The sequence below is a fragment of the Narcine bancroftii genome, chromosome 2 (assembly GCF_036971445.1).
Source record: "Narcine bancroftii isolate sNarBan1 chromosome 2, sNarBan1.hap1, whole genome shotgun sequence".
NCBI lineage: Eukaryota > Metazoa > Chordata > Chondrichthyes > Torpediniformes > Narcinidae > Narcine > Narcine bancroftii.
In genome coordinates this window covers 30379851-30524029 of record NC_091470.1, presented here as the reverse complement: position 1 = coordinate 30524029, position 144179 = coordinate 30379851, and the positions used below count along the sequence as shown (strand labels likewise).

General features: G+C 41.5%; 1 protein-coding gene and 3 long non-coding RNA genes across 7 annotated transcripts in view; all 4 read right to left on the bottom strand.

Moving 5' to 3' along the window:
* LOC138753311 (uncharacterized) overlaps window positions 1-42038 on the bottom strand; it is a 50344-nt gene extending 8306 nt beyond the window's left edge. The window contains exons 1-5 of one of the 2 annotated variants that reach the window (XR_011351098.1): window positions 41773-42038; window positions 32041-32099; window positions 30671-30727; window positions 28292-28468; window positions 750-892 (exon numbers count right to left, since the gene is read on the bottom strand). This is a non-coding gene — a long non-coding RNA (uncharacterized lncRNA). Of the gene's footprint in view, window positions 1-749; window positions 893-24967; window positions 28469-30670; window positions 30728-32040; window positions 32100-41772 lie in introns of those variants that run through there. The other variant, XR_011351097.1, reaches the window with a different exon arrangement.
* Window positions 42039-44858: 2820 nt separating this feature from the next.
* Window positions 44859-51399, bottom strand: LOC138753310 (uncharacterized). Its single transcript, XR_011351096.1, has 2 exons — window positions 50989-51399; window positions 44859-47700 (listed from the first exon to the last, which is right to left on the bottom strand). It is a non-coding gene; the product is annotated as an uncharacterized lncRNA (long non-coding RNA).
* On the bottom strand, window positions 44859-52710 carry LOC138753308 (leucine-rich repeat transmembrane protein FLRT2). Its single transcript, XM_069916168.1, has 2 exons — window positions 52592-52710; window positions 44859-50612 (listed from the first exon to the last, which is right to left on the bottom strand). Exon 2 carries the CDS (start codon window positions 50177-50179, stop codon window positions 48188-48190), a length of 1992 nt encoding a protein of 663 aa, XP_069772269.1. The 5' UTR covers window positions 50180-50612; window positions 52592-52710; the 3' UTR covers window positions 44859-48187.
* Window positions 52711-60415: 7705 nt separating this feature from the next.
* Window positions 60416-127491, bottom strand: LOC138752286 (uncharacterized). 3 transcript variants are annotated; one of them, XR_011350484.1, is made up of 4 exons: window positions 127368-127491; window positions 114154-114276; window positions 78937-78997; window positions 60416-62223 (listed from the first exon to the last, which is right to left on the bottom strand). It is a non-coding gene; the product is annotated as an uncharacterized lncRNA (long non-coding RNA). The 3 variants fall into 3 exon arrangements; XR_011350483.1 differs by lacking the exon at window positions 78937-78997; XR_011350485.1 differs by lacking the exons at window positions 60416-62223; window positions 78937-78997 and adding an exon at window positions 111447-111490.
* Window positions 127492-144179: the final 16688 nt, after the last annotated feature.

Genomic DNA, 144179 nt, shown 5'->3' with positions numbered 1-144179 from the left:
CATGATTTTTTTCCCCCCAACGTTACATTATCTTCTTTCAAAAAGGATTTTGCAAGCATTGTCTACCCCTGCCAGGGAGCGGTGCTTGCTATAAATAAGAAGTTGCAAAGAGTAAGGGGCACAACAGAAACATTGTCGTCATGCAGCCAAAGACTTGCATTTTAGAATGGTCTGGAAAAAAAATGAAGGAAACAAAACGCTGCTGGATTTTTTTCTCATCTCAAACTTTAAATGTCATGGGAGATCCAGCCCTGAATTGCAATTCAATGCAGCACAAATCAGTGATATGTTAGGGCCAAAGACAATTTCTGCTTCATTGAGTTATGATAGTGATTTGGTGGAGAGATTATTAAGCTGAATCACACTAACAATCCCACCCTCGTAGGGACAGATTCCAAGAGTTGTACACCACAGGAAAAAAGCTCTTCAGCCCACCATGTCCATGCTGTTCTTTTTATCTTCCACTTCCATTGCTTTAATTTCTTCATGCCACTCAATGGGCACAGGGGCACTGGAAATAAATCAAAGATTTACTCGAAAAGAAAGAAACTGCAGGTGTTGGAAACACTCAGCAGGTCAAGGCAGCATCTGTGGAAAGAGAAAGAGATTGTACATGTAGCTCAATGTCCTTCATTAGAGCTGTATAAGCAGCAGGTTGAAAAGGATAACCAAACGAGCATTAAGAAGAACATTGCATCATTCAGATGAAATTATTTATCTAACAAATTAAAAGTGTTTCTTCCCCAGACCTGCAATGTATCTCCAGCATTTAATTGTTTTGCTTCAGATTTTCAGTATCTGCAGTCTCTTGCCTTTCAATATATATTGCTTGTTAGATTAAGTTATCCAGCGATAGGTTCATATAAATCTTGTCCACAATTGCTTATTGGAACTGTGTTTGCAAAAGACATAAATACAGTTAGACCAACATACCATAGATAACACATTTAAAATATATATCTAGAAGATAAATAGATCATACTTCAATTTAACATCTAGCTTTCTGGCACGTGTGATTTTCTTGATCATTTGTCGTTGATTATCATCTTTTGCGTGCACTATCTAACCTTGGCAGGGAGCTGTGCTACAAATATGGTGCTTTGAAGGGTATTCTGCATATCAGAGCCATTGCTGTCATGTCAGTGAATGCTAACATTTTAGAATAGTGTGAGAAATAACTGAAGGAAACAAATCATACAATATGAAATAAAATAAATGACACTGTGGCACCCTTCTGTTTGTGAACTGATTATGCATGTCTTTACATGTGTCACTTCATAGACATTGCTGAGAGGCAACCTTGTAGACTCTATGGGATAAGTGGCTTAGCTTCATCCAAGCCAGAACTCAAGGCTGGCCTTTTTCAAAGGGACACTGTGACGGAGAACCTGCATTTATCTGAGTGACTAAGTGGTATGTTGGTGCAGCTGCTAGAGCTGCTCCCTCAAGACTCCAGCAACCCAGGTGCGATCCTAACCACCGATGTTGTCTGAGTGGAGTTTGCATGTTTTGCCTGTGATGGGCTTGGATTTCCCCGGGTGCTCCCATTTCTTCCCGTGTATAAAAGATCTGAGGGTTGGTAGATTCATTGGCGCAGTGCCCCTAATGGTAAAGACAGAGGCATTGCGGCAAGAATAAAGTGGGATTTGACGTGAATGAGTGCTTGATGCCTAACGTGAACCTGGTGAGGTTAGCGCAATGCCTTTTACAGTTCCAGTGATCGGGACTGGACCTGGGTTCGAATCCCACACTATCTGTAAGGAGTTTGCACATTCTCCCTATGTCCACATGGATTTTCTCCAGGGGCTCCCATTTCCTCCCACTGTTCAAAACGTACCAGGGGTGTAGGTTAATGGGGTGTAAATTGGGCAGTACGGACTCATGGGCTGAAATGGCCTGTTACCCTGCTGTATGTATAAATTTAAATTCAAATTGTTGAAGGAATAGTTTCTGATGAAGGGTTTCTTCCCAAAAGGTTGACTATCTATCGCTTTCCATGGATCCCTCCTAAACCACTGAGTTCCTCCAGCATTTTGTATGTTAATTATGTTAATTCCAGATAACTGGAATCTGTAGTCTTTCTCTTTACCTCCTGATAGTCAAAGGTTCAAAAGAGAAACATATTGCAACCTTTTCCATGGAGTGCAACCCTTTCCATGGAGTGCAATTAAACTTATGGGCAAGTTTTCTCAGTCCATGCATTGCTCCAAAACTTCTATTATTTGCATAAGAAATGCATTGTAAGTTTTATTTATATATATATATATATAAATTGAAGGTTTCCTAAATGAGGCTAAAATCACAGAAGCAGCATTCATCAGAGGAGCTCAAAAAACGTTCCCTTAACACCGTTTAGTGTTACACTAATGTAACATCCGATTAGTTCCTAACTTGGGAGGTGAGTAAGCTGGCATGATGGAATTTGTAATTTTATGAAGAATGCTATTGTCAATTTTCAATGCAAATTTCATGGGTTGGATGTCGGAGGACCTTGCTCACGCCTTGAAATCCCTAACTCCCATCCTCCTGTGGTTGCACTGACCTCTTGTGGCCAATGGTTCCTATAACCTTTGAAGCCTCTCTGCCATGGCCATTCTATGAAATGGGATGGACTGCCAGTGGCGACTGGAACCCAAAAAGGCACAGAGCTCACCTGATTGTTTTTCAACAGCCCAGTATTTGTTTTCTCCAATAAGTTTTCAATGATTAAAGATGTGACAAAACAATCGACGTTCTCTGCCACTACAATTGCAAGAACATCCCTGAGGCCAACCTTTTTAATTTTGCACCCCATTCACACACTGACATGCCTATCCATGGCCTCATGCACTGCCAAACCAAGGCTACTCTTAAATTCTTATATAACACCTTACATTCCTTCTGGGCACTCTCCAACCAGACAGCAACCAACTTCCCCAGTTTCTGTTAAACCTCTCCCCTGAGTCTCTCTCTGCCCCATCCCTCTACATTAGCTCCTCAACCCCTTCCCTTCCTCCTATCAGAGAGCTACCCCATCATCTCATTTCAGCGTTTATCTACCTTCCCACCTGTATCCGCATATGACCTATTAGCCCATGCTCCTCTCCTTGCCCTTTCCTCTCCCTCTCCTCTTCTTCACTCCACCCCTCCTCCCACCTCTTTATTCAGGTAAAGGGGACAGGCCTGAAACATCTTTTGGCCTCTAGTTCCATGGCCTGCTGAGTTTCTCCAGCACATTTGTGTGTTGCACTGGATCCCAGCAGCTGAAAATTTCAAAGTTCAGATATATTGCCAGAATACATACATGGCATCACATACAACCCTGAGATTCTTTTTCCTGATGGCCAGGCAGAATTTCTACTTATTAGAAATGCAAAAAAACAGTTCGCAAGAAAAGATCTGTATAAAAATGAGAGACATGTAATCAAAAGGGATAAATGTAAACAGACTGACTGCAATCATTCTTGTTGAAGACCTTTTGTGATGTTGGAGTAATCCAGTTTAAGTGCTTGATAGCTGTTGGAGGGAGATTGTTCTTGAATTTATGGGTGCTGGTTTTCAGGTTTCTGTACATTCTACCTGAAGGTCGCAGCTAAATTTTAATTCATTGTCATATAAACTGAGGTACAGTTAAAATCTTAATTTTGTGTGCTATCTGGTGCCATTTTGAATTTAAAGTTTCAAAGAAAACATTGCAAAAGCAAACTGATAATGTTAATTGTGACAATAGACATACCAGGCTTGCTGCATTTTAATATAACAGACAAACCGGATTCATTCACAGAGACCTCCTGCCATTATAGGAGCCACTGGATTGTTGGAGGGTAGATGGTAGTCCAGGACAAACAAATGTTCCCTGTCTTTCATCATAGTCCTGGTAAAAGCAGCCTCCTTGGTTGCAGCCATTGTGTTAGCCTCGGCAATGCAAACTGCTCAGCTTATGGCTTGCAAAGCAAACATTACAAGACCTACTACATGTTTCCATCAAACAGTAACTCTGTCACATCATCCCCACCAGTGTTATCAATTATGTTACAAGTCAACAAAATAATTTTTCATTCATTTCCATCTAATAATTTCTGGATTTTTTTTACGTACAGCATGGTAACAGGCGCTTTCAGCCCACAAGCCCATCCCACCCAGTTGACCTACAACCCCCAGTACGATTCGAATGGTGGGTGGAAACTGGAGCACCCAGAGAAAACCCACACAAACATGGGGAGAATGTACAAACTCCTTACAGACAGCACAGGATTCGAACTCCAGTCCCGATCACTGGTGCTGTAACAGCGTTGCACTAATCCCTATACCAATTGAGCTATCCCTAACAGCAACCTTGAGAAGCAGATTTCTTGTGAAAAATGCTAAGCCCCATTGGTTCTCTGAAATCTTCTGTCACTTTATTGCGAAAAAAAAAATCAGGTTCCCCATTGCACGTTTAATAAATCCAGGAAGTCCATAATCTGCTAAATCTGAGGAAAGCAGGATGAGTGTATTGGTTGTGTCACTCAAAGGAACATTGTATATCTTCAGGTAAAGATAATTCTCTGTATCAGTCTTTTTTATTGTATAAAGGGAGCCAAAATTGTCTGTTTTTTTTCATGCTTTTGGAATGTCTTGCAATAAATGTGTGTAATTTCAGAGCTTGTTAGATATAATATTAAAACCTGAAGGTGTTAGAGTAAATTATTTTAAATTGGCACATCCATTGCCATTAAAAGAATTCTTAAAAATCAAACCTCTTTCAGAATGTATCACTTGTTGTTATTTCAAGAATATTCTCAGAATTACTTATAAAGTTAAACCAAATTTTCAAAAAATATATCATATTTGTCCTTTAAATTATATGTAATATTTTCTAATGTCGAGTGTAAAAAGGTGCCTATGTCCTGTTTACGTCATAAACATTTATCTGAAATATCTGACTTCAATCTGTTAAGCTTTGGTGGCATAATATATAACTGATGTATGATTGGTATTATAACATTATAAGTATTACATTATGTTAATTGTAAGAATTTGATGCAAACTTTGTCACTCCCTGGCCTCACCTTACTGTCTCCCATTTTATTACTTTATTAAATGCTGTATGTGTGTTTTCTTCAATATCTATATATAGATAGATATATCTATCTATATATCTATATATATATATATATATGTGTGTGTGTGTGTGTGTGTGTGTGTGTGTGTGTGTGTGTGTGTGTGTGTGTGTGTGTGTGTGTGTGTATATATATATATATATATAGTGTCGCCGAGAATATTCTCCCAGAATCACAGTGCGGCTTTCGCGCAAACAGAGGAACTACTGACATGGTCTTTGCCCTCAGACAGCTCCAAGAAAAGTGCAGAGAACAAAACAAAGGACTCTACATCACCTTTGTTGACCTCACCAAAGCCTTCGACACCGTGAGCATGAAAGGGCTTTGGCAAATACTAGAGCGCATCGGATGTCCCCCAAAATTCCTCAACATGATTATCCAACTGCACGAAAACCAACAAGGTCGGGTCAGATACAGAAATGAGCTCTCTGAACCCTTCTCCATTAACAATGGCGTGAAGCAAGGCTGTGTTCTCGCACCAACCCTCTTTTCAATCTTCTTCAGCATGATGCTGAACCAAGCCATGAAAGACCCCAACAATGAAGACACTGTTTACATCCGGTATCGCACGGATGGTAGTCTCTTCAATCTGAGGCGCCTGCAAGTTCACACCAAGACACAAGAGAAACTTGTCCGTGAACTACTCTTTGCAGACGATGCCGCTTTAGTTGCCCATTCAGAGCCAGCTCTTCAGCGCTTGACGTCCTGCTTTGCAGAAACTGCCAAAATGTTTGGCCTGGAAGTCAGCCTGAAGAAAACTGAGGTCCTCCATCAGCCAGCTCCCCACCATGACTACCAGCCCCCCCACATCTCCATCGGGCACACAAAACTCAAAACGGTCAACCAGTTTACCTATCTCGGCTGCACCATTTCATCAGATGCAAGGATCGACAATGAGATAGACAACAGACTCGCCAAGGCAAATAGCGCCTTTGGAAGACTACACAAAAGAGTCTGGAAAAACAACCAACTGAAAAACCTCACAAAGATAAGCGTATACAGAGCCGTTATCATACCCACACTCCTGTTCGGCTCCGAATCATGGGTCCTCTACCGGCACCACCTACGGCTCCTAGAACGCTTCCACCAGCGTTGTCTCCGCTCCATCCTCAACATCCATTGGAGCGCTTACATCCCTAACGTCGAAGTACTCGAGATGGCAGAGGTCGACAGCATCGAGTCCACGCTGCTGAAGATCCAGCTGCGCTGGATGGGTCACGTCTCCAGAATGGAGGACCATCGCCTTCCCAAGATCGTGTTATATGGCGAGCTCTCCACTGGCTATCGTGACAGAGGTGCACCAAAGAAAAGGTACACGGACTGCCTAAAGAAATCTCTTGGTGCCTGCCACATTGACCACCGCCAGTGGGCTGATAACGCCTCAAACCGTGCATCTTGGCACCTCACAGTTTGGCGGGCAGCAACCTCCTTTGAAGAAGACCGCAGAGCCCACCTCACTGACAAAAGGCAAAGGAGGAAAAACCCAACACCCAACCCCAACCAACCAATTTTCCCCTGCAACCGCTGCAATCGTGTCTGCCTGTCCCGCATCGGACTTGTCAGCCACAAACGAGCCTGCAGCTGACGTGGACTTTTTACCCCCTCCATAAATCTTCGTCCGCGAAGCCAAGCCAAAGAATATATATATATATATATATATATTTTTTTTTAGATTTTAGATTTTGATCATGTTATGAATGCACAATAATGTTTCATTTCATGATATATTTTATATTTAAAAGAAATAATGATAATTGTAAGTGTTAGAATAATTAGGTCATAATTTATTCATAAAGTAATATCCAGTATTGTTTTAAAATGAGTCTATTGTTTTTTTTTGGTCTTTTCCTTCTTTTTCCTTTTCTTTTCTTGCTTTCTTTGGGGGTTTTCTGTGTGGGAGAGAGTGAGTGGGAGGTGGTGCGGGGTGCGAGAAAAGGATAAAAGGATATTGATTTTGATATATAGAATTTTTGGTTCTGTATGCAATTTTATTACATGTGCCAATAAAATAAAATTTGAAAATAAAATAATATTCTCAGCATAACAATCAGAATTTATTATCATGAACATGTGCAACAAAATTTGTTGGACTAGAAGTGCAAAATTGCTATAAATTTCATTTTTTAAAAGGTAAATAAATGGGTGCAAAAGAAGAGTAGAGTGAGGTTGTGTCTGTGCTTCTTTGTCCATTCAGAAATCTGATGGCAGAAGGGAAGAAGCTGGGTTTTTTTTTGGACAGTTGGATGTTTGTTATTGGGCCCCTGTACCTCCTTCCTGATAGTAGGTGGTGAGGGTTCTTGAGGATAGTGGTAGCTTTTTTGAAACACTTCCTCATGTAGATGTCCTTAATGGAGTGGAGGCTGAATGCCCATGATGACGCTGGCTGAGTTCAGAACTCTCTGTCGCCTTTTGCTGTCCTGTGCATTGGTACCTCCTACTAGTCAGCAATGCCAGAAGTCTGAATGATCTCCATGGTACCCCTGTAGACATTGCAAGAATCTTTGGTAACACACCAAACAAATTTCCTCAAACTCCTCAGGAAGTGGAGCTGCTGGTGAGTCTTCTTCATGATTGCGTGACATGGAAGGCCCCAGGATAGGTCTTTACAGATGTTGAAACCCAGGAATTTGAAGTTCTTAACCCATTCCACTGCTGAACCTCTATGAGGATTGGTTTGCGAATTCCTGAAGTCAACAATAATTTCCTTCATTTTGCTAATGTTGAGTGTGCACTGACAATAACCACACCAGCAGTGCGAGTATAAGACAGCTTTAATAAACTAATATGTACACTAAGAGGTCTTGTCTCTCTGCAAGACCTCTTAGTGTACATATTAGTTTATTAAATTGTACTGACAATAACCACACCAGCAGTGCGAGTATAAGACAGCTTTAATAAACTAATATGTACACTAAGAGGTCTTGTCTCTCTGCAAGACCTCTTAGTGTACATATTAGTTTATTAAATTGTACTGACAATAACCACACCAGCAGTGCGAGTATAAGACAGCTTTAATAAACTAATATGTACACTAAGATGTCTTGCCTCTCTGCAAGACGAACCTGGAAGGCTAGACTGTAGCTCTGGTGAGCTACAGTGAGCTAATGACCCCTGGTGTCATTACATATCACCACAGAGTGCAAGGCTCAACTAGTTAATTTTTCTCACTCCTGTACACTTCCTCATTGCCAGGTGTAATGCTCTAACTGCAAGAGTCTCACCAACTAACTAGATGTAATCTTAAGGGTCGTTTACTTCTAATTTCCTCCTACATTTTGGTTGAAATGGAGGTATTTAAAAATATCACTTTTGAATAGAGGAAAAAATAGCCTCATTGCCTTTCTTGAGTTTAATGAATTTGCAATTTATCCAAGTTCTCTTTTCTTATACAAGTATATTAAAAAATCTGCAAGTTTCTCTTAATCAGTGGATCCTTAAAGTGCAATAGAAATCAACTTCAACAGCCCCCATAGACATCTGATGATGCACCCCTCCCTTAATTGCATTCTGAAATACCACACATCTTTTAATTCTGCACGTTTGCTCAGCTGTTATTCCCAAACACATTTTGACGAGCTCTTCCTCTTTTAGATAGAGCCAGTGCAGTCTGTTTTAAGAATCTGACATCAGGTATGCACAATCCCCACGGGTCATCATAACATTGCAAAGCTTACAGGTGTATGTTTGAAACTTAAGTTTGAAATGACTCTCCAAGATAGGCTTTGAATGGCCTGTTAAAGGAGCCGGTGGTGTTTTGACTATAGCGTCTGTGCCCAAGATGGCAGTGCCTGTGCTGTGCACCGGCCATGAGTTATCGTATGCTCTGAGGGATCGGCGGACCGGTGCAGGAAACCAGGAATGGGGAGAACACATGATCCTTCGAGAAGGAGAAGTGTTGAAGATTACCCTACAGGAAGGCGACCGCAGCAGCAGGCCAGTTAAGGGCTCACAGCCAAATGACCCACACATACTGAGGGCTGCTGGAGACTTGATCATGGAAACTAGTGATCATGACTATAATTTGAGAGGGTGCTGGGAGCAAGAAGGGATCCCGAAAAGTCTCAGGTGCCAAAGGCTTCCTGATTGTATCGGAGGTTTGGATCCAGAGCTCTTGCGGCCAATGGATCGATCAAGGGTCTGTACAGCAGCAGAGGCAAATCCATGGACAATCCATGAACTGCTGGAGGCAAATCCATGGACAATCCATGAACTGCTGGAGGCAAATCCATGGACAATCCATGAACTGCTGGAGGCAAATCCATGGACAATCCATGAACTGCTGGAGGCAAATCCATGGACAATCCATGAACTGCTGGAGGCAAATCCATGGACAATCCATGAACTGCTGGAGGCAAATCCATGGACAATCCATGAACTGCTAGAGGCAAATCCATGGACAATCCATGAACTGCTGGAGGCAAATCCATGGACAATCCATGAACTGCTGGAGGCAAATCCATGGACAATCCATGAACTTCTGGAGGCAAATCCATGGACAATCCATGAACTGCTGGAGGAAAATCCATGGACAATCCATGAACTGCTGGAGGAAAATCCATGGACAATCCGTGAACTGCTGGAGGCAAATCCATGGACAATCCGTGAACTGCTGGAGGCAAATCCATGGACAATCCATGAACTGCTGGAGGAAAATCCATGGACAATCCATGAACTGCTGGAGGAAAATCCATGGACAATCCGTGAACTGCTGGAGGCAAATCCATGGACAATCCGTGAACTGCTGGAGGAAAATCCATGGACAATCCATGAACTGCTGGAGGAAAATCCATAGACAATACGTGAACTGCTGGAGGCAAATCCATGGACAATCCGTGAACTGCTGGAGGAAAATCCATGGGCAATCCGTGAACTGCTGGAGGCAAATCCATGGACAATCCGTGAACTGCTGGAGGCAAATCCATGGACAATCCGTGAACTGCTGGAGGAAAATCCATGGGCAATCCGTGAACTGCTGGAAGCAAATCCATGGACAATCCATGAACTGCTGGAGGCAAATCCATGGACAATCCATGAACTGCTGGAGGCAAATCCATGGACAATCCATGAACTGCTGGAGGCAAATCCATGGACAATCCATGAACTGCTGGAGGAAAATCCATGGACAATCCATGAACTGCTGGAGGCAAATCCATGGACAATCCATGAACTGCTGGAGGCAAATCCATGGACAATCCATGAACTGCTGGAGGCAAATCCATGGACAATCCATGAACTTCTGGAGGCAAATCCATGGACAATCCATGAACTGCTGCAGGAAAATCCATGGATAATCCATGAACTGCTGGAGGAAAATCCATGGACAATCCGTGAACTGCTGGAGGCAAATCCATGGACAATCCGTGAACTGCTGGAGGCAAATCCATGGACAATCCGTGAACTGCTGGAGGAAAATCCATGGACAATCCATGAACTGCTGGAGGAAAATCCATGGACAATCCGTGAACTGCTGGAGGCAAATCCATGGACAATCCGTGAACTGCTGGAGGAAAATCCATGGACAATCCATGAACTGCTGGAGGAAAATCCATGGACAATACGTGAACTGCTGGAGGCAAATCCATGGACAATCCGTGAACTGCTGGAGGAAAATCCATGGGCAATCCGTGAACTGCTGGAGGCAAATCCATGGACAATCCGTGAACTGCTGGAGGCAAATCCATGGACAATCCGTGAACTGCTGGAGGAAAATCCATGGGCAATCCGTGAACTGCTGGAGGCAAATCCATGGACAATCCATGAACTGCTGGAGGAAAATCCATGGACAATCCGTGAACTGCTGGAGGCAAATCCATGGACAATCCGTGAACTGCTGGAGGAAAATCCATGGACAATCCATGAACTGCTGGAGGAAAATCCATAGACAATACGTGAACTGCTGGAGGCAAATCCATGGACAATCCGTGAACTGCTGGAGGAAAATCCATGGGCAATCCGTGAACTGCTGGAGGCAAATCCATGGACAATCCGTGAACTGCTGGAGGCAAATCCATGGACAATCCGTGAACTGCTGGAGGAAAATCCATGGGCAATCCGTGAACTGCTGGAAGCAAATCCATGGACAATCCATGAACTGCTGGAGGCAAATCCATGGACAATCCATGAACTGCTGGAGGCAAATCCATGGACAATCCATGAACTGCTGGAGGAAAATCCATGGACAATCCATGACCTGCTGGAGGAAAATCCATGGACAATCCATGAACTGCTGGAGGAAAATCCATGGAAAATCCGTGAACTGCTGGAGGAAAATCCATGGACAATACGTGAACTGCTCGAGGCAAATCCATGGACAATCCGTGAACTGCTGGAGGAAAATCCATGGGCAATCCGTGAACTGCTGGAGGCAAATCCATGGACAATCCGTGAACTGCTGGAGGCAAATCCATGGACAATCCGTGAACTGCTGGAGGAAAATCCATGGGCAATCCGTGAACTGCTGGAGGAAAATCCATGGACAATCGGTGAACTGCTGGAGGCAAATCCATGGACAATCCATGAACTGCTGGAGGAAAATCCATGGACAATCCATGAACTGCTGGAGGCAAATCCATGGACAATCCATGAACTGCTGGAGGAAGATCCATGGACAATCCGTGAACTGCTGGAGGAAAATCCATGGACAATCCATGAACTGCTGGAGGCAAATCCATGGACAATCCATGAACTGCTGGAGGAAGATCCATGGACAATCCGTGAACTGCTGGAGGCAAATCCATGGACAATCCATGAACTGCTGGAGGAAAATCCATGGACAATCCATGAACTGCTGGAGGAAAATCCATAGACAATCTGTGAACTGCTGGAGGCAAATCCATGGACAATCCGTGAACTGCTGGAGGCAAATCCATGGACAATCCATGAACTGCTGGAGGAAAATCCATGGACAATCCATGAACTGCTGGAGGAAAATCCATGGACAATCCGTGAACTGCTGGAGGCAAATCCATGGACAATCCGTGAACTGCTGGAGGAAAATCCATGGACAATCCATGAACTGCTGGAGGAAAATCCATAGACAATACGTGAACTGCTGGAGGCAAATCCATGGACAATCCGTGAACTGCTGGAGGAAAATCCATGGGCAATCCGTGAACTGCTGGAGGCAAATCCATGGACAATCCGTGAACTGCTGGAGGCAAATCAATGGACAATCCGTGAACTGCTGGAGGAAAATCCATGGGCAATCCGTGAACTGCTGGAAGCAAATCCATGGACAATCCATGAACTGCTGGAGGCAAATCCATGGACAATCCATGAACTGCTGGAGGCAAATCCATGGACAATCCATGAACTGCTGGAGGCAAATCCATGGACAATCCATGAACTGCTGGAGGAAAATCCATGGACAATCCATGAACTGCTGGAGGCAAATCCATGGACAATCCATGAACTGCTGGAGGCAAATCCATGGACAATCCATGAACTGCTGGAGGCAAATCCATGGACAATCCATGAACTTCTGGAGGCAAATCCATGGACAATCCATGAACTGCTGCAGGAAAATCCATGGATAATCCATGAACTGCTGGAGGAAAATCCATGGACAATCCGTGAACTGCTGGAGGCAAATCCATGGACAATCCGTGAACTGCTGGAGGCAAATCCATGGACAATCCGTGAACTGCTGGAGGAAAATCCATGGACAATCCATGAACTGCTGGAGGAAAATCCATGGACAATCCGTGAACTGCTGGAGGCAAATCCATGGACAATCCGTGAACTGCTGGAGGAAAATCCATGGACAATCCATGAACTGCTGGAGGAAAATCCATGGACAATACGTGAACTGCTGGAGGCAAATCCATGGACAATCCGTGAACTGCTGGAGGAAAATCCATGGGCAATCCGTGAACTGCTGGAGGCAAATCCATGGACAATCCGTGAACTGCTGGAGGCAAATCCATGGACAATCCGTGAACTGCTGGAGGAAAATCCATGGGCAATCCGTGAACTGCTGGAGGCAAATCCATGGACAATCCATGAACTGCTGGAGGAAAATCCATGGACAATCCGTGAACTGCTGGAGGCAAATCCATGGACAATCCGTGAACTGCTGGAGGAAAATCCATGGACAATCCATGAACTGCTGGAGGAAAATCCATGGACAATCCATGAACTGCTGGAGGCAAATCCATGGACAATCCGTGAACTGCTGGAGGAAAATCCATGGGCAATCCGTGAACTGCTGGAGGCAAATCCATGGACAATCCGTGAACTGCTGGAGGCAAATCCATGGACAATCCGTGAACTGCTGGAGGAAAATCCATGGGCAATCCGTGAACTGCTGGAAGCAAATCCATGGACAATCCATGAACTGCTGGAGGCAAATCCATGGACAATCCATGAACTGCTGGAGGCAAATCCATGGACAATCCATGAACTGCTGGAGGCAAATCCATGGACAATCCATGACCTGCTGGAGGAAAATCCATGGACAATCCATGAACTGCTGGAGGAAAATCCATGGAAAATCCGTGAACTGCTGGAGGAAAATCCATGGACAATACGTGAACTGCTCGAGGCAAATCCATGGACAATCCGTGAACTGCTGGAGGAAAATCCATGGGCAATCCGTGAACTGCTGGAGGCAAATCCATGGACAATCCGTGAACTGCTGGAGGCAAATCCATGGACAATCCGTGAACTGCTGGAGGAAAATCCATGGGCAATCCGTGAACGGCTGGAGGAAAATCCATGGACAATCGGTGAACTGCTGGAGGCAAATCCATGGACAATCCATGAACTGCTGGAGGAAAATCCATGGACAATCCATGAACTGCTGGAGGCAAATCCATGGACAATCCATGAACTGCTGGAGGAAGATCCATGGACAATCCGTGAACTGCTGGAGGAAAATCCATGGACAATCCATGAACTGCTGGAGGCAAATCCATGGACAATCCATGAACTGCTGGAGGAAGATCCATGGACAATCCGTGAACTGCTGGAGGCAAATCCATGGACAATCCATGAACTGCTGGAGGAAAATCCATGGACAATCCATGAACTGCTGGAGGAAAATCCATAGACAATCTGTGAACTGCTGGAGGCAAATCCATGGACAATCCGTGAACTGCTGGAGGAAAATCCATGGACAATCCATGAACTGCTGGAGGAAAATCCATGGACAATACGTGAACTGCTGGAGGCAAATCCATGGACAATCCGTGAACTGCTGGAGGAAAATCCATGGACAATCCATGAACTGCTGGAGGAAAATCCATGGACAATCCGTGAACTGCTGGAGGCAAATCAATGGACAATCCGTGAACTGCTGGAGGAAAATCCATGGACAATCCATGAACTGCTGGAGGAAAATCCATAGACAATACGTGAACTGCTGGAGGCAAATCCATGGACAATCCGTGAACTGCTGGAGGAAAATCCATGGGCAATCCGTGAACTGCTGGAGGCAAATCCATGGACAATCCGTGAACTGCTGGAGGCAAATCCATGGACAATCCGTGAACTGCTGGAGGAAAATCCATGGGCAATCCGTGAACTGCTGGAAGCAAATCCATGGACAATCCATGAACTGCTGGAGGCAAATCCATGGACAATCCATGAACTGCTGGAGGCAAATCCATGGACAATCCATGAACTGCTGGAGGCAAATCCATGGACAATCCATGAACTGCTGCAGGAAAATCCATGGATAATCCATGAACTGCTGGAGGAAAATCCATGGACAATCCGTGAACTGCTGGAGGCAAATCCATGGACAATCCGTGAACTGCTGGAGGCAAATCCATGGACAATCCGTGAACTGCTGGAGGAAAATCCATGGACAATCCATGAACTGCTGGAGGAAAATCCATGGACAATCCGTGAGCTGCTGGAGGCAAATCCATGGACAATCCGTGAACTGCTGGAGGAAAATCCATGGACAATCCATGAACTGCTGGAGGAAAATCCATGGACAATACGTGAACTGCTGGAGGCAAATCCATGGACAATCCGTGAACTGCTGGAGGAAAATCCATGGGCAATCCGTGAACTGCTGGAGGCAAATCCATGGACAATCCGTGAACTGCTGGAGGCAAATCCATGGACAATCCGTGAACTGCTGGAGGAAAATCCATGGGCAATCCGTGAACTGCTGGAGGCAAATCCATGGACAATCCGTGAACTGCTGGAGGCAAATCCATGGACAATCCATGAACTGCTGGAGGCAAATCCATGGACAATCCATGAACTGCTGGAGGAAAATCCATGGACAATCCATGAACTGCTGGAGGAAAATCCATGGACAATACGTGAACTGCTGGAGGCAAATCCATGGACAATCCGTGAACTGCTGGAGGAAAATCCATGGGCAATCCGTGAACTGCTGGAGGCAAATCCATGGACAATCCGTGAACTGCTGGAGGCAAATCCATGGACAATCCGTGAACTGCTGGAGGAAAATCCATGGGCAATCCGTGAACTGCTGGAGGCAAATCCATGGACAATCCGTGAACTGCTGGAGGCAAATCCATGGACAATCCATGAACTGCTGGAGGAAAATCCATGGACAATCCATGAACTGCTGGAGGCAAATCCATGGACAATCCATGAACTGCTGGAGGAAGATCCATGGACAATCCGTGAACTGCTGGAGGAAAATCCATTTACAATCCATGAACTGCTGGAGGCAAATCCATGGACAATCCATGAACTGCTGGAGGAAGATCCATGGACAATCCGTGAACTGCTGGAGGCAAATCCATGGACAATCCATGACCTGCTGGAGGAAAATCCATGGACAATCCATGAACTGCTGGAGGAAAATCCATGGACAATCCATGAACTGCTGGAGGCAAATCCATGGACAATCCATGAACTGCTGGAGGCAAATCCATGGACAATCCATGAACTGCTGGAGGCAAATCCATGGACAATCCATGAACTGCTGGAGGCAAATCCATGGACAATCCATGAACTGCTGGAGGCAAATCCATGGACAATCCATGAACTGCTGGAGGCAAATCCATGGACAATCCATGAACTGCTGGAGGCAAATCCATGGACAATCCATGAACTGCTAGAGGCAAATCCATGGACAATCCATGAACTGCTGGAGGCAAATCCATGGACAATCCATGAACTGCTGGAGGCAAATCCATGGACAATCCATGAACTTCTGGAGGCAAATCCATGGACAATCCATGAACTGCTGGAGGAAAATCCATGGACAATCCATGAACTGCTGGAGGAAAATCCATGGACAATCCGTGAACTGCTGGAGGCAAATCCATGGACAATCCGTGAACTGCTGGAGGCAAATCCATGGACAATCCATGAACTGCTGGAGGAAAATCCATGGACAATCCATGAACTGCTGGAGGAAAATCCATGGACAATCCGTGAACTGCTGGAGGCAAATCCATGGACAATCCGTGAACTGCTGGAGGAAAATCCATGGACAATCCATGAACTGCTGGAGGAAAATCCATAGACAATACGTGAACTGCTGGAGGCAAATCCATGGACAATCCGTGAACTGCTGGAGGAAAATCCATGGGCAATCCGTGAACTGCTGGAGGCAAATCCATGGACAATCCGTGAACTGCTGGAGGCAAATCCATGGACAATCCGTGAACTGCTGGAGGAAAATCCATGGGCAATCCGTGAACTGCTGGAAGCAAATCCATGGACAATCCATGAACTGCTGGAGGCAAATCCATGGACAATCCATGAACTGCTGGAGGCAAATCCATGGACAATCCATGAACTGCTGGAGGCAAATCCATGGACAATCCATGAACTGCTGGAGGAAAATCCATGGACAATCCATGAACTGCTGGAGGCAAATCCATGGACAATCCATGAACTGCTGGAGGCAAATCCATGGACAATCCATGAACTGCTGGAGGCAAATCCATGGACAATCCATGAACTTCTGGAGGCAAATCCATGGACAATCCATGAACTGCTGCAGGAAAATCCATGGATAATCCATGAACTGCTGGAGGAAAATCCATGGACAATCCGTGAACTGCTGGAGGCAAATCCATGGACAATCCGTGAACTGCTGGAGGCAAATCCATGGACAATCCGTGAACTGCTGGAGGAAAATCCATGGACAATCCATGAACTGCTGGAGGAAAATCCATGGACAATCCGTGAACTGCTGGAGGCAAATCCATGGACAATCCGTGAACTGCTGGAGGAAAATCCATGGACAATCCATGAACTGCTGGAGGAAAATCCATGGACAATACGTGAACTGCTGGAGGCAAATCCATGGACAATCCGTGAACTGCTGGAGGAAAATCCATGGGCAATCCGTGAACTGCTGGAGGCAAATCCATGGACAATCCGTGAACTGCTGGAGGCAAATCCATGGACAATCCGTGAACTGCTGGAGGAAAATCCATGGGCAATCCGTGAACTGCTGGAGGCAAATCCATGGACAATCCATGAACTGCTGGAGGAAAATCCATGGACAATCCGTGAACTGCTGGAGGCAAATCCATGGACAATCCGTGAACTGCTGGAGGAAAATCCATGGACAATCCATGAACTGCTGGAGGAAAATCCATAGACAATACGTGAACTGCTGGAGGCAAATCCATGGACAATCCGTGAACTGCTGGAGGAAAATCCATGGGCAATCCGTGAACTGCTGGAGGCAAATCCATGGACAATCCGTGAACTGCTGGAGGCAAATCCATGGACAATCCGTGAACTGCTGGAGGAAAATCCATGGGCAATCCGTGAACTGCTGGAAGCAAATCCATGGACAATCCATGAACTGCTGGAGGCAAATCCATGGACAATCCATGAACTGCTGGAGGCAAATCCATGGACAATCCATGAACTGCTGGAGGAAAATCCATGGACAATCCATGACCTGCTGGAGGAAAATCCATGGACAATCCATGAACTGCTGGAGGAAAATCCATGGAAAATCCGTGAACTGCTGGAGGAAAATCCATGGACAATACGTGAACTGCTCGAGGCAAATCCATGGACAATCCGTGAACTGCTGGAGGAAAATCCATGGGCAATCCGTGAACTGCTGGAGGCAAATCCATGGACAATCCGTGAACTGCTGGAGGCAAATCCATGGACAATCCGTGAACTGCTGGAGGAAAATCCATGGGCAATCCGTGAACTGCTGGAGGAAAATCCATGGACAATCGGTGAACTGCTGGAGGCAAATCCATGGACAATCCATGAACTGCTGGAGGAAAATCCATGGACAATCCATGAACTGCTGGAGGCAAATCCATGGACAATCCATGAACTGCTGGAGGAAGATCCATGGACAATCCGTGAACTGCTGGAGGAAAATCCATGGACAATCCATGAACTGCTGGAGGCAAATCCATGGACAATCCATGAACTGCTGGAGGAAGATCCATGGACAATCCGTGAACTGCTGGAGGCAAATCCATGGACAATCCATGAACTGCTGGAGGAAAATCCATGGACAATCCATGAACTGCTGGAGGAAAATCCATAGACAATCTGTGAACTGCTGGAGGCAAATCCATGGACAATCCGTGAACTGCTGGAGGCAAATCCATGGACAATCCATGAACTGCTGGAGGAAAATCCATGGACAATCCATGAACTGCTGGAGGAAAATCCATGGACAATCCGTGAACTGCTGGAGGCAAATCCATGGACAATCCGTGAACTGCTGGAGGAAAATCCATGGACAATCCATGAACTGCTGGAGGAAAATCCATAGACAATACGTGAACTGCTGGAGGCAAATCCATGGACAATCCGTGAACTGCTGGAGGAAAATCCATGGGCAATCCGTGAACTGCTGGAGGCAAATCCATGGACAATCCGTGAACTGCTGGAGGCAAATCCATGGACAATCCGTGAACTGCTGGAGGAAAATCCATGGGCAATCCGTGAACTGCTGGAAGCAAATCCATGGACAATCCATGAACTGCTGGAGGCAAATCCATGGACAATCCATGAACTGCTGGAGGCAAATCCATGGACAATCCATGAACTGCTGGAGGCAAATCCATGGACAATCCATGAACTGCTGGAGGAAAATCCATGGACAATCCATGAACTGCTGGAGGCAAATCCATGGACAATCCATGAACTGCTGGAGGCAAATCCATGGACAATCCATGAACTGCTGGAGGCAAATCCATGGACAATCCATGAACTTCTGGAGGCAAATCCATGGACAATCCATGAACTGCTGCAGGAAAATCCATGGATAATCCATGAACTGCTGGAGGAAAATCCATGGACAATCCGTGAACTGCTGGAGGCAAATCCATGGACAATCCGTGAACTGCTGGAGGCAAATCCATGGACAATCCGTGAACTGCTGGAGGAAAATCCATGGACAATCCATGAACTGCTGGAGGAAAATCCATGGACAATCCGTGAACTGCTGGAGGCAAATCCATGGACAATCCGTGAACTGCTGGAGGAAAATCCATGGACAATCCATGAACTGCTGGAGGAAAATCCATGGACAATACGTGAACTGCTGGAGGCAAATCCATGGACAATCCGTGAACTGCTGGAGGAAAATCCATGGGCAATCCGTGAACTGCTGGAGGCAAATCCATGGACAATCCGTGAACTGCTGGAGGCAAATCCATGGACAATCCGTGAACTGCTGGAGGAAAATCCATGGGCAATCCGTGAACTGCTGGAGGCAAATCCATGGACAATCCATGAACTGCTGGAGGAAAATCCATGGACAATCCGTGAACTGCTGGAGGCAAATCCATGGACAATCCGTGAACTGCTGGAGGAAAATCCATGGACAATCCATGAACTGCTGGAGGAAAATCCATGGACAATCCATGAACTGCTGGAGGCAAATCCATGGACAATCCGTGAACTGCTGGAGGAAAATCCATGGGCAATCCGTGAACTGCTGGAGGCAAATCCATGGACAATCCGTGAACTGCTGGAGGCAAATCCATGGACAATCCGTGAACTGCTGGAGGAAAATCCATGGGCAATCCGTGAACTGCTGGAAGCAAATCCATGGACAATCCATGAACTGCTGGAGGCAAATCCATGGACAATCCATGAACTGCTGGAGGCAAATCCATGGACAATCCATGAACTGCTGGAGGCAAATCCATGGACAATCCATGACCTGCTGGAGGAAAATCCATGGACAATCCATGAACTGCTGGAGGAAAATCCATGGAAAATCCGTGAACTGCTGGAGGAAAATCCATGGACAATACGTGAACTGCTCGAGGCAAATCCATGGACAATCCGTGAACTGCTGGAGGAAAATCCATGGGCAATCCGTGAACTGCTGGAGGCAAATCCATGGACAATCCGTGAACTGCTGGAGGCAAATCCATGGACAATCCGTGAACTGCTGGAGGAAAATCCATGGGCAATCCGTGAACGGCTGGAGGAAAATCCATGGACAATCGGTGAACTGCTGGAGGCAAATCCATGGACAATCCATGAACTGCTGGAGGAAAATCCATGGACAATCCATGAACTGCTGGAGGCAAATCCATGGACAATCCATGAACTGCTGGAGGAAGATCCATGGACAATCCGTGAACTGCTGGAGGAAAATCCATGGACAATCCATGAACTGCTGGAGGCAAATCCATGGACAATCCATGAACTGCTGGAGGAAGATCCATGGACAATCCGTGAACTGCTGGAGGCAAATCCATGGACAATCCATGAACTGCTGGAGGAAAATCCATGGACAATCCATGAACTGCTGGAGGAAAATCCATAGACAATCTGTGAACTGCTGGAGGCAAATCCATGGACAATCCGTGAACTGCTGGAGGAAAATCCATGGACAATCCATGAACTGCTGGAGGAAAATCCATGGACAATACGTGAACTGCTGGAGGCAAATCCATGGACAATCCGTGAACTGCTGGAGGAAAATCCATGGACAATCCATGAACTGCTGGAGGAAAATCCATGGACAATCCGTGAACTGCTGGAGGCAAATCAATGGACAATCCGTGAACTGCTGGAGGAAAATCCATGGACAATCCATGAACTGCTGGAGGAAAATCCATAGACAATACGTGAACTGCTGGAGGCAAATCCATGGACAATCCGTGAACTGCTGGAGGAAAATCCATGGGCAATCCGTGAACTGCTGGAGGCAAATCCATGGACAATCCGTGAACTGCTGGAGGCAAATCCATGGACAATCCGTGAACTGCTGGAGGAAAATCCATGGGCAATCCGTGAACTGCTGGAAGCAAATCCATGGACAATCCATGAACTGCTGGAGGCAAATCCATGGACAATCCATGAACTGCTGGAGGCAAATCCATGGACAATCCATGAACTGCTGGAGGCAAATCCATGGACAATCCATGAACTGCTGCAGGAAAATCCATGGATAATCCATGAACTGCTGGAGGAAAATCCATGGACAATCCGTGAACTGCTGGAGGCAAATCCATGGACAATCCGTGAACTGCTGGAGGCAAATCCATGGACAATCCGTGAACTGCTGGAGGAAAATCCATGGACAATCCATGAACTGCTGGAGGAAAATCCATGGACAATCCGTGAGCTGCTGGAGGCAAATCCATGGACAATCCGTGAACTGCTGGAGGAAAATCCATGGACAATCCATGAACTGCTGGAGGAAAATCCATGGACAATACGTGAACTGCTGGAGGCAAATCCATGGACAATCCGTGAACTGCTGGAGGAAAATCCATGGGCAATCCGTGAACTGCTGGAGGCAAATCCATGGACAATCCGTGAACTGCTGGAGGCAAATCCATGGACAATCCGTGAACTGCTGGAGGAAAATCCATGGGCAATCCGTGAACTGCTGGAGGCAAATCCATGGACAATCCGTGAACTGCTGGAGGCAAATCCATGGACAATCCATGAACTGCTGGAGGCAAATCCATGGACAATCCATGAACTGCTGGAGGAAAATCCATGGACAATCCATGAACTGCTGGAGGAAAATCCATGGACAATACGTGAACTGCTGGAGGCAAATCCATGGACAATCCGTGAACTGCTGGAGGAAAATCCATGGGCAATCCGTGAACTGCTGGAGGCAAATCCATGGACAATCCGTGAACTGCTGGAGGCAAATCCATGGACAATCCGTGAACTGCTGGAGGAAAATCCATGGGCAATCCGTGAACTGCTGGAGGCAAATCCATGGACAATCCGTGAACTGCTGGAGGCAAATCCATGGACAATCCATGAACTGCTGGAGGAAAATCCATGGACAATCCATGAACTGCTGGAGGCAAATCCATGGACAATCCATGAACTGCTGGAGGAAGATCCATGGACAATCCGTGAACTGCTGGAGGAAAATCCATTTACAATCCATGAACTGCTGGAGGCAAATCCATGGACAATCCATGAACTGCTGGAGGAAGATCCATGGACAATCCGTGAACTGCTGGAGGCAAATCCATGGACAATCCATGACCTGCTGGAGGAAAATCCATGGACAATCCATGAACTGCTGGAGGAAAATCCATGGAAAATCCGTGAACTGCTGGAGGAAAATCCATGGACAATACGTGAACTGCTCGAGGCTAATCCATGGACAATCCGTGAACTGCTGGAGGAAAATCCATGGGCAATCCGTGAACTGCTGGAGGCAAATCCATGGACAATCCGTGAACTGCTGGAGGCAAATCCATGGACAATCCGTGAACTGCTGGAGGAAAATCCATGGGCAATCCGTGAACTGCTGGAGGAAAATCCATGGACAATCGGTGAACTGCTGGAGGCAAATCCATGGACAATCCATGAACTGCTGGAGGAAAATCCATGGACAATCCATGAACTGCTGGAGGCAAATCCATGGACAATCCATGAACTGCTGGAGGAAGATCCATGGACAATCCGTGAACTGCTGGAGGAAAATCCATGGACAATCCATGAACTGCTGGAGGCAAATCCATGGACAATCCATGAACTGCTGGAGGAAGATCCATGGACAATCCGTGAACTGCTGGAGGCAAATCCATGGACAATCCATGAACTGCTGGAGGAAAATCCATGGACAATCCATGAACTGCTGGAGGAAAATCCATAGACAATCTGTGAACTGCTGGAGGCAAATCCATGGACAATCCGTGAACTGCTGGAGGAAAATCCATGGACAATCCATGAACTGCTGGAGGAAAATCCATGGACAATACGTGAACTGCTGGAGGCAAATCCATGGACAATCCGTGAACTGCTGGAGGAAAATCCATGGGCAATCCGTGAATTGCTGGAGGCAAATCCATGGACAATCCGTGAACTGCTGGAGGCAAATCCATGGGCAATCCGTGAACTGCTGGAGGCAAATCCATGGACAATCCGTGAACTGCTGGAGGCAAATCCATGGACAATCCGTGAACTGCTGGAGGCAAATCCATGGACAATCCATGAACTGCTGGAGGCAAATCCATGGACAATCCATGAACTGCTGGAGGAAAATCCATGGACAATCCATGAACTGCTGGAGGAAAATCCATGGACAATCCGTGTACTGCTGGAGGCAAATCCATGGACAATCCGTGAACTGCTGGAGGAAAATCCATGGACAATCCTTGAACTGCTGGAGGCAAATCCATGGACAATCCATGAACTGCTGGAGGCAAATCCATGGACAATCCGTGAACTGCTGGAGGAAAATCCATGGACAATCCATGAACTGCTGGAGGAAAATCCATGGACAATACGTGAACTGCTGGAGGCAAATCCATGGACAATCCGTGAACTGCTGGAGGAAAATCCATGGACAATCCGTGAACTGCTGGAGGCAAATCCATGGACAATCCATGAACTGCTGGAGGAAAATCCATGGACAATCCGTGAAAGGACTCTCTTTTACATGTCTTTCTCTTAGGGCAAGCAGCCCGGTCAATACCAATGTAGACTCTTCATCTGCCTTATGGCAGGAAAAAGAATGTACATTTTCTGCATTTTTACATGATAATAAAGGAATCTTGAATCTTATTTCTGAGACTCCCTAGTTCTTGTAAGTCCAGGCAGACTTTTTTTAAAATTTTTTTTATTTTTCACACTATGAACCATATTGACCAAAATACACACAAACATTTCCCTCTTGAATATACACAGTGTCATTTTCTCCCCTTTTCTCCCCACCTTTCCCCCCCCTCCTTCACCCCCCTCCCCACCCACTCAATGTTCAACATATATGATAAATGAGTATCAATTTTTTAAAAAATCAATGAGGGGTTATCTCTATCTCAATCATTCAATCTCACATTCAGGTGTGTAAAAAAAGAGTGTACTCTATTAAAAGTATTCTGGTCTATTCAACGTATTAATGCTGGTTGAAAGCCTGGTTGGCTTACTACGCCCATGCATCAAGTCTTCCACTTGCAAGACTCATACAATAAGCATGGGCAGTGAATGAAGGCTTTGGTTGGTATTTATACAATAACCATTGTCGCAGCTTCAGTTGCATTTGACAAACATTTATTTTTCCGTTAACTATTTTCTTTAACATGGACAAATACCTGCTGGTCAGTCATCATTGGTGAAGCATGTTCCCACTCTCCTTTATTTACATGAACTGCTGCACTAGTGGATGCGGAGAGGGCTACTCCTGGCAGACATTGGGAAAATAAAACAAACCTGACCAAGACCATGAGATCAGATTGCAAAATATGCAGAGGAATTGTCAAGACATTGCTGAAGACATCATCTTTCAAACCTCTCTTCTGCTTGTATAAACATTTGTGGTTGCACCTCTAAATCATGTTAGTCCATTTACACATGGTCCCATTATCTGAGCATCTCGCAACGGATGAAGCCAGCACACACTGATAAATAACGGTGGAAGTAGTTCCAAAGGTTCGGATGTTTGCTGCTTGTTGTTGACGAAACTATTTTCTCTGATTTCACCCACATGACTCTGGATACCTTAGTGTTTGAGGGTGAGAGAAAGAAAGTGATCCTCTGCTTGGAGAAGGCAGAAAACCCATTCATCTTACAATTAACTGCTTGCATTGATTTGAAAACATCAGATTTCAGATTTATTGTCAGTGTACATACATGACATCACATACAAACCAGAGATCCTTTTTCCTGTGGGCGAGGCAGACACTTATTGGCAGTGCAAAAAACAAAACTGACTCAACGTACACAAATAAATAAATGTAAACAAACTGACCGTGCAATACAGAGAGAAAGAAAAATTAAAATGCAATGTAAGATTCTTTAAATACGTCCCTGATTGAGTTTGCTGTTGAGGAGTCTAATTGTGGAGGGGTAGGAGTGCTTTATTCTAACCCTTTGAATAAGAGAAGCATTTCCTCACCTTAAATGATTAAACTTTCATTGGGAGGAAACATTCCCTAATTCAAGACAAAATAGTCTCTCGGTATCAGTGCTGTCCATCCTGTGTGTTCTTCATTGTTTCAATGAGATCAGTCCTTATTTATCCATAATCCAATGAGCACAATCCAGATTTTCCAACCTTTTCTAATCCAGGAAACCTGTGGCAGCAAGGTGACAGACCTATCAGAGCTGCCGCCTCAAATTTCACCTGCTCGCATTCTATCCTGACCTCCAATCATATCTGTGTCAAGTTTGTATGCTCATCTGATGCCCATATGGGATTCCTTCGAGTACTCTGGTTTCCTTACAGATCTCAAAATGTCTGGGTTGATATGTTAATTGACCACTGTAAATTCCCTGGGCATGAGGCTGAGTGATAGGACTTGGGAGAAGTTGATGCGAATGCGAAGAGAATAAAAATGGGGTTGTTGTATGCTTGTACGCTCTATAGGAGCTCTATTGAAAGGGTCCTGGGCAGCTGTATCAGTGTGGTATGGTTGTTGTAGAGAAATGGAACACTGGGATCTCTGTCCCCCGTCACCCCCGACATGATCAACAGGGATCATTGCCTGAAGAGGGCAGGCAAAATCATTGAGAACCCTTTTCACCCTGCACACAGCATCTTTCAGCTGCTCCTTTCAGGAAAGAGATACAGGGCTATCAGAGCCAGCACCACCAGGCTGAGGAACAACTTCTTCCCAGGGGCAGAGAGAATGTTGAATGACCAAAAGAACTGCTCACACTAACCATCCAAGACACTTGTTTGTTCAAAACATCATCTATTTATTTACTTATTTTTATAGATGTAAAACTTATCCTGTATATATATTATTTGCCTGTATGTGTGTTGCGTCTAGTTGTGTGTCTGCATGTTTTGTACTGAGGACAGGAGAATGTTGCTTCATCGAGTTGTACTTGTGCAATCAGATGACAATAAATTTGACTTGACTTGGTTTGGCTTTGTGTAATTCAGTGCTTGACAGCTAGCATGGACCTAGTAGACTGAATGGCCTTCTTTAATGCTGTATTGACAGTATGACTCTGTATGAATCTACAAAATATCATAGTGCCAGCAGAACAAGTTAATCCTACCATTGAGACTGAAATTGCACTCAACTATTTCTAATCTGGTCTCACAAAACTCTTCGATGGTAACTCCAAGACCTCCTGGCCTAGAAAAGCTTTCTCACAGGTCATAAAAGATTGAAATTGAATATTTCAATTCAATTGAAAATTGTCTGGCCTGGAGCAGAATATAATTGTGCCCATTTCTGGGTGTCCCAATGCACATTGGGAAATCTGACTTTCTGGTGGGACTTTTTCTCCACGAGTGTAAAACTCCCTCAAAAACTAAAATGTCAAGAGTTATGCAACAGGCAAAAATCATCTGTGGTATTATTTTGGCTTCACTGGTTTGAATCATGTCAGTTCTCATTTATTTGCCAAACAACTGGTCTCGTTACTAATCCCATTTCCCCTGAAACTGTGCTATTTAAAGAGCCAACATTCAAGCAAAATTCTCTGTCGCCACCGACATCTGTGATCTCTTGTGATCTCAAATATAGCCTCATGCTTGCACCTTCAGCATTTTGCCTTTGAGATTAAGGTTACATTCAGCTCGACTCGGGATCATTCCAGGCGGCTGCTGATCGCTGTCACATCTCAGAATTTGGAGCTCGCAGCTGCAAGAAGGGGGGGGGGGGGGGTCACTGAAACTCCAAGTTCAAAGGGAGGAAACTTCATTGACTTGGCGTTCATCCCACAGAAGCATGTTTGGCAGGCACGGGGATTTTCCTGCAATGGAGTGCACATATTTGAGACAGAACTTACCTCCAGTTTAAATTCCATATGGTATATTGTGGAGGATCAAGAACCAAGAACCAAGAAATCATAGAGATTTTTTTGAAATCTCCATGTAAATCTGCCTGATCTTCTTTCACAAAGAATGTACCATTTGTCAGCACTGCTCCACCATCCCAGACATTCAATTACTTTCTTTTGTTTCTCTTTCTCTGACTGTAAGGGGCACCAGGCAATGGTAATGGTGAATCTTTGTCTGCTGGCAGACTAAAGTAATTTTGTGTAATTTTATATTTTTGTTTTATTACATGAAATTAAAGAGTTTCATGTTGAGGTCTCTCTATGCCTCTGGTGTACTCTCCTACGTCCTCTCCCGTCATTGCCGTTCCCATTCTTTTAGTAGCAATGCTGTTATATTTTGAGGAGAGCTATTTTTATTGCGGTGTATCCACTTCAGGACTTGTTTTTGAGAATTGTCACAGATCAGAGCACAGCACACAGAGAACCTCACTGACACTGTTCAGTCAACCTCACGGTTGCAGAATTCAATCCTTATCTAACATTCAAGTAAAGTTTTACAGTGGCCCACAATGTCGTTTTGGTATGATTAAAAGGAAATAGGAATTTGGATAGTGAAGGGGGTTTTGGGGGACTGCAGAAGGATTTGGACTACTTATAAAAAATGGGCTGATAGATAGATAGTAGATGGTAGATGGAATTTAATTCTAACAAGTGCAAGTTGATGCTCTTTAAGAAGTCATATAGGTAGGATATAAACCTTATATAGAATGCTGATGAACGAAGGAACAATGGGGTTCAAATCCAAAGATCTCCAGAAGTAGATTCAGTGATGAAGAGCCCTTCATAGTTCGAGGCAGAGACTATAAAATTTTAACTCTGTAACATACTGATTAGATTCCACTTGGAATATTGTGTGCTGATCTGGTCGCCAAACTGTAGGATGAATGTGATTGTTGAAGAGAGAAAACAAAGGAGATTTGCTAGGATGCTGCCTGAATAGGATGACTTAAGTGATGGGGAGTTTATCAAATTATAAGAGGTTGATGAAATTAAGTGCATTATTCATTTTGCTCTTAAATACACTTATTTAATGTAGTACACACATTTTCAAGCCTAAAGGTCCATTCCTCTGGGGAGTTCTTTTGCATTTCATCCTTTTTTGTAGAAAATCTTAACGTGCTTTTTTTTGGTGACTGATGCAGTTTATTCTTCAGGCTGCTTGATTTCAATTTTGTGGTGAGCTAAAGATCAAATAAAATGCACATTGGTGGTTGTATCCCCTGGGGAAAAAAAATGAAAACATTGCTTGAATCTATCTTACAGATTTTGCCTTGATTGTATTGCAATGCCACTTGACCCATTGTGCAAAAACTAATATCTATAGTACATTAGCAATAAATGAGATATATCTAAATATTTTTCAGTTTAAAATTTTGAACAGGTTAAATATTGCATTAACTTATTTGTAAGAGTTGGGAATTTGATTTAGGTGGTCAGGAAAGAATTAATTTTCAGATGGATATTCAAATTCTTAATTGAAATGGGTGGTCTTAATTATGTTTCTTTTAAGTCAGAGGCTCCCACTCAATGTCTTTGATAATAATTAGCCGCTTTGAGAGAATATCTAAGTGCATCACATTGATTTAAGGAGATAACCATGGTTCCATTTTCAAACATGAATTCAAAGGGTTACTCCTCAAAATGATTGTGCTCAGGAGAGAGAGAAGGCAGGGTTTTACTTTGTGATGTTGGATGAATGCTTTGCCCCATCCACAAGAGATACTTTTTTTCTGGCATTTTATTATGTTCAAGGAGGAAGTTCCAGATCTGTTTATTTTCCTTTTTTTTAAAACTTTATTTATTCGTTCAAAAAACAAATAATATATTGACATATACAGCAATTAAGCATGAACATTTTTAAAATATATATAAAAAAAGAAATAAAAAAGAAATAAAAAGACCCCCCCTTCAGCCTAAGGAGAGGCATAAAAAAAGAAAAAAGAAAGAATATTAAAAAAACATTAAATATATATATATAAATCTAATCAATATAAATTGAAATGTAAATATTCCGAGTATAACAGCCACTTATTCCAATGCTGGGGTCCCATATTACATCGATGCGAACACTATCAGGGCAGGAGCCTCGGTTTTACACGGACTCCAGTGAAAGTTGGTGGGGGTGGTTGGGAATGGGTCATGGGTGGAGTATTCTGGTACAAAAAAAAGTGGTAGAGGGAAAATAGTCATGGTAGGGATATCAACATCAAGAGGGCATATGCTGAAGGTGAAAGGAAGGAGTTTTTAAAGCGGAGTTGAGGAGTTTTTTATATACAGAGAGTGATTGGTATCTGGAACTTGCTGCCAGAAGAGAAGGTACAGTTAGATATCATCACTGCTTTTAAGAGACATTCAGACAGGCACTTAGATAGGCAAAGCATAGAAGTCTATGGACCTAATGTGGACAAATATGATTAGCGTCGATGGACTAAAAACTCAGCATGGATGTGATGGGCCATCGACCAGTCTGTGTCCTTAACTCAATGAATAAACATTTAACTATTTTCTTGGAAATTTATTTTCCCCATTTCAGAGACATATTGGCTCCATTTTGAAGGAAAGAAAACAAATCAAAGTAATGTGAAAGGAAAACTGACAGCCAATATTTATTTGAATCATTCGCGATAATAAAGTGAATTAGACATTCATGATCTTTCTGTAATGAAATCCTTCTCATGCTCCTCAATAATTGTCAGGTTAGGTCATTGATTAATGGCAATGTCTTTGAGGTTCCGTTTTTACTCACTTACTCTTGCCTGAGAGAGAGAGAGTTGGCTTATCAGAAAACAGAGGCAGTAACAGTTTCCATTTTGCCTGCTATGTGTGCTGCCTAAGAAAATCCCGAGGTGGATAATCAAGGGTAATGAGTGGTAATCAAATTGACACCCTAAATTATGGCTGGCCTGGAACTGGCCTGGAACTGAGGCAGAGTAGAGCTCCGTGAATGGGAGAAATTCTGAAGGATGAGCTTTCAACTCACAAGGTGACGCTGAGGCTAATCCTTCAAAATCCACCCTGCATCCAACATTGGTTCAAAGCCATGGCTTCAAGTGAATGGAATGCCAGCACATTGACTATTAGACATGCTCTTAGCATTTAGCTTAACTAGTACTGAATCGCCAGATTGAAACTGAAGGAAATCTTGATTTACTGACCACATCCTTTCCTCTTGGATATGAAATCCAAGGTCTTTCGTATTGTCAATTAAAGCTGCCCTCTCAAGTCAATTTCTCTCATTCAATTGCCATCTTTTAACGAGGCTGGATAACAAAATTGTCAAAAATCTTTGACTTAATTTATTGCTAATGGGATCAATTGGATTGAAACCTTCTTAACTTAAATTCCATGCTTCCAAGTTATTCAAATTATCTATTTACAAAAATGGTATTAAAAATTAAAGTGAGGTATGTCTTTATACTTACATACAGCAATCCAATATTTATATCTCCAGATTCTAATGACTCTTCATTCGGTTCATTCTGATTGAGTTAAAAGGAGTTCAAAATATAATTCATTTCAATTCATCTCCAAGGCAAAGAGCTAAACAGAAAATCTAAACAACATTTTCCTATTTGCATTTTAATTATTATATTTTGTTTTTATTTAATCCCTTTTAGTGGATGTGTGTATTACTGACCGACCTTCATTATCCATCTATAATTACCCTGAACTGAGGAGGCATTTGATAATCAAGCACCTTTGTTGGACTGGGATCATATATAGGCCAGTCTAGATAATGATGGCAGATTCCATTCCAGAAGACCATAAAATGTAGGAACAGAATGTAGCTATTTAGCCTGTCGAGTTTGCTCTGCCATTCAAATCATGGTCGATTTTTTTCCCCTCTCAATTGCATTCTCCCCTCTTCTCCTCATAATCTTTGACACCATTACTAAAAAGACTATTGACAATCAAGAGCCACTGGAAAACCACCAAGAACCACATCATTCCCATCCCTCTGTTGTCTGTGTGAAGCAACCTTGGAGCCCAGATTGTTTGCATCAGCTATCTTTGTATACATCACAACACTGAAGTCTGGAAATTTTGGTTTCACTCAAGAATGAGTGAAAATACATTTGGATTAAAATTGTAGGTTAGCTGATGACATCAAACTCTCTCCTCAGATTGCTTTGTGAAGTCACCCAAATAATTTAAGCAATAGGGAAATTTTTCATTTTGGCATGTTCATTCATAAAATATGGAACTCATTGGTAGATGGATGTGCCTATAGATGGAAAACTATAAGTACCAGGGAGTGGAGGGCAGGTAGGGTAGCTTGAGGAGGAGTGGATGGGGCAATATCCTAGTGTACACTGGGAGTACACCATTGGAAATCCTCCTTAAATTGTCCAGTTGTACAAAATATGTTGGGGTGTCTTAACTTTTAGAAATTAGGAAGGCCAAGGGAACACACACTGTGATCATTGATGGGATGGTGGTGGAGAGGGTTCATTCAGTTCCGGAGTGTCCACGTATCAAAGGATTGCTTCTGGGCCTAGCATATCAAAACAACTTCTTTCTAAGTCTGAGGAGATTTGGCATGTCATTGAATAATCTATTGAACTTCTGCAGGTATTTGCTGGAAAATATACTGACCGGTTGCATCGTTCCTCAGTTTAGAAACACAAGTGCCTAGGGTAGAAAGGAGGCTGCAAAAAATGTCAAATGTAGCCAAGTCCATCACAGGCACTGACCTCCTGTCCTTTGGAGACACGGGAGACAGTAGCCTCTTTTACACAGCGCTTGAAAGCCGAGTTTTATCCACCCTTTGTGTGAAAGCATCTAAACTTACCCAACTTCAATCCAGTGGAGGAGTGTATTGGACTCATGGAGCCAGCATTTTTTTCGGTTCTGTGTGAACAAGCAAGGCGGCTTTTAGAGACAGGTCACGTATACGGCAATAACGCAGCTTATGAAAAGAGCTATTGCCTCAAGCACACAGCCAATATCATAAAGGATCACAGTCTCTTTTCACTGCCCCCTTTTGTCAAAAGGTACAGAGCCTGATGTCCAGTATCTCGAGGTTCAAGAACAGTTTTTTTTCCAACCGCCATCAGATTCTTGATCCTCCCCATGCTACTCAAACCCTAAACAACTCAAAGACCTGACCTATCCGCACTCTTTTTCTGCACTGATTGCAAATGTGAATATTTATTTATCCCTTCATATTTATTCCATCATTTTCTGTCTTCACATATTGCTGTAATTTAATTTGTATATTATAATTGGTGTATCTCATGTGACTGCTGCAAGAATTAATTTTAGTGCATCTGAACACTGTATTTATGTATAAGACAATACATATGAGCAGCGCTGTTAGAATAGCGGTTAGCACAATGCTGTTACAGTGCCAGTGACCGAGTTTTAAATCTGGTGCTGTCAGTAGGAGCTCATATGTTCTTCCTCTGTCTGCTGGGGTTTCCTCTGGGTGCTCTGGTTTTCTTATATCAGTCAAAATGTGCCAGGGGTGTGTGTCATTTTGGTGAAATCAGGCCTCACAGACTCTTGGGTCAAAAGGGCCTGTTACCGTGCTGTATGTCTAAATTTAACATTTACATTTAAACTCTCACCTTATCTAGTTTTGCACAAGGAATAAAAATTCTTGCAACATAGTTGACTTCTCCATATTGGGGAAGGAATAAAATTTATTTAAGATTCACCTCGACTTACACATTTGAGCAATGCTGTCAAGGTCAGTTTTTTTTTTCTCATGGAAGTGATGTTGAGCAGTGTGTCAGGATTTAGATCTAGTGACAACGGAGAAAGGGAGGACGGTGCGCGACCTTTGTATGATGGCTTGTACGTCATGAGTCAATGCCATTTCAGTGTAGAGGGAGTTGTTTTGTGCCTTTATGTCTGCACTCCACTCTATAATTTAAGCTATCAAATCATCTGGATGTCACTCATCTGTAAATCTGGAGGTCATGGCTGAAACCATTCTTCTTGACCAGAGCACATAATCTCAGAAGACACTTCAGTCATTTGGTGAACGACTGTAATGATGAGACATCATCTCTTGTCTCAGGTGAATATGTTTATTGCACATAGACTAGAAATGGAAAAAAAAAAAGCATCTTGCTGTGCTATTTCATTGATATTTCTGTGACTATTATCTGAGTAAAAATTGTGCTAAATGATTACACTCACTTCACTTTGAAAATTTATCATTGGTAATGATGACATATGAGGTTATTAAAAATGCATTGTAAACTCAAACCTCTATTATATGCTATGATCCTATTTCCCTGTGTGTTTTGTTTTTATTTTGCATGTTTTTTAGTGCTTATTCAATATTATTTTGAGTATTGATATAACGTTCCTTACAATTGCACTGTTTTTCTGATGTGTGGAGTACATTTTTCCAATATCCGTTTGGTCACGTTGTCAGCAACTTGTCAATCAATGAAAATTATTTCATTAATGGCCTGAAAAGTTGATTGTGGATTCAAGATCCAAGTTTGGAGAACCGTTTAATCCACTGAAGAACTCCTACACTGCCAGAGCTGAAATCGTATCAACGGGACTTCAAAAAAGGCTCACTCTTCACCAGAAGTTAGATGAGAAAGATGCTCTGGTTCTCATTCAAGGAAGAGAAATGGTGTCCTAACCTCAAAAAAGTACTTCATTGGAATGACATGAAAATTACCCATAAACGCAAATGATTCTTTTAACAAACAGGAGGCAAATGTTAACAAAATATAGTAATTTAGATCTGCCACACAGTTCCTGGTAAAAAAAAATTATCAAAGACAAAAGAAATGTTCTAAATATCTATGCAAGAGGGCTGTGGATGTTCTAAATATAAAACAGCTCCATTGTTCAATTAGTCCATGGCTGATCTAACCTCTGACTTCAGCAACCTCTTGCCAGATCCCAAGATTCCCTATATCAATCTTGAAAATGCTTCAGGACTTCTGTCTCCAAATCCACAGCCCTCTTGCATAGATAATTTCAAAGATTCACCACAGTCAGGGTGAAGAAATTTGTTCTTGTGTCTATGGTAAGCAGCTATTTTGTGATTGTGATCTATGGACCTGGACTCAGTAACCAAAGGATCCTTTGTTCTATCATTCCCCACATCTATCCTGCCAAGTTCCATATGAAGATGCACAAGAGGGAAAATATAGCAAATAGTTCCTACTTCCTGTCAAACCATGCAAGCACAAACTAAGGGAACAGTGGTGGCATATAATTGGAAATTAAAAGTATTACTTAAGATTTACGATATAACCAAACTAGTCAAATCATCTATTAACACCCCAGAGGAAATTATTAAAAAGATAATATGTGACCTTTGTAAGATTAAAAATAATCCTCAGAGAGAAAGAGAAAAGTAAAGCTTATTAGAATTTACAGAAATGATAATTAAATTGCCGTTTCTATTCTTTCAAATGTCAGCAAAGTGATCCATTACTTTCCATATTGTAAAGGATAATGCCTGCTGGCCTGGACTTTAATCTATGTGCCTTTGCTTGATGTGTGGAGGAGATTGAAAATATTCTGCACAAAAGAACCCATTATTCTGTGAAGCATGAATTTAAAAAAATAGAAAATGCTGCCAATACCTAATACTGTGCCTCCCAGCCTTCATTTTTCCACTCACATTCCACCTTATGTCATAGGTGCTGTGCAGTTAGAAAGGGATTACTTAAGGTGGTATGTGAGTGGGAAGAAAAGAAGATTGATAAGCGACCTAACTGGTCAAGTATCAGCTGTGGACAGAGAAAAGGAGTTAACATGTTGGATCTTCCATTAGACCTTCTCCAAAACTGTAGTATTTGTGCACAGTGACAATTATTTTAAGAGTACAGCACAGGAACAGGTCCTCAGCCCACAATGTTGCATCAACTATGATACCAAATAAAACTAAAACGCTTCTGCCTGCACATGATTCATATCCCTCCATTCCCTGCGTGTTTATGTGTCTAAGTGCCTTTAAGCGAGCATTTTCATATTTGCATCCAACAGTGCCTCCCCTCAGCCCCCAGCAGTGTGTGAGAGGCACCTACCATTCTCTGAATAAAAAAAAATAAAATTGCCCCTTTAAACTTTCCCCTCGCACTTTAAACCTATACCAACTTTCCACCCTGGGAGAATGACTCCGACTTTCTACCCTATCAATGGCTCTCATAAGAAAGTTCTATCAAGTGTAATCTCAGTCTCTGATGCTCCAGAGAAAACAATTCAAGTTTGGCCAGTCTCTTCTTATAGCTAATACACTTTAATTGAGGCATCTCCTCCACATCCTTCTAATAATGCAGCCCCCAGACCTGCACAAACAAATATGGCCTTGTTAAAGTTTTGTGCAGCTCTAACGTAACTCCTAAATATTTATGACTCAAGATTCTGATTGAAGCCCATATGCCAGTGATTCTCAAACATTTTATTTCCACTCACATACCTCGTTGTATTCCCTATGCCATAGGTGCTCTGTGGATTGCTTAAGGTGGTATGTGGGTGGAAAGAAAACATTTGAAAACTGCTGTTTTAATCGTACCTAATTGACTTGTTATGTGCACGGTTTCATAACTCCAAAGGAAATAGGCAAAATATTTCAGTAACAGTTGGGTCTAGACCAATGATTCTCAACCTTTCCTTCCCACTCACAGACCGCCTTAAGCAATCCCTTACTAATCACAGAGCACCGATGACATAGGGATTACTTAAAGTTGTATGTGAGTGGGGAAAAAAAGGTTGCGAACCACTGCTATACACCTTCTTTACGACCCTATCTACTTGTCTGTCTCTGACAGGGTGAATGTCCATCTGAATTTCAAATCTCCTTAGGATTGTGTCATTAACTGTACACTTACCCCCTACATTTGACCCACACCTTATTCTTCTCCACATTAAGCCCCACCTGTTATTTCTCCACTGATATCTCCAATGTATCTATATCCTCTGCATCCTTTGATAGGCCTCTTCATTATCTAAAATTCCATCAATTTTGAATCATCTCCAAACTTGCTGACCAGCCCATATACATTTTCATCCAAATCATTTTATTTTTGTCAACAACAAATGATGTCCCAGCACTGATCCCCGAAAAACACCATTGGTCACAGACCTCCGGTCAGAGAAAGATCCCTCCACTACAAACTTCTGTCTTCCATTGACCAAGAAAAAATTAAATCCAATCTTACAAGTCAGCATGGATCCATTATGTCTTAATCTTCTGTATCAGCGATTCATGAAGAACCTTGTCAAATGCTTTACTGTATTCCATGTAGACATTCATCATCTTCACAAAACACTTAATCAAGTTTGTAAGACATAAAGTGCCCCACACAAAGCCGTGCTGACATCTCTAATTAGCCCATGCTTTTTGAAATACAAATAAATCCAATCCTTTAGAATACTCTCCAAGAGTGTTTCTATCACTGAAGTTCAGTGGCCTAAAATTTGTCAATTGTTCCTATTTCACTTCTTAAGCAAGGGGTGGGGGGGGGGGAAACATTGACTAATTTCCTGCGCTCTGAAGCATTGCCTATGTCTAGAGAAGCTAAAAAGAAAGATCTCTGTCAAGGCTCGAAAAATATTTCCTCTTGCCTCTCTTAATAACCCGAGGTCGATCACAAATGCCCTGGGGATTTATTCACCTTACCACTGTTCAATAGATCCTATATCTCCTCCTTCTTGCTATCAATATGCCCCAAAATTCTAGCATTCCCAATGCTGATCTCCATGTCCTTCCCCTTGATGAATTTTGATGCAAAGTACTCATTTAGTACCTTGCTCATTTCTTCTGCCTCTTTTGGCCTTGAGCGATACTAACCATTGCCTATCTACTCTTTAGTTTTTAATGCATGTATAAACTGCCATGGGAATTTCCTTAATCTTTTTCTGCTTTATTTATATTCCTTGAGAACCCAGATGATTTCAGGTTACAAAACTTACAAGGTTACAAATATGCTTCCTTTTACTTTAGGATGGCATGTCCATGTCTCCCTATCTAAGGATGTTGTACCTCGATATCTTTGTCTTTCTACCTCACTAGAACATGCTAGTCCTAAATTCTGATCAGCTAATTGTAATTTGAAGAAGACATTAAATTTTGTGTGCAGTTTTGGTCACCCACTTACAAGAAGGATATCGATAAGCTTGAAAGAGAGCAGAAAAAATTTACAAGCTTGTTGCCAGGACTTGAGGAGCTGAGTTATAGGGAAAGGCTGAATAGGTTCCTTGTAGTGTCAGAGAATATGGGGAGATTTGATAGCATTAATTACATAGGGTATCGATAAGGTTAATGAAGCAGATATTTTTCATTGAGGTCGGATATAACAAGAACAACCAGGTATGGATGTTGGGTGAAAGGTGAAAAATTTAAGGGAACTATTATGGGAAATTCCTTCATTCAGAGACAGTGAGAGTGTCAAACAACCTTCCAGTGAAAGTGGCATATGCGAGTTCGATTCAATATTTAGGGGAAATTTGGATAGGTACATGGATGGATAGGAACACTGCTACCATCTGGAAGAAGGTACAGGAACCTGAAAATTAATACCAAATGGGACAAAAACAGTTTCTTCCCCTCTACCATCAGATTTCTGATTGAACATTGACCCACAGTTACTACCACACTCTCTTCTTTTTGTACTAATTTGTTTGTTTTAAAATGTAATTTATACACTTAATATTCACACCTGTAATGAATATTTTCATCTGTAATGAATATTACAATCTGTAATGAATATTAGCATCTGTGATGAATATTAGCATCTGTGATGAATATTAGAATCTGTAATGAATATTTGCATCTGTAATGAATATTACAATCTGTAATGAATATTAGCATATGTAATGAATATTAGCATCTGTGATGAATATTAGAATCTGTAATGAATATTTGCATCTGTAATGAATATTAGCATCTGTGATGAATATTACAATCTGTAATGAATATTAGCATCTGTGATGAATATTAGCATCTGTGATGAATATTATAATCTGTAATGAATATTTGCATCTGTAATGAATATTACAATCTGTAATGAATATTAGCATCTGTAATGAATATTAGCATCTGTGATGAATATTAGAATCTGTAATGAATATTTGCATCTGTAATGAATATTACAATCTGTAATGAATATTAGCATCTGTAATGAATATTACAATCTGTAATGAATATTACAATCTGTAATGAATATTAGCATCTGTAATGAATATTACAATCTGTAATGAATATTAGCATCTGTGATGAATATTAGCATCTGTGATGAATATTTGCAACTGTAATGAATATTACAATCTGTAATTAATATTAGCATCTTTAATGAATATTAGCATCTGTAATGAACAATAGCATCTGTGATGAATATTAGAATCTGTAATGAATATTTGCATCTGTAATGAATATTACAATCTGTAATGAATATTAGCATCTGTGATGAATATTAGCATCTGTGATGAATATTTGCAACTGTAATGAATATTACAATCTGTAATTAATATTAGCATCTGTAATGAATATTAGCATCTGTGATGAATATTAGAATCTGTAATGAATATTTGCATCTGTAATAAATATTACAATCTGTAATGAATACTAGCATCTGTGATGAATATTACAATCTGTAATGAATATTAGCATCTGTGATGAATATTAGCATCTGTGATGAATATTATAATCTGTAATGAATATTTGCATCTGTAATGAATATTACAATCTGTAATGAATATTAGCATCTGTAATGAATATTAGCATCTGTGATGAATATTAGAATCTGTAATGAATATTTGCATCTGTAATGAATATTACAATCTGTAATGAATGTTAGCATCTGTAATGAATATTACAATCTGTAATGAATATTAGCATCTGTGATGAATATTAGCATCTGTGATGAATATTTGCAACTGTAATGAATATTACAATCTGTAATTAATATTAGCATCTGTAATGAATATTAGCATCTGTAATGAACAATAGCATCTGTGATGAATATTAGAATCTGTAATGAATATTTGCATCTGTAATGAATATTACAATCTGTAATGAATATTAGCATCTGTGATGCTTCCACAAAGCAACAGATTTTGTGACATGTTCATGACAATAAATTCTTATTCTGACTCTGGAAGGGGTCATGTCTGGTTTCAAGTTGATGAGATGAGGTAGAGTAATAACTCTCTCTGCTTAACTAAGGAATTTCTTGCAGAAGGACTGAATGACATCCCATCCCTTCTGTCTAATGGTGAGAATAAACAGGGATTTTCAATAGCAATGAAGCAGGTAGGTGTCACAGATACAGTTAGGGGTACTGAGTTTGAGTCGAGAGGTCATCTACAAATCTCTGGTGAGACCACACTTGGAGTATTCTGTTCAGTTCAGGACACCTCATTATAGAAAAGATGTGGAAGCTATAGAGAGGTTGCAGAGGAGATTTACCAGGATGTTGCCTAGATTGGAAAAATAAGTCTTATGAGGCACTGTTAGCTGTGCTGGGACTTTTCTCATTGGAGTTGTAGAGGAGACTTAATAGAGGGCTAGATAGTGTGGACAGCCAGTGCTTTTCCCCAGGGTAGGAATAACAAACACTAGAGGACATATTGGTATGTACAAAGTGCAAGAAGTTTAGGGGAGACATTAGGGGAAAGTTTTTACACAGAGAGTTATGGGTGGCTGGAATGCCTTGGCAGGGATGGTGGTGGAGGCTGATACATTAGGGGCATGTAAGAGACTCCAGGCAAGCACATGGATGAAAGAAAAATAGAGGGTTACAGGGTAAGTATTTGGGTCGGCACAACATTGAGGGCCAAAGGGCCTGTATTGTGCTGTAGTGGTCTATTTGTAATTGAAAGCCCCAAGAAAATCCTAAGAACTATTAATAACACTTCATATTCTTGAAAAAAAATACGTTTGAGCTGATAATATACTTAAAGTTTGAAAAAAGATTTTGTATTCTTGGAAATATATTCATCTTAACCCTTCCCATTAACATCATAGATAAAATCATACATTTTTAAAAAATCTTCTTCAAACTTTTTGAGTAATGGCAGATAATTCAATTTATATAATTTAAAAAAAATTATTACCTACCGGAATCCCTAGATATTTTATCCCATCTTTTGCCCATTTACATTGAGTATTTCTTTGACGATGACTGTAATCTCCTTCAGTAAAGTATACTTCACTTTTGTCCCAATTTATTTTGTAACCAGAAATCTTACCATATTCTTCCAAGTTAAAATTTAATTTTTGCAAGCAAGTCTCAGGTTCTATCAAATATATTAGAACATCATCTGCAAATAAACTAATTTTATACTCTCTTGACCAACCCTAAATCCCACTCTATAGCTAATATAAACAAAGCTAGAGGTAAGGGACTTCCTTGTCTACTGGATCCCGTCAATTGAAATGGAGCAGATATTTGTCCATTGGTCATTACTTTAGCTTTAAGATCATTATATAATGCCTTAATTCTATTTATAAAAGTTTGACCAAATCCAAATTTATCCAGAACCTTGGAACAAGAAGTCATACTCCAATTTGTTGAACATTTTTTTTCTGCAACACTTAAATCTTTTCTTTTTTCGTGCTAAATGTATAATACTAATTAGTCTAGCCACAATGTCTGCCAATTGTCTCTTTTTTACAAAACCTGTTTGACCCATATTTATTAATTTAGCTAATCATTTCACATTCTATTCACCAATATTTTGGCAAGAATCTTGTAATCTGCATTTAATAATAGGTCTGTAAGATGAAGGTATTAAAGGATCTCTGTCTTTTTTCCTATCACAATAATTATTGATGTTGAAAAAGATTTTGGAAGAGTACGAGTCATTGATACTTGGTCTAACATTTCCAGAAAGATAGGGATCAATAAATATTTAAAGTCTTTATAAAATTTAGGCAGAATACCATCTTCTCCCAGAAATGTATTACTTTTAATGAACTCAATGCTTCCTTCAGCTCTATCTGTGTAAAATGGACATTCAATTCTGTTTGTTCTTCCAAATTTAATCTAGGTAAATATAACAGATAGAATAAAATAGATAAATAAATATTATCTATTTTATTTTCATCTTTTAAAAGAATCTGACCTGTACAATTTAAAATAAAAACTTTCTTATTAGGAGGGGAAATACTAAGAAATTCACTTCTTCAATGTATCTTTTATTACAAACATGAACTACTAAACATGGAGTTCATAAATTTAGACAGGGCTGGATTTGAATATTACAATTGATGAGCAAAGATGGTCAGATCTCTGTTGAGATTGCGAGATAAATAGTATTGATGTAAGGTATATGTTACAAGATCAAACCAGCAATTACAAAGAAGGCATATCACACAGGGGTAAAGATGAACAATTACATTATTAACAAAATTCACCTTCAAACTTTAATTCAAACTCCCCCCTTTTATAACAATGCTCACTGATTACTAATCAGATTTCTATTACACTGTAAAACTAATAAATTCCCCAGCCTAAATATAACATATGTAATTAAAGTCTAAGTTATATTTCCAACAAGCCCACAAAAAAACGTAAGACACAAAACACACGAGACTCACAAAATTTCGATCTCAACCGAAGCAAAGATCATAAACAAAATTCAGCTTGTTTGGTAAACTGAAGCCAAAAGATCTTTGAGAGAGAGAGCACAAAATTCGAAGTTGTCTTCTTGTGTTGCTTGCAGAGAGAGAAACCAAGGCTTGGTCTGGAGCCTTCCACCTGCCTTCGGAATGTTCCTCCCTTTTAAAATGCCCAACATTCCAAGGTGTCTTCCAGACAATGACTCATGCTCTGGGCCTCCTTCCACTCCACAGCACACCCAGTGGTGGTTTGTTTTCCAAGTCCAGAAATTTTTAGATCATTTTCTGCACATACCCAGTCCGTCTCCCACTCTCTCTGCAGTCCACCTTCACCTTGGCTCTTAAAGGCAAACTGTCACTTTGCAACACAAAATCATACAACACATACACCAATACACAACACAGAACTCTGTAACATATAGATTAATTAAAAGTAATTTTTTAAATCAAGTTTATTTGACACCACAAAAATTGAACAGAATGAAATCAGATTTATCAGATCCCAATGTTTTAGATTCAATTTGGTCATGTCCCGAGGTAAAGTCTTTTTGGGTAGACTTTGGGACTTTTTTTTTAGAACAAATTACAGGCATTGTGTTTCCACAAACCCAGATTTATTTCTATTGGGAAATATAGAAGGGACAAGGCCTAAGTTGAAGCTATCAATTTACCAAATGAAGTTTGATAAAATAGCATTAGCTGTGGCAAGGAAGTGTACTGCAATGATCTGGAAATCAGATTCACATTTGGGTATGGGAATATGGAATGCAGAATTCAAAATTGTGTCTTTGGAGAAAAATTTGAGAAATAAATAAGGTATATTTCTGCACATTTGGAGCCAGTATATGCAAATATTAGGCATAAATATGTAATGGTGTTCTTCCAGCCTCTCAAGACCTGTGTTAACCTTCTTCCCCAAATTGATCATATAAACCTTGTTGGGTCCTATGAGTTGGAAGCGATCCTCTGAGCAATCCATGTAGCTTTTCTTCCTTTTTCTTTACTTTATATCCTTTTCAATATGTACATTTCTTTGGGATGGGGTTCTTAGGGAGGGAGAATATGGGAGGAAGGGGAGGAGTTATAACCATCATGTAATAATTGAAACTCCCTTAAATTTAAACTCTCATTGCTTTATATAATTTATTTATTACATGTATGGACATTTTTAAAATAAAATATTAAAAAAACACTCCATATTCTGTTGCTGTAAATGGAAAAGAATATCAATGCAACTGGCACATCATTGTTTATGGGCCATAACAATAATATGAAGACAGATGAACAAAATTAATAATGCAATCTCCTATTTGGATGATAAACAAATAGGATTTTCTTCTTGCACTGTACACAGACTGATGCCCTCTATTGGACAAGTGCTTTGAATTGAACCACCACCTCCTTCCAAGATAGGACATCCAATGCCTCAGAATGTGTGCAATTCCAACATACCTTTATACTTACCTGCAAGGCACGTCTGAATGCTTGACCTTGTTGCATCGTGCACGCTAGTTCCCAAGAAAATGCAAATGACAATTTATGAGGATCACCCAAACATTTTCTTCTGTTTATTCCGAATAACGCAAAGCTGTTTAATACCAATACTTTGTGACCATACTTTATTTTGTATTTTGATTATGGACATCCTTCAAACAATGTTTTAGGAATACAGAGAACCGGTTGAAAGGAAGGAATATGCGAGTGAGGTACAGAGTAACCCTGGAATCGGCAACCTGTCAGTATAACAAGTAAATCTGTGCATTATTATAAGTTACATCAAGTAGCTATTTTATATATAAAGCATGAGATTTATTTTTTTTCCCATCTTGACAAGACAAAAATATATACAAAACATAAAATGTACTGTTGCACTTTCAACATGAGATTTTCTTCTCTAGATAAGGCTAAACAGGAAAATTGAGTACAAGTGACCTTACTCCCTTTAACACGCTATGGTTCAGAAAGGTTTTTTTTCACCCATTCCTTAAAAAAAGATTTTTTTTTTCTTAAATTTACTTTTTGCAGTAGAAAAAATATTTTGAAAGGATTTATTTTTATTACAACATTGGCTCTGAAGCAGCTACGTAAAAAAATAAAAAGCTAGCAGTGCATTTGATCAGTTAGAAAATAAGGATTAATTGGTTGTTAATTGTGAACAATCGGTTCTTGGATGTTGGATGTGACTTAATGTACTGCACTGTATAAAATAACAATGTCCAATTGAATAAATGCTCAGGGTTTTTTTTTTAAAAGGGGAATAAATAACCACCTCAGAGGTTATTCTGTGCTGTTCCACAAAAATGCTTACTTCACAGACAAATTGCTTGGTCACTGTATTTGATTAAATTACAACAAAGAAAAAAACAATATTTGCCCTTTTAAAAAAGCACAATCTTTTCAGTCCTTTTGTTTCTGGTAACACATTAAAGTGGTAAAAAGCAATTGTTAATTCACAAAAGAAGGGTTATTTATCACTTCTGTTACAATTCATAACAAGAACTCAAAGGCTGCATGAACACAAAGGTAACAGAGTCATCTTCACCTAAAATTTAAATTATTCACATGACTTTCTGGAAATATTCAATTTCCTTAGCTTGTTATGATGTTATAAAAGCTTTGTTTCTTTATCTTATAGCTTTTTCATCTTCCAATAACTGGGTGTCTTTGGCAAGACTGGTATTTATTGCCCTTGAGTATGTGGTGGTGTGCCATCTTTCATCTTGAAGCAATGTTACAACTAAGGGACTTGTTAGGATGTTTTACCTCAGAATGTATTTTAGGGTCACCACATTGCTGCATTCATAGGCCATACTGAAAAAGAATGGCACGATTCCTCCTGGAGGGCACTGGTGAACCAGATTTGGTAGCTTCACAATCTGGTAGCTTTATGCTCATCATGTACAAGGCAATTTTTATTTAAACTTCTCTTGATTAACTGAAATTTATCTATGAATTATTTCTCAAGACTACTGGATTACTAGTCCAGTTACCTAACCACATTTCATTGCTGTACCAAAGTATTCATACATGCTCCACACACAAAAAAAAAGTGGAAATGAATAAGATTGAAGGATTTAAACATTTATGATTCAAATTCAAGGCACATACATGATACACCAAGACGGTGCAAGATAATGAACTTTGGTTCCTTGCACAATGAAAAATAAGATAGAAAAAGAGAACAAAAGCAAAATATTTCAGCATTCCCATCTACACATACATGAACTGACGTCTGTATTACAAAAGTAGTGATTGATTTCAATGCATTTTTTCTATTGTTCTTGCTGCAAGCATTTGCTTTAAAAAAGAGTTTGGATTATCGTTATTTTGTTCCTGGATTTGGTGCCAGTTTAACCAGTATTGCTTATTCCAAAAACTGGCTCAGCATCTGAGCTGTCAGTTGCCAAATGGATGATAGAAAGAATAAACATCTCAATGGGCTTAACATTGGTGTGGATTAATCGAACTAAATCGATTAAACCATAATCATCTGAAAGTTAAGTGAACAGCTAATCCTTCAGTTGTCAGTAACATCCAGTATAAGGTACTGCAGGAATATTTACCTACCATTATCATTTATTCATTGTACAGAATACTGTTAACATAGTGTCCGTTGCTTTAAAATGGAACCTCATCTTTCAATGAACAACATGTCCCTTATGTAAACCTGAAGTGATACAATGGGACACTACATGGCCAGTAAAGATGTCACGGAATGGTACGCAGGCAAGATTGTGCTTAATCATGGCAAGTTCCTGATTTCAGTCATACCATCGGGGTCTATCCAACTCACACTGCTACCACACGGCAGAGAAGCCAGAAACAAGGGCTTTAGGATGGGGGTGGATATGATGGATTAACAGGGAGCAGACCATGTTCTCAAGGCATGGAAGGTACAGGAGAGAAAGATTTTAGTGGCAGACCAACCATCCTGAAAGATCTGGGCCTAATTCATTAAATGCACCAGCAACATATTCCAACAAAAGTTATCAAAGCTGTATTAAGTAATGGTGTATTTTTTTTTGTGAAAATATAAGGTAGCTGAACATTCAGTTCATTGTCCCACTATGGTCACTATTGAGTATCACGGCCATAGCTCACACATCTCTTCAGCAATTTGGAATTATTACAAACAGCTTCCATTTTAGAGAAAGAATTATTACTGAGGGATACAATGGAATTTTATTCATTTAATTTTAAGACTATTTTGATCTTCCTACGTGATTAATTTCATAGACATCCACCTGACATATTTATGGTTGCCATGGGTAAATAGATTTGATTAAAATGCTGTGAATCTTACTTTTTTACCTTGGTAAAAATAGTTCCTGAAAACTACCTAGTCACACATAAAACATCAACAAAAGAAGGGTTCACAGTTTGGTGTAGTGGTTAGCACAACATCTTTACCACGCCGTCGATCGGGACTGGGGTCCAAATCCCACACTGTCTGCAAGGAAATTGGCACATTCTCCCCATGTCTGTGTAGGTTTTCCCCAGGGTCTCCAGTTTCCTCCCACCGTTCGAAACATAGCAGAGGTGTTAGTTAATTGGGAGACATGGACTCATAGGCTAAAATGGCCTGTTACTGTGCTGTATGTCTATTTTTTTTTTCAAATTAGATAGTTAAGCAAGGACGAGTGTGCACTCAGTAGAATAATTACTTTGTTGCTTGAGTATAACCCTTCTGTATTTTGCTAATCAAAAACTGCTCTCAGTTGTTGTTTGTTGCCACAAAGGCATTTCAAGTGAAGGTCATTCCTACGAATTGTGAACTACTGTGTTCTTCTACTGACAGGTGCAATTAATGCAAGATAAATGTAATTATGGGAGTTCTTCATGGATAGAAGATGAACATTGGTAACAAGAGTAACTTTTGATGCTTATTCTGAATTGCCTTTGGATTATAGAGTACTGTAAGCAGTTTTGGACCGCATATTTAAGTAAGGATATGCTGGCATTGGAGAGGGTCCAGAGGAGGTTTACAAAAGTGATCCTGGGGTGAAAGAGTTAAGGTGCGGAGTATTTTATGGCTCTGGGCCTGTACTCACTGGAGTTTAGAAGCATGAGGGAAATCTCATTGAAACATATTGGTTATTGAAATGGTTGGATTGAGTGAAATTGGTGAAAAAGTTTCCAGTAGTGGGAGATTCTATGACCAGAGGCCACAGTCTCTGGATAAAAGGACATTCCTGTAAAACAGAGATGTGGAGGAATTTCTTCTCTCAGAGGGTGATCAATCTGTGGAATTCATTGTCGCAGACAGTCATGGAGGGGAAATCAATGGGTAGATTTAAAGCTGAGATTGTTCAGTTCTTGATTAGTCAGGGCGTCAAAGGTTAAGGGGAGAAGGCAGAATAATGGGCTAGAATACATAAGGCGTGATTCAAATGGTTCAGTAGTTTTAATGGGCCGAATCACCTCATCCTGCCCCATCTCTTATCATCTTAACAGTAAACAATTAAGAATCAATGGTGTTGCTGAAGCACACAGAGAACAAATTGAATCAGGGAATTAGTTGAATAAAATTAATGCTTATCAATAGTTTTTAAATTATTACTAAGAGCCAATTCACATTATATTGTGCATACCGCATATTAAAAGGACAGAATATCCACGTAAAGCATTAGATTAAGCTCCAGAAAGAACTGCTAGATGGATGCTTGTTTAGATTTTCAGTCATGGAAGGTACAGTATATATTGCATGTTAAACTTTCAGATTTGGCTGGGTGAACAGAGTCCAACTGGGGTATTAAAAATAATGCATGCACCCTGGCCAAAAGGTGCTGGGCGACAGTATCTGAAGTTGCCAATCCAAATTTGTATACACTGACCCCTGCTGGAAATTAGGTGCACGTCTTCACTCGGCTCTTCGATCCATGGGTTGCTGCTCATCAAGTGATTTACCTGGGAGGTGCAGAAGGAAAAGGAGGTAGTTGAAAGGGAAAACTATATCATGGCAAGAGATAAATACTTTTAGGAGATGAAGGTTAGAATAGATGGGGGTGGGGGGAGGTGGGAGCAGAAGAAATGGAGGTAAGGTCCTGTTAACCATCAGTCAACTTCCCAGACTAAGTGCCGAGTGACTGTGCAGATATGTTGACCCCATTTGAAAACTATGTCATTAAATGCCAACATAAGGTTAAAAATATTACATTTATGAACATAGGCCTTGATTGTACAGCAACAACTATACAGCATACTTAATCTCTTTTGTTTTAAATCACTTGACTGCATTACAAAATTGTTGCTACTTAATTTTTGTAATAGAAAAGATAGCATTTTTTTTTTACACTGTATAAATTACACAGTAGGCAGACACAATCTGTCCGGACAATATTTCACAAATATATTCTAGAAAGTCCTACAAGTGGAGAATGTTCAGACTACATGGTCATGTGTGACATTGTTCCAAATCTGGAGCCCCACTGGTACAGAATCTGCTGTTGCTTCTGGTGCGGCAGTCTGTATAACTAATCGCACCATTTGGAGGGTATATTGACTGCAGTCTAAAGTCGTCCTTCAGCATTTGTTCATTATTTAATGAGACTATGTGAAAACTGGTCTCAGTCATTTCAAGAATGGTGTTGTCCTTTTTTGTCCCGGCCTCACAGTAATCATCTTTTCTCCGTCCACGGTTGTACTTCCATGAATGCGAGTCATACTTCCCCTTTTTGTGCATGTGCCAGCAGAAAACGCTGAGTAGCGCTACCAGTACGACAAGCACTGCTCCCCCTATCAGCCCCGCCAGCAGTAGCGGGGAGCTCAGCTCCTGCTGGGTGGCCTGCTCAGGGCTTGAGGCCATGTTTGTGTTAAAAGACGACGTCTTGGTGGTGGCTTCTGAACAAACTGTATCCTCCTCAGGGTGAAAGTTGTTTGAGGCGTCCAGCAGAACCATGCAAATCCTGTAGGTGGATTTGGGTTCCAGGTTCATCAAGCTCAGGTGATCAGTGTCTCCACTGACTATCCTCTCGTGCACAATTCCGCCGACGAGACTGTGTCCAAGCTTCACCCACGTGATCCTGTACTTGGTCACCGCGACGACAGCCCGCCAACTGATTTGAATGCACGTGTCATTCACAAACTGAACAGTGAGTCGCAGCGGACCGACTGGCAGAGATTCTGTGAATTCGTTGTCACCGATTGGCACAGGGGGGCTCGAGACTGACGTAACTGGGAGACCGGAGGCATTTGTAGCAGGAGTCAAAATGGTGGCAAAGAAGGTTGGCAAGGCAGATGGTAAGGGAACAGGAGGTAGGTGGGTGACTTTAGGAGCAGTGGTAGCAGCAGGACAGGATACCAGATTCATATTCAGATCTCTTATTGCCATCCCCCTGACTTTCTCGGGCCCCTGACACATCAAACCACGCACATTGATAGAAAATGAAAGTGACTGCAGCCACTTGGTCACCCATTTTATGTTGCAGTCGCAATGCCATGGATTATTCCTCAAAAGAATTTGTTTCAATCTGGGCATACCATCAAACACTCCTTTTGCCAGTACCCGGAGCTGGTTGTTGGAAAGATCCAGCCTCTCCAGCCGTCTCAGTTGCCTGAAGGCGTTGATTGGAATCTGATTGATTTGGTTCTCCTGCAAACTCAACTTCACTAGATTGCCGCCCGGAAGGTTTGCCGGTGGCAGGGTCAGGGAGTTCCGCACCAGCGAGAACTCGGTTAATTGCACGAGTTGCTTCAGAGCACCCTCAGCAATGCCTTTGTTGGTCAAGAGGTTCCCATCCAATACCAGGCGCTGAAGAAGAGTCAGATTTCGAAAGGCGAGCTCCAACACGGTGGAGATCCTGTTCTCATCTAACCGTAGCTCTTCTAGCCCTAAGGGTAGCCCAACCGGCACGCTGCTCAAGTGGTTCCTGGACAAGAACAGGAGCTTCAGGTTGGTAGCTTCTCGAAAAGCACCGTCCTCAATGCCAACAGTCGAGATAGAGTTATCATCCAGATGGAGCTTTTCAAGTTTCTGCAATTGGCTGAGAGCTTCCCTGGAGACAGTCTGGATATTATTTTCCTGCAAGTGGAGCTCCTTCATGTTTTTTGGTAGATTCACAGGGAACTCATCCAGTTCGTTGCCATACAAGTACACGGTTTGAACAGAGAGCACATTTCGCAAGTCAAGTGGAAATCCAGCATTGTTGATGGCGTTGTTTTGGAGGTAGAGAATAGTGGCACCCTCTGGTATTCCAGAAGGCACTGATGTCAAGTCACGGTCATTACAGTAAACAAATTTCCTATCACAACGGCACTCCAAAGGACAAAATTCTGCCCAAGTTGTTTGTGCGCACAGTCCCAATAGAAACACAATCCATAAATACAAGAAAGTAATCCAGTCCTTGAAGCAGACTCTGGTCCGTGACACTCCCATCACTCTCACCATTCAGGAATTCTAATTGCAAAACAGTAGGCTGGTTTTTTTAAAAAAAATCCACAAAGCCAGAGGCAGCTCCAGTTATTGTAAAGCTGGTATCTGCTCCATCCAAACACTCAGGAGAAGAAATGATACAGGTGCCTGGTGTGAACAATCCTCGCGTGCAATTTCTTTTGGATTCAACAGTGGAAGCAGGAATACCTTAACGAGAGGAGTCAGCCCCTGCAAATTCTTCCATCTAAACCAGGATCCTCGGTGATAACTAAAGCACATCACATACTGCCGTGGCAGGCGATTGGCAATATGCAATGGGACACATCCAGGCATGCAGCCAGCCTCGCAGCATTCGGTGGGTTCATCACATCTGGAGCCCCTTCGTCACTCGGCTCGGTTGCAAGACAGGAGGCGGTGTCATTTCAGTTCACCGTGCCCACCTAGAATCCTAGGCAATTTAAAAAAAAACACATACAAACGCAAGAAATAAATAAACGATTCATTTGAATTGACACATTTGCAGCGCAGCAATTTTTAAACTTAGAGCTGCCTCTACTGGACAAATCTATGGGGCTGTCAGGATAGAATTAACTGCCTTCAGCTTACTCTATGCCAGTTAATAAAACAAGACTATTAAAAAAAAACCCTGGTAGAGCGTGCAAAAGAAGCAACCCGGAGAGTGGCCCAGACATAATCGTGTTATAATTACCAGTGACCGAATTTACTACAAGCAAATGAGGAGGGGGGGGAAAGAAACAATTTGTAATATCGAACTTGATCAATCCAGTAATAAACCCCATGATGGTCAACTGCATAACATCCACCTTCGCATTGCTGCCTGAATCTGTGTAATCCACTGCTTTTGTTCCTCGCGATTTTCTGGTTGGCTATTCCTGCTTTAGAGAGCCGCACAATCCCAGCAGTTGGTCGAGGCTGATTTGTTCTCCACTCGGTCGCTATCATCGGTGAGCGGCGTCCACGCTCGGGCCGGCGGAGGGGTCTGCCTCGCCAGGGTGCCCCTGCTTTAACACTTCTCCCTCTCTCTATCTGTCCCTTGCCAAAGTAAAAAAAAAACCCTCTAGTGTCGCCTCTGCTGTTCTAGAGACGAGAGGATTTGTACGTGAGGCAAAAAAAAAGCTACAGTCACTTATAAACCCATTCGATACCCCAGCCTGTACTGCCTGGCGTACACAGCGAAATGTCAGTAATAATGCGTCTGATCAGGCTGTTTAATACCGATGTAAGTCTTCCCTTTCCCTGTTAAAACCCCCTGGGAGATGTTTACAGTAATGAATTCAGCTGACAGCGATCTCCCTCTCTAACACACAGACCCTCCCACTCCCCCCCCCCCCAACTCCTTCGACTCCCCTCCCCATGCGAGGAAGCTTTATTTTATCCGCTCCAGCGGCAACGCTTTCTCTCGCTGGAGCGAATCCCCGACTTTTTTCAATCGGCTCCGACCCCCTTTTGACAAATTGTAGAATTGTTCGATAAATTATTCACTCCGGTGGGTCTTTGATTCAGCCCCCCCCCCTATTCACTCCGGTTGGTCTTTGATTCAGCCCCCTTATTCACTCCGGTTGGTCTTTGATTCAGGCGCCCCCCCCCATTCACTCCGGTTGGTCTTTGATTCAGTCCCCCCCCCCTGATTCACTCCAGTTGATTTTTGATTCAGCCCCCCCCCGCCCCTCATTAACTCCGGTTGGTCTTTGATTCAGCCCCCCCACCCCCAATTCATTTTCATTGACCTTGAGCCCCGGCAGAAACATTTGATCCCTTGCAAAAATCTGCGTTTATCTCGCTGTTCGGGGCTTTTCTTTCAAGCGCAAAGCTTCTTCGGCAGTCAGTGACTATCTGACGCTCACTGAACTCGGAACCATCCAAACTATGAACCGGCAACGCCAAAAAGAAAGTTGTTAATGAATTGGACGATTGATCCGGCTTTTATCACTCGCTGGACCATTCATTCCTGAGGCTGCCCCGCAACCGGCTCGTCCCAAGCCTTTGCGGAGATCATTTAACTGCGTGGTTCTTTTTGGGGGTGGGTGGGAGATGTTTGCAAGAGACGTGTCTGGGCTCCACTCACTGCAAGCGCCCAAAACATGGACGCGTACGAGAGGAAAATATCGAGCAGTTCCCTCCACCGATTGTCCGGTCTTTGACCATTTCGAGAGCTCTCGTCCCGGCGCCGTGCAACCTTCTCCCCAGGAGGGCACAGTCAACCGGCTCAGGTTCAAGTCCGGAACGAATTTTTCCCTCCAATGCTTTTTATTTATCCATGCAACAGAAGAAGGCGAGCAGAATTGCCCGCATCTCATTGCAACATTTGCGGCAAGTTTTAAGGGAGTCCCCCTCCCCAGCCCACCCCAACAATCTTGCACCGACCGAAGTGACTGCATTCGTCTCGGCAGCTCTCCGAATTCCTACCGTGAAACAGCACGAACCCTTCCAGTCCTCGCCTCAACTTCGCGCTGGTACTGGGGAAACATTTTGCCCTCTCACATCCTATCCTCAGCGCGCCAGCCCGTTGGGGAGGGAGGCTGTGTCTGTGTTGAACGAGACTTTTGTTTTACCCAAGACATTTCAGGGGAACGGGGAGGAGGGGGAGCGCTAGGGTTAATGTGCGCGCAGCGCTGACAAGGGCTTCAACCGGCAGATGCGCCGTCTTCGAGCGAGGCGGCGCTGCTGGACAATCCGCGGCTGCTCTACTCACGGCTCAACTGGTGCGAATGGGAGGTGTTGCGAACGTAACGATCTCAATCTCGCCAACTGCCGCCCCAGAGAAATAAAAGTCGTTTTCAAACCGTGCAATAAATGCAAAGAATCCTCCTGGGGGGAGGGCACGCGTGTTCCTGCTATTCCTGGGTCTTTTTTGGTCTGGAAGTCGGCAGGACCACCGTGGTCGAAGGGCAATAAAAAGCGCAGTGCTGGAGAAACTCAGCGGGTCCAAGACCAACGTTTCGGGGTTCAGCCCCCTTCGTCAAGGCACCTTTGGTTAAGTAGCTGTACCTTTGCGACTTGCACTGGTTTTTGGGGGGGTCCAGCTGAGTTTCTCCAGCTGCTCTCTTTCAATAAATGCTTAGTGAGTGCACACCATAAATAGACAGCCCGCTACTTCGCCGTTTACCTTCGGCTCACGATGTCGGGGCGTTCAAGCGCTGTGTGTGTGGGGGGTGGGGGCACAGGCAATGAAAAGCAGGACGGTTCGGGATTGGAGAACCCTGATCTTCTGGGGTTACTCAGTGAAGTCCTTTTGAAGGCTTGCGGGGTCTGAAAGGGTTAACATTGCTCGGTCGAGATTTAATCTCTCCCCCCCCACCCTAGATTGCTCAAATCCCGAGGATCTCTCTGACGCCAGGAAAAGCTGAAGTGTTTGGTGGCTGGGTGGTCCTGGAGTAACCTGTCACTATCACCTCCAAGGTCACGCCGTGTCCGGAGTGGCGACTCTGGGGCGCAGTCTACCGCGTATCACCTCCCGGTCATGAGCCTGGCTTGATGGAACCTCCCGTCTCCGAGCTGCTCAGGCGTGTGTCCCAGACCGAGAGAGCACACGGCACCCATGCCTCTCTGATTGAGGGGGGGGGGGGGGGAGTGGTGGGGGGTAAAAAAACGAGATGGGGGGGGGAGGGGAAGAGAGAGAGCAAAGTTCTGGTTTCCAAAGGTGCGATTTTCTACTCCGAGGACCTTTTGGCTAGGCTGTGGTTTCTGCAGCTCGCCAACTGCGGGTCAGATGTGGAGCCAGAGATACAGCCGGCAGAGAGAAAAAACACACTTCTCCTGCGACAGATGTTTGCCTGCTGCAGGCAATGTGTTTACAGGACAGAGGAAGGCGACCAGGGCCAGGATTTGTTGTAATGGGATGACTGCCGTTCTAAAATAGGACCAGACAGTGAACGCTGAGGATAGGGCGACTTGTGCCCCAAAATATATTGATCTCAACAGGACTGCTAAGGTAAGCATTCGATTGTGCTCTACTTTCTGCTTTTGTATCACCCACCCCAATGCTTGTAGTACTGCAATATTGTGACAAATTTCAGGGTACAACCTTCCTCAGTTGTTATCATTTTTCACTATTACACAGCAATGATCAAAAGCTCTTGCGATGACATCTCCTTCCACCTTGACTGATGGAACATCAAGTACAAAACAGCCCACTTTGATTGCCACCCAATTTACTGACCTAAATATTTATTTCCTCCACCGCCTGCTCGCCGCGGTTCCTGAGAATACCGCCGATAAATTATGCTGTATTTCCTTGCCCAGGCTGGTGCAACTGCATCCTTCAAACCTCTTACCTCTATCATTCATGAGGAAAAGTGCAGATGGGTCAGAATGCCACCCGCCACCTGCGGATGCCCCTCTACATTGCACACCATCTTGACTTGTAAACATCTCACCATTCTTCTGTTACTCACTTGGGCCTAAATTCCAGACAGATCACCCTCCCCACCACCCCCCACCTCCACCATCACCCAGCTGCACGACCATTAGCAAAAGAACTGCTGCATGCCACAAAAGCAGTTAACTCTGAACTTTTGCAAAATAACTGCTGGGCTTGCCACCAATATTCAGATCACGCTAATGAAAGTTGTGAACTAATGGCAATGAAGGGTCGGACTTGGCAAGGAGGGAGAGAATTCTTCCAGGGTTTTAAACCATCACCTTTCCCATATTCCATCCTTGCACATGACGCACAATGTGTTACAGTTGTTTCCAGAAACAAGCAAATGACATTTCTCACCCCGTCACCAAGTGTCAATACTTCGATCTGTATTGCCTTCTCCCCTCTGTCAACCACCCCTCCCTCTACCCCCTATCGTTTCAATTTCAAGGATCCAACCAGCTTTCAGAAAGCAGAAGATGGTGTTGAAGAGGGAGACAGGACCTAAAACCTTACCTTTCACACGGACCGTAACTCAGAAACTGGCATCCAAAGAATAAATGAAGCCATGAACTTGCATTTGCCTTTTATGCTTCACCAGCTATGAATAGATATCCCAAGATATGGGCCCTATCTTAAGATGTGAACAGTCTATTTGCATGCAACTGACTCTCCCAAGCAGAAATGTCCCTTTTTATTGTTAATTGAGGGATAAATTGTAGTCAGCACTCCAAGGGAACTCACAACAGAATCATGAATTGGGATCATTTAAAGTGGAATGTTGTTTATAGATCTGGTTTACTTATCTAAGGAAGATCATCTTGTAATACAGTGAATGGAGTGAAACTTGATGAGGTAGGTTTCTGGAATGGGGGGAATGAGGAGAGAGTAAGCAGACGTAGTGCATATTCTCATATGTTTTGAAGAATGGACAGAGATCTATACCAAAGAAAAGAACCAAAATAGTGTACAGATTGACATGGTTGATACGGGGATTATGTTTTTTTCTGACTGTATGTCCAGAATCAGGACCTCACAATCTCAAAATGGGGAGAGCATTTCAGGACTGAGGTGAGAAGAAATGTCTTCACGCAGATAGTGAAGTTTTGCAATTCTCCACTCAAAGGGACCGTGGAGAATCTGTCACTTGGTATGTTCAAGACAGAGACCAATGGACTTTTAGGATTTTAAGGAAATCAATGGATGTGGAGTTGGTGTAAGAATCAAAATTCATCCAATGATCAGTCAGTAGGCTTGAATGACCTGCATTTATAATGTTCTTCATGTTCACCAATTAGGGCAGTCAGGATCAATATCTTATCCAAATAATAACATTTCGATATCACGTCATGTACTCTGTTCCATACTATCTGGCTGGATTTTCCATTTAAGCCTCTGATGTAGTGCTTGAAACAATAATTTTCTCAGCTAGTCTTCATATAGGGACACAAAATGACTGGCAGAGATAGATTCTCATGAGGCCTGTTCTCTGCAAAAACACTCTAATTGGAGTCCTTCTCTATAAAAATGCAGTATTTCTTTTTCTCCTTCTACAGCACTGATCTCAGTTTTTTCTACTTAATCTTGCAAATTAGAGAAAAAAAACAAACACTGCAGATGCTGGGATCTTGGGTGATCAAAGAGAAGCTGGAGGAACTCAATGGCTCAGGCAGCATCCTCGGACAGAAATGGTCAGTCATTGTTTTGGGATGGGACCCTTTATTGACACTATCATGGTCCTGGTGGGACACTTCCTCCTGCAGTGGTTAATGGTTGGTCTTCCCATGAGACTAATGGGAAAAGCCTTGGTACCATTGCCTGGTTGCTTCCTTTCCTGGGCAATAGGAGGAGCATTGTATTCACCTTCATTCCAAACAAGGTGGCAGCTGAGAATATCGCCAAGGGTTTCCATGTTAATGGCTGGGAAGAAAGTCATATCAACTACTCCAAGATCTCCAAAGATCTTAAAGCACTGTTGAAACAACATGTTCTTGCATATTTGGATATTGGTCTTAATTTATCATCTATTTTATCTTTTTGTTCTATTTATTACCATTTATTTCTCTTGTGGTGCATTGTGTGAATTGATGAAAGTTCCAACCCAAATGTTGACAGGTTATTTATCTCCATTGGCCTGTCTGACCTGCTGAGTCTCTTATCTCTCCCAATCTGCCAGGTTTTTTTCTCTCTTTCCTTACACTCCAAATTCATTTATTTTCTCACCTCCATACACACCCCTTGGCTTCATACTTCCTAATCGATTCTCTGCCTCTAAGGCGATTGTCTGCCTTTCTGCAGGCAAATAACTAAACTCCAATGTTCGCAATTTCTTGTATGTTCTCCTTATCCATTCCATTAGATTTCCTCTACACACTGTGTTTGATGCTGTTAGTCACAACTAGAAACTTAGTCGTTGGAAATCAGGCTAAATACTAAATATGGTCTGTAATTGGTAACTGGTTGACAGTATGCCTAGAATGTTGCCTGCCAGACATATTATAGTTGTGCAGTGGAGAGGTTATATGATTTCACTTCAAACAACAGTGCCGCTAAAACATTGCCAATGCAGAAGTGCCCTTTATTTCAAATTATACTTGATCTCAGCACCCATACCCAACAATTTTGTTTTGCATGTTATTACCTATATGATGTCTTCTCAGGTCACACTGGTTACAGGCAAAATTTCTTTCTGATCCAAAAGAGAACATTCTTAAATAATAATCCCTCAAATAAGGTAAATAAACTCCGAGCTTACAAGAAAGCGACCTAGCGGTACATACATATTAAATGGGTTAAATGGTCTTCTGTCATTCCAGAAGTCTAATAGCCTGAATACGCCGAGATTGTCTGATCTCAGAAGCTAAGACCTTGGAGGGGAGACCGCCTGGGAACACCAGGTGTTGTAGGTTTCTATGAGGGGCGCTGGACAAAGTGGCGACTCTCTGCCTTTCGGTAGACAAAAGTTAAAGAATTTCATGTGTGTTATATACTCGTGACGATAATGGAACCTTTGCCTTTACCATATTTTCATATCTTGGATATGTTGAATTAACATTCAGTTGGATTCTTAATATAGATGATTGCAGCTTGATTAGTGAGATGTGTGGTTCCTTTATTGTCATCTACACAAAATCTATCACTATCAATAAAAGAGATATTGAGTGGTGTCCAACTTAGAGAGGTATCCACCCCTCCTCCAATAGTGCTGCCCCTGTAACTTCTCTAGCCACATGGCCTCCTCTCCGTTCCAGCAGTGAACCTGAGCTCTTGGCATCCATCACCCTCCTTGACCCCTGGTTCTGAACCTCCAGTTGATTAGGAGGCCCTTCACCACCCTCACGAATCAGAGTCTCCACACCTCGTTCCCCAGAAGCCAGTCTGCAGCAGCCCACACCCTGATGTGAGGCCCTTGGCTGCTGATCTTTATGCCAGCCCACCGTTAGGTTCTTTAATAGTTCTCTTCTAGGCTTCTCCACATTGGTGGGGTGGAACAGGTGTTCTGGCACCCTACACCCACTTGCTGCTTGCCCAGAGCCCACAACCTTCGAGGTCTAGGGCTGAGCGTAGGTGGTGCCATCTCAGAAGCAAGCCTCCAAGAATCTTCAATGTAAAATCCACCACTGGGCCCGTTCTATAGGCAGTTTAAACCTGCATGTGGGCAGGGTGGCCAGGTATTATGACCCCATGGAAGAGCGTTGAAAGATGGCACCTCAGCTCTTCTGTTCCTTCTTATACCAGTCACAGAACTGCTGTAACTGGAGCTGCAACAACACTGCTATCCAGAGAGAGTGCGCATTGCCTACTAAATAAGTTGCTGTTCAAGTTTTCATCCATATTGATTTATGTTATCCGTTGAAGTGATACATTTATCAATAATTTCAGGTTGGTTTTGTGCATTTCAAATCAATGACTCAATTATAATTTGATCAGCTTTATGGGATTTTAATAAATATTTCAGAATAAAATGGAATAACATAGCGCCTTAAACATGCATTTTTCTGAGATTCTAGACAACAGAGATTGTGAAACCAGATTTTACAACCAAGCCACATATGAAGCAATTGGAACTGGTGGACAAAGGCTTGGTCCAACAGAATTTTAAATATGGATAGAGAAGCTGGGAGGAAAAATTAAAATTCAAACAGCTATTGCTAAGGCTGGGAGGCTTGGAAAGCACATGGCTGCTTATATGAAGAGAGTAAAGCAAGTATTGGAATCTAGGTATGGCCCACCACTGAAAAACAGTGCCGAGGGCACTGTGTCGGAGGTTGGGATCTGGAGTTCAGGTTGCTGATGGTTTGGTCTGGATTCTGTATGGCTGGAGGGGCTCAGGGAGCACTGGAGGCTGATCCACGGATACCCAGTGACTCTGTGGGGACTCTCTTTCCCTTCTCTTTCACTGACCGTAAGAGGCGCTTCAGGCAATTTCTGCCAATGGTGGAATCTGTCTGCCCGTGTACTGTTGCCCTGCTTTTATTGAATGACAATAAAAACAAGCTCAAAATGTCTACCTTAACCTGTTACCCGTACTCTACATCACAGAAATCCTCATCAAAGCTGAGAGTGAGAAGCACTGCATCAAGAATAATTTGCATTTCTGTAACACCCTTCAGATCAAAGGGAAGTGCATTAGAGCACATGATTGAAGGAAAGATTGCAAGCAGAAGCCCAAAAGCTAGGTAGCTGGAGAAGGGGGGAGGAGAATAGTGAGAGGAAAATGAATACCAAACCCTTATTAAGAACTCGGTTGAAGAACAGAGCTGGGTTTGATAGACTGGAGAGAACCATAGAAGGAGGGAGTTAGGAAGGGAATTGCTGTTGGCACCGAAGTGGGGGAGGGGTGGAATATGACAGTTGTTTGAGCAAAATAAGGTGGTAAGATGACTTAAATTACAATTTCTGTATTAACCATGAGGTTTCATTTTAATGGATAAAAAGTAGTCGAAATTGCTTTTACATTACATTTGACAATGCATTTAAGAAACCAAAGTATTTAATGTTGGCGTTGTCAGTTATGCCATGATGAAATAATGGATATTATTGAAAATTATAAATGGGCACAATGACAGCTATATGTTAATAATCAAAATAATAATGTTTTAAAGCCCTTTTGCAAGAACAAATGGCTGAGCAATTTGCAACTCAGGATCTCAATGTTGTCAGTTGCCTTTTTTCAGGCCTGTCTTTTAATTCTTGAAATAGACTTTTTGTTTGACGCTTGGAATGAAATGAAAGGGAATAATGTCAATGTTTCATTCTAATTGTGCTGTTTATATTGCTCATTCTTTACATATTGCTCATTTTCCATTCAGGTTTTGTATTTCCTTCTAAATTTTTACTCAGAATTTCAGCATTGTTGCTACCTTTCTTGAAGTTACTTAAGTTATTTGGATTTTAGAAAAGGGATTGAATATTTTCCACTCTACTGTTTTCTCTTTACCTTTTCATATTGCCGGTTCCTCTGCCTTTCAATATCTTTTCCCCCTCATTGCCCTCTGCCTCATTTTTCTATTTTACCCTTCACCTCCCTTTGCCTTTCTCCAATTTCTCTGCCACACTCTGTAGCTCTTAGGCTTGCTATCTTTTCCTCCGCTAAACTGTCTGCCACTTTCTTTTAATCTCTCCCATCTTTCCAGTTACTCAGTGTGACAAAATCAAGATCAGGTAAAGCAGTCTTGGTGTGTCGCCCCACACATTTCATATCTCATCAAATAAGCCCTGTTTCAGTCTCCCCTTTCCTCAGTCTCCACCTGAAATAAGCATCTTTATTCAGAAAGAATATTCAGAAAGGCCGCTTATTTTTTTATATATGTATGCAAGGAATAATGGTCCGGTATAGAAATCAATTTTGTGTTTATACTCACATTTGTCATTATTTTATTGCAGAATTTTATGATACATTTGAAGTTAATGAAAAAGAACATTGTCTAGAAACACATCTTTATTACAAAAGAGGTCTTGACAGTCTTGAGGCACATAAAAATGAATTACCAGTTGTCCCCCAGAACAAGTGTATTGTAAGAATGTTGTGGGAAGCAAGGGAAGACATTATTGGGACCCTGACAGAGATAATTGTATCTCTCTCTACCATGGGTGTGATACCAGAGGATTGGAAAGTAGCTCATGTTTGTGCCTTTATTTAAGAAGGGCTGCTACGACAACCTGGGGGACTACACTCTGGTGAGGCAATCATAGGATAGTTACTGGAAATAATTTTGAAAGGTAAGAATTTAATAAAAGGAGAGTTGTTGTGGCTTTGAGCTGACAAATCACGTCTCATAAATTTGATTGACTTTTTATTTATTTCCCGAATAAGTTATGTATTTCCAAATGTGAGTAAATCTTGACCCTAAGAATCCTCAAGTAACCATTGATGTAAAGCTCACAGGCCTCTAATTTACTGGTTTGACCCTGTTACCCTTCTTAAACAAAGGAGCACTGGCTGCTCTCTCGTCTTTTGGGTCTCCTGTGGTTAAAGAGGGGAAAAAGGTCTCTATCAAAGCCTCAGGTAATCTCGGTGACTCCGGGGGCAACTCTCTTTTACTTCTCTTTCTCTGACTGTAAGAGGTTCCCGGCAAATATTGCTGATGGTAAATCTGTCCGGCTTATGGCAGATTAAAGCAAAGTTTGTGTAATATATCTGTTTTATTACATGATAATAAAAGAATCTTGAATCTTGAACATTCTCCTCCCTCGGCTTCCTCGGGTTCCTAAAGTGGATTCGATCCAACCAGAGGGATCATACACCTTAATGTTTTGGAAGAGACTAAATGTCTCATCCTCTTGAGTATTGCTATGTCTTAGAATATCATATGATCTCCCTGGTGTCCCTGGTCCTTCTCCCTGGTGAATACTGATACTCATTTAGGACTTTGCTCTCTGATTCTAGACTTATTTCCTTCCTTTGTTCTTGAGTGGATTTTCTGAGCTACCCATGCTTGTTTATCAGAGAAATTATACTAATTGTCTTCACAAAGATTTCAAGTAGAAAATAGAGTTTCAGCATTATTCAATGTTAAAATACGTTCCTGAACCTTTCCTGCCCCTTACATTTTAAGAACAGCGAAAGGCAGACATTTCTTAGATCACTGATGTGAAACGGGTATGAGGATGATGGCATCTGTTCTATCCACCCTTTGATATTCAATTCCATTAGGTCAGTAAAAATGAGGATCAGGAGGAATGTATGGGCCAAGTGCCAGGAACAAAACAGAGCAGGTGGCTGATAATTCAACACCCATTTAGTGCTAGCAAAGGAAAAGTAGAATTTCTAATCCCCAGGCTATTACAGGACAAATTGGTCAAATACAGTTGCCTAACACAGCCACAGTCTTCAATTCACAAAGGAGCAGAACAGAACATAGAGCTTCTGTGTTTTTGTAGTCAGTTTTACATCAGAGAAACAGACCGTTTAGCCCAACTTATCCATGCCCACCAAGTTGTCTACTCAATTGCATTCAACCGTAGTCCTCCAAGAACTTCCTGTCAATTTTCATCTAAAAGTCTTTTAAACATTACAATAGCCATAGAGTCATACAGCATGCAAACAGGCAATTGGCCCAACCTTTTATGGCCTTTACCACTTCCTCTGGCAGCTCCTCCTCTGAGTACCATCCTGTTGCCTCAAGATTGAAAGAATGCTTCATGATGGAAAGTGAAATCTTCTTGCAGAAATTGACTGAAGCGCAAATTGAAAATATTTTAATAATACGATTGGTGCATTATGAAAGAGTACACTAAACAATAAGAAAGAAGCCACATGCAGAAATGTAACCAGTGGAGATGGATGACAATTAGCTGGTGAGATTTTGATGATGGATTAGATCTACTGAAAAAAAAATACATTATGAAGGTTATTTAATTTGAAGTGGAACTGCCGGATCAAACTTTTTAGCACCAAAGTACTCAAAGTTTTTAAGCCACTATTTAAAATTTGAGACACTAGTACATTTCTATTTTCCTAAGAAACATGTGTGCATAGATTTAGTTCAAAATATAGATTTTAATTTTTTTTAAAAATTCTGGTTCCACACGAATACCAAAATATTTGATTCCAGCTTCTGCCATCTAAAATCAATTCCTCTCTTACAGTGTGTATAATCCCATTTTACTAAGGGGATAATTTCACTTTTTTCCAAATTGATTTTATAATCAGATACCTCCCCATATTCTGTTAATCTAACTTTAAGATGGCGCAAGGAATTCAAAGGATCTGTTAAATAGATCAAAGCATCATCCGCAAATAAATTTATTTTATATTCTTCCTGATTCACCTTAATACTATTTAAATTTAATTTATTTAAATTAAATTATTCATCATTATTGAAAGTGAGAGAAGCTTTGGAAATTTGGAGTACATGACCCATTAGTTTAAGATTAATATTTTTCTGAGAATACAATATCCTTTTCAATCAATTCAGATTGCAATTCTGCAAAAAAAAAAGGAATTAAATGCTTGTGTTAGGAAATTTTTAAGGAAAGGAAAAATGACAAGGGTTTCTTTGGAAAAAAATAATATGGAAATATGATTTAGGAGATTTGCAACTCCCCAATTTTATAAGCTATCATAAAGTAGCCCAGTTGCATTTTATTAATGTAATGTATGATGTAGATAAAGTACCTGCTTGTGAAAATATAGAATTTAGTAAATAAGGGAAACAAACCCACAAGATTTTATTTATAAATGAAATTCGAGATTGTTAACAGTGAATAGAGAAACTTTTATACTGAAACATTTAATTGAGCTTTGGAATAAGGTTGATAAAGCTATTGGAGGAGGAGGTTTGATGTCAAGAACACCCTTATTTCAAAATAGACGTTCCATTTTCTATGGGAAATCACTTTCTAAAGATCTTGCAATATCATAGTATGAAGTGGGAAAAATTATTACTTTTAGTAGAATGAAGAAGTTTAAGGTATCTGAGAGTATCAGATTTTGTTATTATCAGGTTATGAGATTGTTACGTGAAAATTTTAATCAGTATCTGTAACTGTCAGTAGGGACAGAAGTAGAGTCATTGTTGTTTAACGGAGATATAAATAAATTTATATCAGTGATGAATAGGTTTTTACAAAAAAAAGCTCTGGAAGTAGGGGTTCATAATTCAATACAAATATGTGAAGTAGATTTAAATAAGCAAATGGATGAGCGCAATTGGATTGAGTTGTGCAGGTAAAGTATGAAAAGTACAATAAATGTGAGGTTGGTACAATATAATTTTATCCATCAGTTATATTTAACACCATAAAAGCTAAATAAATTGAAGCAGACTTTCTCGGATTTATTCTTCAGATGTGAACAGGAAGTTGGAACATTTTTGCATTCTACTTGGCAGTGTCCTAAAATTAAGCCTTTTTGGTTGGAAATTGGTAATTTATTAGAACAAATAATGGGGGTTACATTCCAACAGGATCCAATGTTATTTTTTATTGGGTGGTATTAGAGGGATTAAACCAAAAATAAAATTGAATATCTATCACGTGAAGTTTGTTCAAATTGCTTTAGCAATAGCTAGAAAATGTATTGCTATATCTTAGAAGTTTGATATCGATTTGGGAATGGAGAGATGGCTTGTGGAAGTTCGGAGTTATATACCACTTGAGAAAAGTACATAACTTAAGAGACAAATATCATATATTTTGGAAAATATGGAGCCCATATTTGCAAACTGTGGGTATGAATATTTGAATAAATCTCAGTCATTCCTTTTTTCCTAAAAGCCTCTGTATATTAGAAGACTTATAGTAAGGAGTGCTCCAATTGAAGATCTCTTGTCCCACTCTTTTTTTGCTTTGTAGAGGGGGAGGGTGGGGGGTGGGTCTTTCTCTTTCATTTTCTTTATATATTCCACAGATATTTGAAATGGACTTATTATTGTAAACTACGTGAATCTTTTGTGGTTTTAAATTTATAAATAAAATGTTTTTTTAAAAAATATAGCACTTAATTTTTGCCAAATGGATGGTATTTGTCCAACTTAGTGTTATTTCGTTAGTAAAATAGTTCAGTCAGTAGCAAATTCAAGGTGGAAAGAAATTCAGACCAGTGTTTCAACTGGCTACATCCTGGTCATCTATAACAAGCTGTGAAAACATTAGACTTGAACAAAGGCTGTATTCGGCAGACAGTGTTGTGAAAATCCAGCATAGGGTCACTAAGTGAGGCAGATATCTGGAACTTAGAATGAGTAATACTCAGGAAATTATCTTTTCAGCATCCTTAGAAAGGTCACAAAAAGCCCTGCTGAGTTCTTGTGTCTGCACAGGCCCTCAGTAAGAAATTGATCTCTTTACTGTTATTTCAGAACAACTGGGCAACAAAACTGCAATTCCAAGGATAGGTTTTGTTCACTTTTCTCGGGAGATATTGAAAAAACACTGCCTGTGCACTGGAATGACAATGGGAGGGAGGGAGAGAGAGAAATCTGGTGGCCTATTACCCACAACCTACTATTTTGACAATACAAGTCCCCAGCAAGGCAGAATGCTGTAGAAGGTAGCAAATACAGCCAGGTCTATCACAGGCTCTGACCTCCCATCCATTGGGGGCATCTACATGAGGCACTACCTCAAGAAGGCAGCCAAAATCATCATCTCCCTGGTCACAATTTCTTCTCAATGCCACCTTTGGGAAGAAGGTTCAGAAGCCTGAAAGCCAGCACCTCTAGATTCAAGAACAGCTATCAGACTCTTGAATATCCCCTTGGAACACTAATCATAGACTGCTCCAACAGCATAAAAGAACTGTCCATACTATTGTAAGTCGTATTTTTGTACTAGGAAGACTGTGAATATTTATTCCCAAGCTTGTACTTATTGTCTCTTTCACTTTAATTCAGTCATTTTTCTTTTATAGTTTTTCTTTATAAGTACCTGTTCGGGTACAGCAGGTACGAATTTTGGGCATTTCTATAACACTCATTATTATCATTATCCTATCCAGACTCAGGCTTGCTATAAATGTCGTCTTCTGGAACTTCCGTAAGGTTTTGTTTCAGAGGATGAACTGGATCTTCAAAAAATTGCGTCAACAGTGAAGAATATGCCGATTATGCCAAGTTTGTAACTGATAACCCTGTTGAAATTTCATGAGAGATTAGGAATATCTCGTGAAAAGAAAGGGCCCCTTTCCTTCATGATGCTAGCACAACCTAAAGGGGCTCTAAACCAGAGGCCAGTACTTTCTTGGAGTCCGTGAGAGAATTTCAAAGGTTTTTTCCTCAAAAATATATTACTGGACCTTCTTCAATCCAGTTTGTTTTGTTCTGCCTTTGCTCTCTAACTTCTTCACTTATTATTGTGCTACATTTCCAGTCCCACACTCATATTCATCCTTAACCTGCTCCACACTTGATCTATTGATCAAGAACTGACTCCATGCACCCTGCAAATTTGTATGAATTTCCTCCTTTTTGTTGTCTGGCTTTCTGTCTTCACCACATGTGGAAAACCATCATTCAACCACTGCAGTACAATCTCATTCAGATCCAGGAGTGTTCACTCTTCCTGACTACTTAGGATTTACTGACCAATCTCCTCTGCCTCAGGTCGAGAAGTTGATTGATGTGAGTGTGAGAAGTGGTCCCTTGGATAATATGCAAATATAGTTCTTGTGCCAAGTGCCAGATTAACATAGTAGCAAAAGTAGCATCTGCTATGAATACTGCATTTTCAAGGGTCCAACGCTAAATGCTTGCTAACTTGCTTTGTTACTTTATGTACTATGAATTACGAATGACTGACTGGGTGTTTAACTTAAACATTTTTGTATTCATCTTTGTGCAGTGGCCATGAGATACCACACTGAGAGTCTGTGCTAATAACCCCGATTAAAGGTGGTAATTGGCTAAAATCACTAACAATAGGTACTCTGTGATTAGTAATGGATTGTTTAAGGTGATATGTGGAGGGAAAGAAAAAGTTTGAAAACAATTGTTTTAATCGTACCTAATCGTTATGTGCAGTTTCATAACTCCATAGGAAATGAACCGATGACAATTTTTCTCAAGCCAAATATTTCAGTTCTCAACCTTCCCTTCCCACTTTCATACCACCTTAAGCAATCCCTTACTAATCACAGAGCACTGACGGCATAGGAATTACTTAAAGAGGTATGTGAGTGGAAATAAAAAGGTTGAGAATCATTAGGCCATGGTCATTGATGTTCATATTGTGGAGTGTTTTCTTATATTTCTCACCTAATGTGGTTGTCATTCCAATTACTGAATGTGTCTGCTAAATATTGGTCATTCTGTGACACTTTGTAAGCACTGAAATTTAACAAGGTAATTTTGTCATGGTAGGGAGCATGAGCGAAGGAAAGGGGATGTAGATCAGTCACTGTGTTCATTTCCTGTACGTCTTGGGGTACTGGGGAATTCTTTATGCTGGCGCATTCCGTGGCCATGTTCTGTTACTTTGTAACTTTGATGTATATAATTAATAAACTAGGTTTGAAGTTAGTCCTCTTGCTCTCATTTATCTAAACTCGCAACACCTTTTCGTTCTCTCTTTTAAACTACTAGATGTTTTAATATTCATGTGTATTTTAAATTTAGGGCCAGCGGGGAGGGCCCAGCATTTGCTTAATCCAGCCCTGCTTGTGCTGACGGATGTTCAGCTATTGAAAATATTAAAACACATCATGCAAGCAGAAAATTTAGGGAAAATTAACAATAAAATCTTGTTGCACTATTGTCATTCTCGCATGCTGTATAAGCCCATAAGACACGGGGGCAGAAATAGGCCAGTATGCCCTGCCATTTAATCATGAATTGAACCATTTTCCCACTCAGCCCCATTGCCCGCCCTTTTCCCCATAACACTTGATTCCCTGGCTAATTGAGAACATATCAATCATTGCCTTAAATACTCCCAAATCACTTGGCCTCCACAAATGCTGGTGGAAACAAATTCCACAGATTTACCACTCTCTGGCTAAATAAATACCTCTGCATATCTGTTCTAAGTGGACACCCTTCAATCCTGAAGTTGTGTCCTCTTGTCCTAGACTGCCCCACCATGGGAAATAACCTTTCAACATCTACCCTGTCCATGCCCTTCGACATTCAAAATTTTTCAATGAGAATGCCCTCTTTCTCCTAAATTTGAACGCATACATGCCAAGAGCTGTCAAATTCTCTCATGTACATATATGTGAGGATTTTAAAATTTTAAAAAAAGAATGGATTGTAAATGTAATCCAACCATGAGGGAACAGCCTGTTCGTATATTTGTACAGCCAGATTGGTGAATGTGCTTCCACTCGCATGGAAAGAAGGGCCATTTTGCCAGTACTGATGTTGAGGCAGGAAATCTGTACAAGCTATTGATTTGTATAGGCTTGTTCAAATTTCCCAGGATGTTTGTAGATGCCTGCACTGATTTCTTTGTGCCCTGGGAAATTTGCACAGCATGGCAGGCATCACAACCAGAAGTTTCCAACTTCACCAACAGCTACTGAACTGTAAACTAGCGTGAGGCACTGATCCAAGAAATACAGGATAAACGGGACTGAAAAAACTACAAATTCACAAATCAGATTTATGGTGGGACAAAACTGATCTTAATGCTCAAAAATTTTAATATTGCGAATCTAAAGGGTTAAAGATTTACAGGTATGGCTCAGTGCAAACACGAGGTGATAAATAAATGTCAATTCATTCACTAGTGCAACCCTTCTGGAATTCTATTCAATTATTGGAACTGGCACCATGAGCTTCTCCAAGCTTTTATCTGCCAATTATTATACAGCTTTGTGCACATCTGTTAAGCTAAACATAGTCTTGTCATTTGTTGAGCTCAGTGTTATCAGACCTCTCTGAGATTTACTGGGAGGATATGCAGTCGGTATCTCGCTTCATTTAGATATAGAGTCATCAGAGAGGTTTTAGCAATGAAGTATGGGTGCAGGGTCTTGGTCCTGTTTTTAGGAGCATGGTGGGGGGGGGGAGAGGGGCTGGGTGAGAGAAATGTATCACTGTTCTTATCACAAATGCAACTGGTAACCAAGGAACCAATGATCCTATCTTCAGTCTGAACTTTGAGCACTAAGAATTCCCCTTCCTAAATCTCTCCGTTGTGGCCTCCGTGGCCAGTGTCAAACTCAAATAAGCTTTTTGGGCGAGATGAGAAAAATTTGCTTTAAGGAATGGAATCTCCCTGAGGACTATTTATTATTTAAAATGTTAAGGAAAAGAACATTTTCTTCTTAGGAAAGGGATTTCTGGAAGAAGTCAGCAGGTCGGGCAGCATCCAAGGTTAGAAATCCTCCGTTTCATACAGTTCCTCCAGCTCAAGATTTCAGCATTTTGTGTTTCTCCCCTACTTTCCTTTAACCAGCCAACAAAATCAATGACAAAAGTTTGCACATGGCTTCACAAAGCATAATTTCAGAGTTACTGATTATATCAGGAGTTGTTCACTCTGGAGATTTTTGGTATAACATTTACACTCCATGTCGAAAGTGGTGCCTCAAAGAAAGCTCCAACGCTTGGACCTAAAACTCTGCTGATGTCCCAGGGCAGCGCTGAGTGGAAGTGTTATTCGGCGCCTTCAAATTGCAGTACCCAGGTAGCTCTCCTGGGACTCGGGTGAGATTACTGAACTGTGTGTGCCTCCTGCACCTTTCAAGTGGCCTAACCTACCCGGCAATTTAAGGGAGATCCCGCCCCTGCAATGACGTGGTGAGTGATGCATTACACTGCCACAGGGAATCCTCTGTTCCCTTTGTTCTTTCTGTTCCCTTTCTGTAACCGGGTGAGCCATTTCCCCTTTCAAATAGGTGGAGAAAGACAACCGGATAAATTTTATTGGGTTCCCTGACCAGTCAGGGGACCCAGGTTGATTTTGACCAGGATTGCCCAGTTCAGCCCTTTCAAATAGCCCTATACCTGGGTCTTTAACCTAGTAAATTGTCCAGTTAATCCCATTTTTACAAGGCAATTTGAAAGGGCCTTCGTCAGATGGGACATTAATCACCTTGGTGGTGCTTATCTTGATGTGGGTGACACAGTTAACGTAGTCGTTCGTGCAGTACTATTACAGCACCAGCGACCCAGGTTAACAAACTATCTCCAAGGAGTGTGTACGTTCTCCTCATGACCATGTGGGCTTCCTCCAGTTGCTTCAGTTTTCATTTCACTTTCCAGAGACGTACAGGGGGAGTCGGTTAATTGGTTGCATGGGCGTAAGTGCGCAGCGCGGGCTTGTGGGCAGAAGGTCCTGATTCTCTAAATCTAAATTTAAAAGTAGGGTTATCTTGCCAAAATTTAGCCCACAGCTAAATGAATTGTTTGGTCACTTGACTCATTGGTGATTGTGGAGTCAAATTGCTGGCTTCAATTTCTACAATTGTCAGCAATGTGATGGAATGCTCTGCACTTGACTGAATGACTCGAGATCCCATGGCATTCAGGATATCTGATGCTCTCCAAAGTAAAGACCAGTGTTTGTTACCCAATCCACCATTCTAAATGAATCGACTGCAAAAACTGCCGATGCCAAAATCTTGAGCAAGCAATGAGAAGCTGGAGGAGCTCAATGATTTATCAAGACTAAAATAAAAAGAGGTGATATCAAGAATACATCAGGGGAGGGGGCAAAAGGTGGAAGGAAGCTGGGGAGGGGTTGAGGTGGTAGGGTATTGAAAATAAATGGAGCGACAGGAGAGGGAGAGCATGGGGGAGAATGTGAGAGAGAAAGAAAAGAAGCAGAATAGTAATAAAAACTAGAGGGAAACAGAGAGAAATTTAATTAAAAAAAAATCTTCAAGTCATTGGATTTATGCAGTCCAAGAGGAATACAATTTTAATGTAGACCTACAGCATGGTGAGAGGCGTTCCACCCCACAAGCCTGTGCCACCCAAGTACATCCAATTAACCTACAATCCCTGTATGTTTTGAAGGGTGGGAGGAAACCTGAGCACCCGGAGGAAATCCATGCAGACGTGGAGAGGACGTCCTAAACTCCTTACAACAGCGTCAGGTTCAAACTCGGGTTACTGCAATAGCATGGCACTAACCGCTATGGTAACTGTGCCGCTGTGTTGAACTTGACTTGATATCTCCCCTGTATTATCCCTTCCTACTTCAGTCTTGATAAAGATTGACTGACCTATGGATGCTGCCTGGGCAGTCATGTGCCTCCCGCTTCACACTGTTTACTCAAGAATCCACGGCAAGTTGCAAGACTCAATTTCAAGCTCCACTTCTTGTCCTCACTCATGGTTAAGCCCTTATGTTGCTTCACTGTGAAGTCTTTTTTAAAGGGATTGTCACATGGCTCACTCTCCCCACACATCAATGCATATTTCTTTTGAGATGTTGAACAAAGCAGCAATTTTTAACTTTTTAAAACACACCTATAAAGATCCAGCCTGGACCAGCTCAGTGCAGTCAAACCCCAAGAACATTTAATTTTTTTTTACCAAACTGACCCAAACTAGATTCATATGTATGATTAGGTCTCCCTGCCCTTTGGACAGTATCCAGGTTGTAAGTCAGGCATCATTCTAACCTGCAAAATCATCATTATTCCTGGCTCAAAATCTTGGTGCTCCCCCATCAACTGCACAGTGAGAGGGCTGTAGGCAGAAAGAATTCAAAGATTCATCAGTAATTAGGGACAGGCAGCATAAGCTGGCCTTGCCAATAATGTCCACATTGGAATAAAAAAATTGACAAGAGACTACATTGTAAAAGTACATGTTGCACTTTTGGGCTCTACAGATAATGAAAAACTCTATACTGCATGTATGCCAGCTTATTTAACCTACCTTCCTTAAAAATGCCGGGTTCTCGAGCTGAATATTATCAGGGCTGGGTGTTAACTGGTGGCAACTTGCCTAAGTGTGGCTTGAGTACTCTTGCAATGTTCCAAATAATGAAAGGATTTGACTGACTCCATACAGACAAAACATTTCCTCTGGTTATGTTCCTCCAAACCTAAGGGAAATCTGGAAGCAACTCTTCCAAGAAGCTCCAGAATTTGGTTCAATTTAAACCGGAGAACAATGTTTTACTTTGACGGAGCCTTAAAATATATGTAAGAGAGAGGAGTTGCAGATCACATTGAGAGGTTTGAGGGACCAAATGTCTAACTCCTCTCCCTTCCCTGCTGGGCAGTGCTTAGCGAAGACATTAGGGAGTTTGGGCATTGAATGGTATTTGAAACAATTGGATTGTGAGTTGACTTGCTTGGAGAAGGAGTGCATGAGTGGTTCTGGTTTGCATTGTACAGCCATCTCATAGAAGTTTCCAAAGAGTTTTGACTCAAATAAAATAAATCCACATTGTGAGCCAACATTCCATGGAAAATTAGCACAACAGAGAAACAGCTCAAGCCAACTTTAAAAAAAAACCTTATTCTTGTTTTATTTCTTGGTCGAGCCAAATCTCCACATTAACAGATGTAACTAGTTACTTCATACTTTAAATATTGTGTATTACCATGTTCAACAGCAAAATATGAAAATTGATTTGGAATTGCTTTCCATTTTGTTCAGACAATGCAAAATGTAGACCACAGTAATCTACATTGGAATATTATTCTATTGATTTTATTCATGTTAAAAAACTAAATAACCTTGAATTTAAACTCAGTGTTAGGTTTGAGAGCTGGAAGAAGAATATTAGTCTAGCCTCATGGAAGAAGGGTTTAATTGCGGCTAGACCCTGTGCTATTTTATGTCTGCCCTACTCAATTAAAATTTAGGATTATAACTACAGTTGGTAAAATGCGGCTATCAGTGATAAATATTATGATGAATATTTACAGAAGCCCTACTGCAGATATTTGATACATAAAATAGGTTTCAGTGGTATCAAACAGTTAGGACTATGAACATTTTTGATAAATAAAACTGAGGTCTTATCTGGGCTCTGATATACAGGCGGCATCAAAGAGGAATTGATCATTCAGGCCAACATTTACCACTTTACCAATATAAGAATAATGTATGTTCATTTATTTCTCTGGAATTTTTGTGGAATTTTTCTGTACTGGCCTCCAAATCACTTGGTGGCAATCACATTTCAGAATTAATTCTTTGGCCTCTGACGTATCCTGGGACACAGTTGGAAACACTTCTGTGAAATGAAAGACTTGCCTTATGGAGCACCTTTTAAGGCATTCGAAGCACCTTGCATCCATGAATTGCTTTCAAAGTGAACTGACCCTGATTATGTAGGAGACTCTGCAACATGAGGCAAGCATACACACAGAGCAAAGTGAAAGTGATCAGATCAGAAAACTGAAGAAAGGATTCCAGGAATAATGCAAGTGCTCTGTACAAAATAGTACCTTGGGATCTGAGAGGGGAGATTAACAGTTTCTCATGGAAGTTATTTCTTTGTTCAACAAGGTCATTTATGTACCCTCACAATAATACTTATCATCACGTGGAATTAACACTAACCTCCTTGGCCATTTTCCCCTCCAACTTATGAAACTTAACATGAAATCAAAGGTTAGGGAGAGGAATCCATCAATGTGTAACCTATTAAGGGAAAAGGGTTTGTGATTCTGAAAGCAGACATATTTCTGCTGAGAATTAAACAGCCAAATCATCGAGTCCCTCAGAAAGCAGCTCAGCACTACACGTGTGAGCATGTTCCGTACTTCCACACCTGTGTAATCTGGCATGAAAATACAGAAGGCACTGGTAACCTGATCTCTCTTCGCAGGCCTGATCGAGGAACTGGTTCCAGTGGTGATCTCACCAGTTTCCAACCTGAGGGTGGATACCCTTTGGGATTGCCCTCCCCCAGCTTAATATCCTTCTGCTGTTGCAGTCAGCACGGAATGACATTGCTAATCTCTCGAATGAAGCTTTGCTTAATGCTTTATTTTAACACGGTAAAATTCCCGTTATCCACAAGTCAAACAATCGGCTGCCTCAAGCAACCAGCAAAAAAATTGTGGAAAATAAATAGGTTTAAAAAAAAATGAACATTGAAAATTGCCATCCCCTAGTGGTTATTTCTCCAATCACTCAATGAGCAATCTCAAGCAACCGGAAAATTCACCTATCCGGCATCTACCAATCCCCATAGATACAGGATACTGGGGTTTCACTGTAATTTGTTATTATTTGCACAAGTTGAATCCATTTCAAAATTAATTTCCAATTTTTGTTTTAAATTTTACTATTTAAAAGCTTTTAATGGTTGCCAAATGCATTGGCCATCACCACAGCATGTCCTTGGTTCTCAGCACCTGATACTCAATCACTGATTACAGTGGACAATGAATTTTTTTTCTTCCTGAATGCATTTCAGTGTATTTTATGGGCTGCTAATCATAAAAATCACCTTGATATTTTCCTATTATGTACTGTGTTTTAGATATAACCTTTTTTGGTGATTTCCAGTCATATTTTAAGTCTCTTACTATATTGCCTGCAAACGAAGCTATTTTGGTCAGACCAAGCCTGCCTGGGCATGCAATCAGTGCAGGTGGTATGCAAATGTTGTCTTTGGCCTGGGTATTTAAAAATGTTACTGAGAATTTTCTTGGCAGCTACAGAGCACCAAACTACATCCAACTGATTGACAACATGCTTCAAGCATACAAAACCATGAAGTACAACATGTCATTAAAAATTCTGCTTTCTCACTTGGGACTTCTTCCCTGCTGATCTCAGTGCAGTCAGTGATGAACGTGGTGAAAGGTTTCACCAGGACATTTGCACCCATGGAAAAGCAGTGTGAGGGCAACTGGAATCTGTCAATGCTGGCCGACTATTGTTGGACACTGACACGAGAGGCATCAGATGCTGAGTACAAACAACGCATTTTTCGATCAATTGGACAAACGTATTGTGTTAGCATCATTATGCAATTAAACATGGTAAATTAAATAAGAATTAATTCATTGTTTCTCATGTGATACAGCAAATTTGAAATGATCTTTGTGTTCAGCTTGAAATTATCTAAGATCCCCATTTTTTTTTTTAAAGACACAAATCTTTAAGAAAATGTTGTCCAGTGTTATGGGAACAGGATGCTTGGCCAGAAGGTACCCATTTTTTTCAGGAATCTATTTTTCAGGAATCTATTTTTCCCACACTCATCAACTACCCTCAAGATTCTATCCTCTCCCACACAGTAATGGGAATTTACATGGAACAATTAACCTCCCAACTTTTGTGTTAATGGGATGAGGGAGGAAGTTAGAACACCTGAAGGGAATCCATGCCATCACAGCGAGAATATGTAAAACTGGAGGCCATGATTGAACCTCGATCACTAGAGCTGTGAGGCAGTGGCTGCTTCACTGTACTTTGTGGAAGTGATGCTTTTAGCCAAACTATAGAACATTGCACTCTGGATGACCATAGAAGATGATTGTGGCTGCAAGTATCATATAGTACACTGGTCTGGCCAAGTATAATCCAACCATATGTTATACAGTATCTGACTCATTCATATTGGTGATTCTGGGATTAACGCAATGGAGATACTGTACCATATCATAGAACTTAGAACCAAGAACATTACAGCATAGCACAGGCCCTTCAGCTCATGCTGTTGTACCGACCCATATATGCCTACTAAAATAAAAAAAATCGAAACCCTCCACACCTCATAACCCTCTATTTTTCTTTCATCCATGTACCTGTCCATCTGTCTCTTAAATGCCCCACTACCATCCCTGGCAATGCATTCCAGGTACCCATAACACTCTGTGTATAAAAAAAAACTTACTGCTGAAGTCTCCCCTAAACTTTCCTCCTTTCTCTTTGTACAGATGTCCTCTGGTGTTTGCTACTCCCACCCTGGGGAAAAAAATACTGACTGTCTACCTTATCTTAGCCTCTCATAGTCCCTTGAGTCACCTCTCATTCTTCTTTGCTCCAAGATGAAAAGCCTTAGCTCTGTTAACCTCATAAGACATATATTCCAATCCAGGAGACATCCTGCACCATCTCCATAGCTTCCACATCCTTCCTGTAATGAGATGATCAGAACTGAATGCAATATTCCAAATGTGGTCTCACCAGAGATTTTTGGAGCTGAAACATTACCTCATGACTCCTGAACTCAATCCCCTGATTAATGAAGCCCAGCAGACCATAGCCTTCTTAACTGTCCTATCAACTTTCATGGCGACCTTAAGAGATCTATCAACAGAGAAACCTTTATCCATCATGAAGGATTAAATCATTTACTCTAAATTCTTATTCATGGTTTATGTCTCTCTTCATGACCTCAAATGGGGGATTGTTTTCTGTTTAGTTTTCAATAATGTACATAAATCGTCCAATCACAACACTGAACCTGAGAGTGACCAACACTGAAGAGGAGAGAAATTCATTTTTGATTGCCGACACTGTGTGTGTTCAAGAGCTTTGGATATTAGTTGTTCGATCTCCTGCAAATTCATTGCTATTGTTGAGAATTGAGAAAAATGCATGGAATGTAATCAGTGCTATCCCCTTGAGCCTCAAAGATGATTTCCACCCACCATTCCCCCAGAACATATCCAATTAAGTTCTCTGTAGTTCAAGAGTGAGAACTCAAATCACATTTTATATTATATTTAGCTTGTTTGTAATTTTTTTATCCATTGAACAATTTGGTGTATGCTATTTATCCTTGGCCCTGATAAGAGTTCTCTTTGCTGAATTTGCACGCTCTTTATTAACACAAAAGCTGCAATGACACAAAGCTCAAACAGAATCCAACACTTAGATCAGTGGTCTTCAAACTGCCACCTAAACACACATTCCACCTTAAGCAATCTCTATGCCATAAGTGCTCTGTGATTGCTTAAGGTGGTAGGTGAGTGGAAAGGAAATGTTTGAAAACTACTGTTTTAATTGTACCTAACTGATTTGTTATGTGCCTAACTCCAAAGGAAATGGACCAATGACAATTTTTCTCAAGCAAAATTATTCAGTAACAATTGGGCCTAGAGCAGTGGTTTTTAACCTTCACTTTCCACCACCTTATTAATTACAGAGCATTTATGGCATAGAGATTACTGAAGGTAAAATGTGAGTTTGGGGGAGGCGGGGGAACAGTTTTAAAACCGCTGCCTTAGATGATCAACATTTTTGACCAGAGGGTGCTCTCCTCAAAGCAACACTTTTCCCATCCCACAAACTCCAGGCCTCATTACCACTGCTTCCCCAGTGAGATCAGGCCTCAAGCAAACACTAAACCTCACCACTGGGCCGTCTCTGTACTGGCGAAAACAAACACAGAATGGGTGTTCAATGTTGGTGATTCTGGGATTAATGCATTGCAGATACTGTACCATATCGTAGAACCAAGAACATAAATGCCAAGACAAACAAAAGTGACCCTGAACTTCTGATGGCATGGCCCATTAATTGTCAATCTCACTTCCACTCTTGAGCATTTTGTCACTGGCTTCCTGCAAGGACCCAAATGCAAGCTTAAGGAGCATCATCCCCATTTTCCATCTGGATATGTGGCACCCTGCAGGCCTTAATGAAAACTTCAACTTTAGATAACTCACTCACTCTTTGTTTGCATGAACGCTGCTCTTTTCTTTTGTCTGCTATCCTTTTTTTTGTACAGTCTGGCCTGTTGAGACAGATTCTACAACATTAGCACTGACTGTAAAATTAGCAATGCCTATATTGACAAAAAGACCTTCATTTGATTTTAACTGCCACATTATCTCACCCTATCAGAGAAATTTCCTTTGTTCCACTCCGCCACTTTCTCAGCTTTTAACACAAACTTGTTTTGCTCTTTTTTCAATACCGATGAATGGCCTCAGACCTGATACATTCACTGTTTGACTGCCTGAACTGCTGCTTTTCAGGCAATTTCTTCTTTTAATTTCAGATTTCCAGTGTCTGCAGTTTTTATTTGATAACTAGACCTCCAGTGACTGGTCCAAAGGATCCAGAATAAAGATAGACTTTTGACTGTCAAAGGTCACCTGAAACAGGAAAATTCAATGCTCAGACTATTGGGCTGTGGGCAATCCAGGTGGAACATGAGGTGTTTTACTTAAGTTTGAGTTGGACCTCACCCTGGCAGTGGTCAAGGCCAAGGATGGACAGGTTGGTGTGGAAATGGAGTTAAAATGGCATGCAATACTGCTGCTAAAAAGCTTTACATACAAAAATAACCATTGATACTTAAAAGCCACTTTTTAAATGACAAAGAAAAATTAAAAAAAAAACCCGATTTAAAAACTTTGAAGTGATTGAAATAAAAGGCAATATGTTTAAATAAAATTAAATGGGTGGCACGGTTGGCGTAGCGGTTAGTGCAATGACTTTACAGCTTCAGTGATCGGAACCGGGGTTCGAAACCCACACTCTCTGTAAGGAGTTTATACGTTCTCCCTGTGTCTGCATGGGTTTTCCCCGGGGGCTCCGGTTTCCTCCGAAATGTGTTTTTCCTCCGGGGTGCAGGTTAATTAGGTGTAAATTGGGTGGCATGGACTCATGGACCGAACAATTTAAAATTTAAAGTGACCTGAAGCAAATGAATGGGCTCATCCATTAGGTATGGTTGGCTTGAAAATGAGGGACCAAAATTCACTGCTCTGACAGACAATCAGAGATTCCAGTTTAGCAGGCCTCTAGTTTCTTCTTCCCTTTTGCCATACAATGCACTGCTGCGAGACAACCATTCTAATTTCTTGACCTACCCATCATTACAACTGTATTAATCTGTCATTCATCTAAATGTGCCTCTTTATACATCCAGCATATAGATTGCCACAGTTGGCTGGAAAATATAATAGCCTGAATGCACCTGGGATTGTCTGATCTCAGAAGCTAAGCAGACACATACTGGTCAGTACTTGGAGGGGAGATGGCCTAGGAACACCAGGTGATGTAGGTTTCTGTGAGGGGCGCTGTACAAAGCGGCGACTCTCTGTCTACCTTACAGTAGACAAAAATCAAAGAATTTCATGTATGTTACATTCTAAAAATGTAGTACCACGTGACAATAATGGAACCTTTACCTCGAATGCAGTTTGCTTTAAATGTACTTCATTCTTAAATATAGGTACAGAAATTGCAATCCATGCATGTCTCTCTTTTCATCAATTGTACCATCAAATCAATACAATCTATTTACTCAGATTTCCTCTTCAAATAATTTGCACATGAAGTGGTCAGTCATGTGTTGCACCAAGGCAGAAACAACCACAGAGCAAAAACCAATTGGACCTTAAGAGCATATCTTTTCTGTTTTTATCAAACATAAAGACGTTGTGCCTCAAAAGCAGAGGGCTTTACCATGTAAAGAATGCTGATAAGCAGTCCTGTCCTGTCGCTGCTACTTATCAAAGAAATACTAGTCCCAATTGTAGTTAGTCAGAATTCCTGCTTTACATTTCTGCTGACATTTGCAAATCTGGATTGATACTTGGTCCATCTGTTTATATACTTACATTTCTAAGAGCAATTCTGGCCCAAATTTTGCTGTACTCGTCATATTAAAGCTGTCAGCACCTGAGATTAGTGAAAAATGAATCTTAGTTGCATGATAAAATTATGTTAATTACCCACATTTTTTCCCCATAGAAGCTGAAAGGGCTTGTACAATCAGGATTCATTGGCCTCTTTAAAACAGTGCAATAACTGGATAATCTCTGGTTATCTAGCACTGATAAAATTATAAGGGGAATAGACAGAGTAAAATGTAGATAGGTTTTTTTTCCACTGAGAGTAGGTGAGATACAAACCAGAGGACATGTGTTAAAAGTGTAAGGCAAAAAAATTAAGGGGAACCTCTTCACACAGAGAGTGGTGGGGGTGCGGAACAAGCTTTCAGCTAAAGTGGTGAATGTGGGCTCAATTTTAACATTTAAGAGGAATTTGGTCAGGTACATGGATGGAAGAGGTATGGAGGGCTATGGACTGGGTGCAGATCAGTGGGACTAGGCAAAAATAAATGGTTCACCACAGACTAGAAGGGCCAAAGAGGCCTGTTTCTGTGCTGTAGTGTTCTATGGTTCTACAGCATTGAAAAAAATAATTTTACAAATGTGTTGTTTTATTCTAGTAATATAAAACTAACCCTGCAGAATTTAAAAGGAATTCTAATTTTGATATTTCATTTCCCCCCCCTTTCATCCATGCATATGCATGAATATCTATTTCTTTTCCACTAAGGTAACTCCCTGCACTGCAGTGAGGGTTCAGTAGAATAATTGAAGAGATTCCCTACCACTTCTCCTGTAGTGAGTGTTACATCAGACAGGATGCATGAGCTCTGGGAATCTCCACTGACTATATCTGCAAAACTCCCTAAGCATATATATGTAAAATAAGCAAAGCATGGTTAACATTAGGGGCGGCGTGGTTAGCATAGCAGTTAGTGCAACACTCCTACAGCACCAGTGATCGGGGCCGGGGTCTGAATTCCGTGCTGTCTGTAAGGAGTTTGTACGTTCTCCCCGTGTCCGTGTGGAATATTTGTTCCATTTGTATGCAATGTCACAGTCCATTTATCCTACTCTGTTCATGCTTGGTTCTTCAGTGTCTGGTTTGTTGTCTTTCTGCACTCCCATGTCAAAGGAGAGTGCATCACTGAGAGCTATTTTTTTTCTGTAGTGTATATAGTGTGCACGTTTAATCTTCTGTTTTGTATCTCTTTGGAAAAATGCTGCCTTGTGTAATGATTCTGCCTATGCATTTTTTACAGACTTTTCCAGAGGCGGAACATTGTTTTGGTGCATGTTGAGTGCCACATTATTTGCGATATCTTGTTTTATGTGTATGTGTCTGGACACACACTGTGGTTATGACTATGCCTTCATTTTCACTGGCTTTTGCACTCTCACCAAACTTTTTCATGTGCTGCAGAGCAAATTCACTGGCATGGCATACCTTCACAACTGCAGCTAAGGAAAGCTTTGACTCTTGCGGCAACCTCTCTCTCACTTTCTTATCAACAATCCTGAACACAATTTGATCACAGATCATTGAATCCTGCAGGATCCAAAATTGTATGTTTTTGCTTTTAATTTCCAGTTCGTTTTTTTTTAAAGTAACAAAGCAGCAGCATGCACATGTGAAACACATCCATCTCGAATGTTTCATTTTCTCTTTGGTGAACAGTGTTTATCAAACATCTCAATAACCTTATCGAACTTTCCCTGGTCTCTGCCTCTGCTTGAGATCCCACCACAGTAAGTAGCAGTGCAATCTTCCATGCAACAGGTTTGGTATTGACTCCAATGAACAGCTCCCGCTCATGGTCGACATTTCCAGTTCAATTTGCAGCATCAGGATCCTTCACACCCTCCATATCTCTGCTGATAACAACTGATACACACTTTGCACACTCCTGATGTTTCTTCCACTCCTGGTATCCTGTGTTGTTTCTTTAATTGTAATAAAGAAACTTGGGTTATTTTAAAACAACTAAAAGACTCACTCAGGACCACGTGGAGGCATCCATCTTGAATCCAATGTCACAAACTAGTATCTAACTCCTTCTAATGGTTAGGAAGTTCACTAGCACATAGCACTACAGATGTGATATTAATTAATAAATAAAACAGTGCCACTTTCATTTTTACAGAACTTTGAGATATTACAAACATGGTGTCTTAAACAGAGTTTCATTGTTTTAAAAAAATTTGTTTCAACTTCTTGATCACAATGTAAAGTATTTTTAATTTTTTTTTCAAACATATTGCATGGTAACAGGCCCTTACGGCCTTTGCGCCCATGCCACCCAGATACTCAAATCAACCTACAACCCCCATAAAATTTGAAGGGTGGGAGGAAACCAGAACACCTGGAGGAAACCCATGCAGTTGTGTGGAGAACGTCCAACTCCTTACTATCAAGGCCGGATTCGAACCCAAGTCATTGGTGCTGTAATATCACTGCACTTACCACAACAAGCCCATCTTGTCTCACATCACTGAGGGTTGAGATATTAACCTACTTCATTCATTGCAAATCCATTCCACAATAGGTCAGCAGATTGGAAAATGAACTAAATAGCAAACTTTTAAAACAATGTTCTTTCACAGCATGTAATAATTGCTGATAATCTCTATTGTTCATGAAAGGGTTGGGAAATCATCTCAAACGAATGCTGTCTGTATAATGAAAGTTCTGCAGTAGTGTTGGCTTGGAAGTTCCACAAGTGAAAGCCAACAACAGCTATGGACAAGCAACGTGGAGACACAAGTGACTGCAAATGCTCTAATCTGGAGTTAAAAAAAAAGGCAAACTGCTGGAAGAATTCAACAGGTTGAGAAATATCTCTGAAGGCAGAGGAATGGTTGACATTTTGGGTTGAGACCTTGAAGTATGATGCTTTCCCAGTGTATGGCTCAACACACAACAATGTTTAAGTTAAGAAGACCTCTGTCTTGGAGGAAAATTTAGAGTGTGCGGTATTAACGTGAACCTGCTGCAATTGAACCTTCAAGATGATAGAAATAAGAGATTTGGGAAGTTCTACTGGCAAACGTTTGAGAATTTGCAGATGGAGGATACTGCAGTTGCATTGCACCAGTAATGCAGTAATAGGGTGGTGGAATAGTAAAGGATTATATTGGTAGATTAGATTAAAATGGGCTCCATTATCCCAGATAATCTTGAGTTCAGGTAGTCCCGAGGTTCTGTTCCTGAAAAGTGCCCCAAAGCTGACTTCTCCGTTAGCCATCAAAATGTTTTCTATAGTACCTACTACATCGACTTGCTATAATTATTTCATTTCATTAAATAATCAATATGACCACAGCAGTGGACCAGCGAGGGGCTCAAGGGTTGAAAGCTCCTTCTGGACAGTGACCACAGCCAAGGACCAGGGAGGGGCTCAGCAGCTGAGGGACCCACACAGGATGTGGGCGACTTGCGGCCAGGGGAACCGCACAGACTGCCGGCTGCTTGGGACTGGCTTCTGGGAACCAGGTGTCAGAACTGGGATTCGAAAGGGTGCTGAGGGCAAGAAGGGCTCCCGAACTGCCTCCGGTGCTGAAGGCTTCCTGATCCTGTTTGAATCTGAAGCTCGGTTTGCCGATGGATCAAACAGGAATCTCTGCAGCTGCAGAATATTATCTCTTCCAACCCTCTATGTTTTGGATGGTGGGAGGAATCTGGAGCAGGTCACGGGGAGTTCAAACAAACTCCTTACAGACAGCGGAGGATTAGAACCAGGGTTGCTGGCATTAAGTAGTGTTGTACTAACTGCCGTACTTCACTGCTGAAGGACTGGAACTGGTGATTTGAATTTTGAATTATTAGGGTATGTAAATAAACAAATACTGGAATTCCAACATGCTGGAGGTGAATACATGGACCCTCAGTGACTCTCAAGGGACTCTGTTTTGCTTCTCTTTCTCTCTTACTGTAAGTTGCACTGGGCAACACTAATGGTATCTTTGTCTGCCTTAAGGCATGTAGGCAATTTTGTGTAATATGACATGTGAGGTGCACCAAAGAAAAGGTACAAGGACTGCCTAAAGAAATCTCTTGGTGCCTGCCACAATGACCACCGCCAGTGGGCTGATATCGCCTCAAACCGTGCATCTTGGCGCCTCACAGTTTGGCGGGCAGCAACCTCCTTTGAAGAAGACCGCAGAGCCCACCTCACTGACAAAAGGCAAAGGAGGAAAAACCCAACACCCAACCCCAACCAACCAATTTTCCCCTGCAACTGCTGCAACCGTGTCTGCCTGTCCCGCATCGGACTTGTCAGCCACAAACGAGCCTGCAGCTGACGTGGACATTTACCCCCTCCATAAATCTTCGTCCGCGAAGCCAAGCCAAAGAAAGAAGAAGAAGACATGTTTTGTACTATTACATGACAATAAAGGAATTTTGAATCTTGATCACCAGAACAGTGTCTATAATTGAAATAAAGTCACGGAGCAACACATTATGCCCAACTCATCTATGCCAAACAAGCTGCCCATCTGAATGTCCCATTTGCCTGCATTTGCAAACAATGGGACACATATTGTATCCAGTCTGTAATGAATACCATAAAACATTTTATTTCTACCACGATTGTGAGCTTGAAAATCTGTTTTAAAAATGTATGGGAGAATTTGCTGAGGTCAGATTTCCCTTAATCAGGTCATTGATAACCCAGGAAGCCCCTCTACCGGTGGAGCAAAGGCTAATCGGGCAAGTAGTGTGCACATTCTGTCAAGGCACTTACTGTTGAAATCAGCCCTGCTCTTACAGCCGAATATTTATATGACTGTTTAGTTTAGCTCTGATCTCCTTGTCAACTTTGTGTGCTTACTGTATGAATTCACTAAGTCTATTTTCCACAATATTGATTCTCAGCCATAAAAGACAATATTCAATGATATGGTGAATATATTCAATATGGTGAATATATGGTGATATGGTGAATATATTATTCAATGATATGGTGATATGGACACCAAGCACTTTTCCTATTTAAATTAAGATTGCAAAACTTATAAATAACCTGCGGCTAATTTGCAACAAACGTCTCTATTTTGTTGCTCACGCTGAACGGAACCAGCTGTTTGCAAGCATTTCAACAGGAGAGGTCAATCATCTTTTGTTGTGTGTGTCCTTGGCCTCCCGTGATGTGACACTGTAACTAATATCCCCTGTTGTGTTGGCATACAAGAGAGTAATACTGAGGTCAGAGTTGCATAGTATAGAGATGTACCACAGAAACTCTATCATTCATGCAGCACCTGCTTTGGAAAAACATGCTCATCAAATTCAGTTTCACATTTCAGAAATGGACAAATCACTGATTCCACTTGTCATTACAGAGAATAGCGGTACAAATTTTGGGGCAGTTTTTATTTTGCGAGCTTTTCCTCGCTTACGGTGCGCAAAATCTGAGCTTCTGCTCCTTCCCACACTTTTGATTTGAAAGGGAATGAGGATTCTGAGGCAAAGGGACAGAGACCATGATGAAATAGGAACAGGAGTTGGCCAGCAGGCACTCGAGCCGGTCAGACTGTTCAGTGTGATCGTGGCTGTTTTATGCTGGCCTCTGCTCCTCTTCTGCTGTCAGTTCCCCATCACCTCAGATTCTGACATTTTCATCTGTCTTCACCTCACACATTTTGAATTGATTTAGCCTCCAAGACCCTCTTTTGCAGAGAATTCTAGAGGTTCGAAAGGAGCAATCTTTCTCCACCACCCTCTCCCCAGTTACCAGACAAATGTAGAGTCAGCCAGGTTCCATTCGCTCTGCAAAAGTGGCACTGCTCTTTTCCCTCTCCACGCCCTGGTGCACGAAGCCCCAATTAAAGAAACCTGCCACTTTGGATTAATGAGTGCTTTGGATATCCCTTCCTAATTCAGTTTCAAAGTACCATTGGCCTTCTATCAACAGCAACATGGTGGTAAGCCAGACAGGCCAAATCACAACTTCATAATTGGAGACATCCAAAATGAAAATTGACCCCCATTTCAAGCAAAGTTTCAGAGATCAGAGTTAAAAGGTTAAAAAAAATGATTCTGCTTCAATTTTAATCTAATGGTGGTTTTTGGAGGAGGGGAAATAGAAGTCGGTGATGGGAATGTGTCACATAGTGTTGGCTGCAACCATGAATCAGAGATCTAAGCTATTCATCCCATTGTGTCTGACTTAGCTCATCGTATGAGCATCCTAACGTGTTCCATTCTCTGCGCTCCATCCTGATAGCCTTGCAAGCTCTTTCCGCTGTAATTAAAATTTCTAATTAACATCTTCAGCAGCTCTATGCATTATTGCTTAATCTCTTCCTTTTGAATTCATTCACATTCACTGACTGTAATTTTAGTTGTTTCAAGGAAGAGATCTACAGATAGATGTTTTATTGATTTAAAGCTTTTACAAGGCAATATTATTAACAGCAGATGAAGCCATTGTTAATGAAAAGAAACCAATAAGAAGGTTTGCCTCTAAATCAGCTACTTTGCAAGATTCTGAGGCATGAGGTGCACATTGGATTAATATCATTAGGATATAAATAATAATTATAGCCTCTGTGGGCAATGAATATTTATGTAGCTACATAAGCACATTTGATAGCTTCTCAAAAAATTTTATTTGCATAAGTAAACATTATCTTGGACTTTGTTTCTTTTCCTCTCCAAACAACCAAAGCATGGCCCAAATGTATCTGCCTGAAGTGACTCTTGAGTTAGTGTGGATTCAGCTCACGGGCAGCAGCCTGGCAATGTTAATGACCAACATCTAAAGGTTCTGCTGTGTTCCTGAAGCAGCTGGATAAACTCCCTCTCAGACCATCAGCTACTTAAATCAGACTCTTAAGTAGGTCTCACACCAGCAAAAGATGGGAATCCTTGCACTGTTTTATAACAGTGCCTTTCTCAATTCCCTGGATTTATTGTAGCACTACGTCCTACACAGTTGTATGATTTAAATTTGAATTTAGACATACAGCGTAGTAACAGGCTCTTCTGACCCAAAAAAATCCCATTTAACCGACAACTCCCGTTCATTTGGAAAAGTTTGGAGGAAACGAGAGCACCCAGAAGAAACCCATGCAGATACGGGGAGGACGTACAAATTCCTTACAGACAGCGTCGGAATCGAACCCGCTCGCTGGCCCTGTAATAGTTGCGCTGACTGCTATGATAAACGTGCTATCGTTATTTGTTTATTTATTAGTTTATTTGATATATATTTGTTACTACCTGTTGAGTTGACAACCAAAGAAGCTCTATCAGTACACGGGACAGTGTAGCAATGCAGTTCAAATTAAATCAAGCCAATTTTTTTTAGATCTGATCAAATATAATGCAGGCGTACGACCGGCCATTAGATTTTCCGAACCCTTTCCAGGTGTTCAATGAGTGTACCTGCAGGAGGATACGCAGCAAACCAGCTAAAGATGTGCAGTCAGAAAGGAAGAAATCAGATGTAATCTGGTGATTTCTTCTGGCTCCAAGAAATTAATGGCGTTGTTAACTTTGTACAGGCCAGTGGAATGTATTATGCCAAAGGAGTTTGTCAATAATCGTGGTTTGGGTAATCATTTTCCTTTAAGTGTAGTAAGTTTGCCTTGTATCTCACACAGAGCAGAAGGACCGACACAGGAAAATTGTTTGGTTCTGTGCTTAGCATTCTATGTAATGCTGTATCATCTCAGGCCACCCCATTGCCTGGCACGGATACAGTACTTTACAGAAGGAGAACATTCATACAGAGAATATTCATTTTCCACACTTTATGACTCGATATAAATGCAGCCGTTATACTGACAGGGCTAAGTTATTAGTGCAGATAATCCACTAGGGCACTAGGGCATTGGTTAGACAACAAGTCTGTCTATGTTCGAGAGATAGCAAAATATGCAAGAGTTCTGGAGGAACTAAGCAGGCCTTGGAACGTAGTAGGCAGTTGACGTTACATTCTCATGGATGCTGCACTCCCCAGCACTTTTGTTTATTGTTGCATGTGTCCTGGTTTTTGCTGGAGCAGCACCACTTGTTTTTTAGTGGAGCAATATCATCAATGTTCTGTCTGTAAATCACAATATTTTCTCTCCGAACAGCGAGGATCAGTGACTTGAGATATAATGTTCAGTGGCGTATCTAGGTAAAGTGGCACACTAGGGCTGCCACTACATTGGTGCTCCCCATTAAAAAAAAGTGCCCCCAAAACTGCCACACGCCAACTATTTGAACAAAGTGAATCAGTGTGTCTGGTGCAGGTGATGTGTGGCAATTCAACAGCACCGCAACATATCAATGAGACATGGCTCAAACTGTGAATTTAAACTCTTCTCAAAAACCAGTTGTTCACCCAAACCTTGTCCACCGATGCCGCTGATCGAGGCGGCAGGGAACCGGTCACTGCGAAGATCTCCTCCTGCGTCTCTGCCATCCGGTGCCCGCCCACCGGCGTCACCACTGCCTGTTACAGCTCCGCCCAATGCAGGATGAATGGGCAGAATGGCCATCTTTGTCTTCCTCACCTATAATCCCTCTCGCAGCTGAAACTGTTCTGCCAGAGAAACACAGAGGTGCCGGAGCGGCCCCCGGAGCAGCCCGATGTGATGCCAGCCCAGAACAGTTCAGGGCACTCAAGTGAGCCCCGGAAGCACCCCTGGGATGGAGATTCATTATTGGGCTAGGGACTCAGATATTGGGTGGGTAAGGCAAGGACAGTGACGGCCCTCCTGCAAGTGGCACCCTGGTTCTGTGCCCCACCTGCCATACCCTAGATATGCCTATGATATTGTTATTAATTTGATGATGGCATGTCAGCCTGGCTTTCAACACATCACTGCATCTGAAATGGCATATATCCTTAAATGCAGTCCATTTTTTGTGTATATATGCAATAATTTCTCCATTATTTTGCCAATTCTAATATGACAAGTGTTTAGGATTGTCCTAAGGGCAAAAACAAAGTCTAGTTCGGACCCAATCAGTGGTTGATTTGCTCTCAGGGTCTTTTGTGTATTCCTAATTGATATGTGGTATAATAAACGGAAAATGTGGTAAGTTGTATATGTTGATTTATTGGGATTACTTGGACTCTTGTCGGCAAATGTGTGCATATTTGTATTGCCTGGCACACTTTGGTATGATGTGCAATCACAGCTTCCTGTATCAACACTCAAGATAGTTTTATCTGATGAAAGATGTGTGAAAATAACTTGACTTGTTAATTCATGAATTCAGTTATTGCCTGCATGGATTTCTTTGTTTAGATACACGTAAACACCGAAGGAACAAGTAGTTTAACTCATTAGCACCATTTAAACACCCTTAAGTAAAGGATGCCATAGACAAGGAATGGCCTAACTGCGGTTCACGAGCCATATGTGACACTTTGACATATAACGTGCAGCTCGCGGAAATATGTTGGCCGAGACAGGAATTGTATAAATCGGTGCTCACAATGGCAGTTTTAGTGGGTGTGGTTTGTGATCATTTCACTGGGTGAAAACCCTGGGAACCAGCAATCTTACACCACACAAGGACTGCAAGGGCTCAATAAGCTTGTTCACCACAATCTTCTCAACCAAATCAAGGATGGTTCAAGTGCAGTTTTGCCACTGATATTTATCGTGTGTTTATAAAAATCGTGTGTCTTCCTTCACAACATTAAATTCCATTTTGGAAATCTGCCTACCTGAAATTAACTTCCAGGATACAATAATGACTCCACTTTTATACAGTGACAAGATTACTTCTAAAAAGTACCCTAGATTTGTCAGTGATTATAAAATAATATTGCTCATGTTTGCTCAAAGGAAGGACTTAAGTGATACTACCTGTACTTCATATTTAAATAAATGTGCATGTAAGAGTAAAATCGCACATGTAATATTTGTACATGTTGTGTGGCTCTCAGATATCTGAAGCTGATTGTGTATGGCTCCTATGTTAAGCAAGTTTGGCCTCCCCTGCCGTAGAACATAGAAACATACAACACCCTACGCCACTGAAGTAAGACTCACTGATCTATTATTTCCTGTGTTATCTCTACTCCCTTTCTTTAACAGAGGAACAATGTTTGCAATCCTCCAATCCTCTCTAGCACTTCTGTCCTCATTGATAATGTGAAGATCAATGTCAGTGGCTCAAATTTTTCCTCCCTCTCTTCCCATAAATCTCGTCTCGTCCTGGTGCCTTATCTAACTGCATGATCCCACACATCCTCTTTCTTAATGTCAACATGTTCAATCTGCTTTAAGTCATCCTCTTCAATTGCCAAGGTCCTTTTTTTCGGGTGAATACTGAAGCAAAGTGTTCATTAAGGACCTCCTCCAACTTCATGACAACAACGTTCTGGTATTTATTGGTTATCTGTGGGTTTCCCTCTGTTCCTCCATTTCCCTGGCTCCGTGATCTTAATAGCACCAGGTGATGGCCAGTGCTGTCTGGTTTTCTTTATTGTCACCTCTTTGTTAATTACATACATTTTCCCCAATTGTATCTTCCATCTTGGGACAAGAGTCAGAGTGATAACATTGAAAACTACTGGTAAACTATCATGAACATCCTGCAAATGTCAATTTTCACTGTGAGACAGTCTGGGATAAGGTAGGGGTGGGGGGGGGGGGGGACTACAAGATGAGGCTATTTAAACATTATATACATGAAGTAGATGCTACCTGTTCGAGAGGTCATCCAACTTCTCATTGTTTGTTCAAGATTCCAGGAATTGCAGTTCTCTTTATACAGTAGTGTCTTCTTGTGGACATTCTCAAATCTCTGGAATTCTCTGCCTTGGGTGAGTGGTGGAAGCTGGATGATGGGAATTATTGGAGGAATAGAGAGGTAGAGAGAAATAACGCAGAAGAAGAGCTGAGGCCAGTAGAGATCAACCATGATCATTTTAAATGGTTGGGCAGCTTTGACTCCCTCTCCTATTTTCTTATATTCTTGTGTACATGTCTAGATTAACAACATTTAAATACACAACACTAAAATCCAACAGACTACTGATCAATGGCTCTGATGTCCACTTTGATAGACTGGTCATAGCTCACATTGGCTCTCGCCTCCCATCCGGCCCTGACCCACTTCAATGGGCGTACTGTCCATTCAGATCCACAGCATATATCATCTCCCAAGCTCTCCACTCAGCTTGTGAACACCTGGACTTCTGTGCAGTGTCCACAGCTCTCGACTTCAATACCACTACACCCACAAAATCTTCAGGATTGAGGCCTCCTCTGCAACTGGATTCTTGACTTCTTGTCTAATAAGACTGCAATCCATATAGATCTCCTCTAGGATCACACTCAACACGAGCACTCCTCAGTGATATATTCTGAGTCCCCGATTACACTCCTCGTACACCCACCACTGTACCTTCCAATAAGCTTCCAACTACTTCAAAGTTGCCAACTACACCACAGTAATGGGCCAGTTCTCAAATAATGATGAGTCAGAATCCAGGAAAAGATTGAAAGTCTTGTGGCCCAGTAACAAAATTACCACTCTCATCATTAATGAGATGGAGGAGATGATAAATGACTTGAGGAGAGAGAGAGAGAGAGAGAGCTAAGTTCACACCCCTGACCACATTAATGGTGCTGAAGACAAAGGAGTTGATATATTCAAGGGAATAAATATCTCTGATGACCTGACTTGGGACAAGCACATTAATGTGACAGTCAAGAAAGATCACAAACACCTCTATTTTTTTTCCCAAAGACTTTAAGCAAGTTCAGGAAGTTTCCCTTGTCCCTCAACAACTCCTACAGGAGCACCATCAAAACAGACTTGCTGGACGCATCACAGTGAGGTCTGGAATCTGCTCTGTTCAAGATTGGAGGGAGCGACAGAAGGTAATGAATGCAGCTCAGAACATAATGCAAACCTTTCTCTACTGCATCCATTCCATCTACATCTCCCATCGTCTATGAAAGGTAGCCAAAGTGCTGAAAGATCTGTCAAACCCCAGACACATTTCTCTCCTCTCACTGGGGAGAAGGCTTAAGACTGAGAAAGCATGCACCAGTGGGCTTAAAGCCAGTTTCTTCCCTGCAGCTACCAGGCTCTTGTATGTGTGCCATAACATTGCTACCATGCTGCTTTTGTTTGGTGTTAATTGATCTTCATTGTAATCATGTACTCTGTACATTGTGCTCTTTACATGGTTGTCTGCAATGTTAGAGATAACCTACTGGTCTGTTTGCAGAACAACACTTTTTGCTTTACGAGATATTTTGTGAGAAAGAAACAAATTTCAAGGTTCAAAATTCTTTGATTGACATGTAATAAAAATTGCGATATTACACAAAATTTCTTTCAGTGTACCACAAGGTAGACAAAGATTTGTCAGCAGAAAATATTGCCCGACGCCCATTTCTGTCAGAGAAAGAGATACCCAGAAATTCGGCCATATTTCCATATGGATGACCCACTATTCAACTGGCTTTGGTCGGTTTATGCTGAAATGAGCAAAGCTGGCATCTTTTTCTGGGTTATTGTGCCCCTTTTACCAACAAGCCAGCATTTTGTCAGCAAAAGAGGAAGGACATGTAACTCAACAGCGGTGGTGTCTAGACTCATGAATAACATACCATATTTGACGGCATGTTAGACCCACTTTTTTCCCCCCAGAAATGGCTCAAAAATATTCCTCTGCTCTTAAAGGCGAGGTTGAAATTAGGGTGATAAATGCTGTTGGTCTCCGGACTGGTCATTGTTGTGTTGAGAAAATGTCAGGTCGGTGATAGACGAGTCTGAACATTAGTGTTTGCAATCAAATCTTACTTCTATTAACATACAACAATTAATAGAAAAGCATGGGAAAATCATGGCGGGAATAAAACGCACCATTTATAAAAGAGTATGGGAAAACGCGCACAATTTAATAAAACATATGCACACAATGTATAAAAAGAGTGTGGGAAATTCTACTGCAAGTATTGATCTATAGCAGTGGATTTCAAACTTTTTCTATCCACTCACTTACCACCTTAAGTAATCCTTTATTAATCATCACTTTTATTGGGGGCTGATGGCGGGCTGTCATGGGGGGGAAGCAGACTGTTCAAACTGAGGACAAACCCAAGGGGACTAGATCCTCCAGGGGACAGCTGAGAGCACGGGGTGGGGGGGGGGTGGTGGAGGTGGGATCAGTGTGGGAGCTAGTCTTTTATCACAATGCCACTCCCTAACTCTAATCTTCTCTCCCTTAATATCTGAAAGTCTGTTAGTGACTGTCTTGAATACATTCAGTAACTGAGCATTCACACCCTCCTTCTGTAGAGTTCCAGACTCAGTATCTTTTGATATGTATTACGGGAGCATGCACAGACATCCGAGATGGGCTAAACCCCCAGTGAACTACTCACCAGATCAACTCTGCCTTTGCTGTAGAATTGCAGCTCAATCTGGCAGACCTAGTGTCAAATCAGTGATCTACTGGGAATGATACCTTGCCGGGTTGGTGCTGGACCCAGCCACACTTGGGGAATGTCCTCATCCCTCTCCAGGAGCGGCCGACAGGGAGAGAGCGAGACAGTGGGCCGTGGGAGAGAGTGAGTGGGACAGCATGCCGCCAGGACAGATGGCCACTGGGAGAGAGTGGGACAGCAGTATTATTACTAAAAGGATTTTTTTTTTTTACTGTTGTTCTACTTGCATGTTTTGTCCAAAGTTTAAATGCTTACCTATAAATATACTGAAAAAAAAAATTATGGTACACATACACATCCTTACCCGAATTAGACCCAGAATACCAGAAGCATCTTTTAGGCAGCCAGCGTTCCAGGACTGTTCAGTGCTTTGTAGACAGCAGGCATGCCTTTATAAAGGAGCAAATGTCCTGGAATGAAAGGGGTGTGTAAAACAGCGCAACTAAGTGTCCATGGATTCGCCTCGAGCACTCCCTCAGCCTTTGCAGTCACACAGCATTCAGCTCAAATCATCAGCGTTGTGAGCTCCAGGTCCCAACATCTGACGTAATCAGGTAGCCCTCTCGCATCTCAGTTCCGATACCTGGTATCTCTTCAACCAGTCTTCAGCCAGTCTCCAGCAGTCTTCATCCTTTTACTACAGTTGCGTGCGCTCTTCGCCTTGAGTCAGCAACCGCCTGTGTGTTCTTTAACCCCCTCGTTGGTCTGCCGCCGTGGTCACCATCTGTGGGTCGTCTCCTCTACTTCTCAAACAGTGGGGCAGTCTTTTGCTTCTCCAGAAGCTACAACCCCTCATGGCTGCTGCCATATAGAGGCACTGCCATCTTGGGCCCATACATGGTGGTTGCAGGAATTTAAAATAAACTGCCATCAGCTCCTTTAATCAGCCACTTGGAGGTTTTATGGAGCCAACCACAATTGGACTGGGCGGTCGGACCCCATGAGGAAACACTGTTTCCTCTCCCCCCGGGTCTGCACCAAACATAAAGTAAGTTGTTTGCAAAAGCATCAACAGGCAACATGCCAGTGTAATGCTAGAGCTTTAATACAATTCTTTGTCTTGAACTGTTTGTAATTATCCGTTATGGTCAGGTCACTTGTCTGAGTGCTACTCGTACCATGTAACCCAGTACTACTTGTCGCATGGTTGGGTGCCTGGTGTAGAAGCTGGCTAGGCACCTGCAGGGTGAAAAACAAAACCTGTCAAAGGGCGGACAAATCTTCCCACAGGGTCAACAGCCATCTAGCAAACATGTGCCATGAAGTGCAGGGAGGGCATCCCTTACATCGAAGCTAGGTCTGGCCATTTACTGCAACAGAACTTCCCCCAGCCATCTTGGATCTCATTATGCCGCAGGATCTGGGAGGGGACGTCGAGAGGGCGGGTCTGGACCTGTGCAACCCCAATTCACACGCTCGCTGTTCCTTTCAGAGGAGTGGGGTATCCTCATATCAAACCCTACAAACTGACTGAAAGGAACCATCATCCTATGGGATGGATGGACAGAAGAATTATTCTTCTGCCATCTGCCTATAAGAACCATATCTTTGAGCAGATACTTTTGTTGATATCTCTGGTTTTCCAATGTTCTCTTGAAGTTTATTTTGTTCCAGTCAAATATCAAATGCAGATATTTTTCACGTATGTGATGTAAAATTATAAGATTTGTCTTTACCTGCATGTAGTCATTAATGTCAAACAACTGCAGAGAACTTGGCCTTCTGACAGAAGTAAAACGTTTTCGATAACCATCACATTCTCTGGAAAAGGTCATCTTGTTCCTTGCAACTTATTTCAATTACACCAGTTTTTTATTTTATATTTTACAATAGAACCTATGGCATAAAACATAAAAAATGTTTTAAGGTGACAACAAGCTCTGATAGTTTAAAAATAGAATTCATGTTCAGGAGATGTACTTGGGTCTCAAAATATTCAATAATGCCCATTGGAAACGTTAGCAGATTTTCTTATTGTCCCCCATGTAAGTTTAGAATGTGGGATTTGCTCCCAGATGGAGAAGTGAAAAGCAGAGATAAATTTAAGAGAAGTGCATCGAAGGATAAGTTAGATGAAGAGGGAAGAAGGCCTGTAGAGAATGTAAATGATGCTTTTGTTTTTTGGGTTGGGACAAATGATCTGTGAGCATGTTATGTATCCCGCGCAATGCTATAAATGCCTAGATGCTGTTGCCTCACCTCCCCTTCCCACTAACAATGATCAAGTTGTACAGGCCTGTAGAAATAAACATTGAAATAGTACAGGAGCTGGTGATTATTGATCCTTACCCTGAAGCTTAAAGGGAATTTTTTGGAGATATATGGTGCTCCTATTTTAGACATTTAATCAATGCCTATGGGAATTAGTATTAACCAAGCCAATAACCAAAACTTCGAGTGAATTTAACATCTTTCTGCATGTTAATCCATTGCCATAGATAATGATTATAGAGGTAGAACTTCGATACAGCGTGAAACAAGAAGGTTTGCAGATGCTGTGATTGTAGTAATCCACAGGAATTCAGCAGGTCTCGTAGCATCCATAGAAGGTAAAGATATCTTACTGATGTTTCAGGCCTGAAGCCTTTTTCAAAATATGGGATGAAGCAGGCATTGCCTGAGTAAATGAAATAACAGAGGGAGGAGTACAGACCAACAGACAAAAGATTTAAGAAGAGGCCAGGAGAGAGGAAAGGTGAGAAGTGATGGGGAGGTGAGGTAGCTCTGTGAATGCAGAGCTGAGGTAGACAGAGGGAAAAAAGGAGTCAGACAGACAGATAGATTCTTTAGATAGAATTTGTGTGATTTTACTCGTCTGAAGAATGTCTGATATCTTAGCATTGGTCATTCACACATAAAATCTTTGTTTCTTTATGCAAGTTTACACAGCACACCAGAGGTGCGGTAATTAAAGGGGCGGGACTTGCAACGCATGTCATCGATACGTGCTATTCATTAGCCCGTTGTTCATGGATCATCTGCAGTTAACTTTAGACTGCAGACATTCTGAGAATTTACTAGGGGTCTAGGAGGTAAACTATTACGGCCCCTTCATTCCCGTCACTACTTTTTGATACAATGAGCATTTTGGGATAATGGCAATGATTTCCTGGAATGATGTGTAAAAGACATAAGAGGTACAGCTCTGACACAGCTATGGCTTTTCCCTTTGGATCTAAACAAGAGCAGTAGGGAGGAGATCATAGTGATTTTATTAATTTCATTTAGACATAGAGCACAGTAGCAGGCCCTTTTGGCCCAGGAACCAGTGCCACCCAATTATACCCAATTGACCTACAACCCTGGTACGTTGGACTTGAGGAGAATGCATAAGCTCCTTACAGACAGCGCCCGATTTAAACCCCAGTCGTTGGCGCTGTAACAGCATTGCGCTAACCACTTCGCTAAACGTGCCGCCCTTTATAACAATGGTGTAAATTAAGCAATATGCTTGCATGTGAGCTTTATTGTAGCGTGGCAAATTTTTTTGAGAGAAAATAAAATTCAGGCTTAAATTTTTTAAAAGGACATTAATCCAACATTTATGATCTTGCGCAATTCCCGAACAATCAAATGCATTTTTGCAACTTTCTTCCAGACTGCATCAGCGATAAAATCAGGTTGGAGCTTAAAAGGTCAGCCTGAGCTGTGGGAGAGGAGACTTCGAAGCTGTCAGCTGCCTGTTGAAGTATCCAGGAAAAGGCAGCATTCTTTGCGCAGAAAGCGGATACTTTTGTGGCAGAACATGAAAGAGTTTCAGACCTTACACCCATCTAACTCTAAAAAATCTCAAAATTATCCCTAGTGACCACAATTGGAATTGTGGAAAGCAATAAAGTGGTATTAAGCTTAAAATGTTCAACTTTGACTTACTTTTCAGGATGTGGAATCTATTTGATCTTAGAAGCAAAATAATAGCTTTTCTACCCAGAGATTGATAATATTATTAATACTGCTCTCAGCCAAATATTTATCCTGCTCTCTCCCTTGCACGCTCACTATGGAAAGTGTCCAAACTCTGCTAACCCTTTTCAGGAAGGGGGAGGAGGGGTGCCATGGGGGAAGGTGCCAATTTCTGCCAATTACTGTAAAGTCCCTGGTATCTGGAATTTAAGCAATCGGCAGCCTCAAGCAACCAGCAAAAAAAAAATATTGAGGAAAATAAAATACAAAAATTTAAAATAGATGAGAATAAGATGTAAAAAATACGTAAATTTAAAATTGTAAAATTAAATGTTCTCTGAAGTAATATAAACCTCCTGCGAGATGGGAGCAAATATTCAGCCAGTGAAGTGTCTTGGTTTTGCTTTGCTTGTAGCAGCTGTTGAATAAAGTTGTGTGACATAGCAATAGTGTCGTTTGGGATGAAGAGCTGGTTGTTGCCACTTGCCTTAGGGATCACTCTCTTAAAGTGTGTCCTTATCCCTGCCTAGTGAGAGTTGCCCCGGTCAGAGGCTTTATCTGTAAACCTGGGGGAGGGCATTAATTATCATGTTATTGTTCATCTTTCGGGTGGTTCCATGGAGGGGGAGGAATTTCCATGTGCCCAACGATTAAATATTTAAAAGAATGTGACTGAAAATAAAGTAAAATGCTTTAAGGTTTATATAATCATACAAGTGACATTTGTTCAGTGTAAGTCCAATATAGTAATGTGTTTTTTTAAACTGTTTATTCTTAGTGCAGTTATATTAATTAGGCATTGTAAAAGTCTCAAGCAACTGTAAAATACACTTATCTGGCATCTACCAGTCCCCATAGCTGCCGATACCAGAAGTTTTACTGTATTAATCTTGTTTGAGGTGAATTTAGATTCCCTTCAGAGTTTTAGCTTCAAGGGCACAGTCCAAATGTGTGTTATCAATGCCCGTTGAAGCCTAACAGCTTGAATATGCCTGGAATTGTCTGATCTCAGCAGCTAAGCAGGCTCAGGCCTGGTCAGTATTTGGATGGGAGACTGCCTAGGAACACCAGGTGCTGTAGGTTTCTGTGAGGGGTCACTGGACAAAGTGGTGACTCTCTTGCCTGCCTTTTGGTAGACAAAAGTTAAAGAATTTCATGTATGTTACATTCTAAATGTAGTTTTACACCACAATAATGGAACCTTTACCTGTTGGTGTTTAAAAACTGTAGATGATCCTTTGAGCGCTTGGGGACTAAAACTCCAACATTCAAAGCTTCGAGATCAACAATAATCCTTTTTATTTTTTGGTGAATCATCACCCTTTTGACAATAGAATGCCTATAATATAATTATAGCCTGAACAGTGAACAGTTGATCGTAAAAATAACGGCTGCTTCCTCTTCGATGCATCCCAGATTTTGATCAGCCACGCTTTCGACATTAACAAGATCATTCTGCAGATAGGAAGAGCTCTCTTTTTGACAATTTTCTTTTAAAGTGTCATCTGACTGATCCAACCCACTACTTGGCCACAGCATCAAAGCTTATTTTGTCCAGATGCAGACAGCCGGTTCATCCAAAGAGAATGACTCAGGCAGTGGTCCCATACCAGAACATGGCTTTTGAACATTTGTAATTTTTTTTTTTTTACAGAAACAATTAAACACTACTCTAACAGACTCAAAAACAATATTTAAAGTAAATAAAAGACTTGTATTTTCCACATGGTCACTAACTCCATTGCAAGTCAAGTTTATTGTCACCTGATATGAATAGGTACAATCTGACGAAACAGTATTCTCCAGTCTTTGGTGCAAAACACACACACACACAACCAGACACAACACAGTTACAGATCGACAATACAAATGCAGGATAAGTATTCACAATAAATAAATAAATAAATAAATGCATGTTGCTTTGCAAATATAGGAGTCTCAGATGGTTAGAGGGCACAGTCCATTTGGTTGTTCAGCATTCTCACTCTCATGGGGAAAAAAACCTCTTCCTTGGCCTGTGGTACTGGCTCTGATACTCCTGAATTTCTTTCCTGACAGGAGCAGCTGAAAGATGCTATGTCCAGGTTAGAAGGGGTCCTCAATGATTTTGTGCATCCTCTTCAGACAACAATCCTAGTAGAGCATGTCTATGTAGAGGGAAGGAGACTCCATTGATTCTCTTTACCATTTTTATGGTCCTGTAGATTGACCTCAGATTCGTTTCCCTGCTGAACTGCATCACACTGTGATCCAGCCGGCCAGGATGCTCTTGATAGAGCTCCTGTAGAAGGTTGACGTAATAGTGGCCGGTAACATTGCCCGCTTCAGTCTTCTCAGGAAGTGCAATTGCTGTTGCGCCTTCCAGACAAGAGAGGAGATGTTGTGTGCCCACCATTCTAAAGAGTGGAGCCCTTGTCTACCAGCTCCACACTCCTAGCACCCCCTCACTCTCTCCACGAGGCCAGTGCTCCACTGCTAATCTCCGCATTTGGCTGCACATGCAGAGAAATCCAGACAATCTGACACCCATGACTCATCTTATTTTCCATATATATTTTAGTGGATTCACTATACGAGTAGATCCTTTTTTGTAAGAAATGTCCTCAAGCTCGACAGCTTTTTAAGAGGTGCAATGCAGACCTAAAGAATTCAGTAAAGCTTCAACCAGGAGAATCTGATGCCCAATAGCACCACTGAACAAAATAAAGAGCTCTCATTAATCTATCGAGCTGCAGTTCTTTTGACTATCCACTTATTTACTCCAATGCTTCCGATTTTAGCTGGGATTGTCTCCTAACGTCTAATGTTTTGTTAACTTCAGAAGCTTTGCTGAAACTATTTTGCTTTTCCCTTGCTGAACTATTTCTGAAATAGAAGCATAGAAATTCCATGCTCAAATCTATTAGTAATATTAGTGGGTTTTTTTGTGTTACATATTTCAGATAGGGTTCTGTATTCCCAATGGATCAATTTCATCAATGATTTTTCCCGTTAGTTTCTGTAGGTTTCATCAACATGGGGCTACTTCTTTGAATTTCTTTCTCTTTCTCAGTCATGGAATTTTTTTGGTTATAAACTTTGATCATGGTCTCATCACTGCTTAAGAAAGTCACTTTCCAACAGAGCTCATAGCATGTAAATATCCTATCAGGACAGTAGTCCTCAACAATGGGTTAAAAATCACAAGCCAAAACATCCGAGAGCTTGTTTTGCTTTTTGTGCCGTGAGCTTTTATGTCTCACACCAAATCAAATCTTAGTTTGATCTGTTGATCAAGAATTGTTTTGCTTGTTCCATTTTCATTCTGAGGATTAGCACCTTGCTGTGTTTGGATGGTATGTGCATTGACCACAAGAGACACCATTTTTTTTTTAAATAGACAGAATAGAAAAGAAAATTAAGCAATTCAGACATAGTTTTGAGGATGTAGAATTTAGGAGATTTACCCAGTATTTGGAACAAGGCTTAGAAATATTTTAAAAGTATTGAAATACAGCAATATTTGGAAGGCAAATTTAATCAAATGCTGTCATATTGATTAAGCTAATAGTTGACGCTCATGCAAAAGAAAACAAAAGATTTTTGCTGATTGCCCACTCAGATTGGAAGTGAATCATATCAGCTAATTTTCTCCACAAACTAAGATCTGTATTCAGACTTCACACACAACACTAACTTCCATTTAAATAGCCATCTTCTGTGTGTGTAAAAAAAAAATCACAAAGTTTAAAAAGTATTACTAGCAAAAGTAAACCCCCAGCATCTGAGATATTAGAGTTGAATAACTAAAAGTTAAAGACACTCAAGGCTGGGATTTGAGAGGGTGCTGAGGGCAAGGCTCCCAAATGGCTTGTGTGTGGAAGGCTTCCTTGGAGGTTTGGATCTGAGCTCAGTTGGCTATGGATCAAAATGAGCTGCTGCAGAGCTGGGGACAAATCCACAAACACTCAGGGACCCTCTATTGCTTCTCATACTGTAAGGAGTGTCGGGTGACACTAATGGTAACCCTTTATCTGCCTTACGGCAGGCAGAGGACCATTTTGTGTAATGTTATAGGTTCTGTACTATTACATAACAATAAAGGAATCTTGAATCTTAAAAGGAAAGAGGTGAAGTTACTGAAAGTTTTGTAGATGAACGTTACAAGATACAGGAGCACAATACCGCCAATTGGCCCATTGTGTTTGCAGATTAGGATATTGGTGGCTGAAGATTACAGCAACAACAGTTAACCAGTAAAATTGGGGATGATCAAATGGATCCATCATGCAGGAATGGTCCATGCTGTTCCTTCAGTCATCACTGATATTTATGTTGCACATGGCACTCCATCCCATCTTATGAATACAACCTTCCTTTCGTTCTTTTCATTCTGTAATCTCTTTTCTCCTTGAATGGTTTATCCAATTACTCCATGGAAGAGGAAAATTTGTCACAACCTAATTGTTCTCAAGAGATTTTTTTTTCTCTCAGATCCCTTATTTATTAGTAACTTCACGATTTAAATGTCCCACGGGGATATACCAGGAGTGGGGTAAAATCTGCGTCCTTTTACTCATGACTACATCAAAAGATATAGTTTGAATGGAGAGGATGGTTTATCCAACTAGAATAAATGCATTGTTCGCTTAGAAAGTCACAGAGTGGAACAAATTTATTATGGCAATCAGTTGATCTTGAAGGAGTATTTATTCATTCAAATGAAGAGATAAAGGTGAAGTGTGTTGAATTCTGTGTGCCAGATTCCTAATATGCATCACCTACAGGTTAGAGGCATAAATCACTATACTGACTATAATTGCACATCTGTTATTTTGCTATAAATGGAGTGCCTTTAAAAAAAATGTTTAATTTTAGCTAGGAAATCAAGCAAATTAGATAGGTTCAGCTCTAAAATATTCAGATGAGGATCAGTATGGTTTCAACACAGAAGGGGGCCATTTGATCTTTGACATTGTGAAGGCTCAACGTTAGAACATCCAGCTTGTCCCCACTCACACTTCCTCTCCCCTGAACCTGGAAAATTATCTTCTTTCTGAATTTTACCCAGCTTCATATTGCAGGTTGAAATTGAATCATTCTCTACTGCTACCCTGACTAGACTCAATCAACCCACTGTTTTACCTTATATAGTAAAATTTATATATCCAGAATGGAAGCAACTGATAGCCTCAAATAACTGGCAAAAAAAAATTGCGCAAAATAAATATGTAAAAAATAAGAGAGTTTAAAATTGGCATGCCTCACCGTTTGTTTGCCAGTCCATGCAACTCACAATCTCAAGCAACTGAAAAATACGCTTAAACAGCATCTACCAATTTGCATAGGTGCCAGATACCAGGTGTGTTTTTTTTACTGTATTATTTTTGGTTCTTATGGCAATTGTCTTGTTCTTGACCATTCCCAACAAAGGAATACTTTCTCTTCATCTATCTCCTTCATGAAATGAAATAATTTGATCAACAACCATTATGTGGCAAGAGGAACAACCCCACCTTTTTTTAATGCACAAGCACAAATGAAGTGGTTCATTTAGGTAAATCTCATGTACTATTTTTAATGCCTTCACATCTTTGCTCAAATCCAGAGCTCTGAACTGGATAAAATACACCAGTGTTAGCTGAACCAGTATTTTAAGTCAGATCATTATGACTTGTTCCGTCCGGTATCTCTCATTTGTCAAGCCAAGGATTTTGATGCTTTTCGTAAAACCACTTACTTAACTTGCCCTGCTGGTTTCACTGAACAATGCACAGATACCCCATGATATCTCTGTTCGCATGCTCCTTTTCGCCCTCTAGTTTACGGTGCCTTTTCTCACCAAAGTATAACACTTACACTTCCTTGGTATTGAACATCACCTGTCCACTCACTTCACCTTTATCTCTTTGAAGTTTGTTCTCATCACAGCTCACTCCAAATTTGGAAACTGAGCCATACACCGAAGCCCAAGTCATTATTATGAAATTCAGAGACTGTCTTTTCGGGAATTCTGCAATGATTTTTTTTTCACACCTGCTCGGTTTTCTCTCAGCCATTTTTTTTCTTCCATGCTGTTACAGTCCCACTTAATGACTTGGTAAGAAGTACCATAACACAAAGCTAAACACTTACAAAAAATAATTACATCGTGATTAATGATTTTTCTCTGGGACCTTACTAATGTGATAGCTGTATTCACATCAGTGGACCTTTGATATTCATGCTGATTCTTATTGCAGACAAAATCCTCTTCATAGCTGTTTCAAAGATCTTATTATTAACTGGGGACAGTGAAGCCATTTCCAATTGGCCATGGTTAACCTTACACAGTAAACTCTCAAGTCTAAGCAACTCATCATTAGGAACACAGCAGCATGAACACCAGGCAACAATATGACCCAGCAAGGCAGGTATTTTGGACCATCTGCAGCGTAACTCTTTAAATGGGATTTTTTCCAAAAACATCTGCAACGGGTAGAACATTCCCTTATTGGTTTTTGGGAAAAAAAATGCTATCGCTCTTCCTGGAATCACATGGTCTTGGCATTAGGTCATTAACATTCAAATTAGAGGTGGAATCAGGGTCTTTTGGGGTTCCGCATGGTATCCACATAAATCCCACTTGGCATCTTCTCCTCAGTGTGTGAAGAAAAATTTCTGCCAGTGACTCTGGCTGTTAAATTCCAATATTCTTGGCTCACATCCAGCCATTCCCTGTAGGAAACGCAAGTTTTAAGCTGCAAGCCAATAGACCGCTGAAGTGACTTGGCAGTTAATGCAACATGCAATCATTCTCTGAAGCACCCGCCCTAGTACTTGGATGTAGCAGAGATGGAATCATACAGAACAAAAACAAATTAGAGTATCATATCTACAATTGTTAACATGATTTGCTAGCTAGTTTTGTTTCAAGGAAGCATCACACCCATGAGCCCACAGATATATGTGGTGGTAACCATCAAATTCACGTTAAAAAATAAAGATTAATGGAAGAGTAATTATTTCTCTGGAGAGATATAGATAGTGGTTTGGCTTCAACTCTCATCTAGAAGATTGATTTCCCAATATTGTTTCCTGCCTCAGAATGCACTGAGGTGTCACACCTAGTTTTTTGGGGGCTTATTTTCCAGGTGGAACTTGAACCTAGAATCTTCTGACTCAAAGCTACTGAACAACAGCTGACAATGCACTATGGGGACAAATGAGGTGATAGAATACACTGCATAAGGACATTCAGCTCCACTGGGGCTCTGTCTCCTGAGTTTAAACCTTCAAGCGTACCCAAGCCAGAGATTGAACCAAACGTGTCCACAGTTTTTGGCCCTCCACCTGCTTCACCCTTTAGTCATGGTTTTCATGTCACTTCTGAGCCAGTCACTGCAATTTCATCTATCTATTCAACTCTGAGCTGAACTTCCATGGACACACCCATTTCAGCTGAAGAAGACCATTCTAAACCTAGCAGCTAATTTGCAAACAAGTTCCCACGTGAATGAATAAGAGAATAATCATCTATTCCAACTTTGTTGCGATCTTAATGGAAGGTCAACTATTTTACAGCATTAAAGATAAACCCTCTGCTCGAAATCACTGTCAAGGGATATTTTATTTTATGTCTTCATTATTTTATAAACTTCGATTGCTGAGTCACAAAGTAACTCACGGCTTCATAGCTCCCAGAACCTCAGATTCAAATTATGAATCGAGTATCCTTGGTTTAATTAACACTACAGCTATCCCTTTCACTGTGATCCCTCTCACCAGCATAACAACTTGTACAAAAACCCGGAATTTTCTATTATTTCGCTAATTCTTGGGCAGTTCAAATGCAAACTCCAGTCATCTGTATTAAATACACACGTTGTGGGTCCACAAAATGGAGTCCGACATACATTTAGTTTTTTGGTTTTCAAGGTTCTGCATCTGCTTCACTAAACTAAGTATTCTTAAGGGGGTCTTAGAGGTCACAATAATATTACAACAATAGAGCAGTCACACAGGTTATCATTTTGATCAGCTTTATAGTATTTGCATCTTGTTACAGAATCCCTTAATATACACAAAAACAAAGTTCTTTTGACTGAACTTTCTTATGATCTGTTCCAATGTATTCTATCTTTGGCTCATTTTGTCAAACCTTTACAACTAGTCAGAAAGTTTTTTGACATTAGAACCATTATTTAAACACATTTAAGTATTTTTTTTTTTGCAATTGTAGAAAACAATGCTAATTGAAATATCCTTTGACAAGGTAAAAGCCTCACTCTGCACCAAATGGAGACATTTGGAAAGATGAGCAAAGCTTCAGAAGTAGATCTAAAACAGCTTTTGTTTCTAAAGGAGGCAGCAAGGTTTAGGGTCAATTCCTGAGGTTGGCTGAAGGCATTTTTACTGCATTTTAAAGATGATGAATTGGTCAGAATTTGTGGACCACAAACTTCTCAAAAGTTCGAGGAGAGAAGGAAACCACATGGAGTGATTTGAAAATAAGAATGAGAACCTTAAAGCATTGATTAAGTGGAAGTTAATATGAAACGGCAGATACTGGGCAATGGATGAATGGCAAATTAAGAATCTGGCAGGAGTTTTGGATGGCAAAATTTCATTGAGACTGCTTTAGAAAAAAAAAATTGTAAGGTAATAATGCTTTCAGCAGTAAATGAGAAAAGACGTAGATGGTGGAGTCGAACAGTGTGGCTGGCATGAAAATATAGCACAGGTATATGGCTCTTGACAAACCACAGGACTGTCACAAAGGAGTGGAATGAATTGATGGTAACGGGATGGACCACACAGGACACATCCCACTGTTCAAACGTGCCTGTGATCTCACACACACAACCCAGACTCATCTGGACCATGCTCACTGCCCAGACTCACCTGTAACCATGGCCACTCCACAGACTCACCTGTAACCATGTAGATGGTGGAGTCGAACAGTGTGGCTGGCATGAAAATATAGCACAGGTATATGGCTCTTGACAAACCACAGGACTGTCACAAAGGAGTGGAATGAATTGATGGTAACGGGATGGACCACACAGGACACATCCCACTGTTCAAACGTGCCTGTGATCTCACACACACAACCCAGACTCATCTGGACCATGCTCACTGCCCAGACTCACCTGTAACCATGGCCACTCCACAGACTCACCTGTAACCATGTAGATGGTGGAGTCGAACAGTGTGGCTGGCATGAAAATATAGCACAGGTATATGGCTCTTGACAAACCACAGGACTGTCACAAAGGAGTGGAATGAATTGATGGTAACGGGATGGACCACACAGGACACATCCCACTGTTCAAACGTGCCTGTGATCTCACACACACAACCCAGACTCATCTGGACCATGCTCACTGCCCAGACTCACCTGTAACCATGGCCACTCCACAGACTCACCTGTAACCATGTAGATGGTGGAGTCGAACAGTGTGGCTGGCATGAAAATATAGCACAGGTATATGGCTCTTGACAAACCACAGGACTGTCACAAAGGAGTGGAATGAATTGATGGTAACGGGATGGACCACACAGGACACATCCCACTGTTCAAACGTGCCTGTGATCTCACACACACAACCCAGACTCATCTGGACCATGCTCACTGCCCAGACTCACCTGTAACCATGGCCACTCCACAGACTCACCTGTAACCATGTAGATGGTGGAGTCGAACAGTGTGGCTGGCATGAAAATATAGCACAGGTATATGGCTCTTGACAAACCACAGGACTGTCACAAAGGAGTGGAATGAATTGATGGTAACGGGATGGACCACACAGGACACATCCCACTGTTCAAACGTGCCTGTGATCTCACACACACAACCCAGACTCATCTAGACCATGCTCACTGCCCAGACTCACCTGTAACCATGGCCACTCCACAGACTCACCTGTAACCATGGCCACTCCTCAGACTCACCTGTAACCATGGCCACTCCTCAGACTCACCTCTAACCATGGCCACTCCTCAGACTCACCTCTAACCATGCCCACAGCCCAGTTTCACTTGTGACCAAATGCATTGCCCATGCTCACCACAGCCCACACTCACCAATTACTATGTTTGTTGACCACCTTTATTCTTTCAAGACACAACAGAAAAAAAATGTGCTGATCACCCACTATCCCGAGGCCCTAAATCTGGAGTAACCAGAGAGACATAAATGGTTTTTAGACTGCAATGTTGGGAAAATCATGGAAAAAAAAAATTAACGTAATTACTGCCATGTGGTCGTTCATACTGGGCACCTTTTTAGACTGCGAGTACGTGAGTGCAACAGTCCCAATGGTTGGACGTGCAGTAGAGTGGATGACCGTCAACAATTTTTTCTGGTACGATTTACACTGCAAGCTTCCTCCAAAAAGTTGTAGGGGTCCTGCAGAATAAATCGCAGTGTGGGAATTGACTCAAAATTCCTGCATGTTCCTTTTTAGACTGCCCGTGTAGCGGCTAAATTCCTTGATTATACCGTTACATGCCTGCAGTCTAAAAATTATAATCGACAGCTCGCCTTTTATACTTGCTATCCTCTCAGTTCACTCTCAGTCCTGGTGTGAAGGTGTGATAAAATTGACAGTTTCTTTCCCAGCACAGGTACTGCTCAACATCCAGCACTTTGTTTATGTTTTCTTTAGATCCTAGTTTCCGGAATCCATTGTAACTCCTAAAATAAACATATTTAGAGCTCTGTTGCAGGAAAATATTTGGGAATGGATATAAGAAAGGTTTCAAGGCTTCCTGGAAGGCTAGTTGGCTTCTGACTAATTCCTGTGAATCTCTGGCCCTCGACTTCTCATTGTTGAGAAGCACCATTGAGGATGGCAATGAGATGGTTTTGCATCAAATAGAGGCTTATGAAACCATTAGAAGAGTACACAACTTTGAAAAATGCTCATCAGGACTTATGGAAGAGTGTACAATTATGACATTGGTCATATCAGTAAAGTGAAAAGCAGAATTGACATCAGCCTTGATCGCAAGAGAAGATTAGTAAGGAAGGTCACCTGTCAACCAACCATGCATAATGTTACAGTATTTCAGGATTCATTTATTGTCATGTAATATTACCCAAATGTCCCACTTCACGTACTGAATTGCAATGTATTATACACTTGGATAAAGATAAATTCATCATACCAGTTAACCTACTGTGTAGTTTTCACAAGTAAATGTACCATGTAATTCAGCAATGTGTTCCCATTTCATTCAGATTACCACATTATATATTATATATTAAGGACTCTACCGAAGCCAGGGCCACCACCTCCCCCTCACTTCTGCCCGGACCGGGGACTCCGCCTGCTTCGCTCTACCGAGGCCAGGGCCACTGCCTCCCCCTCGCTTTTGCCCGGATCAGGGCCGCCGCCGCCTACCTTCTGCTCGGACTGGGGCCGGGGCCGCCGCCTACTTCTTTGTGCCCGGACCGGGGCCACCACCTCCTTCTTTCTGCCCGGACAGGAGCCACCACCTGCTTCACTCTGCCGAGGCCGGGGCCACCGCCTCCCCCTCGCTTCTGCCTGGACCGGGGCCTCCACCTGCCTCACTCTACCAAGGCCAGGGCCGCCGCCTCCACCTCGCTTTTTATATTTTACACCCCAGTTACACAGCAGTAAGAAAGGGAGTGACACGGTCAACCCCGTCAGAATCCAACCGGGTCCCTGACCTACCTCAGAGGTAGTTAGAGAACCCAATTAAACTTACCTAGGCCATGTCCACAGGTGATTTGCGACCAGGTATGGTCCGACCTAGGAGGGGAGGCAGGCCCCTCCAGCCCGGGTAAGAAACCTGCATACGAGAAGGCCACTCCGATATAAAACCTACGACCCAAGGACTTCGCTGCCACGGCCCAGCTTGCTTGGCCACGGCACACGAACCATGGGTGTAAAGGGTGGGGCCAGTACTAAAGCTCCTTTGCGCAGGCCCAAAGACATGTCCACGTCCTCCCCCTCCACCATTACCTACACTTCAATTGTACTGAACATTCATATCAACATTTTCATACATTGTAATCTACAAAGTCTACTACTATATTGCCAGTGAAGCAAGCTGCTTTGCCATAGAAAATTCATTTTCTGCATTCGCTGCTTCTTCCCTGCCGATGTCGATGCAGTCAGTGGCAAACATGGCGAAAGATTTCACCAAGACATTTTGACCACAGAAAAGTGGTATCAGGACAACAGGAATCCATCAATGCTGGCTGAATATTGCTGGACACTGACACGAGAGGCATCAGGTGCTGAGAACAAATGAAAATCAGTGGAAAAACTCTTTTTTTTACATTTGAACTAACGCCATGTGTTAGCATCATTATCTGATTAAATACACTAAATTCAAAAAAAGTTAATTTTATCCAATTTCCTTCATGGGACAGCAAATCTGAAATTTTCTTTGCCTATCACAATATCCTTTTTTTTCCCCCTCACAAAGCAAACCTTTTGAAAAAAATGTATGTATAATCAAATAACACTGGACAACAACAATGGCTCCAAAGGCCAAAGGTAGTTTTCCAAGCTTTAAAAATGACAGATCAAGTCTATTATCTGGGAATGAAATCCTCTCAGGCAAATCACAAGAATGACTGCAGACTTCCTTTGTTCACATTTAAAGGTAAGATTTAATAGACTAAGAGAAGTAGTTCACAGAGGAATGAAAAGCAAGCGCTTTGGCAAGAAGGAAGCTATATTTTCATGCCAGCCACACTGTTCGACTCCACCATCTACATGGTTACAGGTGAGTCTGTGGAGTGGCCATGGTTACAGGTGAGTCTGTGGAGTGGCCATGGTTACAGGTGAGTCTGGGCAGTGAGCATGGTCCAGATGAGTCTGGGTTGTGTGTGTGAGATCACAGGCACGTTTGAACAGTGGGATGTGTCCTGTGTGGTCCATCCCGTTACCATCAATTCATTCCACTCCTTTGTGACAGTCCTGTGGTTTGTCAAGAGCCATATACCTGTGCTATATTTTCATGCCAGCCACACTGTTCGACTCCACCATCTACATGGTTACAGGTGAGTCTGTGGAGTGGCCATGGTTACAGGTGAGTCTGGGCAGTGAGCATGGTCCAGATGAGTCTGGGTTGTGTGTGTGAGATCACAGGCACGTTTGAACAGTGGGATGTGTCCTGTGTGGTCCATCCCGTTACCATCAATTCATTCCACTCCTTTGTGACAGTCCTGTGGTTTGTCAAGAGCCATATACCTGTGCTATATTTTCATGCCAGCCACACTGTTCGACTCCACCATCTACATGGTTACAGGTGAGTCTGTGGAGTGGCCATGGTTACAGGTGAGTCTGGGCAGTGAGCATGGTCCAGATGAGTCTGGGTTGTGTGTGTGAGATCACAGGCACGTTTGAACAGTGGGATGTGTCCTGTGTGGTCCATCCCGTTACCATCAATTCATTCCACTCCTTTGTGACAGTCCTGTGGTTTGTCAAGAGCCATATACCTGTGCTATATTTTCATGCCAGCCACACTGTTCGACTCCACCATCTACATGGTTACAGGTGAGTCTGTGGAGTGGCCATGGTTACAGGTGAGTCTGGGCAGTGAGCATGGTCCAGATGAGTCTGGGTTGTGTGTGTGAGATCACAGGCACGTTTGAACAGTGGGATGTGTCCTGTGTGGTCCATCCCGTTACCATCAATTCATTCCACTCCTTTGTGACAGTCCTGTGGTTTGTCAAGAGCCATATACCTGTGCTATATTTTCATGCCAGCCACACTGTTCGACTCCACCATCTACGTCTTTTCTCATTTACTGCTGAAAGCATTATTACCTTACAATCTTTTTTTTTCTAAAGCAGTCTCAATGAAATTTTGCCATCCAAAACTCCAGCAAGAAGGTGCAGTTTTTATTAAAATATCTCCTGTCTTAACACAGTCATAACATCTGCATTTCATTTCTCAGAATCAAAATTTATTTCCATGAACAAATAATGATATTCAGTGTTTTCCACCAGGATCATGGGGAAAACATTCATATTATAACCATCTAACATTATTATGATTTTAAAAAGTGCATAAAAAGTAAGGCAGTGTCTTTGGTTCATTGATTATTCAGGAATCTGATGGCAGCGGGGAAGAAGCTGTCCTTGTGCCGCTGAGTGCTCATCTTTAAGCTCCTGTACTTTTCCCCGATGGTAGCAGAGTGAAGAGGGCATGGCCTGGGTGGTGGGGGTCTTTGAGGATAGAGGCTAGTTTAAGACACCTCCTCATGTCGATGTCCTCGATGGAGTGAAGTCTGGTGTATGTGATGTCGCAGGCAAAGTTACCAGCCCTCTGGTGTTTATTCTTGTCCTGAGAGTTGGCGCCTCCATATCAGGCAACCAGCCAGAATGCTCTCCACGGTACACCTGTAGAAGTTTACGAGAGTCTTCGGTGACATAACCAATTGCCTCCGACACCTCACCAAGTACAGCCGCTGGCGAGCCTTTTTACTGATCCCATCAACGTGGATGCTCCAGAACAGATCCATGGTGATGTTGACACCCAGGAATTTGAAGTTCTTGATCCTCTTCACTACTGAGCCCTCGATGAGGACTGGTTCACGTTCCCCTGACATCCTCCTGAAGTCCACAATCATCTCCATAGTTTTGCCGATGTTGAGTGCAAGGTTGTTGTCATTACACCATTCAATGAGCTGATCTATCTTCCTCCCGTACGCTTCCTCATTGCCACTTGTGATTCTGCCGACAACTGTGGTGTCATCAAAAAATGTGTAGATAGCATTGGAGTTGTGTCTGACCACACAGTCATGGGTGTATAATGTGCAGAGCAGTGGGCTAAGCACACATCCTTGGGGTGCACCTGCATGGATGATCAGTGAGGAGGAGATGTTCTTTCCAATTCATACCAACTTTGGTCTTCCGATGAGAAAGTCAAGGATCCAGTTACAGAGATGGTTACAGACCTCAAGTTTGTAGCTTCTTGACCAGTACTAAGGGAATAATGGTATTGAAAGGCGAGCTGTAGTCAATGAAGTGTAACCATATGTATGAATTGTTGTTTTCAAGGTGATCCGGAGCTGCGTAGAGAGCCAGTGATATTGCATCTGCTGTGGAGTAAATTGCAGCAGATCCAGATCTTTGCTTAGGTACGTGTTAATTCTGGCCATGACCAGCCTCTCAAAGCATTTCAATCACAGTAGAAGTTAATGCTACTGGCCGGTAGTCGTAGAGGCAGCTCACACTGTTCTTCTTGCGTACCGGGATGATTGATGCCATTTTAAAGCAGGTGGGAACCTCTCACTGCAGCAATGAGAGGTTGAAAATGTCCATGAACACATTTTCAATTGAGTCTGACAAATGGAGCTGTCTCCAAGGCACTCCATATCTTCATCTACATCACCAAGTTGTCCTCAGTTTTGTTTTTATTTATTTAATTTTGTGATACAGCACGGTAACAGGCCCTTCTAATCCATGAGCATTTACAGCCAAATTGTACTCTTATGACCAATCAACCTATTAAACGGGACTTCTTTTAGAAGATGGGAGGAAACCAGAGCACTGGAGGAAACCCACGTGTTCACCAGGAAAACGTATAAATGGACGAACCTGTTTCACTAGTGCTGTAATAGCATTGGACTAATCGCAAGCTATCCTTTTCCAATCATTAAAACCCTCCACTCAAGTTCGTTCTCTCTCACTCTCGGTGGATCAGTCAGCATCAAAGGGAGAAAAAGAAATGTCAATGTTTCAGACCCAAATCCTTCATTAGGATGTCGACCATTCCTTTTCTCCCACTGATGCTGCTCGACTTGCTGAGTTACTCCAGCAGATTGTGTTACTCCAGATTCCAGCATCTGCAGTCTCTCATGTGTCCTCACTTTTCCCAAATATCTCTTTATATAGGTAAGAGGTTGGGTCGCTGATAAAGTTTTAAATTTTTCCACCCTCCCTAGGATGTTGCAAATCCTGTTTTACAACATGTTCTCTCTAACTCACCAAGACCAGCAGATAAAGAAATTAAGCAGAGCCGATGTGGTTTTATAATTGGGAAATTACCCTTGACATATAGTCAGTTCCTTAGAGGTACCTACTCTTGACATTTTGTGTTTCATGTTGTTTGTGATAATTATTTTTTTTGTCGTACACCAGCAATACACCTTTTCCTCTGTTAACCACTTCCTTATCCATGTCACTATGTCATCAAAATACCAAGTACTTTGCTCTCAGGCAGCGGTCTTTGATGAGGCTCCTTAAGGAAATGTGTGATGGGGGAGGTCAGCAAAAGTTTGTGTGAAAAGAAGAAACTAGAACCAGCGAATGCACTGTGATTGGATTTACAAATCTCATGCCATAAGGAGCCACATGAAATATTACTGCATGGCATAAAAACACATGTGGTACAAGTAATATATTGACATGGTTAAGGGAGTGAAAGGAGAACATGAAACCCAAAATACCAGCATCTGCTTACAAGGTTGTTACAATTATAGACTTTACTGTAAAGGTTTGAGGTATAAAAGCAAGAATATTTTAGATAATATTGCAGGGCACTGTTGACACCTCACCTGGATTACTGCATGTAATTTTGGTTTCCAAATTTGGGGAATGATGTGCTTGTATTGTAAACAATCAGAGAAGCTTATTAGGTTGATTTTTGGGATGAAGGAATGTTAAAACAGGCTGGGCTGATATGCCCTGGGGTATAGAAGAATGGGAGCAGATCTTATTGAAATACATAAAATTTTGAGGCTGATAAAATGGCTTCCCTGGTTTGGAAATGTAGAACAATGAGATGTGGTTTCAGAATAAGTGGTTTGCCATTTAAACTGGTTGTGAGGGGGAACTTCTCTCAAAGTGAGAGAAGAAGTTCCACAAGAGAGTAGATGGTATGGGATTACTGAACATACTTAAACTGAAAATTTGCAATTTAAATAGAGGAATCTGGGAATACAGATACACAATTCCCTGAAAGTGGTATCAGAGGTAGTTGTAAAGAGAGCTTTTGGCATATTAGTGTTCAAAAATCAAAAAATTGAGTATGGGAATTGAGATGTTAAGATAAAGTTTTAAAAGACATTGGTGAAGCCAAATTTGAACAATTGTGTGCAGTTTTCATCACCTAACTGCAAGAAAGACGTCAATATAATTGAAAGAGTTCAGAGAGAAATTACTGGGATGTTGCCAGGACTTCAAGAACTGAGTTATAGGGAAAGATTAAACAGGTTGGGACTTTATTCCCTGGAGCATAGAAGAATGAGGGGAGATTTGATGGAGGTATACAAATTTATTTGGGATAGAGACAGAATAAATGCAACAAACCAGAGGACAATGGTTAAAAGCGAAGGGGAAAAGTTTAGGGGGAACATTAGGGGGAAGTTCTTCACATACATAGTGGGAGTGTTGAACCAGTTTCCAGCTGAGATGGTAAATGTGGGCTCAATTTTAACATTTAAGAAAAATTTGGACAGGTACCTGGATGGGAGGTGTATGGAAGGCTATGGAGTGGATGCTGGTCAATGGGACGAGGCAGAGTAATTGTTTGGTATAAATTCAAAGGGCCAAAGGCTTATATTTTGTGCTATAATGTTCTATGGTTCATTGGTTCCATTTTGGGATGTGGGAAGAACATTGAAGGTGGTGTTATCAGCAAGATTGGACCAGGCATAATCTTGCTTAATGGCAGAGCAAGTTTAAGAGGCCAGCTGACTAACTTTTTTTTTAAATGTTCTTATGTTGACCATTCAACAAATCTTGCTCAAGACCGTCCAACACCCCCAATTATTTCCAACCACTAAGTATTGTCCATGTCTTCACTCAACTCGTCCACCTCCCTTGCTCTCCTTGGTCCTTCCATTTCATTCTTTGTATCAATCTCCTCAAATTCCTTCATCTTTCTACCATTTTCTCCACCTTCAGAAATGCTCTGAAAGCTTCTCTTTTTGAATGTAGTTTCAGTCACATACCTTAAGTCTAATACTGTTTGATATCGATCCCTCCATGAACCAGCTCAGGGAGATTCTTGCTGTGACAATACCCCTTTACAAATGAAACTTGTTGAGCCGATGTTCTCAGAGTCGCTTCAAGTCCTATAAAAAAACATAATGCAGAAATCAATATCTTAAACAGAGAATCAATTTATGTAGTGCCTTGTAAAGTAGAAATAAAAATTTTACAGAAGCTCAAATAAACAAAATGAATGCTGAGTTTCTGAAGCAGATTGTATGAGACACAAGGCCTTCTTATAGTTAAAAAAAGAAAATGTAAAGGCAGATATTCTCCACTTTCACATCATTTAACTTACCTGTTGAAAGCTCTGAGGGCGGATTCAGGAGGCGGAATCCAATCCTCCTAGGGAGTAGAGTCAGAGGTGGATCAATTCTCTCCACCTCCTCCTTGAAATCAATACCGCTGAATGGGACTGTGAAGGAGCGGGCTGATGACGTCACGCTGACATTGTCTGCCCGCGACACAGGAGTGGGATTTTTAAAATCCTGCATGCCGTATTACGTTATGCAGGAGATCTGCCCGAGTCCTATGACGCCTTGAACAGATCTGCACCTGCACTCTTACCTGCTCTTTGGTTGCCATTTTGGATGTAGGCCGCTTTCCCTTCTTGACGCATAAAGATGCTGTCACATTGAAGGGCGGAGCTACTGCACCGCTTGCCCCACCTCCCTCAGTTCCAGAAGACTGCTCCAGATGCCGCTCAGTAAGAAAGCAATGCTGGAACTGCCCTGTAGGCCTTCTCCATAAAAAGGTATGTTCCATATTTTTTTTTCTTTTTGGTTGAACCGCCTTCAAGGCAGCGTTATGCCATAAAAATGCCTGCTGACTGAAATCTTGGTCAAAATGCTGGGCTTCAACTGGAGTCTCACATAATGAAAGATTGAGAACTACAAGTATTTGAGTTACTCCAGCAGATTTCAGCATCTGCAGTGTTTCATGTATCCTCCGTTTCCCCATACATCTCTTTATATAGGTAGGTAAGAGGTTGGATGGCTGATACAGTGTTAAATTCTTCCACCCTCCCTATGATGTTGCAAATCCTGTTTTACAACTTATTCTGTCTTTTAACAGATTTCTTTTTTTTCTTTTTCTTTGGCTTGGCTTCGCGGACGAAGATTTATGGAGGGGGTAAATGTCCACGCCAGCTGCAGGCTCGTTTGTGGCTGACAAGTCCGATGCGGGACAGGCAGACACGGTTTAAATGGTGTGGAATAAGATAGATGAAAGCATCAAGACCAAAAAGGAATGAAGAGTGAATGCAACACCAAACTTTGAGGAACACAAAACACTTGCAGCAAGGTAGGCTGAACACATCCACAGCAATAAAGAAACGATGAGACCAAGAAGGGATTTAACTACTAGAAGCACTGTGGGATCCAAAGCAATATAATCAACAACTAACCCTCATACTGATGTACATCTTTGTTGGATAGAATTATTCAGTCATAAATGGTTTTAGGTTGGGCTTGTGAGAGAAAATGTGGCAGCAAAATACAGGTGAGTATTGCTTTTGGTTTGCGCTTTCCCGTACTGAGCATCGACATGAGAGAAGAAATTTTTAAATTACCGTTGCCAGGTCATTTGTTAACTGCATGTGTATCAGTATTTGCCTATTACCCTATGTCTGATAAAGTTTCTGCTTGGTTGATATGGAGAGGAATCTCTTCTCATATGGTTACACCTTGTGTGGTCCATCTTAGACAATTATCATTCCCTTTGGCACCAGTTAAATATTCACAGTGCCACCTCTAATATAGAGGTAATGCTGGAACACAATTGCCTAATGGACCATAAGTACCTGAAACAGAGCAACAGTGAGCTTCCTGTTGCCTGTCTACCTAGGACTGTTGCAGTATTGTAGCCTGCAAGATTGTTTGGATCATAGCTGGAAGAGTGCCATCACCATCGGCATGTTCGTATCTCCACAGCTCATCAGTGGATCAGTTCAGCTTGCCTGCACACACGTCACAGACAGCAGACTGTTGAGCCTTGACACATGACCTCTTCTAGCTAGGCAAGTCATTTTAGAGCCACCGTGCATTCAAAGAAACTCCATTGATCTTCATCACCCTTGGCACCCATCAAAAGGAGAATGTTACAAATTTAATATTAACCAGATGCTTGAATGTTTCTATTGAACTAGAAGTTCTACTTTAGGTTTAAACTAATCACGTAATGAGGTGAAACCAAAAAGCACTGGATTTGAATGTTGGGAGGTTTTGCAAGAAAAGGATGAAGTTTGTTAAAAGCAATAATTGAACCAAAACAATCAATATACGTAGCATTTTTTTTTATGCATACACCACGATAACAGGCCTTTCCGGCCCACGAGCTTGTGCAGCCCAATTACACGCAATTGACCAACAACCCCTGTACATATTGAAGGGTAGGAGAAACCCAGAGCACCTGAAGAAAACTCATGCAGTCACAGGGAGAACGTACAAACTCTTTACAGACAGCACCGGATTCAAACTCCAATCACTGGCACTGTAACAGCCTCATGTTAACTGCTAGGCTAAATGTGGTGCCCCTTGTTATGTTAAAGAGCTAGATGAAGGAAGTAATGCTACACAACAGCAGGTATAGGTCACATGAGAACAATGTTGAGTAAGATTATATGGTGTGCAAATGCCAATGTGGACGGCTCGGACTATCATGTGGGTTCCACTTTACATTGATCTTTGGCTTGGCTTCGCGGATGAAGCTACAGGCTCGTTTGTGGCTGACAAGTCCGATGCGGGACAGGCAGACACGGTTGCAGGGGAAAATTGGTGGGTTGGGTGTTGGGTTTTTCCTCCTTTGTCTTTTGTCAGTGAGGTGGGCTCTGCGGTCTTCTTCAAAGGAGGTTGCTGCCCGCCGAACTGTGAGACGCCAAGATGCACGGTTGGAGGTGAGATCAGCCCTGGCAGTGGTCAATGGGGCAGGCACTAAGAGATTTCTTTAGGCAGTCCTTGTACCTCTTCTTTGGTGCACCTCTGTCACGGTGGCCAGTGGAGAGCTCGCCATATAACACGATCTTGGGAAGGCGATGGTCCTCCATTCTGGAGACGTGACCTACCCAGCGCAGTTGGATCTTCAGCAGCGTGGATTCGATGCTGTCGGCCTCTGCCATCTCGAGTACTTCAATGTTAGGGATGAAGTCGCTCCAATGAATGTTGAGGATGGAGCGGAGACAAAGCTGGTGGAAGCGTTCTAGGAGCCGTAGGTGATGCCGGTAGAGGACCCATGATTCGAAGCCGAACAGGAGTGTGGGTATGACAACGGCTCTGTATACGCTAATCTTTGTGAGGTTTTTCAGTTGGTTGTTTTTCCAGACTCTTGTGTAGTCTTCCAAAGGCGCTATTTGCCTTGGCGAGTCTGTTGTCTATCTCGTTGTCGATCCTTGCATCTGATGAAATGGTGCAGCCGAGATAGGTAAACTGGTTGACCATTTTGAGTTTTGTGTACCCGATGGAGATGTGGGGGGGCTGGTAGTCATGGTGGGGAGCTGGCTGATAGAGGACCTGTTTCCTTCAGGCTGACTTCCAGGCCAAACATTTTGGTAGTTTCTGCAAAACAGGACGTCAAGCGCTGAAGAGCTGGCTCTGAATGGGCAACTAAAGCGGCATCGTCTGCAAAGAGTAGTTCACGGACAAGTTGCTCTTGTGTCTTGGTGTGAGCTTGCAGGCGCCTCAGATTGTGTGATATATACACATTCCATATATTGAAGAGTCTGTTGTCTATCTCGTTGTCGATCCTTGGATCCGATGAAATGGTGCAGCCGAGATAGGTAAACTGGTTGACTGTTTTGAGTTTTGTGTGCCCGATGGAGATGTGGGGGGGATGGTACAAAAGAGTCTGGAAAAACAACCAACTGAAAAACCTCACAAAGATTAGAGTATACAGAGCCGTTGTCGTACCCACACTCCTGTTCGGCTCTGAATCATGGGTCCTCTACCGGCATCACCTACGGCTCATAGAACGCTTCCACCAGCGTTGTCTCCGCTCCATCCTCAACATTCATTGGAGCGACTTCATCCCTAACATCGATGTACTCAAGATGGCAGAGGCCGACAGCATCGAATCCACGCTGCTGAAGATCCAACTGTGCTGGGTAGATCACGTCTCCAGAATGAAGGACCATCGCCTTCCCAAGATCGTGTTATATGGCGAGCTCTCCACTGGCCACCGTGACAGAGGTGCACCAAAGAAGAGGTACAAGGACTGCCTAAAGAAATCTCTTGGTGCCTGCCACACTCACCACCACCAGTGGGCTGATATCGCCTCAAACCGTGCATCTTGGCGCAACTTCCTTTGAAGAAGACCGCAGAGCCCAGCTCACTGACAAAAGACAAAGGAGGAAAAATCCAACACCCAACCCCTACAAACCATTTTTCCCTTGCAACCGCGTCTGCCTGTCCCGCATCGGACTTGTCAGCCACAAACGAGCCTGTAGCTGACGTAGACATTAACCCTCCATAAATCTTCGTCCGCGAAGCCAAGCCAAAGAAAGATATATTGAAGAGCAAATGATCAAAACCATAATCTGAGCCAAGTATGAAAGGATTGTTCAGATCAATCCATAATGAAAAATTTTATGAAAGACCAAAGCATGGGACATGGTGCAAAAGTAGTTGACCATATGCAAAACAATGCAAGTTACCCAAACCGTAACCATTTCACAGGTCATTTTAAGATTCCTAAATTCTTTAAGGCTTTCTAAAAATATAGACCACAGCCAGTGGTTCTCAACCTTTTTCTTTCCACTCAAATCCCACTTTAAGTATTCCCTACGCCATAGGCGCTCTGCGATTAGTAAGGTGGTATGTGGGTGGAAAGAAAGTTTGAAAACCACGGTTTAAATCGTACCTAACTGATGTGTTTATGTGCACGGTTTCATAACTCCAATGGAGCAATGATAATTTTTCTCAAGCAAAATATTTCAGTAACAATTGAGTCTAGAGAAGTGATTCCCAACCTTTCCTTCCCACTCACATACCACCTTAAGCAATCCCTCACTAATCACAGAGCACCTATGGCATAAGGATTACTTAAAGTGGTATGTGAGTGGAAAGAAAAAGGTTGAGAAGCACTGGATCAAATTGTCAAGACTCATTGTTCCTCCCATATCCACCTTGAATGTCAAACTCTTTGCAGACCTGCACATAATTAATCACACTGCATGTGTACTCACTGTTGTAATGTACAAAGTAGTAGTTTACATTTGTACACAAGGATTCATAAACAGGAATAGCACATTAACTGAACAATAAACCAACATTTTCCCTACTCTTTTCTCATACTGGATTGAGACAAAAGGGAGATGTCTGAACTAACCATTTCCTCTGTGGCATTTGGACAACGATCCCCCCTCCCTCTCCCCCGACCCCACCCCCTGCCCCCCCCCCCCAACATTCTTCTCCATTCTAGTAGCACAATAAGGCTAATTTCTTCCTGTTGGATACTGTCACATTTGTGGCCCGAAATGTGAAATTGATAGCACCATCAACACATGATTTACCCGTCGAACATCGGCGTGTATTTATTTCTCTGCTTCCATTATTCCACCATTCTGCGCCTGCATACATCCCGCGCATGCCCTCTGACCTCCGGTCAGGTTAATAGCTCAACCTCTATCTGCATCCATCTTATGCATATTCATTATTATGACAGATACCTGCAGCTGGAGTTACAGAGGACTGCAGAAAATGCGATTAGGAAACTTAGAGGGACTTGCTAACTTTCATTCTAACAATATTTGGAGTTATACTGCAAAAATTTCAGGGTGATGTTTACAATTAATTTTCCTTGTTTCATTATATGGAGCAGTTATAAGAATCAATTAGGTAGAATTTAACAGCTTAAAGTGGTGTATATTTATTAAGTATTTCATATGTTGTGATTATAATGTTGTTCTAAATATACTAACAAAATCTAATGCAGTTTACTAGCTATGTTGTGACTGAGAAAACATGAAAATTATTGGAATATTAAATTGTGTTTCTAACACAGAAGATGATGTCTACTTCATAAGTACTGTAATGCATTTTCAAAATTGGATGGTACAGTAATAACATACTAACTTAAAGCCCTTTCATCTTGATACTTGGGTTGAATCCAACTTGGGTTCATGAGATGAAAGCCTCCTCTCTTTGCTGCTAGTAATGAACTGGCACTCTCATTCAGAGGCCACAAGCTGTACGGTGTGCAAGCTCAAAAAAATCACACTGATTGAATAACGAAGTATTTGCTGAGGTTATGGCTAATGCAAAATGTAGGGGAAACCTTACTCTGTAGGGGACACATCCCGCAGCAGATCCAAGATTGCTTAATGTTGGGACTGGGTGGAGAAGACAGGAAAATATTATTTTTCCTGAAATTATCATAGAGAAGAAAAACACCGTGAAATTGCAAGGGTTCAAGCAGTGTAAATGAATGGACACTGGCCTTTCACAACTCGATGGAGTGAAAAATGTCTTTGTCTTCTGCAAGCAACTAAAACAAAATGAGATTAGTCAGTCTCAGTCCAATTATTGAAGTCATTAGGCCCAATTGGGCACCAATTGGCACTGAATCAGCACTTACACTGGGATAATTGACAGGATCCAGCGGAAGGGTGGACTGGGTTCAGAAAAGTCGTCTTGGTCATTCTATCGAGAATGGGCTTAATGAGCATTATTAGAATCAGAATTTATTGTCAGGATCATGCCACAGAATTCATTGTTTGCTGGCAGCATCACTGTGCAAACATTTATACAAGTCACCTTACAAAATAAAAATAGTGTGAGAAAAAGAAAATGGCAAAATACGGCAGTGTCTGTGGTTCATTGTTCATTCAGGAATCTGATGGTAGATGGGAAGAAGCTGTCCTTGCGACACTGAGTGCTTGTTTTCAGGCTCCTGTACCATTTCTCCTCCCCCCCACCCCCCCATGGTAGCAGAGTGAAGAGGGCATGGACTGAGTGGTGGGGGCTATTGGTGCAGGCCAGACCACACAGTTGACAGGCATGTGAAGCTCAAAATTTCAGTACCCACGAGTAAATACCTATACTTAACTGAGAACAAAAATATTGGTAAAGAAAGAGGTAGAGAAAAAAAAGGGTCAGGAGTGAAAAAGCAGCAATTTAACAGTAGGTGCATCTCTGAAAAATTTAGTGATTGATGTATGCAAAATTATGAGGGGATACTTAGGATTGATACCAAGAAATTTTTCTCCAGAAAAAGAAGTGTCAAAAACTAGAGGGCATACAATTGAGTGAGGGGAAGAAACGTCAAAGGGGATATGAAGAAGATTTTATTTTCATCCAGAGACAAGTTGGAATCTAGAATACACTCAGCAGGTGATGGAGGCAAGAATTTTCATCGCAGGCAAGCCCTTGAATTACCATGGCAATGAAGACCAAGTGCAAGTGAATAGGATTAGATGTTTAATGTGGAGATGATGGACTGAAGACCCTGTTTTTGTGCTGCTTGGCTCTACATCTAAGGTAGTGATTCAGAGATAAGTGGACAGTTGACAGAAATTGTATTTTGACTGAAGGATCAGAGTCATTGATTCATATTGTCTGATGACAGAGAATGAGAATATTCAGTCAATTGAAAGAATGCTGCTCTCAGAGGACTTTAATCCTTTATATCTCATTCTTATATTTCAGTAACTTCTTCTCCCACCCACTGATTCTCCTGACAACCACTTACAGTACGATAACACTGGACAGCCATGTGTTTCGTGAAAAAAAAAACGGGTATTTTGCTAGACACCTACAAGCTGAACATTAAGATAATTTCACATTCTGTTGTATCACAAAGGAAATTGGAGAAACATTAAATAACCTTTTTATTGAACTTAGCATGTTTAATCGCATAATAATGCTGACATATTGTATTAATTTTACTGACCAAAAAATGTTTTGCCGCTGATTTTCATTATACTTAGCATCTGATTCCTCTTGTGTCAGTGTCCCAAAAATAGTCATCCAGCATTGATGGATTCCATGGTCGCAATGTCCTGGTGAAACCCTTCACCATGTTTTTCACTGACTCTGCCAAGATCAGCAGGGGAAGAATTTCAAGTGCAAATGGAGAAAATGAATTTTCAATGACTTCTTGTACTTCAATGACCTTTTGTTTGCTTAAAGTAGACTTAAAATATGACAGGAAATCACAAAAATAGGCTATATCTAAAAAAGTTTGTCATAGGAAAAATTTAAGGTGAATTTTGTGTTCAGCAGCAAATAAAATCCATCAAATACACCCCAAAGTGTTCAGGAAACAAAAGCTTTATTGTCCAATGTAATTTTCATTAACCATTTATCCTAGCAACAAGCACATCCTTGCAGAGAGAACGCAGGGGCTCACAGGGAGAACGCACAAACTCCACACAGACAGCACTTGAGTTCGGAAATGAACCAAGGTCACTGCAACTGCAAGGCAGCAGGCACCGGCAGCTGTGACAATGTGCACATAATGCCAACTTTGTTCCATTCTCCCTCATTTTCCTTGTCCATATTTTAGGCTTTAGGTGTTCCCATGCTCTGTGACATAGTTCTGGCATTTTGCAGTCAATAATTCAGGTAATTGAAGCAGGTTATAATCATCTGCCTTTTCTACGACTATCATTACCTTCCCTGCCCCTCCCCTCCCCTCCCATCCATCACAGTTATTCAAGATATCAGAAGTTAAGGAGAATGTGCTTCATGTGCTCAGAGGTTATGTTTTGATGCTTGGGTATATTTTATATATGTGGAGGTTCCCATTCCTGCTCGCTCAATGGATTTCTTGAACTTTTAGATTTGGCAAAAAAACAGATGAAAAAATATTGCATGCTTTTTATATGTTTTCATTGTGCTGCCCTTAGGCCACAGGACAGATGTAGATTGTAAGTAAATCATGAAAATCTGTAGACACTGTGATTGAAGTAAAACACACACAACGCTGGAGAAACTCAGCTGGTCAAACAGTGTCCTTTATATTGCAAAAGTAAAAATACATAACCAATTTTTCAGGCTTCGTCAAGGTACGGAAGAATGTTGGCAGGCATCTGAACAAAAGCATGTGGGGGGGGGAGGAGCAAAGGCAGGAGGTGATAGTTGGAGAAGGGAGGGAGGGGATGGCAGCAATTAAGGGGAGAAGGGATGACTGGGTGAGTGGAGGGGGGAGAACTGGAAAGGGGAGGGGAAATGTGGGGGTGGGGAGAGGAGAACAGGTTAGCAGAAACCAGAAAAGTTAATGCCATCTGGCTGGAGAGTGTGTTTGTAGGCTATGTGGATTCAAACTCATGGCACAAATGGTCTAACAGCAAAACATTGGGTCATCTTTGAAGACCACCAATGTAGACGTTTTCCTGATCAAGAGGCACAAATCCATTGCAATTAGATATCCTACCACATTTTACCAGTAAGAAACTAAGTAGAAAGATTCTTTTGTTTTGAAATTCCAATTTAATCATCTTATTAGATCATACAAAACAGCCAAATTAACAGAAGTACGAAGCAGTGATTTATTGCAGCACCAACAATCATCTACAACAGGTGCTGATAAATATCACTTTCCATCTGCATGTCAGAAAGCTTCACACACAAAACCTTGTTCCATAATTCTTAACCCATTCAAGACATTAATGAGCTGAAAAATAATAATTGCAAGCAATTTTGCTAAGTAGAATTCATGTCCATGGGGGTATCAATCCCATTCATTTTTTTTTATTTGGAACCATCTGTATCAAGTATAAAGTATTTCTTTTTTTTAATGATTAATTCAATTGTTTCATTTTTAACCCCCTACTTCTGCTCTGCTTCTAAACTCGTGCCTTTAATAGCAAATGTGTAAAACCTCAGAGGGTGGGAACGCTATGTTTGAGGTGGAGGAATGTCTGATATCTCAGATGACAACGATGGTATGCAGGTTGTTCTCATCTCACAGCAAGCAACAGGGAATGGTGTGTGGGGGGGTGGTGGGGGTCTCATCTTTTATGTATTAGCAGTTTCGTGAATAGCAGCAAATCTATTAAAGTCATTAAGTTCCTTATTGTACAGTATGAGATACTAATTAGTGGAAAAACAGGAAGGGCTTGTACTTAAATTAAAATTTAGCAGGACATCCTCGCTTTGTACAGACACACACAGTCGCTTCATTTTACACAGCATCGTAGCCGGGGGAATGGTTTGCTGCAATTCCTGAAGACAGCGGGTACAATTCTTATTTCTACAGGTTGCATTTCGAGCTTCTTAAGAAGATCTGGAGCTTGTGCGTGCCTTTTGCTTCGGCGCTCTGCAGAGTGGCCCCAGTCTCGCCGATTCATTGGGAACGAAAGTAGCAATTGCCACCAAGTTACCGAGATGAGCGTGACTCACAGTGGTTCTCAACCATCCCCCCTCCGCCCCCCACTCACATTCCTTTACTAACCACAGGGCACAGGTATGTGAGTGGTGAAAAAAACGTTTAAAAACCACTGGTGGAAGACAAGGAAGGAACAGGATCGGTAGGAAACGTGGGAGTTGGCCAACTACTTGAGGTTTAACGTGCCAACTTTACGAAAGTCCCTCAAAGCTGACAAACTTCGCAAAGACAGGAGTGTCTGAGACCCCGAAGAAAGCAGCAGCTCGTACACTGTCTCCTGCGCGTCAGATTCATGAATAAACAAGTCAACATTGTATAGAGGGGCTATTTCTATACAGTGCACAGACAATACTAGTTCCGCACACTGGAGGGTTTGTGGCGACGACGTGTCAGGAGACCTCGTATACAAACCAACCCGAGCACAGCACAGATAATGATGGGTCTCGCAGGCGCCTTCCTTAAAATTCCAGTGTCGCCCCCTTCAAGGCTAGGGGGTCTTACTCCTGCATATAGTTTCATGCAACAAGCCATTTTGCCAATTGGTCAAAGGGGGAGTTTGTGAGAAATTCTGGAAATCACTTCTGAAAACCGTGGTTTTAGGCAGAACCCACCCCCCCCCCCCCCACTTGTGGCAGAGCGAAACCAAGCCCCCCCAGAAAACCCCACAACATTTATGGGTGATTTACAAACAGCGCTGGCCCCATGCACACCACACAGATCTCGGGACTCGGGGAGGGAATGAGATCCGTGTGACAAACTTCTTTTACTAAAACTATTTTGAATGATTCCAAAACAAGTGTTTGGGATCCAATTTATAACTATGGGTGAAACCTGTTGCCTCCATGATTGAGAATTGATCTCGCCCCCGTTCTTAGCATTAAAAACGCAAACGCTTCAATTATTTGCCCTCTTTTGATAGCCCGATTTCGAAACTTTCTGGATTTCAGTCCGGATTTTTCCTCAAAACTCCCCCCCCCCCAAGCGACGAACGAGACCCCGAGATATTCGTTGTTGGCGAGTCTGGCCGTTGTTACCGTTTATTAATCTGCATTTCTTTCTTTATATTGCTTTTTTTTAAAAAAAAAGCTCCTGCCTCACCCCTTTGCACCGACAATCGCCCCTCTACACTTTCAGTTCTGATGCAGGGTCTCGACCCTCTACATTGACCGTGTCTTTCCCACCGAAGATGCTGCTTGGCCCGCTGAGTCCTTCAGCAGTTTGGTTCTTATTTCCCTCCGGATTCCAAATTCCGCAATCTCTTGTGAAAGTGAGTTCGAATTGTTACTTTTCCTCTCACTGGGGGTGGAAGAGGGGGTCGTGTCGTTACATGTTCACGTTCGTGGCATGGAAGGGACTTTCCTGTGGACATGTGATTCAACGAGTCTGTGCCGGCGTCTACACGACACCGACGCCTGACGGCACACTGATTGCCACCCTGTCGCCCTTATATAAACATCGGCTTCAGTTATCCGAAAGGCACCGTTTCTGGCCAGTTTTCGGCGGCCTCTATTGCATTCAACAATGACCACCTCGGAGTTTCTGGTTCCCCTGACTCCTCCGCGCAGAGAGAGACATTTTGCGACCTCGCCAACTTGTCAGGTCTCTTCCTTCCAAGCCCCAGGCTTCTACCCACGAGTTGAAAACTTCTCCGGCAATGAATTCCTTCGAGCAATGGAGAAATAGGCTCGTTCGATCAAAGATCTATTAGTGAGAGGATTTGGTGGGTGGGGGGGGGGGAGAGAGAGAGAGAATCATGGCCAGTTTTGGCGTTCAGTTTTGCATTCCCTCTCCCCTGTTTACTGTTCCCGTTGTGCCATTTCTCTGGGAGAAGGAACAAATATTTCTTTCATATAATTCACTCGTTCTAACTCTGAAAGGCTTTAAGCATATTGGCACAGGAAAACCATATACTGCACTCGTGTGTGTGTGTGTGTGTGTGTGTGTGTGTGTGTGTGTGTGTGTGTGTGTGTGGTGTGTGTGTGTGTGTGTGTGTGTGTGTGTGTAAAAAAAAAACATTGTTCTTTGTTTTGGTCTTAATTGAAACATACGCGTCTTCATCCCAACACTTTGGACCGATTCCAGGACAGGGTAATTCGGAGAACAATGCACATCTTAACTCTTTGAAAGGTTGCTCTATTCCGAAGTTTTGTTATTGGAATGAACTTGCAACTCAGACGTCGGACAGCAAGTCATCTGACCAGCTTTGATTTGTACTGGTCATTGCAACCGAAACTTGCTCTTCGGGAGGTTTTGCGCTGCGAGATCCATGAAAACTCATCCCCCACCACCACCTCTTTTCCAACACGCGAGGCAAGTGCCCCATTCGCGGTTTTGCGAATTCCCGGTCGCACACGGTCACGGAGAATTGAAATGGGCGAGCAAATGGTTGGTTTGGGGGGGGTGGGGGGGGGGGGCGGACCGATGAGCAAAGACAAAACACGGGCTCGGCCACTTTCAGGGAACTCAAGTGAAGGAATCGAGTCCACAGGTTTAGCCCAATCTCACGAAGGCATTGAAGGTGACCGATTAAAAGACAAAACCAAGCAGGGGCATGAGCAAAACGGGGCGCTAACATGATCATTTCAAGAAGCAAATAATTTTTAACACAATTCATTGCTATATTACCTTAATTTTGCGCGTCTAGTCACATCGCTGGCGGGGTTCGAAAGTGCACAGACTGTCGCGCCTTCCCTGAGGACAGCGCGAACCCTGTTTCACAACTGATTTGAAAGCTACTCATTTTATGAATGAAGATCCCGCTTGCATCTTTATCCAGTGGGAAAAGTTGGTAAGTCAGCATTTAAAACTAAAACGAATTTGCCCCACGGAGCCATCCAGAAGGGCTTCCACCTACCTCAGTTCTGCTATCCGATAACCGGCTGCGCAAGACACAGATACATTTGTCTCTGCCGAAGAGGGGGACCTTGTTGTGTTCTTTGGGAACTGAAGTCGAAGCAGTCCTGGACTCGTGAGTCTGAGATGGGAAAACGCCCACTTGCTGATCTCACTGGCTCCTGAATGGAATTTAACTCTTCCAGGCCGAATGCTGGGGGTGGGCGCTGAACTCGCAAGTGGAATGGGGTTGAGACGGCGCTGGGCTGTGGCGGAGAATGTGGCTGCTCGATACCAGGGCTGCCCTTGTACCTCTCACAGACTTGGTCAGTATTCCAATAAATCATTAACATTTCTCTCCTTTAGATAAGAAACCCCGCGAAAGAATTCCGAGCCACTTGTTGGCAGTTTATGAGCAGATTTGTTTTCAATAACTTTTAACATAATTCATTGCTATATTACCTTAATTTTGCGCGTTTATTCACATCGCTGAGTGGGGGTGGGTGGGGTGAGTGAGTCCTGCTCAGTTCCTGTGGAACTCCTTGCCCGAGTAACTAACTCAGCGACAAGTATCCTCTCCTAATGTGAATGAAAGATGACACTTTCGCAGAACCGGACTGACATCAGATACTTGAAAGGCGCCACACCAATGCATGCTTTTCTTCCTTTCCCCTCTCCCCCCTTCCCCCCTTCCCCCTCCCCCTTCCCCCTCCCCCCTCCCCCCTCCCCCCTTCCCCCTCCCCCCTTCCCCCCTCCCCCCTTCCCCCCTCCCCCCTCCCCCCTTCCCCCCTCCCCCCTTCCCCCTCCCCCTTCCCCCTCCCCCCTTCCCCCTCCCCCTTCCCCCTCCCCCCTTCCCCTCCCCCCTTCCCCTCCCCCCTTCCCCCTCCCCCCTTCCCCCTCCCCCTTCCCCCTCCCCCCTTCCCCCTCCCCCTTCCCCCTCCCCCTTCCCCCTCCCCCCTTCCCCCTCCCCCCTTCCCCCTCCCCCTTCCCCCTCCCCCCTTCCAGTTATTATTGATGTCTCGCAGTAATTCCCTGGACAAAAATAAGAAATGATGGGAACAAGATTTTCAACAAGAATGTTCTGATGCTACATGGGATTCTATTTTGAAATTGGTTAATTCATCTTTTTTATGTGCCCGGCATTCATTATTGTAATTTAAAGTAGTACATCAAGCTTACTTTTCCAAAGTTCAATTGGCTCAATTTTATTTCTCGTCAAAGTGCGATAGATGTAAGACTGAAGAAGGGACATTATTCCATGTGTTTTGGTCATGTTCCTCACTTTCCAATTATTGAGAAAGTATCTTCCATATTTTGTCTTTAGTTCTTGATATTAATTTGGCTCCTAATCTTTTTTTGCCCTATTTGATTTGAGCAAATAGCTGATTTAGATTTGGGCCACAGTCCCGTGTAATTGCCTTTGCACTCCTTATTGCAAGAGAGCTATGCTTATGCATGGAAGGATGCTGTCCCTCCTACACAAACTTGATGGTTATCTGATATGATGGCATGTTTGACTCTGGGGGGAGGGGGGGGGGAAAGATGCTCTACTAATGAAATGAACTTTAACTTTTTAAATTTATGGGTCCTTTCCTTAATTATTTCAAAATTTATAAGATTATTGGATCCCATTTATGGTTTGCTTGTCCTTTCTTTTCATACATATTTATGTTTAATCATAACTTCACAAGGGAAGGGTTAGATTATTAGAAAAGTTTTTACTTCATATACATTTTGTTATTTTGTCTCTTTCATAGATTGTTTACAGCTATTTGTTAATATGCATTTATTATGTTGGATATATATTCTTATTACCTATGTATGAGCATGTCTATATATATATATATATATATATGTGTGTGTGTGTGTGTGTGTGAAAATATTGGAAAGAGGAATCAACAGATTAACACTGCATAAAAATAACACACAGACTAAAGAAATATATGTGAAGAAAGAACTTTCTCAGACAAAATAAAATCCCATTAAATCCATGGAATACCTTTTAATGCCAATCTTGGGGAGAAATCATACCAGTTGCATTTGGCTACCCCAAAGATGTGTCGAGTGCAGTGAGTGTGTCAGAAAGGACAAGGCACAGTTATCCCTTTGATATCCAAGTAGGCCTTCAACTGACTAAACAGAACTCTGATGTATTTCAGGCAGAGTCCATTTAAGTCTTTTTACAGTGAAAACATCTGTCTGATACTTGGGTCCCATTTATTTAACTTTTGGGGTGTGATGTATAGCCTGTGTAACCAATTATATTGTATCATGCGTAACCTCGTGTTTATTGTATTTTTCATCGTTCCGGAGCATAACTTTTTCCATGTTTTATTCTTTATCTTTATGTTTGGATCTTGTTCCCATTTTTGTTTAGGTTTACAGTTTGTTTCCTTGTTCTCCTTTTCTTGCAGTTTGATGTACATGTTTGTTATAATTTTTTTAATTTTCATTGTGTCTGTAATCACATATTCAAAATTGCTTCCTTCTGGTAACCTCAGACTGTTTCCAATTTGTCCTTCAAGTAGGATTTCAGTTGGTGGGATGCAAACATTGTATTGTGAGTTATATTATTTGTTCTTCATTTGTTCAAAAGATAATAATTTATTTCCCGAAAAACAATTTTCTATTCTTTTGATCCCTTTTCTCTCCCATTCTTTCAAGGAAAGGTTATCTATTGTGAATGGGATTAGTTGATTTTGTGTCAATATTAATTTTGGTAGTTGATAATTTATTTTATTCCTTTCTACGTGAATCTTCTTCCAAATGTTGAGCAGATGGTGAATTCCTATGTTGCACCAACTTTTCATCCCACTTAATAGTATATGTTCAGGTATCTTCTCCCCTATTTTATCTAGCTCTAATCTGGTCCAATCTGTTTTTTCCCTTCTTTGATAAAAATCTGATAGGCATCTTAATTGTGCTGCTCTATAATCATTCTTAAAGTTTGGTAGTTGTAAGCCTCCTTGTTTGTACCATTCTGTTAATTTATCTAGTGCTATCCTTGGTCTCCCCCCTTTCCAGAAGAATTTCCTTATTATTTTCTTTAACTCCTTGAAGAATTTCTCTGTTAGGTGAATTGGTAATGAGATAATAGGTATTGTATCCTTGTGAAGATGTTAATTTTAATACAGTTTAATCCTTCCTATTAGTGTTAGTGGTAAGTCTTTCCAGTGCTCTACATTGTCTTGTAATTTTTTCATTAATGGCTGATAATTTAGTTTGTATAGATGGCCGAGATTACTAGTCTAATACCTAATTGTATCTAATCTTGATTCTTTCTAAACTGAATCCTAATTTATCCGCATCTAACTACGATTCATTCTTAACTTTGCGTGATATTGTACCCCGATACTTCTCCATATTCCTTCAATTTCTATGTAATTCTTTTATTGATATTTCTGGTTCTTTTAAGTATATATGATGTCATCCTGCAAATAGACTGATTTTATATTCCTTCTCTTTTATTTTTATCCCTCTTATTTTATTTTCTGTTCTTATCAGTTCTGCTAGTGGTTCTATAGCTAACGCGAACAGTGAGGGAGATAGGCATCCCTGCCTTGTTGATCTGCTTAATTTAAATTGGTTTGATATATATCCATTTACTGTCACCTTCGCCAATGTCCCTTATATAATGCTTTAATCCTATTAATATATTTCTCTGGTAGTTGAATTTTTGTAGTACTTTGAATAAATAATTCCATCTACTCTTTCAAAGGCTTTCTCTGCATCTAAAGCAACCGCCACTGTTGGAGTTTTGTTTCCTTGCCACTGCATGGATAAGTTAATGAACTTACAGATATTTCCATTGTCTTAAGTCTTTTTTAAATAAATCCACTTTGATCTAGTTTTACTATTTTTGGTACACAGTCGGCCAATCTGTTTGCTAATAGTTTAGCTATTATCCTATAATCTGTGTAGTAGATATTGGTCTATATGATGCTGGTGTTAGTGGATCTTTCCCCGTCTTTGGTATTACTGTAATTGTTGCTGTCTTGTATGAATCTGGGATGTTTTGTGTTTTTTCAATCTGGTTCATTACTTCCAGGAGAGGAGGAATTAATAAGTCTTTAAATGTTTATAGAATTCTATTGGGAGTCCATCCTCTCCGGCGTTTTATTGTTTGGTAGTTTTTTTTCAATATCTCTTGTATTTCTTCTATTTCAAATGTTTTTTTCCATGGGAAATTAAATAATTTGTAAACGTAGGGGAATAGGGTTGAAAGCTATTCCCCTCAATTCTGTGGGTGCTAGTCTTATGAAAAATATAACATAATTACATATTTCTGTAAGAATGAATAGCCATGAATTTATAATCTTAATTATGCAACTTTTTATCACTCACTGTCATTACTCCATTAAATAGAGAGCAACTTAGACACAAAGCACTAACTAATCTGATAGCATTTGTGAAGGGATAGAAACAGAGTTAATGTTTCACATGCTTCAACCTATTTCTCACTCCTAATACTTCTATTTCTGGCTTACTTCAGCAGTCACTTGTATTGATGTGAAATTAAGCCATTTACAAACCAATACCGCTGTAAAATACCACAGAGGCTGTGTACATTGTTGCTTGAAGTCTAAGTATGTTTAAAAGCCAGATTCAAATGTACAAAAGTTCCCCCCAAATTTACACAGATCAGAATTTTCCCACCCAAACATTTTAAAACTATGTGGGTTTAAACAAGATAAAATTTTTTAAAGTTTATAATATTTCTGTTCCAACTTGACACATATACTGATGGATCTTCGGCAAGTTAACTGGGTAATGTGTCTTTGCTTCTTGGTTTACTATCCTTGACAAAATTGAGATTGGCTGCTCAACATACTTGATAATACATAGGTGTCTGCAGTTGCTGGAATTTGAAGCCAAACACAATCGACCTGAGAAACTCAGCAGCTCAAGTAGCATAAGGGGGAGGAGTGGGAGGGGGGGGCGGTGGAGGGGGTGGGAAAAAGAATGGTGATGTTTCTAGCCGTAATTCTTCACCAGGACTGCTAAAGAGTTTCATATCAAAAGATCGAGCAATTTTATTTTCTCCCTGAGATGAGTTCTCAGGCTGATGTGTTCAACGTGATGATATCACTGATTTCAAATGCCAGGGTTCTCTCAGCAGGAGTTGGAATGTAACCAGCACAGGTGGTGGGAGGGGAACATGGAGATGGTAGTTCTTCAGGAAGCAGGTGTTTTACCATTGGTCACCAACTCCAAGTCATTAACTCCCATCCTCCATATGTTTTACAGCACAGAAATAGGCTCTTCAACATAACTTGTCCATGTCGACAAGGTAGACCCATTTATATTTCTCTCATATCCCTTCAAGCCTTTCCTTTCCATGTATCCATGTATCTGCCTAAATGTCTTCTAAACCCTACACTGCCCTTGCCTCTACCACTTCTTTTGGCAGCTTGTTCCATATACCCCTCACCCTCTACGTGGAAAAGGGAGCCCCTTAAATTTTTCCTTCCTCAGGCTCTAAACCTCCAGGCTCTCCTTGTAATTCAAGCAGTCTAGTCCTGGTAACATTCCCATGAACATTTTCTGCACCCTTTCCAGCTTAATGATATCTTTCTATTGTTGTGTGACCAGAATTGCTCAAAATACTCACCAATGTCCTTAATGGTTGTAACATGCAGTCAGCAATTTTAATTATTTTACTTTTATTTAAAATGTAATTTTAAACCTATGAATATTTCAACCTATGTATTTGCTTAGATATTCTCTTAGCCATCTGTGCTGTGTCTTAGCCTTTGCTCTTCCATCTCCACTGTAACTACTGTTGCTCCTCTACTAATAACCTATTCTTTAAAATTCCATCACACGTTTGGCGACTGCAAATCTGGAGGTAGCACAGTTTCACAAAACAATTAATGGAGATATATTTGTTGCATTTGTTTCGATTCAATTAATTTTCCCCAATCAAAATTTGCAAAAGAAAAAGCAGAAAGACTGCAAGGAGTAAGCTCTGACTACAACATAAGCTACCTGGCCAAAGTCAAAACTTGGGGATTGTTCTATTTAATGCCAGGCAACACACCAATGGCATCAAGAAGAAAGCCTCTACTTCCTCAGGAGTTTGTGGAGGAGCTAGTGGAGTTGTTCAAGTGAACCGGTACGGACTTGAAGGGCCGACATGGCCTGTTTCCATGCTGTAAAAGGTTATATGGTTAATGTGTTCATTTGTTCTAGACTAATTTCCCTATCAAGAAAAAAAGATCACCACACCTTTGCAGTTGTATTCTCTTTGTTGTACCTCAGTCCCATAATGCTTGATCCCTGCTCAACATCAGGAAATGTAACTTAAATTTCAGTCCTACCACTACCAGACATTAAGGGGCTAAGACAGGAAGGGAAGTCCCTCAAAGAACAGAAGAGGGAATAACTACGAGGGGCCGCAATGGTGCTAAATAGAGAATAAAAGTAACAATGTACAGTAATGGAAATGTATGAATATGATACTAAGGATGTGAAAAGACTTTGATTGGTTTTACTTTGCTAATATTTTATTGTGAATACAGTTTATTTTTGAAAAAATAATCCTGCTGCATTTTCCACAGACCTTCTGAATTGCCCAAAACCAAACTTTACACAAGGTACTGCAAAGATGCTTTAATAATTATTGTAATGCTTCCTTTCTTTTATATTCAGTTTCATTTGATGTGGGAATCTAGAGCAATGGATTAGAATCTGAGGGATATTCCTTCACTCACACCTTGTGGATGGAGAGATCAAAATTCTGAGGTGATATCCTTTGAACATATTTTTTGTTTCTAATTTACTGCTCGCTTTTTCATAGTTTATTGGACATATTAGCTTTCTCTAAATTTGGATGTGCTCCACATTATTTACACATCTGTAAAATCTGAGCATGAGAATTTATTGTTTTATATATGTGTGGGTGGAGTAAGTAAGAATTACTTCAATATACAGGTGCATTGAAATTCTTACTTACTGCACCCAGACATGTTTGTAAGATACATCCAATACAATACAGGTTCTCCCCGACTTACGTCCGTACAGACATGTGATCAAATTTAAAAAAATGTTTATAAGAAAAAATATGAAATTTACGCGTCTTATGTTGTATTTGTCAAACTATAACAGGGATACAGAGCATATAATAGCCAAGATGTGCATACTTACCATGTAAGTTGGCATCCCAAGGTCCATAGGCTGGGTGCAACCAGGTTGATTCCTGTGCGCATGTGCAATTCTTCGGTTGGCGCATGCACGGTGAGTTTGCATATTGGAGTTTGGTTGGTGCATACGTGAGAGTTAAGGGTGCAAATTCAATATCATCAGGGCACTTAATTCTCACGCGTGCGCCAGCCGATCGCCAATAAGCGAACCCACCGTGCATGCACCAACCAAGGTCTCGCACATGCACACAGGAATCAAGATGGCCAAGCCCAGCCTATGGACCCCGGGACGCTCTCTACGACTCTTACATGACCTGTATTCCTGTTATAGTTAGTCAAATGCAACATTTGATTAAAAAGTTTGTTTTAAAACTTCAGTACTCGACATGCATGGGGAAAATTCTGACAAGTCCATTTCGAGATACGACTGATCCTTCGCTCCCAATTACAGTGATAAGTCAAGGAATACCTATAGTATAACTGACAATGTTTATATTAAACAGAAAATGCTTGAAATGCTAAGCAGGTCAGGCAGCATTTGGAGAGTGGGAAACAGTTAATGTTTCAATCAATGAGTTTTGTCAGAACTTGGAAAATCAAAGGTAAAAGAAGCTTTAATAAAGAATGAAACATGGGAGAAGTTATGCTCAGGAACTATGAGAAATACAATAAATACGCAGTTACGTATGATACAATATAACTGGATACACAGGCTATATATCACACCTCAAAAGTTAAATAAATGGGACCCAACAGTATCTGACAGATGTTTTTGCTGTAAAAAGGAAATGGGAACAACAATTCATGCAATCTGGACATGTGAGAAAGTAAAAAAATTTTGGGAAGATCTAAACCAGATATTAAATAAAATCACAAAAAGCAATATACCAAAAAACCCAGAGATCTTCCTCCTAAGTAACATAAAAAACAATAATTTGGACTTGATATGGATGGTGCACAAAAAAGATTTGTTAGGATAGCCCTAGCTGTAGCAAAAAAATGTATTATGTCAGCCTGGAAATTAGAAGATAACTTGAGAATACAACAATGGTATATCGAAGTGAATAAATGTATTCCATTAGAAAAAATAACATATAATTTAAGAAATAATATTACAATATTTGAACAAATATGGGAGCCATACATGAAACACAATAGAGAAAACCTACTGGGGACATCTACCACCTAAAATGACAGAAGGAGAAGGGAATGAAAAGAACTGACTCAGTGGAAATTCTTGTTTGTTTTTATTGAGTGACAACATTGTTTGACGGGTTTAATATATCTTAGATTCTGAGCTTTAAATGAATGGGAGGGGAGGTAGGGAGGGTGGGATGGGAAGAGGGGGGGGGAGAAAATGACACTGTATATATTTGAAAAGGAAAATGTATGTATCTTGATCAATGTGGTTTATAGTGTGAAAAATAAAAAAAATTTTAAAAAAAAGATGAGAAGACTGTTGGAAGGTAGGTCTGGCGAAAGGGAAGACATGAGAGATAAAATGACAGAAAGGGTAGTGGAGCTGAGTGTTAAAGATGTGGTAAATGACAAATGATAGATTAAGGACAGAATCAAATCTAAAAAGATGGGAAATTACAATAGACAATGCTGGTAACACTCAGGAGGTCAAGCAGCACAAGTAAGAGGATATTTTCCAGTGACTTTTGTGTTTTGTTACTACCTGTGAGTTGAGTGAACAATTGAATTCACTCCCAGAAATGACCTTTTTCTTTACAAATCATAGAGAAGCATCACCTTTAGTCAACATTTCATCATTCGAGCCCAGTCAATTTCCTGCTGTAATTTCATGACGTCACTTTACAGGGGGGCTGTGTCCAATGAATGCAACATGAAGGCAGACTTGCTGAAGATGTACATGGGAAAGGGGTGTGACAACATAATTTTTTTAAGAAAAAGATCTTGTTAAAGTATCTTGGCACTGAATGTGTACAGATAATACAATAAAAACACTTAGCAGAAAGTAAATAGGTATTTATAGCCTTAGGGCTATGAGGTTATTTTCTTAAGTCTTGTTCAAACATCACAATGTCCTGCCTATTCACAGGATAGAAGGATGGCTGGAGTCAGATTTTGTCTTTGCCTAATAAAATAGGTAATATCAATTTGGCATCACCGTACATCTCTTCCACTGAAGTTAATGGACAGTTAATTGACATGGATCAAAGACAAATCCATCCTCCACAGTTTGGACTTTATCTCATCAAGATAAAGGTGCATGGAGTGAGTGTCATATTTTTGGGTGACTGTGTCTGGAGCTTGGATCGAGGAATCTTTATGACAGAGATAACAGTTGACAGTCTGCTAAACAAAGAGGGATGGCAATGAAGAATGGAAGAGATGCAGTTAAAAGCAAAGGAAGTTATACAGCAGAGGAAAGATGTAATGCATCTGGTAAATGTTATAATCTCATCGAAGAAGATGAACAGCAATAGAGGCAGTTGTGCTTATCGGAGAATGTTCCAATAGCAGTTCCATCTGCTGCAGAAACCACTGAAGTGTTCTGTTTTCTGTTGAGCTAAGCTTATTCTGTCATGATGTTGGACAACATAAATGTTTGTTTAGTGCACATACTTCACGTCTGCATGAATAATTGCACCAAGCATCAAATAATGGAAAAATTACATATTGGAATAAAGCAAGAAAACAAAACAATTCACAAAATGAAGAGGAAGGGAAAACATTCTCTCTGTCCTAAAGTATACAAGAGATAAGAAGACCTTTGCAACAGATCCTTTTTCATGATTCAAAAAACAAAGAATTATCCTTAGTGCTCCAACCAGTGTTCATTAATTATTGTATTTATTCTTTCCTGGATCCAAACATTGATGGCCTCTTTGTCTTGGTGAGAACAGAAATTTCAGAGATAACCACATTGGTGGATCTGGTATCACTACAGGCCAAACTTAGAAAGGATTACTTTCATCCATCTGACAAGTTTTTATAGTGTAGCCGACTGCTACAAAGAAACACACACAGTGTGGCAGGTTAAGCTCACTTGTTTATTAGGACTGGGAAGGCTGCTTTTATACTGTTCAAGTTCCTGCTGTTTTTTTTTGCTGATTGACTGAGTCAGCCATAGGATATTAATGCCCTTCTTCCGCAGCCTGTTTCTGCTGAGATAGCTGGGCAGCTTGACCAATGCCATTTTAGGGCTGTTGGTCTGATGCTGCCCCAGCTTCTATCCCCGCCGGTTCGTTGTCCTGGGAGTCGCTTTAGCGATCTCTGTCCGCGTCTGCTGCCGCGCCATGTGCCAGCTTGATCTCCGCAATTGCAGGCCGCCTCAATAGTAGTTTCATGGCAACCTTTACTAATACTAGCTTTTAATTCAATATGACACTCACTCCATGCACCTTTATGCAGGTATGCGCCGCCTAACATCTATGATATTTTCTGTGAAACTGGACGTTATGCATTGTGGATGTTATGCGAACACCATATGCTAAACTTAGCAAAGCTACATGGGATACTGTAGTGTACCTGTAAAGATTTTATTTGTAAGTAGGGATCAGTGTGGGGGCAGATACGGGGCTGTGCGGAGAGAGCGGGGCAGTGGGATCATTGTGGGAACTAACATGGGGCTGTGGGGAGAGAGCAGAGCAGTGGGATTTTTTGGGTATACAGTATACAATTTTCTATAGCTAGCGATCACTTTTTCTAAATTGCTGCAGATTTGCTCGCGGTAATTGAATAATAATGGGACCGCGGATGTATATGCGAAGGGACATTGCACGAGTGGCGGATACCTGTACTTAATTTTTTCAGTGACCTGGACTAATAATTCAGAGCCATGAGTTCAAGTCCCACAACAGCATTAAACAGTTTGTTAATTATTCAACTGCTAATCTGGAATTTATTGGAAAGATTCCACAAAGAACACAAAAATGAATGGAAAATTAGAAAAAAATAACTCCACATCTGGTTCACTAATGTTATCCTGGGAAGAACTCTGCTATTCCTACTCAGTCTGGACTTTATGGCTCTCCTTAATAAGCGTCTTAAAAAGCCTATAAACCACACAATTGCACTGTTACTAGTTTATACAAACTGGTTTCAGTGGTTCAATGGCATGGCCCATTATCACTTTTTCAAAGGTCAATTAACAAATGGACGTTAAACGGTGACCTCACCTGAGCCTGAAAAATGAACTTCAATTTGGATTTCTTAGGTGCCATAGGGAGATTCAAACTCACACCTCCTTCTGGATACCTTATTGAATCGAACTGTTTATGGCCACATCTACAGAGATACAGTCAAAAGCATTGTTTTGCATGGGATACAGGGAGCTGGCATGTACTGCCACTCTCCAACACCATTGTGCATTCACTAAAAGAATTCACTAAAACAGAAAATGGTAACACGACTAATCTTAACCATGGTAGCTTTTAAATTTAATATTAGTATTAACAACACACGAATCGCATTTAAAATGTAATTAAAATTCCTGATGGGAATCCAGCAAAACCATTGAACCAGTCTATGTTATAAATATTATAGCTTGTATATAAAATACTAGCTTGAGACTGAACCATCCATCACCCACCTTCACAATTAAGCAGGTCACTATCAGATTCCTAATTGGGGCCTTGCTGAGAACTAAGTTCTTTCATATAAATATAAAGGGAAGCAGGAGGAGGTTATGCAGCTTGTCAAAAGTCAACAAGATCACAGATGATCTGATCTTGGCCTCAGCTTCACATTCCAGTGAATGAATTCAATGATTCAGCTTCCATAATTCCCTGGGATGAAACGGTCCAAAGATTCAGACTCCTGATTCTGAAACTGTTCCCAATTTTCTGATTGCCTCTCCAGTTCGTTAATAAGTCAGTTCTCTGATTTCAGGAGATTACATTTGAGAAGGGTGGAAAGCAGCACACCCTGTGGGGTGGCAGCGAATGAGTGGGAACATCTTCTGGATTTTTATTTTTTGACCACGTCTGTATTCACAAGGACATGATCAACATCAACGTGTAATAGCTGCAGGCAGTTTCATTGGTAAAGTTTCGGCTGATTAATGGTTTGTGTCATTTGGAGAGGGAAGAGACAAATTAATTTACACCAGTGATGGTGTAAGTTAATTTGTTAAGGTGATCTCACCTGATATTCTGATGAACACATTAATTAGGGAGCTACTGCACACAGTAAAATGTTTGCCCCTTGGCAAGAAAGAGAATTAATACACCAAAATCAAACAGGTTTGCTTTTATTAATTAAAACTTTTTTCTAATACCAAGAACTATCAAACCTTTAGGTTTATTGTCTGGTGTCTCAGCTGTTATTTTAAAAAAACACATTCACTCTTTGATCACATAAATGTTCATCTCCTTGATTTGCCAAGGAACTTTGTGCACCATTACTTCAAACTGTTCAATTATTTTAAAATTACCATTTTATTGGTTCAGTCTTAAGTTGAAACATACAGCACAGTAACACCCCTTTCCCACCCATAAGCCTGTGCCGCTCAAATAGCCCAATTAACCTATGACCCTGGTAAGTTTTTGAATGGTGGGAGGAAACCGGAGCCCCCAGGGGAAACTCATGCAGACACGGGGAGAACGTACAAAGTCCTTACAGACAGCGCTGAATTCGAAGCCAGGTTGCTGGTGTTGTGTTAGTGTTGCACTGAGCACTGTGCGGACAGAGATGAGGAAAAATCGTTTTTCCCAGAGAGTAGTGAATGTTTGGAATTCTCTAACCAGGGAAGTGGTTGAGGCTGCCTCATTAAACATATTTAAAATTCGGTTAGATAAATTTTTACATGTTAGAGGAATTAGGGGATATGGGGAGAAGGCAGGTAGGTGGAGTTAGGTCATAAATTAGATCAGGCATGATCGTATTGAATGGCGGAGCAGGCTCGATGGGCCATTTTTGGCCTACTCCTGTTCCTATTTCCTATGTTCTTAACTATGTTGCCCAAATGATGCAGTGTGTAGAGCAAGTTCAACCAAGCACCCACTCCTTACATTGGCCAGGTTTGCGTGGAGTTAATCAATGCTACTTGTGGAGGGACTAAAGCTGGCTTTGTTGTTCCTAGATCTTGGGAGAAGGTGGGAGATGGATGGTGTAAGGCAGGAGAAATCATTGACTTGTGAATCCAGATTTCAGATTTATTGTCAAGAGTACACACATGACATCACATACAACCCTGAGATTACTTTTTTTCATGCAGGTATGGCAGAATTTCACTAATTGGTAGTGCAAAAAAATAAACTGTATACACTGTAAAACATGTAAGCAAAGAACTGTGAACAGATAACGAATGTAAACAAACTGACTGTTTAATACAGAGAGAACAAAAAGAAAATCAATTAAGTGCCCAAGTAAGAGTCCATAAATGAGTCTGATTGAGGAGTTAAAATAATCCATTTGATTTCATTGAGTTCCTAATCTCACCTTGAACGTGAGAAGCATCTGACCCCCATCATGTTCTAACAGCCAGCTTCCCTTGAAGAATGATAATTGGACCAATGGGTGCTTGTTTCAACAATCTCACACCGAATTACAGATCACTATCTTTGGAAAATACACTAAAAGAGATTTAGATGACAAAACAGTTAATTACAAGCACTATGTTTCAAATAATACCTGCCTGCTTTAATTTTGCAAACGAATGTTCCTCCATTTCATGAGTTAGGAAGCCCAAAGTGATTACTTTTATGACATAGTGCTTTTTTTTAACATTAGAGCCTATCTTGTGGGAAAGTCATTCTACTTAATAATTTTGAAGGTTCACGATTGCTAAAACTCACACAAAATTAATTTCAGAAGCCCTTTATGGTTTTAACAACCTTAAACCTCATGCAAGTTTTTCTGTCCTGATGAAAGATTTCAGTAGTAAATGCTTGGGCACCAATTGAATCCTGACTTTAAAATGGAGTGCTGCAGGTTCACTTGTTTATTGGACAGGTCCCCTATAGGTTCATTTCATTGAGCCATTGTGGAGTAAACAGTGTGTAAGAAATTCCCTGCAGCCAAATACAATAGATTTCAATTTGCTCGTGCTTTGACTGCCAGCCAATGCTGCATGTTTCAAAGGAACAGTTGGCTCTCTGATGAGCTTCCCCTTCTGTTTGACTGCATTCATGTTAGAAATAAATAAATAGATCCACTGGCTTGAAACACAGATTGAAGGGAAGTCAGCCACACACACACACACACACACACACACACACACACACACACACACACACACACACACACACACACACACACTGCAGATGATGGTTGGCTTCCTTCATTTGCAAGCATTCCTCCTCAAATTCTGATCTTTTCTATCTGCTTCTATCCTGTCCACTCTCTTCCCATGGACAACCTGGCCTGCCTATGTTTTGGGGTTGCATAATTTGTTACTCTGTTCTGCTTCTGTTCCAACTCTCATTTCACATCCATTTGTTTATTTGTCAGACTTTCTTACTTGCTTGGATATCAACTGTTTTTTTTTTGTAATTTTTAATGTTTTAAAAATTTTAAACAAAAATTAAATTTAGACATACTTCACAGTAACAGGCCATTTTGGCCCATGAGTCCGTGCCGCCCAATTTACACCCAATTAACCTACACCCTTGGAGGGAGGAAACCAGAGCCCCTGGGGAAAACCCATGCTGACACAGGGAGAACATACAAACTCCTCACAGATGGTGCGGGATTCGAACCCTAGTCCTGATCGCTGCCACTGTAAAGGCGTTGAGCTAACCACTACGCCAACCGCGCCGCCCTTTCCTGTGATTTTTTTTTTCATTTCTCCCTTCTCCCTTTCACCCCTATAAGTTTATTTGTTCATTGTTTTCAGTGCTGATCCAATTCTGGTAACAGTCCTTTCATTCACGATTACTGGCGATGTGGTTGTTACCTGAGAGAACCAACAGGGGACAAGGGAAAGACACGTGAGGGGGAAATGAAAGTACGAGAAAGAACAGAAAAAGAAATCACTGCAATAAATAGTGAGAAAGAACAGAAAAAGAAATCACTGCAATAAATAGTGAGAAATATGGAAATTTAATGTTGTTGTGGTAACCAATGTCTTAATTAAAGCTTAAATTTGCCTTGGAAAAGGCATGGAGAAGATGGAAGTCACAAATTCACTGTGCAGTCTGCTAATATTTGAAGGTGTGCAGATATCAAGGAGGAGGAGGAGATGGGCTTATTTCAAAACATAAAAATGGATAAGATCACAGAGCCTGATGGGATCTATCCCATATTATTGTGAGAGCTAAGGGAGGAGATTACTGGGGTCTTGGTATAGATCTTTGCAACCTCTCCAATCTCCCTAGAGGGCAGCAGAGTAGCCAATGTTGTTCCTTTGTTCATGAAGGCCATGAGAATAATCCAACAAATTAGAGGCCAATGAGTCTTAGATCTGTGCAGGTAAGCTATTGGAGAGGGTTCTTGGGATAGGATTTATTTGCATTTGGAACATCATTGGTGTATTAGAGAGAGTCAGCAGGTCATGCCTTTTCAACTTGATTGAGTTGTTTGAAGTGGGGACGAAGATGATTGATAGCAGTAGGTTGATTTAAAGTAGGTTATTTGAAAAGGTCCCTCACAGTTGGCTGCTCCAGATGATCAAGACACATGGAATCTATAGTAGCTTGGTAGATTGGATTCAAAATTGCCCTGGCATGACAAAGGGTCATGGTGGATGGCCGTTTCTCTGACAAGGAGGTCTGTGACCAATGGTATTCTGCAGGAATCAGTGGTGAGCCCTCTGGAAAAAAATGTAGATGTGCTGGATAGTAAGTCACAGATGATGTACACATTGGTGGAGTGACAGAAAGTGAACAAAATGTGACAAGGATTCAGCAAGGATAGAAATTAGTTGGAAAGTTTGGCAGATAAATTACAGATGGAGGTTAAGTCAGAGTTGATCAATAATTTGGATTGTGGCGGGTATTAATTTTAGGGCAATAGGAGGAGATACGTTTAAAGGAGATATGTTAGCCAGATTTTTTTGCACAGAGAGTGGTAGGTACTTGGTACACACTATCAAGGGATTGTGGGGGAAGGGGTGTGCTGGTGTGGGTGGAAGCTAATGACATTTAAGAGGCAAATAGTTAGGCAAACAATCATGCAGGGAATGGAAGGACATGGATCATATGCAGGCAGACAGGATTTGTTTAATTTTGCATTATAGCTGGTAAAGACCTGATGGGCTGAAGAGCCTGTTCCTGTGCCGTACTGTTCTCTGCTCTGTTTTTCTTTCTCCCCACTAAGCTAGCAGTAAATAAATTTGTATCTAGTTCTTTGAGCTACAATGAATCTTCAGTCATTGCATCAGTACCAACTTTAATACTTCATGAGAGATAATCATTTATTTTACCATGGCAATTCTTTTTTTCCAGACATACAACATGATAACAGGCCATTTCAGCCCACGAGTCTGTGCCGCCCAATTTACACCCCATTCATCTACACCCCCCAGTAAGTTTTGAACGGTGGGATGAAAATGGTGCCCCCGGGGAAAACACACACAGACACGAAGAGAACGTAGAAACTCCTTACAGACAGCGCAGGATTCAAACCCCAGTCCAGTCCCGATTGTTGGCGCTGTAAGAGCCACCCAATTCAATTCCCAAATGACAGCATATTCTCAGTACAAAGCAATAATATTAAGCAATGGTACATACACGTTAAAAAAATAACATCATTCTGGAAATTAAATGGAGGGATCCTGGCAC

Coding starts and splice junctions, on each gene's coding strand:
- LOC138753308 (XM_069916168.1), bottom strand. CDS start 50,179: ATGGTGAGAGTGATGGGAGTGTCACGGACCAGAGTCTGCTTCAAGGAC.